At 45.7% G+C, this 144,179-nt stretch overlaps 5 protein-coding genes across 8 annotated transcripts; 2 read left to right on the forward strand and 3 right to left on the reverse strand.

Moving 5' to 3' along the window:
- The first annotated feature begins 29,241 nt into the window (after positions 1-29,241).
- Positions 29,242-31,363, forward strand: LOC100217171 (60S ribosomal protein L34). Its single transcript, NM_001310022.1, has 4 exons — positions 29,242-29,437; positions 29,542-29,621; positions 30,772-30,881; positions 30,970-31,363. The coding sequence occupies exons 1-4, from the start codon at positions 29,359-29,361 to the stop codon at positions 31,058-31,060; spliced, it is 360 nt and encodes a 119-aa protein (NP_001296951.1). The 5' UTR covers positions 29,242-29,358; the 3' UTR covers positions 31,061-31,363.
- Positions 31,364-31,430: 67 nt separating this feature from the next.
- LOC103643272 (transcription factor JUNGBRUNNEN 1) lies at positions 31,431-33,387 on the reverse strand. The gene is made up of 3 exons (XM_008666436.3): positions 33,026-33,387; positions 32,633-32,934; positions 31,431-32,548 (listed from the first exon to the last, which is right to left on the reverse strand). Exons 1-3 carry the CDS (start codon positions 33,210-33,212, stop codon positions 31,859-31,861), a joined length of 1,179 nt encoding a protein of 392 aa, XP_008664658.1. The 5' UTR covers positions 33,213-33,387; the 3' UTR covers positions 31,431-31,858.
- A 24,425-nt stretch (positions 33,388-57,812) lies between these two features.
- On the reverse strand, positions 57,813-62,275 carry LOC100274337 (CAAX amino terminal protease family protein). The gene is made up of 11 exons (NM_001360569.1): positions 61,943-62,275; positions 61,721-61,815; positions 61,332-61,439; positions 61,109-61,191; positions 60,715-60,848; positions 60,355-60,404; positions 60,138-60,230; positions 59,936-60,027; positions 59,638-59,744; positions 59,286-59,376; positions 57,813-58,118 (listed from the first exon to the last, which is right to left on the reverse strand). The coding sequence occupies exons 1-10, from the start codon at positions 62,207-62,209 to the stop codon at positions 59,335-59,337; spliced, it is 1,071 nt and encodes a 356-aa protein (NP_001347498.1). The 5' UTR covers positions 62,210-62,275; the 3' UTR covers positions 57,813-58,118; positions 59,286-59,334.
- Positions 62,276-63,376: 1,101 nt separating this feature from the next.
- Positions 63,377-67,706, reverse strand: LOC100281594 (uncharacterized). 4 transcript variants are annotated; one of them, XM_008676839.4, is made up of 9 exons: positions 66,915-67,706; positions 66,548-66,660; positions 66,349-66,456; positions 66,096-66,150; positions 65,520-65,714; positions 64,486-64,583; positions 64,118-64,314; positions 63,967-64,053; positions 63,377-63,877 (listed from the first exon to the last, which is right to left on the reverse strand). In XM_008676839.4, the coding sequence occupies exons 1-9, from the start codon at positions 67,471-67,473 to the stop codon at positions 63,709-63,711; spliced, it is 1,581 nt and encodes a 526-aa protein (XP_008675061.1). In that variant the 5' UTR covers positions 67,474-67,706; the 3' UTR covers positions 63,377-63,708. The 4 variants fall into 4 exon arrangements, with proteins under 4 accessions (XP_008675061.1, XP_008675054.1, XP_008675048.1 ...); XM_008676832.4 differs by having other exon boundaries at positions 66,548-66,693; positions 66,915-67,598; XM_008676826.3 differs by having other exon boundaries at positions 63,377-64,053; positions 66,548-66,693; positions 66,915-67,599.
- A 418-nt stretch (positions 67,707-68,124) lies between these two features.
- Positions 68,125-88,671, forward strand: LOC118476120 (uncharacterized). Its single transcript, XM_035964239.1, has 2 exons — positions 68,125-68,633; positions 88,186-88,671. Exons 1-2 carry the CDS (start codon positions 68,168-68,170, stop codon positions 88,281-88,283), a joined length of 564 nt encoding a protein of 187 aa, XP_035820132.1. The 5' UTR covers positions 68,125-68,167; the 3' UTR covers positions 88,284-88,671.
- Positions 88,672-144,179: the final 55,508 nt, after the last annotated feature.

The following is a 144,179-nucleotide window of genomic DNA, read 5'->3' on the forward strand; positions in this document are numbered from 1 at the left end:
TTTCACTTTATTGTGGAATGAGAATGAAATGGAGCCTTGTTTAATGTCAGATTTAAAATACTGAAACACGTACATGTTACCTAGATAAATTAAATCATATTCCATTTGGTCAACTTCAATACCAAATGTAAAAGCAATCTAGAAATATTGACCTAAACTGCAGATCAGCAGTAGTGCGTTCTGAGTAAATGGCATACCTTCATGAAGTGATTGTTCCTATACCCAGGACATTAGCATAATTTTAAATAATAATGATAGGATTCCATTAACAAGTTCATAAGATGGCATGCTAGCAATAAGTTATAGTACAACCGTGCAAATTTAGTGATAGTTTTCATAGGACACGGTAGAGTCTTAACAGGAGTAGAGATTCTTGTTGAAAAGCCAATGGATACATGCAGGAAAAAAATGTAATGGGTAGATTTGTCTTGAAATGTAGTCCCATATCATTTGCCCAGGCTATCATCTAGTGTTGGGTCGCTACTGGTCCCATAAAATATAGTTGTTATAATTTACAAGCATTGAAATGTGTTTTGGGGATTATTTTGTTGTCCAAAACGACACTTATTTGTGTCTAGAGGGAGTATGTGCATAGCAGACAAACAAAGTTTTCTGAACAATGAAAAAGTACTTAGATGAATTAAGTTGCACACCAATAATTAGGAGACTGATACACTGTTGTTTGAGTGATCATTTCCGGTGTTCATTCCAAGACATTATATTTGTTTGACCCATTTGGACGTACGTGATAATGCAACAGAAATGTCTAATTGCCTGAAAATTATCTCATTAAAAATATATTTAATGAGATATTCTATTTTGACCAGCATGACTTGATAATGTAACAGAATACAAACAATTTATATGAATCCAGCTATGATATGCAACCAGGCCCAGTTGTTATCCTTTTCTAACATGCAACTTGCAAATTGTGATTGGATGAATGATGGGCACTTGACCCTGTCATGATCTTGTATTTCCTTTGTATTATCTAGTTAGCTGAGCATGGCACTAAACAATGCTAAAACCATTTTAGTACATAACAAGCGCAGTGTTTGGAGGCGTGTAGTTTGCTTCAAATGTCCCAAGTCAAAGTGATACTTCCAAGTAGCAAGGACGGAGTGTTTATTAACTTGAGGCGAAATTTCGGTGCTAATAATCCCCTCTTCGATCCAAATTATAAGTGGAATTAGCTTTTCTAGATCCATAGGTTTACTATGTATCTAGAGATAGTGTAATATAGATGCATAGCAAAAGCTATATCCCTGAACAAGCCAAATCAACTTACAGTTAAGAACAGAGGTAAAAGCTTGGATAAATTCTGAAATTGACCATTAACAAATAGAAATGACTTGACAAAATTTTAAATTTCAAGGAGCTCTAATTAATGCATAATTGTTTGTCTAAATGCAATGGCATGTCGAAACTTAATAAAAGCATTAGGAACTGCAATTGTCATACCTCGTTCAAGTAGGATGTCAATGATTAGAGAGAGAGTTGTCGGAGAGTGAAAAGGTGCCCACCCCTCCTCGCCCTTCGTGTTCAGCAAGCTTGAGAGCCAGACAACCACCACACCCGTTGCTGATCTGTGCTTTCATGGTGCGCAGAGACAACGTGGTGGTGCCCAGTCTAGAGTACGAACCTGAAGAGGAGCAGTAGGTTGTGAGAGCATCTAGAGGGGGGGTGAATAGGTGATCCTGTAAAACTTGAATTTAATGCCACAAAAACTTGGTTAAGCGTTAGCACAATATTGTCAAGTGGCTAGAGAAGAGTCTTAGAGAAACACAATAACCACAAGAGAATCAACACAGGTAGACACAGTGGTTTATCCCGTGGTTCGGCCAAGTACAACACTTGCCTACTTCCACGTTGTGGCGTCCCAACGGACAAGGGTTGCAATCAACCCCTCTCAAGCGGTCCAAAGACCCACTTGAATACCACGGTGTTTGCTTTTCTTTTCTATATCCCGTTCGCGAGGAATCTCCACAACTTGGAGTCTCTCGTCCTTACAAAGATGTTCACAAAGAAGCACAGAGTAAGGGAGGGATTAGAAACTCACACAAGACACAAAGATCACAGCAAGTACGCACACACAAGACCCAGACTTAAGCTCAAAAGACTAGTACACTAGAACGGAGCTCAAATCACTAGAATGTCGAACAAGTGCGCAAGAATGGAGTGTGAGTGATCAAGAATGCTTGGTGTACTCCTCCATGCGCCTAGGGGTCCCTTTTATAGCCCCAAGGCAGCTAGGAGCCGTTGAGAGCAATCCGGGAAGGCAATTCTTGCCTTCTGTCGCCTGGCGCACCGGACAGTCCGGTGCACCACCGGACACTGTCTGGTGCGGATTTCCTTCCTTATTTGGCGAAGCCGACCGTTGGCAGCCTTGGAGCCGTTGGCGCACCGGACACTGTCCGGTGCACACCGGACAGTCCGGTGCCCCCTCCCGACCGTTGGCTCGGCCACGTGTCTCGCGCGGATCGCACAGCCGACCGTTGGCCCGGCCGACCGTTGGCTCACCGGACAGTCCGGTGCACACCGGACAGTCCGGTGAATTATAGCCGTACGCCGTTAATTTATTCCCGAGAGCGGCAAGTTCGCCTGAGCCAGCCTGGCACACTGGACACTGTCCGGTGCACCTAGACAGAGCTGGCTTGGGCTGAACAAGGCCATCTCTTCTCTAATTCGATTTCTCCTGTTTCCAACACTTAGACACAATACATTAGTCACTAAAACAATGTACTAAGTCTGAGAAACATACCTTTATACTTGATTTGTACTTTGTCCACCATTTGACACTTAGGCACTTGTGTTGGACACTAAATCACCAAAACACTTAGAAATGGCCCAAGGGCACATTTCCCTTTCAAACTCCCCATTTTTGGTGATTAATGCCAACATAACATAAAGCAAGTAGAACAAGTACAAAACCAATTCAAATAAGAACTCAAATTTGTTTTGAATCAATTTTGGCATATATGGATCATTCTTTGCCACCACTTGGTTTGTTTTTGCAAATCAAACTCAATTTCCTATCTCAAAGTCAAACGCACATGTTGAAACATAAAGACAGATATTTCACGAAAAATTGATCAAGGATTCAAAAACTCCCCTTTTACCATAATTAAACCTTCTCCCCACAGGAGACCAACTTTCGACAATAAGAGCAATTAAGAATATTTTGACAAACAAAAACTCAAACTCTATTATTTTCAAAATTCACAAGTGGTAGCCGATCCATTTATTGCTTTGGCCTTATTTTCTCCCCCTTTGGCATCAAGCACCAAAACAGAATCAATTTTGGCCCTTTAACCCCATTGCCTCACCAAAAATCTTCAACTAAGAGTAAAAGGCAATAAGAGTACTAAGATGAACTTGGAAGAAGTTATTCGTTCATCGGAGTGCAGTGGAAGTCTTGCATGGTCCAAGTTCACCTTTTCCCTTTCAAATTTCCTTTGAGACTAAATTAAGCAAACTCAAGCACACAGTTAGTCTCAAAGGGTCAAGTTGTAGCACATCTCCCCCTAAATTTGTGCATCACTTGCAAATGGACTTGTAAGGTCCGGGGAGTGCTTGTACAACTTGAGCACCATAAATAAACAACACAATGCATAAGGAACATGATCAAAGGCATAAACACATGTATGCTATAAATCAATCCAAGTTCCGCGAATCTAAGACATTTAGCTCACTACACAACTTGCAAAAGGTCTGCTCATCTAAAGGCTTGGTAAAGATATCAGCTAGCTGGTTCTCGGAGCTAACATGAAACACTTCGATATCTCCCTTTTGCTGGTGGTCTCTCAAAAAGTGATGCCGGATGTCTATGTGCTTTGTGCGGCTGTGTTCAACAGGATTATCCGCCATGCGGATAGCACTCTCATTATCACATAGGAGTGGGACTTTGCTCAGATTGTAGCCAAAGTCCCTGAGGGTTTGCCTCATCCAAAGTAGTTGCGCGCAACACTGTCCTGCGGCAACGTACTCGGCCTCAACGGTGGATAGGGCAATGGAGGTTTGTTTCTTAGAACTCCATGACACCAGGGACCTTCCTAAGAATTGGCACGTCCCTGATGTACTCTTCCTATCGACCTTACACCCAGCATAGTCGGAGTCTAAATATCCAATCAAGTCAAAGGTAGACCCCTTTGGATACCAGATCCCGAAACAAGGCGTTGCGACTAAATATCTAAGAATTCGCTTCACAGCCACTAAGTGACACTCCTTAGGGTCGGATTGAAATCTAGCACACATGCATACGCTAAGCATAATATCCGGTATACTAGCACATAAATAAAGTAAAGACCCTATCATAGACCGGTATGCTTTTTGATCAACAGACTTACCTCCTTTGTTGAGGTCGGTGTGTCCGTCGGTTCCCATCGAAGTCTTTGCGGGCTTGGCGTCCTTCATCCCAAACCTCTTGATCAAATCTTGTGTGTACTTCGTTTGGGAGATGAAGGTTCCATCCTTGAGTTGCCTCACTTGGAACCCAAGGAAGTAGCTTAACTCGCCCATCATCGACATCTCGAATTTCTGAGTCATCACCCTGCTAAACTCTTCACAAGACTTTTGGTTAGTAGAACCAAATATTATGTCATCAACATAAATTTGGCACACAAAAAGATCACCATCACAAGTCTTAGTAAAAAGAGTTGGATCGGCTTTCCCAACCTTGAAAGCATTAGCAATTAAAAAGTCTCTAAGGCATTCATATCATGCTCTTGGGGCTTGCTTAAGTCCATAGAGCGCCTTAGAGAGCTTACACACGTGGTCGGGGTACCGTTCATCCTCGAAGCCAGGGGGTTGCTCTACGTACACCTCCTCCTTGATTGGCCCGTTGAGGAAAGCGCTCTTCACATCCATTTGGAACAACCTGAAGGAATGGTGAGCGGCATATGCTAGCAAGATACGAATGGACTCTAGCCTAGCCACAGGAGCAAAAGTCTCCTCAAAGTCCAAACCTGCGACTTGGGCATAACCTTTTGCCACAAGTCGTGCCTTGTTCCTTGTCACCACCCCGTGCTCGTCTTGTTTGTTGCGGAACACCCACTTGGTTCCCACAACATTTTGCTTGGGACGAGGCACCAGTGTCCAAACTTCATTTCTTTTGAAGTTGTTGAGCTCCTCCTGCATGGCCAACACCCAGTCCGGATCTAGCAAGGCCTCTTCTACCCTGAAAGGCTCAATAGAAGAGACAAAGGAGTAATGCTCACAAAAATTTACTAATCGAGATCGAGTAGTTACTCCCTTGCTAATATCACCCAAAATTTGGTCGACGGGATGATCCCTTTGAATCATTGCTTGAACTTGGGTTGGAGGTGTCGGTTGTGCTTCTTCCTCCATTACATGATCATCTTGTGCTCCCCCTTGATCACACGCCTCCTGTTCATCATCTTGAGTTGGGGGTTGCACCATTGTTGAGGAAGAAGGTTGATCTTGCTCATCTTGTTCCTATGGCCGCACATCTCCAATCGCCATGGTGCGTATTGCGGTCGTTGGAACTTCTTCATCTACATCATCAAAATCAACAACTTGCTCTCTTGGAGAGCCATTAGTCTCATCAAATACAATGTCGCTAGAGACTTCAACCAAACCTGATGATTTGTTGAAGACTCTATACGCCTTTGTATTTGAGTCATAACCTAACAAAAACCCTTCTACGGCTTTGGGAGCAAATTTGGAATTCCTCCCCTTCTTCACTAGAATGTAGCATTTACTCCCAAAAACTCGAAAATACGAAACATTGGGTTTGTTACCGGTTAGTAGCTCATACGACGTCTTCTTGAAGAGGCGATGAAGGTAGACCCTGTTGATGGCGTGGCAAGCCGTGTTCACGGCTTCCGACCAAAAGCGCTCGGGGGTCTTGAACTCTCCAAACATCGTCCTCGCCATGTCTATAAGCGTCCTGTTCTTCCTCTCTACCACACCATTTTGCTGTGGTGTGTAGGGAGCGGAGAACTCGTGCTTGATCCCTTCCTCCTCAAGGTACTCCTTCACTTGAAGGTTCTTGAACTCGGACCCATTGTCGCTCCTTATCTTTTTCACCTTGAGCTCAAACTCGTTTTGAGCTCTCCTTAGAAAGCGCTTGAGGGTCCCTTGGGTTTCAGATTTATCCTGCAAAAAGAATACCCAAGTGAAGCGGGAAAAGTCATCAACTATAACAAGACCATACTTACTTCCTCCTATACTTAGATAGGCGACGGGTCCGAAGAGGTCCATGTGAAGCATCTCCAAAGGTCTTGATGTGGTCATCACATTTTTGGTGTGATGAGAGCTCCCCACCTGTTTGCCTGCTTGACAAGTTGCACAAGGTCTATCTTTTTCGAATTGCACATTAGTTAAACCTATCACGTGTTCCCCCTTTAAAAGCTTGTGAATGTTCTTCATCCCCACATGTGCTAAGCGGCGATGCCACAGCCAGCCCATGCTAGTCTTAGCAATTAAGCATGCATCTAGACCGGCCTCCTCTTTTGCAAAATCAACTAAATAAAGTTTGTCGTCTAATACACCCTTAAAAGCTAATGAACCATCACTTCTTCTAAAGACAGACACATCTACATTTGTGAATAGACAATTATATCCCATATTGCATAATTGACTAACAGATAACAAATTATATCCAAGAGACTCAACTAAAAACACATTAGATATAGAGTGCTCGGATGAAATAGCAATTTTACCTAACCCTTTTACCTTGCCTTGATTCCCATCACCGAATATTATTGAATCTTGGGAATCTTTGTTTTTGACGTAGGAGGTGAATATCTTCTTCTCCCCCGTCATATGGTTTGTGCATCTGCTGTCGATAATCCAGCTTGAACCCTCGGATGCATAAACCTGCAAGGCAAATTTAGGCTTGGGTCTTAGGTACCCAACTCTTGTTGGGTCCTACAAGGTTAGTCACAATTGTCTTAGGGACCCAAATGCAAGTTTTGTCTCCCTTGCATTTTGCCCCTAATTTTCTAGCAACTATCTTCCTATCCTTTCTACAAATGGCAAAGGAAGCATTTAAAGCATGATATATGGTAGAAGGTTCATTAATTTTCCTAGGAACATTAACACCATTTCTCCTAGGCACATTTCTACCATGCATACAGGAAGAACTAGAAGCAAACATAGCATATGAATCATAAACATGTGAATCAAAAGCATCATAACTTCTATTTGCATTTCTAGCATGTCTCCTATCATGATACATAAAAGCATGGTTCTTTTTAGCACTACTAGTCATAGGGGCCTTCCCTTTCTCCTTGGCGGGGATGGGAGCCTTATGGCTTGTTAAGTTCTTGGCTTCTCTCTTGAAACCAAGTCCATCCTTAATTGAGGGGTGTCTACCAATCGTGTAGGCATCCCTTGCAAATTTTAACTTATCAAATTCGCTTTTGCTAGTCTTAAGTTGGGCATTAAGACTAGCCACTTCATCATTCAATTTAGAAATTGAAACTAGGTGTTCACTACAAGCATCAACATTAAAATCTTTACACCTAGAGCAAACCACAACATGTTCTACACAAGATGTTGATTTATTAGCTATTTCTAACTTAGCATTCAAGTCATCGTTTATGCTTTTTAAACTAGAAATAGAGTCATGGCATGTAGACAATTCACAAGAAAGCATTTCATTCCTCTTTATTTCTAAAGCAAGGGATTTTTGAGCTTCTACAAACTTATCATGTTCATCATATAAGAGATCCTCTTGCTTTTCTAGCAATCTATTCTTATCATTCAAAGCATCAATCAATTCATTTATTTTATCCACTTTGGTTCTATCTAGACCCTTGAATAAACATGAATAATCTATTTCATCATCATCACTAGACTCATCCTCACTTGAAGAAGCATAAGTACTAGTGTTACGAGCGCTTACCTTCTTTTCCCTTGCCATGAGGCAAGTGTGATGCTCGTTGGGGAAGAGGGATGACTTGTTGAAGGCAGTGGCGGCGAGTCCTTCGTTGTCGGAGTCAGATGACGAACAATCCGAGTCCCACTCCTTGCCAAGATGTGCCTCGCCTTTTGCCTTCTTATAGTACTTCTTCTTCTCCCTCTTGTTCCCTTGTTCCTGATCACTATCATTGTCGGGACAGTTAGCAATAAAATGACCAACCTTACCACATTTGAAGCATGAGCGCTTCCCCTTTGTCTTGGTCTTGCTTGGCTGCCTGTAACACCCTGAATTTGGGGGTATAAAATTTCTTTGCTCATATTCACAAATTCAGGTGTTACTTCCTTTTCTCATCCTGCCTCATTCTTTTCTTTCTCATTTCTATAGGAGATAAGTGCTTATTTTATTTGTAATTTTAGTTTATTATGTTAAACCCTAAGGGAGTATGAATTGTTGCATCATGTTGAACCCTAGATTTCACTTTTGCTTGGTGCATAATTCTTGGAAGGTTTGATTTGAATTTGTGGCTTGGTTGAATTTGAATCAAATAGGGAAAGTAAAAAGAAAAGGGAAAAACAATTCAGAATAAAAGAAAAAGGCAAAGCAGCCCACTTCCCCGCCCCCCTCGGCCTTTCGGCCCAGTCAGCCCACCTCGCGCGCGCATCTCCCCCCCTCCTCTCTCTGCTCGCCCGGCCCCACCTGTCGGCGCTGCCGCTTCCCCGCGCGCGCCCGCTTTCTTCTCTCTCTCTGCCCGTGGGCCCGGCCCGTCAGCCCCGCTTCCCTCGCGCCCGCACCCGCTTTCTTCTCTCTCTGCGCCGCGGCAAGCTTCTCCGTCTTCGCGTAACCGCCGTCGTGCGTGCTGCGGTCTCCGCGCCCACGTCGCGCGTGGGGCTCGCCCCACCTCGCCCTCGGCCACTTGAGCCCCGAGCCTTGCTCGCCATCTCCCCCTCCCTCATTTGCGCACCAACCGGCCCCCCTCTTCCACCTCTCTCTCGCTGCGCGCACGCTAGAGCGCCGCCGCCGTAAACCCCGCCGTTCCGAGCTCGGTTCCCGGCCGCCGTTGGAGCTCCGCCGTGTCCATTGCCACGGTGAGCTTCGCCCCGACGTCCGCAACCCGGAACGCGCACCAATTTTCCCTTCCCCTCCCTATTTCTCTCTGCCCGCGCTCACCCGCCGTCCGCCGTGCAGCCGCCACCGTCGACCCGGGCCACCGTCGCGTCTCCGTCGCCGCCGAGGAGTCCCCGGAGCCCGTCTTGAGGTAAGGGACCTCTCCCGCCCCTATCGCCCTTTGTTTTGCTCTCTGCCGCGTGTAATTCCTCGCCGGAGTAGAGTAATCCCGCCGCCGAGCCGCTCCGCCGTGAATCGCCCCCCTCCGGTGCCTCTGCCCCGACCCAGACCCCACCAGAGAACTCCCCGCGCCCTCCCCGACCTCCCCGACCACTCAGGTCGCCCCAGAGCCCCGCCAATCGCCCGCGCCCCTCGTCTCCGGCGAGCCCTCCGCCGCGGGGACGAGCGCCGCCGCCCCAGCTAGCCGTAGGAAAGACCCAGGCCGCCCACCCGATCCCTGCCGTTCAACCCAGATCGGGCAGCCCTAATTCAGCTCGCCCGGATCTAATCCTGGCCGTCCGCCGGAGATCCAGCGGCCCAGGCCCACTTCCCCCTCACCCCATCTCCCTGCCAGCTGGGCCCCGCCTGCCAGTCGCCCGCGCCCGCGCTGCCCGCCCGGCCCCGCCTGTCAGCCCGCCCGCGCCCCGCGCTGCCCGCCCGGCCCCGCCTGTCAGCCCCGCGCCCGCGCTGCCCGCCTGTCCCCGCCTGTCAGCCGCTCACGCCGCCGCGTGCCCGCGCGCCCGCCGCGGGATCTAATCCTGGCCGTCGATCTGAGATCCAACGGCTGTAGGCGCCCGATACCCCTTCGCCCGCGCATTTTCTTAAAGAACCCCCCTGTTTTCTGGAAATTGCGCCCGCCGTCCCTGGTTTCTCGCAGTTAAGTCCCTGGCCCTTTTATTTAATTCAAAATAGGTCCTTAGGGTATAATTTTAACCCCTAAACTTGTAAAATTCATAACTTTGTCATATGAACTCCAAATTAGGTGCTTCAAATTGCAAAATGTTCATAATATTATTATCTATCTGTTTATGCAATGTTTCCCTGCTGTTTCCATGTCCCAATTAATGGTTAATCATTAGGATAAAGTTAATGTCATGGGAACCCCATTTGAGATAAATAAAAGATAGTAGACTTTAATAAAAGTTGGAGCACTTAAGTTTATGGACTCAAACACTTAAGTTTAGGAACTTAAACCAGATAATTATTTAATCCCACCACTGACTTAAACTTGATTAGTGGATGATGAATCACTTTGTATAGTCCTCTACCCCAGACCTAGGGAACACTAGAGTGCCTATCCCTTTTCAACTATGAACTTGTGACCTCTCTCTGCTGCATATGTTTGGTATATTGTTTTTGTTTGTTATTTTCCCAAGTGCATAGTGTGAATGATTGCTTTACGTAGACAACGAGCAGTCTGTGTTTCCCGAGGCAGTTGCAGAGGAAGTCCCTGATCAGCAGTTTGGTGAAGGCAAGTGTCCTCTGTCCCATTATGTCCTATTCATTTATAACTTACTACCCCGCATTACTTACTTGAAACCTAAGGATTGACTAGCTTTACACTTTACTCTGTCCTTGATGACCTTATGGGCTATTATGGTTAGCACTCTGCTATTGCTTTAACATAATCAATGAACATGATGTGACTATTTATGATACTGTTATCCTGATGATGATGTTGATCTTGTGATACTCTAGAGGGCTCAGGCTGTTTCCTGAGTACCTCTCCATAAGGACTGGTTCGTTGAGAGACCACCCGGGATAACAGTGCAACCATGAGGGTGAAATGGGATGCCCTTAGCTGATTAATTAGATGAACTAGAGGTGTAGTTGCTTAGCCGTCGTGCCGTCAATGGGGTCCAGGCACAGTGCTTGCTCTGCCGAGGCTGAGTGCCGAGGTTCTTTCGTTTTGCTCTTTGTTAGTCACTCTCCTGCGGGGAGGGGTACTATGTTTATCAAACTGGAGAAACCTAACGGGCAGCTACGATCTCTAGGGAATCTTTGTAAAAGCTACGTAGTGATGCCCTGCCGGACCACCTAGGTAGTGGTCAATGGGGATTAGCTCTCCCCGGGTAGAAAGGGAATCATGACTCATGGGTAAAGTGTGCGACCTCTGCAGAGGGTAGTGAAACTGGTATATCAGCCGTGCTCACGGTTATGAGCAGCCTTGGGATCCTCTTTGATTAGAGATACAGATGGTTCGAGATACAGGGATTATGTGATGGTTTTGGTTCGACGATGATGATGATGTTCCTCGATGAGGAAAGGGTTTACGGGTTGGTTAATGCTAAAATCTGGCTTCTACTAATGATAAATACTTGACCAACTAAAAGCAACTGCTGGAGCCTAACCCCACATAAAGCTAGTCCACTCCAGCCAAACGGGACATTTGCTGAGTACGTTGATGTGTACTCATCCTTGCTTTACCACAAAACACCAGGTTGTCCACATTGTAACCACTGCTCAGGAGGAGATGAAGTCGTGGAAGGAGACTTCCAGGAGTTCCAAGACTACGATGAATTCTAGGTGTGGGTTGGCGGCAACCCCCAGTCAGCTGCCTGTGGAGGCTTTATCTTTACTGCGTTTCGCTAGCACTTTGATCTATCTGTTAAGACAATGACTTTGTGGATGTCTATGACTCTGTGATGTAATAAGTCAATACTCTTTTAATTATTATTCGAGCATTGTGTGATGATGTTCATTTATGTAATCGCTGTGTACGTGAGTTCTGATCCTGGCACGTACATAGTTCGCATTCGGTTTGCCTTCCAAAACCGGGTGTGACATAAGTGGTATCAAAGCCGTGCTGACTGTAGGACCGCTGACCTAGAGTAGCACTGGTCGTTCTAAGGACTATTGACCTTCCCTCTCACCTTGACCTCTGTTGTTACTTCAAAAGTCGGTCACCTCGACCAACCCTATGTTTTACTATCTATCTATACTATACCTTGTTAAAATTTTTTATCTTATTCTGTCTTTGGTTTATTCACTTGTCATATTAGTTCTGCTCTTACTCTTGTGCTTACGGTGTCTTTTGTAGATGGCTCGCCTTAGACACACTGCACGTAAGTCGGTGATTCCTTTCCTGCCGTCTCGACTTGCGGAGCGTCCTCTGCACCGCACCGTGTCCGGTCAGTCGAGTCACCTGGAGAGGCTGCACCACCGCCTGCGCGAGGAGCAGGAACGCCGGCGCCAGCACGGAGAGCAGCAGGGCTCTTCCTCCTCACCCCAGCAGGAGGTGGAGACCGTGAGGCCCCGTTCCTCTGTTGCCCAGCTGGAGGCGCCCCTTGTACCACCGCGGGACGCCCCGGCTGTTGGAGGAGCTACTGGAGGAGATCCCGACGACGACGACTCAGACCACAGCATGGAGTCTTCTGAGCCGCAGGAGGCGGAAGGATGGGTCGCCCGACCCATCACCCGTGACGCCGCTCGCGGTTGTCACTTCCACGACGCACTCGACACCTTGCTGCGCCAGGCTTTCGACCGGCACACCTGGTCGATCGAGTATCGTTGTGTAGTCTACCAGCACAGTCGCGGGAGGTACCCGGACCGCTAGGAGGCTACCTGCCTAGTTCGCCGTCCGGAGGATGACCTCCGGGGTGCGGAGGCCGTTTCGGAGCACTATTCCATCTCCGAGAGGGACACTGCAGAGGCGGCTATGCAGGATGCAGCACGGCGTGCGCTCTCCCAGTACTGTTCTTTGTTCGGTGGGGTGGCCGACGGTCTTAACCTTCGGTACTACCCCCGCCGCCCTACTGGCAGCACCGAGAGTGTGGTTGTCTCACCTGTTGGTGAGGCTAACCCTAGGTTGAGCAGCACAGTCAACCTAGTCGCAGTGCTTAACACGGAGCTGGACCACTCTCTGGACGAGCTAAGCAGGGCTCGAATGGAGATTGCGGAGTTGCGTGCTGAGTTGGCAGAGCGCCATCACCAGGAGGGTGGTTCTCCCGCTCCTGTTGGGACTCAGCACCCATACCGCTCACCGCCACGTGGTCACCACACTTATGGTTCCCCTGTCTGTAAGACCAGGATAGATCTGGATCCTTAGATCGTTAGCGTCGGAGTTTGTAATAATTCTTAAGTCAGATGTCTCAGTCTTAGGTAGTCAGTTTAGTTTGCTTATCAGTTGCTTCCATTTAGTTTAGTTTGCTTATCAGTTGCTTTCATGCTTGTTATGATGAACTTGTGCTGGATTTGAATCTTTGTAATGACTGTTGCCAACCTGTGGGTTTCCCCTGCAGTTTGGCTTAGCTAGTAATGTTAATGAAGTCAGTGTTTAGTTGGGAAACCATTTACTCTTACTTTCCTTTCTTATCTGAGAAGCTGTGTTGAATCATGAATGAGGATCAGTGAGGCTCTTTGTTCACTCAGTGTCATGAAGAATTCTGTATTCTCTTTTCTTATGCTGAAGGATTGTAAGACCAATGCTGATGTATGAATGTCTTCCACAGATGTCTGACAACAGGCGCCGATGCAACAGGCGTGCTCAGCAAGAGCAGCATGACCAGCAGGAGGAACATCAGAGGCAGCCTCCCCCACCACCCCCGATGTCAGTGGAGCAGATGTTCTTGATGCAGACCCAGGCAGTGCAGGCCATTGGGCAGACTCTGGCAGCCATGCAGCAGGCTCAACAGCAGCCCCAACCCCAATTGCAAGTGCAGATGCCCCAGATGCCACGGGATAAGCGTGGTGAGTTCATGAGAGGGCACCCTCCTACCTTCGCCCATTCTGCTGACCCCATGGATGCAGAAGACTGGCTGCGCGCAGTGGAGAGGGAGCTGCGCACCGCCCAATGCGACGACAGGGAGAAGGTTCTATATGGTCCCCGTCAGCTAAGGGGAGCAGCCCAGTCCTGGTGGGAGTCCTACCTCGCCACCCATGCTAACCCCGAAGCCATCACCTGGGAGGAATTCAGCGAGAGTTTCCATCGGTACCATGTGCCGGAGGGACTGATGATCGTGAAGAAGGAGGAGTTTCTGGCTCTGAAGCAGGGACCCCTGTCTGTTAGTGAGTACAGAGACAAGTTTCTGCAGCTGTCTCGTTATGCACCCGAGGATGTCAACACTGATGCCAAGAGGCAGTACAGGTTCATGAGAGGTTTGGTGGATCCCCTGCATTACCAGCTGATGAATCACACCTTCCCCACCTTCCAGCACCTGATCGATAGGGCAGTCATGACTGAGAAGAAGCGTAAAGATATAGAAGATCGGAAGCGCAAGATGAGTGGACCCCAGTCCGGAGGCATCAGCCGTCCACGTTTCTCAGGCAATTCGTCTCAGCAAGGCAGACCTGGTCACCCACAGGGATATCAGAATCAGAATCAGCGTCCGCATCAGCAGCAGTTTCAGAGGCAGTACCCACAGCAGCAACAACAGTATCGTCAGCACAGCCAGCAGGGAGGTAATCAGTATCAGAAGCAGAACAACCAGGCACCTCGCCTTCCTGCCCCAGCAGCGAATCAGAGCAACCAGGCAGCCCTAGCACAAGGAGGAGGCAGAGGATGTTTCCACTGCGGAGATCAAGGCCACTGGGCGATGCAGTGCCCAAAGAAGTTGGCGCAGCAGCAGACCAACCCCAATGCTCCAACAAGGCAAGGTGTACTGCAGCCGACAGCCGGCAATCGTAACCAAGCGTACAACCGTGGAAAGGTGAACCACTTGGAGGCCGAAGCAATCCAGGATGCACCAGATGTGGCAGTAGGTATGTTCTCAGTCAAATCTCATCCCGCGAAAGTGCTATTTGATACTGGTGCAACTCATTCATTTGTCACTGCAACCTGGGTAGAATTGCATAACATCTCAGTAGAGGCAATGATGCCGCCCATGAGGATTAATTCGGTTGGTGGCAAGGTGCAAACAGATAAAATATGTTCAAATATAATGGTGGAAATAAGGGGGATAGGATTCCCCAGTGACTTAATAGTAATAGACACCCCCGGGATAGATGTTATTCTAGGGATGAATTGGTTAATGAAGTATGAGGCAAATGTTAGTTGTGACAAGAGGACCGTAACATTGAAGTCCCCGTCAGGAGAAGAGGTAGTGGCCGAGCTAAGGATGCCTAAGTCAGAAGAGGGAGTCTGTCACCAGATTTCAGTTGATAGTAAGGAGCCCAACCCACTCGAGGCTATCGAGGTCGTGTCGGACTTTCCGGACGTGTTTCCCGAGGAGCTAACGGGCATGCCACCCGAGAGAAAGGTTGAATTTGCCATAGAGCTTATCCCTGGTACCGCCCCCATTTCCAAAAGAGCCTATCGAGTGTCTGGACCAGAATTGGTGGAACTCAAGAAGCAGATAGATGAGATGTTAGAGAAGGGTTACATCAGGCCCAGCACCTCGCCTTGGGCCGCTCCAGTGTTGTTTGTAGAGAAGAAAGATGGTACCAAAAGGATGTGCATAGACTACAGAGCCTTGAATGAAGTCACTGTCAAGAACAAGTACCCCCTGCCAAGGATAGAAGATTTGTTCGACCAGCTCAGAGGTGCCAGCGTATTCTCGAAGATAGATCTGAGATCTGGTTATCATCAACTCAGAATCCGACCCTCGGATATACCGAAGACAGCATTCATCACCAAGTATGGGTTATATGAATTCACAGTTATGTCCTTTGGTTTGACAAATGCGCCAGCCTTCTTTATGTACCTGATGAACAGTGTGTTCATGGATTATCTAGACAAGTTTGTGGTAGTGTTCATCGATGACATTCTCATATACTCTCAAAGTGAGGAAGATCATGTAGAGCATTTGAAGATGGTATTGCAAAGACTTCGAGAGCATCAATTGTATGCCAAGCTGGGCAAATGCGAGTTCTGGATTCATGAAGTCTTATTTCTGGGTCACATCATAAATCAAGATGGGTTAGCAGTGGATCCAAAGAAAGTAGCAGATATCCTGAACTGGAAAGCACCGAAGGATGTTCGTGGGATCAAGAGCTTTATTGGAATGGCCGGATACTATAGGCGTTTCATTGAAGGCTTCTCAAAGATTGCTAGACCAATGACAGCGTTGCTAGCGAAGAAAGTTGAGTTTAGGTGGACTCAAAAGTGTCAGGAAGCATTTGAAGAACTGAAGAATAGATTGACTACAGCTCCTGTGTTAGTCCTGCCTGATGTCCACAAGTCATTCTCAGTGTATTGCGACGCTTCGTACACCGGATTGGGATGTGTGCTAATGCAAGAAGGAAGAGTGGTAGCATACTCATCTCGACAGCTGAAGATCCATGAGAAGAATTACCCCACACATGACCTGGAATTGGCAGCAGTGGTTCATGCCTTAAAGACCTGGAGACATTACCTGTATGGGCAGAAGTGTGACATCTACACAGATCATAAGAGTCTGAAGTACATATTCACCCAGTCAGAGTTAAACATGAGGCAGCGAAGATGGTTGGAATTGATCAAAGACTATGAGTTGGAGATACATTACCATCCAGGCAAAGCCAATGTTGTTGCAGATGCTCTGAGCAGGAAGAGTCAAGTTAATATGTTGGCCTCGTACCCGATGCCGTATGAGTTAGCCAAAGAGTTCGACAGACTGAGCCTCGGTTTCCTGAATAGTACGCAAGGAGTAACAGTGGAATTAGAGCCCACCCTAGAGCGGGAGATCAAAGAAGGGCAGAAGGATGATGAAAACATCAACAAGATCCGGCAGCTGATCTTAGAAGGAAGAGGCAAAGACTTTCGAGAGGATGAAGAGGGAGTAATATGGTTCAAGGACCGATTGTGTGTTCCCGACCTCAAACCTATTCGGGAACTGATCCTCAAGGAAGCTCATGAGACAGCCTACTCGATACACCCAGGGAGTGAGAAGATGTACCAGGATTTAAAAAGGAGGTTTTGGTGGTATGGCATGAAAAGAGAGATCGCAGAATATGTCGCCATCTGCGATAGCTGTCAGAGAACCAAAGCAGAGCATCAGAGGCCCGCCGGATTGTTGCAGCCATTGCGGATTCCTCAGTGGAAGTGGGATGAGATCGGGATGGATTTCATAGTTGGCCTACCTCGTACCCGGGCCGGCTATGATTCCATCTGGGTGGTTGTGGACCGCTTAACAAAGGTGGCCCATTTCATACCTGTGAAGACAACATACACCGGAGCAACGTTAGCTGAGTTATACATGTCACGGATAGTCTGCCTTCATGGTGTGCCGAAGAAGATAGTGTCCGATCGAGGAACGCAGTTCACATCTCATTTTTGGCAGCAGCTACAAGAAGCTTTGGGCACACATTTGAACTTCAGCTCAGCTTATCACCCGCAGACAGACGGTCAGACTGAAAGAACTAATCAGATCCTAGAGGATATGCTGAGAGCCTGTGCGTTGCAAGACAAGTCAGGATGGGACAAAAGGTTACCTTATGCAGAATTCTCCTACAATAATAGTTATCAGGCCAGCTTGAAGATGTCACCGTTTCAGGCACTCTATGGACGGAGTTGCAGGACTCCGCTGCATTGGGACCAGCCTGGAGAGAGACAGGTGTTTGGCCCCGACATCTTGCTTGAAGCCGAAGAGAATATCAAAATGGTTCGGGAGAATCTGAAGACAGCCCAATCAAGACAGCGAAGCTATGCGGACAGAAGGAGAAGGGAACTGAGTTTTGAAGTGGGAGACTACGTCTATCTGAAGGTGTCACCTATCCGAGGAGTCAGAAGGTTCGGAGTTAAAGGCAAGCTAGCACCCCGGTACGTTGGACCGTATCAGATTCAAGCAAAACGTGGAGAAGTGGCTTACCAGCTTGACCTACCAGAGAGTTTGTCAGCAGTGCACAATGTGTTCCATGTGTCGCAATTGAAGAAGTGTCTGCGAGTACCAGAAGAACAGTTGCCAGTGGAGGGTTTGGAAGTCCAGGAGGATCTGACATACATAGAGAAGCCAACGCAGATTCTGGAGTTTGCAGACAGAGTCACCCGGAGGAACACCATCAGAATGTGCAAAGTCAGATGGGGTCACCACTCGGAGGAAGAAGCAACCTAGGAACGAGAAGATGATCTGAAAGCCAAATACCCTGAACTCTTTGCTGACCAACCCTGAATCTCGGGGGCGAGATTCTTTTAAGGGGGATAGGTTTGTAACACCCTGAATTTGGGGGTATAAAATTTCTTTGCTCATATTCACAAATTCAGGTGTTACTTCCTTTTCTCATCCTGCCTCATTCTTTTCTTTCTCATTTCTATAGGAGATAAGTGCTTATTTTATTTGTAATTTTAGTTTATTATGTTAAACCCTAAGGGAGTATGAATTGTTGCATCATGTTGAACCCTAGATTTCACTTTTGCTTGGTGCATAATTCTTGGAAGGTTTGATTTGAATTTGTGGCTTGGTTGAATTTGAATCAAATAGGGAAAGTAAAAAGAAAAGGGAAAAACAATTCAGAATAAAAGAAAAAGGCAAAGCAGCCCACTTCCCCGCCCCCCTCGGCCTTTCGGCCCAGTCGGCCCACCTCGCGCGCGCGCATCTCCCCCCCTCCTCTCTCTGCTCGCCCGGCCCCACCTGTCGGCGCTGTCGCTTCCCCGCGCGCGCCCGCTTTCTTCTCTCTCTCTGCCCGTGGGCCCGGCCCGTCAGCCCCGCTTCCCTCGCGCCCGCACCCGCTTTCTTCTCTCTCTGCGCCGCGGGCCCGGCTTGTCAGCTTCTCCGTCTTCGCGTAACCGCCGCCGTGCGTGCCGCGGTCTCCGCGCCCACGTCGCGCGTGGGGCTCGCCCCACCTCGCCCTCGGCCACTTGAGTCCCGAGCCTTGCTCGCCATCTCCCCCTCCCTCATTTGCGCACCAACCGGCCCCCCTCTTCCACCTCTCTCTCGCTGCGCGCACGCCAGAGCGCCGCCGCCGTAAACCCCGCCGTTCCGAGCTCGGTTCCCGGCCGCCGTTGGAGCTCCGCCGTGTCCATTGCCACGGTGAGCTTCGCCCCGACGTCCGCAACCCAGAACGCGCACCAATTTCCCCTTCCCCTCCCTATTTCTCTCTGCCCGCGCTCACCCGTCGTCCGCCGTGCAGCCGCCACCGTCGACCCGGGCCACCGTCGCGTCTCCGTCGCCGCCGAGGAGTCCCCGGAGCCCGTCTTGAGGTAAGGGACCTCTCCCGCCCCTATCGCCCTTTGTTTTGCTCTCTGCCGCGTGTAATTCCTCGCCGGAGTAGAGTAATCCCGCCGCCGAGCCGCTCCGCCGTGAATCGCCCCCCTCCGGTGCCTCTGCCCCGACCCAGACCCCACCAGAGAACTCCCCGCGCCCTCCCCGACCTCCCCGACCACTCAGGTCGCCCCAGAGCCCCGCCAATCGCCCGCGCCCCTCGTCTCCGGCGAGCCCTCCGCCGCGGGGACGAGCGCCGCCGCCCCAGCTAGCCGTAGGAAAGACCTAGGCCGCCCACCCGATCCCTGCCGTTCAACCCAGATCGGGCGGCCCTGATTCAGCTCGCCCGGATCTAATCCTGGCCGTCCGCCGGAGATCCAGCGGCCCAGGCCCACTTCCCCCTCACCCCATCTCCCTGCCAGCTGGGCCCCGCCTGCCAGTCGCCCGCGCCCGCGCTGCCCGCCCGACCCCGCCTGTCAGCCCGCCCGCGCCCCGCGCTGCCCGCCCGGCCCCGCCTGTCAGCCCCGCGCCCGCGCTGCCCGCCTGTCCCCGCCTGTCAGCCGCTCACGCCGCCGCGTGCCCGCGCGCCCGCCGCGGGATCTAATCCTGGCCGTCGATCTGAGATCCAACGGCTGTAGGCGCCCGATACCCCTTCGCCCGCGCATTTTCTTAAAGAACCCCCCTGTTTTCTGGAAATTGCGCCCGCCGTCCTTGGTTTCTCGCAGTTAAGTCCCTGGCCCTTTTATTTAATTCAAAATAGGTCCTTAGGGTATAATTTTAACCCCTAAACTTGTAAAATTCATAACTTTGTCATATGAACTCCAAATTAGGTGCTTCAAATTGCAAAATGTTCATAATATTATTATCTATCTGTTTATGCAATGTTTCCCTGCTGTTTCCATGTCCCAATTAATGGTTAATCATTAGGATAAAGTTAATGTCATGGGAACCCCATTTGAGATAAATAAAAGATAGTAGACTTTAATAAAAGTTGGAGCACTTAAGTTTATGGACTCAAACACTTAAGTTTAGGAACTTAAACCAGATAATTATTTAATCCCACCACTGACTTAAACTTGATTAGTGGATGATGAATCACTTTGTATAGTCCTCTACCCCAGACCTAGGGAACACTAGAGTGTCTATCCCTTTTCAACTATGAACTTGTGACCTCTCTCTGCTGCATATGTTTGGTATATTGTTTTTGTTTGTTATTTTCCCAAGTGCATAGTGTGAATGATTGCTTTGCGTAGACAACGAGCAGTCTGTGTTTCCCGAGGCAGTTGCAGAGGAAGTCCCTGATTAGCAGTTTGGTGAAGGCAAGTGTCCTCTGTCCCATTATGTCCTATTCATTTATAACTTACTACCCCGCATTACTTACTTGAAACCTAAGGATTGACTAGCTTTACACTTTACTCTGTCCTTGATGACCTTATGGGCTATTATGGTTAGCACTCTGCTATTGCTTTAACATAATCAATGAACATGATGTGACTATTTATGATACTGTTATCCTGATGATGATGTTGATCTTGTGATACTCTAGAGGGCTCAGGCTGTTTCCTGAGTACCTCTCCATAAGGACTGGTTCGTTGAGAGACCACCCGGGATAACAGTGCAACCATGAGGGTGAAATGGGATGCTCTTAGCTGATTAATTAGATGAACTAGAGGTGTAGTTGCTTAGCCGTCGTGCCGTCAATGGGGTCCAGGCACAGTGCTTGCTCTGCCGAGGCTGAGTGCCGAGGTTCTTTCGTTTTGCTCTTTGTTAGTCACTCTCCTGCGGGGAGGGGTACTGTGTTTATCAAACTGGAGAAACCTAACGGGCAGCTACGATCTCTAGGGAATCTTTGTAAAAGCTACGTAGTGATGCCCTGCCGGACCACCTAGGTAGTGGTCAATGGGGATTAGCTCTCCCCGGGTAGAAAGGGAATCATGACTCATGGGTAAAGTGTGCGACCTCTGCAGAGGGTAGTGAAACTGGTATATCAACCGTGCTCACGGTTATGAGCAGCCTTGGGATCCTCTTTGATTAGAGATACAGATGGTTCGAGATACAGGGATTATGTGATGGTTTTGGTTCGACGATGATGATGATGTTCCTCGATGAGGAAAGGGTTTACGGGTTGGTTAATGCTAAAATCTGGCTTCTACTAATGATAAATACTTGACCAACTAAAAGCAACTGCTGGAGCCTAACCCCACATAAAGCTAGTCCACTCCAGCCAAACGGGACATTTGCTGAGTACGTTGATGTGTACTCATCCTTGCTTTACCACAAAACACCAGGTTGTCCGCATTGTAACCACTGCTCAGGAGGAGATGAAGTCGTGGAAGGAGACTTCCAGGAGTTCCAAGACTACGATGAATTCTAGGTGTGGGTTGGCGGCAACCCCCAGTCAGCTGCCTGTGGAGGCTTTATCTTTACTGCGTTTCGCTAGCACTTTGATCTATTTGTTAAGACAATGACTTTGTGGATGTCTATGACTCTGTGATGTAATAAGTCAATACTCTTTTAATTATTATTCGAGCATTGTGTGATGTTGTTCATTTATGTAATCGCTGTGTACGTGAGTTCTGATCCTGGCACGTACATAGTTCGCATTCGGTTTGCCTTCCAAAACCGGGTGTGACACTGCCCCTTGCGACCCTTTAACGCCGTCTTGAAGCGCTTGATGATGAGGGCCATCTCTTCATCATTGAGCCCGGCCGCCTCAACTTGCGCCACCTTGCTAGGTAGCGTCTCCTTGCTCCTCGTTGCCTTGAGAGCAATGGGTTGAGGCTCATGGATTGGACCGTTCAATGCGTCGTCGACATATCTCGCCTCCTTGATCATCATTCGCCCGCTTACGAATTTCCCAAGAACTTCTTCGGGCGACATCTTGGTGTACCTAGGATTTTCACGAATATTGTTCACCAAATGTGGATCAAGTACAGTAAAGGACCTTAGCATTAGACGAACGACGTCGTGGTCCGTCCATCGTGTGCTTCCGTAGCCCCTTATCTTGTTGATGAGGGTCTTGAGCCGGTTGTATGTTTAGGTTGGCTCCTCTCCCCTGATCATTGTGAATCTTCCAAGCTCGCCCTCCACCAACTCCATTTTGGTGAGCAAGGTGACGTCGTTCCCCTCATGTGAGATCCTGAGGGTGTCCCAGATCTGCTTGGCATTGTCCAAGCCGCTCACCTTATGATACTTGTCCCTGCACAAAGAGGCTAACAACACAGTAGTAGCTTGTGCATTTCTATGAATCTGTTCATTGATAAACATAGGACTATTCGAGCTATCAAATTTCATTCCACTTTCCACAATCTCCCATATGCTCGGATGGAGAGAGAACAGGTGACTACGCATTTTGTGGCTCCAAAATCCGTAGTCCTCTCCATCAAAGTGAGGAGGTTTGCCAAGTGAAATGGAGAGCAAATGAGCATTTGTACTTTGCGGAATACGAGAGTAGTCAAAAGAAAAGTTCAAATTAACCGGTTTCCTTCTCTCATAGTCTTTGTCGTCGTTGTCCTTTTGGGAAGAAGTAGACTCGTCGCTGTCGTCGTAGTAGACGATCTCCTTGATGCACCTTGTCTTCTTCTTCTTCCCATCCTTTCGTTTGTGGCTCGAGCCCGAGTCGGTAGGCTTGTCATCCTTCGGCTCGTTGATGAAGGACTCCTTCTCCTTATCATTGATCACGATTCCCTTCCCCTTAGGATCCATCTCTTCGGGCGGTTAGTCCCTTTCTTGAAGAGAACGGCTCTGATACCAATTGAGAGCACCTAGAGGGGGGTGAATAGGTGATCCTGTAAAACTTGAACTTAATGCCACAAAAACTTGGTTAAGCGTTAGCACAATATTGTCAAGTGGCTAGAGAAGAGTCTTAGCGAAACACAATAACCACAAGAGAATCAACACAGGTAGACACAGTGGTTTATCCCGTGGTTCGGCCAAGTACAACACTTGCCTACTTCCACGTTGTGGCGTCCCAACGGACGAGGGTTGCAATCAACCCCTCTCAAGCGGTCCAAAGACCCACTTGAATACCACGGTGTTTGCTTTTCTTTTCTATATCCCGTTCGCGAGGAATCTCCACAACTTGGAGTCTCTCGTCCTTACAAAGATGTTCACAAAGAAGCACGGAGTAAGGGAGGGATTAGCAACTCACACAAGACACAAAGATCACAGCAAGTACGCACACACAAGACCTAGACTTAAGCTCAAAAGACTAGTACACTAGAACGGAGCTCAAATCACTAGAATGTCGAACAAGTGCGCAAGAATGGAGTGTGAGTGATCAAGAATGCTCAAGGAATGCTTGGTGTACTCCTCCATGCGCCTAGGGGTCCCTTTTATAGCCTCAAGGAAGCTAGGAGCCGTTGAGAGCAATTCGGGAAGGCAATTCTTGCCTTCTGCCGCCTGGCGCACCGGACAGTCCGGTGCGGATTTCCTTCCTTATTTGGCGAAGCCGACCGTTGGTAGCCTTGGAGCCGTTGGCGCACCGGACACTGTCCGGTGCACACCGGACAGTCCGGTGCCCCCTCCCGACCGTTGGCTCGGCCACGTGTCTCGCGCGGATCGCGCAGCCGACCGTTGGCCCGGCCGACCGTTGGCTCACCGGATAGTCCGGTGCACACCGGACAGTCCAGTGAATTATAGTCGTACACCATTAATTTATTCCCGAGAGCGGCAAGTTCGCCTGAGCCAGCCTGGCACATCGGACACTGTCCGGTGCACCACCGGACAGTCCGGTGCACCCAGACAGAGCTGGCTTTGGCTGAACAAGGCCATCTCTTCTCTAATTCGATTTCTCCTGTTTCCAGCACTTAGACACAATACATTAGTCACTAAAACAATGTACTAAGTCTGAGAAACATACCTTTATACTTGATTTGTACTTTGTCCACCATTTGACACTTAGGCACTTGTGTTGGACACTAAATCACCAAAACACTTAGAAATGGCCCAAGGGCACATTTCCCTTTCAGGTTGACGCGTTGTTGATCGAAGCTAGCGTTCCAGAACCGAGTGCGCCCGTACCGCCGGCAGGACTGTGTCCTGGTGTCGCTCGGTGGTCGTCATAGTACGTGTGTGACAGACTCAAAACACAATCACATTTCCAATTCCAGACCACAGAGAACCCACTACAATGCGTTGTGTCTGAACTTGCCACTGTTCCTGTAGTTCATGATCATCCTGCTGCTGAGATAAGATTATACTTACATTTTCTGTTCATGTTCCATAGATACATTCATCTATATACACACGTGTATCTCCATCATGATATGCAATGAATATCTAAGTTACTGAGTTTGCTACTCACATTGATTTTATCTACACACATACATATATCTTCATCATGGTACACAAGAAATATCCAAGTTCATGCGGTCACTACGCACATTGGCTTTGGATAATAACAAACCAAATCCGCATTTGCCTTTTATAAATTGTTGCAGCACAAAATCACAGATCAAATGCATTATCCTTTCGTACACATGCATGCCTTCAGGATACACATCTTTAGTTCTGTTCATATGGGCTACCATGTAATTAGCAATCTATGCCCTACCTCAATATGCATATTTCTGTTCAGACAATAGCCATAGTTAAATAACGTGTGTCCTCCCTACTCATTTTCTATCATTGTGCATTGATTCATCTCGATAATATCATATTTACTTACCGGTTCCATAGATGTTTCAAGCCATTTAGGTTGTGTCACCAGAGCAACTTGACCTATGTGCGCTACCTCCGTCTCGGCCAGCTGAGATCTAACCTACCCTTCAAAGTTTAAACAGACACAAGCATAGCCTGGACGCACACTGACTGTGCTGCTTATGACAAGCATAATAATCATGGGCGAAGTGGACACCTGACCATATATCTATCTTTTCTTTTGTGATTAACAACTCTTCTGTACTAATCAATTAATTTTGGTTGAGGATAATTTGAGAAGCTCCTAGTTTTTAATTAATAGGTATAGAGGCAGTAATTGAAGAACATGACACATCATATTATGTATGCCACAACAAAGTTACTTTTTGTTGATGAGAAATTCAAAAGCATTATCTGGATCGTATTTAGATATATAATATATTTTTCTCATTTTGATAGCTAGACTACCAACTGCTATTTATGTTGAGAACTGTTAGCAAAACAATAGTGGTTCAACCATTCTCAGACTCCTTGTGATCTCTCTAGCTAATAAGTACCCCCTCCATTCCAAATTATAATACATTTTAACGTTTCTAGATTTTTGTTATGTATGTAGACATAGTGTATATCTAAGTGACCATGGATGGAAAGGGGAAGAAACAATATAACAACTAATTCTTCCAAAAAATAAAGATATGGCTAGCAATAAGCTTAAAAAATATGGAAGGAAAAGGGGGACTTTCGACAAAACCTTGATGTTTGGGTTCACAATTTTAGCAAGCATAAAAGTTGGTAAGGAAAAGTCAAACTCAGTTGTTTTAAAACCATACCTGATTTGCTTTGACAGTAAGAATATTCTGTGAGCCAAGCTCTCTTGTTGGCATCATTGCAGATTGGATGTTTACTACCAAGAGTTCACCTAATAGAAGATTGGACATGCATATCCATCTTGGGGTGTGCAGTTTGGATGTTTACACTTCTCATAAACAGCTAAACAGTTCTGTGTCATTGATAACACAATCATCACAAAAAGATGACAACAAAGTAAACACATTCATCAAGGAATTACTAAAACAGTCATAATATTATGGTAACACCAAAGATGACAACGAAGTATGCACTTTCACTTATTCACCCAACCCAACAGATAAGAACACTCTATTCCAGGCTCTAGCGCAGTACAATTTCATAGAACCATGGAAGTTCTTTACACGGGGAATTAGAAAGAAAGCAAGAATTTGTTGCCTATCAAATCTTTGCGATAAATTTTAAATTCAGAAATGAACAAAAATAAAGAAAGCACAAGAAGAGTAAGAATGAACCTAAATTTTCACCATCCTGCTGCATCTCCAACCTCCGCTGCAGATGCAGCTAGAGCCAGTTCACCTTCCTCGTTCCCCTACGTCCCAACCTAGCATAGAAGAGCTCGTATCAAACCAAGAGCAACTAAATTGGCTTGCAGCAGACTCGGTTCATGTACTCGGCGTAGTAGAGCGTGTCGAGCGCGAAGGTGGCGTTCCACTCGAGCCAGCCGCGCGGGTGGACGAGCGCCTCCATCTTGGTCTGCGCGAAGACGGCGCACGAGTAGCGCTTCCAGGGGCGGCCGAGGTAGGACGAGACGTTGGCGACGAGCGAGGCCAGGTCGGCGGCGACCGCCACCTTGCCGCCCTGCACGACGATGCCCGTGCTCTGGTTGGGGTCCTCGCGGCCCTGCGTCGTGACCACGTTCTTCTGCCCAGGCGCCGGGCACCGCGCGTACAGGCTGCAGCCCTGCAGCACGGCGGCCGCGTCGCCGAACACGAGCAGCAGATCTTCAAATGTGCGGGCTCCATCTCAGAGACAGGGTACGTGTACCCACACCATGGCCCGCGCCGTAGACTGGCTCCGATCCGGCGAGGAGTGCGTCAACACGAGCTCCGCCACCTCGGCGGGCGTCGCTCGGAACGTGTCCATGCACTTGATTGATCGATGGAGACACGCTCCCCACCGAGGTTCAGCTTGGCTTGGGTGCGGCGGAGGCGGGGCGCGACGAACGCGAACAAACGGCGCTGTGTGGTGGTGTCGGGGAGGTGGAGCTTGATTCAACTGCATGGGGTGGTCGGGGGCCGGGCCGGGGCCGACTGGGTTTTTCTGCTCCTCCTTCCTCTACCTCGGTGCCACACGGTGAAAGGGAGCAGTTGCGGGGGAGGAGAGGAGGAAGAGAGCGGAGAACAAGGAGACACACACGGAGGGAGCAAAAACCTCTTAGAGCAGTTGTCGCGTGAGCGTCGTGTGGAGAGCAGGAGAGGAGATAGCAACGCACGACGCTGATAGGGAGCCCACCGGAGCGGCATGGTGGTTGAGGTCGTGGAAGCTCCATAGCATCACGGGGATCCGTGCGCGGATCAGACGTGGGGGCGAGGACCGGAGATGGTGGTGGATCAGGAGCAGGGCCGGCCCTGAGGGTGTGCAGAGTATGCGACCGCTCAGGGCCCTCAAGATCTATAGGGCCCCCGTTTATCGATCTTATATCCAAATACATATAAGTTACAGATAAATCTCTATTCTCATTTTTTTGTTGCATCTCTTTGATTTTCTGGCAATCGTCTCTTTGAGGTCGTGCAACAGTCTGCTTGATAACTAATACTAAAATTGACGTGGGAAGGACGAAAGGTATTGTACACTTGTGGCTGTCGCGTTGCTTAATTCTAGCCTACCGGAGGGCCGACCCTAATAACCTACATTTCTTAATCCTAGTTTAGTTTGTTGAACTTTGTTTTCAGAAAATTTGCTCTAATGTATTTAGATTTGGTTTACTGTGCATTTTAAGGTTTAGGCTAGTTTGACAAATTAAAAGTAAAAATACTCTCTCAAAAGTCAAAATAAATGCAGAGTTATATTACATAATTTGTATAATTTTACGACTTATAAAATATTGTAACAATGTCTCTAGTCATACCATTTTGAATAAAATTGTGTAAATCATCAACTTTTTTTATTTTTCAGATATTATTTAAAAGTTGAAAAATAATAAACTCAAATTTTCTTATAGGGCCTCCATGTAAATTTTCGCTTAGGGCCCCAAAACGTGAGGACTGGCCCTGATCAGGAGCGGGGGCACATAGACGGACGGCTTAGATTTGATGGATGTAGATGGATGGTGTAGATTTGTGGATGGCAGAACCAGTGGAGGCAGCCTACTCCTTGCTGCCTTAATATAGTAGTATAGATTTCAGTACGGACCTTTGCTACCGTTACTTTTCAAAAAAAAAGTTTCATAAAACTATATTAAATACACTTATGTAGCAAAATATAAATAGAGACCATAAAAAAAATTTTTGATGTGCGCTATTTCAATATATATGAGAATAAATTAGACTGGGACATCAAACCACTAGCCGAACCGCACGCCACCCGGCCTCCGGCCACCGTGCCCGCCTCCATGCGCGTGGCTTGCTCTGCCGCCCGGGCAACACGCCAACACCCACTAGGCGAACCCACCGCGCCGCATGAACGCCCGTGTTCTGGTGGCACGGCCACGACACCACGCGACAAACGCAGGCGCGCCGGCTACTAACTGCTGCATGGGCTCAATACAGGCCAACAGGGACGTACTGGTACGGCTAGGTAGGTACGCCATCGGCATCGTGACATCGTCGATGGGTTGGGCAAACAGGGGCAGCAATGAATTCTCGCACGTGCGCGCACCATGACATCAATGCGCGACGTAGGGCACGGGTCTGCTAGCATTTGCTGCCGTGGGTATATCATCACGAGCCATTATCTTTATTTTAATTGGTACGACTACTATATACTACGTACTAGTCTAACTAGCTAAGGTCCTATTTGAAAGCAATCTAGTTTTTAAAGAATGGGTGAGCTCTCGATATGTCCTATAAGACACTGTGATATGTCAGGCTCGGGAGAGCTCTCGATTTTGGGTGTCACACTAGGGTCTGACTACGAGGGTTGGCCCGAGATGGCCTATCTAGGAGCTTGGTCCAGGCAACCAAACAACTCATGGGGGTTGCTGGGTTTGTCCTAGCTGGGGTTAGATCACCCAACCAATCAATTCCAAAGTGCTGCTCAAGTAGATGGTATGTTTGGCTGACTAAAACTCATTCCATCATCTTATGAGGGTGTTTGGTTCTAGTGACTAAAGTTTCCGTGTTACATCGAATGTTTGAATGTTAATTATGAATACTATATATAGTTTAATTACAAAAATAATTACATAAATAAAGACTAGACGACGATACAAATTTATTAAGTGTAATTCATGATTAATAAATATTATTACAGCATCACATGGACTAATCATGGCTTAATTACGTTTAATATGTTTGTCTTGTCGTTCATTCCTTATCTGTATAATTAATTTTATAATTATAATTTAATATTTCTACCTAAATATCCGATTGCGATAGGAACTAAAATCCAGCCTGAGAACGAAACGGCCCGTAAAACAGTCCATGCAGCCCAGCAAGCAGTTTAGACGAATCGACCGGACGAAAAGGCCCAGTCCGATCAACCGCCAAATCAAGCATCAATCCTAGCCGTCTGTTACCTCTTCAGAGCCAACCATTAATACGCCCCAATCGCCGCCGCCAGAGCCGCGGAGCTCTCCACTCCTCTCTTACCCTTCCTCTCCCCACCCACGAAGCCTCACTAGGGTTTAGCGGCGGCGGCGAGATGGTGCAGCGCCTCACGTACCGGAAGCGTCACAGCTACGCTACGAAGTCCAACCAGACCCGAGTCGTCAAGACCCCAGGTTCGCCCCGTCTGTTCATTCCTGCTCGATATGGGAGGGGTCTTTGGTTTCTTTATCTGTGTTGTGTTCTTGGTTGTATTAATTGGTTCGCTGGATTCTTGCAGGCGGGAAGCTTGTGTACCAGTACACCAAGAAGAGGGCGAGCGGGCCCAAGTGCCCCGTCACCGGGAAGAAAATCCAGGGGGTGAGTGATTGATTGTTAGCGCAGCTCTACTCTTCTTCTGTCTCGGTTGTGTGATTCGTTGGTCCTTGGTACCGAGGTGGGGAACTGGTAGCGTGTTTGTGCTATCCATATTGAAGTAACAGATTGAAGTAATTGGTGTGAATTAGTAGATCTTAATTAGAAGGGCAAGCCTGGTCCAGTTGTAAGAACTGTCTGAGTCACCAGCGGGTTTGAACCCTTGCTTCGGTTTATCCCTTCCCCAGATCGCACATGAGTTGAGCCTCCGGCCCTCCCTTTATTTTAGTAGATTTTAATTGATTGCTTACATGGTTTACTGTGTTTTGCCCTGTGATGCCACATTGTGCTTGTATAGGTCTATTGGACGATGTCTGTAGTTAAATGGGCCTTTATATCTAGCTCTCGTCTAAATTTTTTCCTTGCGTAAATGGCTGTGTCATGTGAAATTGAAGTACTTGGTACCTACATTTGGGGGAACATATTACTGTTACTGCATGTTATTTTGCTGTTTACAAATAGTGTTCTTTCTTACCACATACTCCCTCCGTCCCAAATTAAAATTTGATTTAGGATTTTAATAGATTCATACAATAGCTAAGTTGATTTGCCCGTTTTCCCTGTTGAGTAAATACTATTGTCATGTCATTTTCTTCAGAATCACTTCCTAGGACTTCTGTTTGTTTGAGGTTGAAGTTTTAATTAGTTCTATCATTCTGTGTTATCTTTTCTTCTCTTTTATGTAAAGCACCAGTTTCCACCATCATCGTGCTCCTCCGCATTTAAATGGTAAAATACTAAAATTATGCATAAATGGTGATTTGAACCATGGTTGTTGGCTCCAAACCCACAACCACACCCGCCTAGCCAACAAAACACACATGTCTTTCTTTGTGTCTTTGTGTTTTATATTCTATAATCAACATAAAAGGGAACTGTAGCAATATACGTGCATTTTGCTATTTTTTTTCTTCTATGTGTGCTTGCACTATTTATTTGGTTGTTTCCATGGCATAATATTCTCCATAGTAATCATCATCTGGTAATTTCCCTCCCTACCTGAACAATGCCCTCAGTGTCACCAAAACTGGGTATTCATCTGTCATTGGATATTTCCACCTAATATTGTTTAATGCTATTGTTTCCATATTTCCAGATCCCTCACTTGAGGCCTGCTGAGTACAAAAGGTCCAGGTTGCCTAGGAGCCGCAGGACTGTGAACCGTCCTTATGGTGGAGTACTCTCTGGAATTGCTGTTAGGGAGAGGTGAGTAAATAGGGGGTGGACATATTGTGGTGTGGAGGTCCAGGTTCTGTAATTTCGTAGTCTTATGAATTACAACTACTGTATGCAGAATCATTCGTGCTTTCTTGGTCGAGGAGCAGAAGATTGTCAAGAAGGTCCTGAAAATACAAAAAACCAAGGACAAGACAGCTGCAAAGTAAATCTCCAGGAATGGGGAAGCCTAGCCCTGTTTTGTACACTGCGAAAATTAATTTTGGTGGATGGAAAATCTAGGTGCCTTGTTGAGCATTTAGCATGTGAGTTTAGAGATTCTGGACACTGAATCCCTTTCACCTTTGAATTGTTGGAATATCGGGAATCTGTTCCCCTAGTTGCTTTTATTATGAATTCAGATCCTATCTATGCAAAGATCAACCTTCTGGTTTGTAACATCTTTTGTCCATGTTGCTCGTTGTTGCTCTTGATGCCCATTCATATCTATGCAAGCAGTGTGGCCGTGTATTATTTATTTTGTCGATTTATCATAATCATAAAGTTCTCAAACATGCGCACAATTTTATCCAGGCTGTGTACGTGGCTCCCGTAGCCAAAACTGAAGAATTCGCCTAACAGAAATGCTAACGGAGGGCGTATTTGGTTCATCGATTGTAGTTCAATGGGAGGTACCAGTCCAAAATGTAGTTTAATGCAGACTGGCCCCAGTGTTTTGACGCAATAAAGTATTCAAACTTGCACTGAAGTATTCAAAGAGCTGAATAGTGTACGTACAACACAAGGTTCCTTCTCTCTGTTAGCTTTGCTGTTAACAATGCTACATAGCTCGTGGTATGTACATGGCATTCCTAACCAAAACTGAACCAAAAAAAAATGTTTCTGCAGCTAACAGAAATGCTAACAGATGAAGGAAACTCACACTCACAGCACCTGTAGACTGTACATGTAAACCTATGAGATACTCTCCGTAATGCAATGCAATTGCTAAATGCCGCTGCCCTGCCCTAGTGTGGCAGCAGCTCAGCCTGGACAGCAGCCGGGGTCAGCAAGGACTCCCAGGGTATGTTGCACCTCCACTCCTCTGAAGAATCTGCACCCAGATCAAAAGGGAAGCTGACCCTCCCCGCAGTTTCCCAGTCACCGCTGCTGGTGCTGAAGCCATTATTGCTGGGCTTCCTGGTGGACGAGTCCTGGCTCCTGCCACCGACGATGCCGCCATTGACATCGGCAGAAGAGTCGACAACGAACCCACCGAGGTGATGATCAGGATGCGCGCCGAAGAAGACTGGCGCGGCGGCTGCAGTCTTGTGCGTCCCTTGCACTTCAAAGGGGAAGGTGACTGGGAAGCTCAAGCTCTGGGGTCGTCCCTCCTCGGATGGGCTGCTGCTGGTGAAGTTGATGAGCTTGCATGAGGAGGAGCCGTCCAGAGACGGGCTGTTGGTACCCTTCTTCTGCTGGTGCTGGCCATGAACATGCAAGCCATGCCTGCTGCTGAACTGGCCTGCTGCAGGCGCAGCCGGTGCAACCTGCAGTGAGCTCTCGAGAGCGAATTCTGAAGCCTGCACTGACTGCAACGCGTTGATCATATCATCTGCCTCTGTTGCCCCCAGCAGTGGGGGCCCCCAGGTGTGCGACAGCGCTCGTTGCGCCAGCGAACTGGTTTTCTTGAAGATCCTACAGATAGTCCACGAGTCCTGCTTGCGCCAAAAACCACGTTTGGAATCTAGCTCTTGGACTGTACAGTAATGTGAAATTGCCTGCAGACGCTAGCTACTTACATTGAGTGGAATGGTCTTGTCGATCGGACGCTTGGGGAGCGAGGGATCGGCGAGCGAAGGGAGCCTGAACTCGTGCATCATCCAGTCGGTCTTCATCCCTCTCGCCGCTCTCCCTTTGTAGAACACGAGGGACTTCTTCAGGCCCACGCACTTGGTGCCCTCGGAGGAGTAGATCGGCCTGTCTGTCCCTGTGGCCTTCCAGAAACCGGCTGCCGTCACTCTGTTTGGTCTTACGCTGTTGCGGTATTTCCGATCCCTTGGGCAGTAGAAGTACCACTCCTTCTCACCGGTGCTCGCAAGCTCTGTTGATGAATGAACAAGAACAAACCGTAAACTTCAAGAAAGAAGGTCTGAGCAGTACGAGTTCTGAAAGAAGGTGTGGCGTCTTCTTACTTGGGAGATCCCACGGGTCGTACTTGTATATGTCCAGCTGCCTGATCAGCTCGATGGAGATAGGCTTTTGCTGGACCTTCCTCTTGAGGTAGAAACTGACCAGCTCTTCGTCGGTGGGATGAAACCGGAAACCCGGCATCAGGATCTCATCTGACTTCTCCATGTTGGTGCCATTCCTCTCCTCCATACCTTGCAAACTAAAGCGATGAAGCCCCTGCTTGCTCCTGGTTACAAACTTACAAGGTATCTTGTGAATGGCTTTCTGGGATGAAGCTGCTGAGGTGAAGACAACACCCAAGAACTGTATACTACTGCACTTGCAAATCTATTACACACCTTGTGTTTATATATGAAGGCCAGAGGTGCTTGATGAGGCCCACCAGCCTGAAGATTAAACAATTGTATGTACTTCCTTCTCTATTTGAAGCTGTCATGGTTTATTTAAATGGCGGATCAGTGACTCAATAAGGACAATCTAGGAGAGATAAGACTGTCTCCGTCCCTTTCGGTTCACACTTACACCACCCAGGTACGGCAGTCAAAACAATCCTTAAACTAAGCAGCAGTGCTTCATATACCAGTTTGAGCCTCCCCAGGTAAACAAAACAGCCTGAAAAATACGCCCAACTTTTACTTTGATCTGCATGAACTTCAAGATATGTTCCTCCAGGGTTCTGGATCCAAAAATCCCTTCCCATGTAGCTTTATGCATTGCTTTTGTCAGTTTGTGCTTTGGGGTTCTAATATGATTTGTGGCCGCTAAATGCATTTTGCATTGAATTTGACATAATCCTAACACACACAGACAAAGTTTCATGCTACTTGGTTTCTCTTGAGAAATTCTTTTCTCTTGCCTACTGTTGGTGCCGATCTGGACGTTAAACACCGGGAAATGAACCGTCTAGCGGTGCTCTCTGCGGAGGCGCAGATGATCCGCGGCCCTGGGCCAGACAGTCCACAACTTGAACGCAAGAGCGGCTCCTTCTCTACGTACGTCTGGAAGGTCTACGCTTGGGGCTCGGACGGTCCAGATGGCGTAGAGGGCTGTCTTCTTCGTAGTAGACCTAGATCTCGCATCCCGAGAGGGACCTCGTCAGGTAGGAGAGATCTTAGGGTGTGTCTTGAGGCTGGCAGACCACCCAAGACGCCTCTAGTTAACATAGAGCCGAAGAGATGTGAAGGTTCGAGATAGATGAAGGCTAAACTAGGGCTACTCCTAATGCGTAAGGTAAAAATGATAAGTATATATAATTGATTTGATCGATTGTGGGGGTTTAATCGGTTGTACCCCTTCATCTATAAAAAGGGTGGAGGTCTGGACCCATTACAAGTCGGTTCTCAAGTTAATCCCGCAGGTTTTGCTAACAAATCCCGCTAGAAATCCGGAACCTTAACTGATTCTGCGCACGGGCGGACCATCTGTGCTGCTATGGCGGACAATTCAGACCGTGGACCATCTGGCCTCAGGGTCCGACCGTCCGCACGTTATTTTTGTACTCAACATATGCCCCCTTGCCTTTTGGTAAAGGTTGACGAACTAAAAGCATATGTACTACCAGCACCCTTCGGGAAACAATAGATCTCACAAGTTACCTTGTTACCGAAATAAGAATTAAGTCCGACGCAAGTCACCGGCTTTTCAATCCAATAGGGTGATCGTTCAATTGAGCTCCAATGCATAAAGGCAGTTTCAGATTGCATCTTTCTTGGCTATGACCATCTCATGAATAGATCAAAAGGTATAGAATGGAGGTGTCCCTAGCCTAAAGAGGCAAAGGAACTATGCATGTACCATGGGTTCAACGTCGTACCGTTCCACATTTGAATAGGATAATATATCAATGATGAATAGCCGGGTGAAATCATTCTGGCATCACTGGATGACTAGGTGATGCTTGCTGCTTCGCTTTTTGTGCCGTTTTGTTTTAGCGGGTGCCAGTGTTTCTTTGTTGGCCGATCACGTAGAACGACCTTCTTGCTAGCATATTTGGAGAGAAATTGATCAAAAGTAGGACCGACTTTAACCAGCCAACCATGTGCGTTATGTGTGCTTTACCCCTATGTCCCCTTTTTTGTTTGTGTAGAGGTCGACACCCCTAGTTATGGGCGAACTGTCCGGCTGAGTCAGCCAGACCATCTGTTTGAGCACCGGACCGTCCACGCGCAGGTGTCAAACTGTCCGTGATGCTTGAGTCAGGGAGCTTTGCTTGGCTTCCCGATTGAGCCTGCCCCCCAGAGCCTCTGGACTTGTGATATATTCGACACGCGAGGATCACCAATGGCAATGTTTTTGCTTTTGCCTTTATTGGCTAATTTTGGTCGAACCAAGACTTTTTTACTTATCAGTTCTATTATATTGACAGGAAATGGTTGCGTGTCCACTTGCATCTCATTAAACTCAATCGGCCCTCATTTATGGCTGATTGTATCTGTCGACAAAAACGTTACAATCATGGTGGCATGAAAAAAGAATTATGCCACTTGCAGTAAGCACGACTCTTTAATTCATCTAGAGGGGGAAGAGTATGAGTTACTTTAATGTTGCCACTTTTCACTAGTTCGTCAAATATTTATCACACTTGGCAACATTAAAAGTAAATTTAACTTCTCGCTGATTCTTTTGAACTAGTTGTAAAGAAGAACAAGGTTAAGGTTTGGCCTTTGTTGGCCAAACAAGTTCAGTGTATATCTGCGGATTCATCATCTGAATTATGGCGCTTCACTAGATGTATATTACGGCCGATCGATTTTGATATCTCTTTACACTAGCTTTTACAGGCCAAAGCTCGCTGATGTAGTTGAGCTATTAAAAATAACTAAGTGCCATCTAATTTGTCTTTTAAGTAGGATATCAACCCATTAAAGAACAGCCATGCTACCTCTTTGTCTGCGACATAGATTTGAAAGCATCGATTTCTAGTGTCTCAGAACCTCTGGATATAATCATTAATCGATCCTTCGTGTCTCTATCAGATTGCGGCTAAATCGGCCATTCCTAATTCATATTCCTCAGAAAAGAAATGCTCATGAAATTTACTTTCTAAATCATTCCAGAAATTAATGGAATTAAGAGGCAGGGCGGCGAACCATGCAAAAGCGGTACCAGTCAGGGATAAGGCAAATAAATGAACACGAAAGGCTTCCCCATAGGCCATTCTGGCTAGGTGTGCAAGGAATTGGCCTACATGTTTGTGTGTGCTTCTGCCACTTTCACCAGAAAACTTGGAAAACTCTGGTATCCTTGCCCCTTGTGGGTATGGGACAGTCTCAAATCGGTGATCATATGGCTTTTGATATGATTGCCCTACTCTGGCTACACTAACTCTGAACTTATCTCAAAATAGTTCAGCCATCTCTTCCCTAATTTTCTCCATCGCGCCCGGTGGTAGACCACCAGACTCTGAGCTGTGGGGCTCATTTGGGTGGGCATTGTTATGCCAACCTTCTTGCCGTGGCCGACCGAGAACGTTGACCAGTGTGTGATCATATGGTGCGCTGTGGTTTAAATATGTATGGGGAGGAACGTACTGCTGATATGGTGTGTAATAAGTTGGTGTATGGTGTGCAACAGTAGGTTCTGCGTATGCGTATCTGGACCATCCAGCCTAGACGGCTGGTCGGTCCGACGCGATGTCGGACTTTCCGATGGTAAATCTGGACTATCTGATTGTGTTTGCTACTATCGAGGCACCACGTGGTGGTGAAAGGGAAATGTGCCCTTGGGCCATTTCTAAGTATTTTGGTGATTGAGTGCAAACACAAGGGCTTAAATGTGAAAATATGCTCATGGATGAACAAAGTGCAAATCACAAGTAAAGGTATGTTTCTAAGCATTAGTACATTAGTTTTGTGTACTAACATCTTGTCTAAGTGTTAGAAACAGGAGTAAGAAGAAAAGAAAAGAAGTGGAGAGTGGCTGTGTACAGCCAAAGGATGCTTCGGACTGGGGCACCGGACTGTCCGGTGTGCACCGGACAGTGTCCGGTGCGCCAGACCAGCGCGGAGCAAACCAGCCGCTCTCGGGTTTTTCTCCGGCGACTTCGGCTAAAATTCACCGGACTGTCCGGTGTGCACCGGACTGTCCGGTGAGCCAACGGTCGGCCGGGCCAACGGTCGGCCGCGCGATCAGCGCGCGACACGTGGCCGAGCCAACGGTCGGAAGGAAGCACCGGACTGTCCGGTGTGCACCGGACATGTCCGGTGCGCCAACTGTGCGCAGATCTGACTCAGACAGCAACGGTTGGATGCGCTGTTTAAGGAAACAAATCAGGCACCGGACAGTGTCCGGTGTGCACCGGACTGTCCGGTGCGCCACGAGACAGAAGGCAAAGATGGCCTTCCAGATTTGTTCCCAACGGCTCCTAGCTGCCTTGGGGCTATAAAAGGGACCCCTTGGCGCATGGAGGAGTACACCAAGCATTCCTACAACTCTTCTAAGCACCAAGACATCAATCTCACGCATTCGTTTCATTGTGATAGCATATAGAGCTCTTGTGGAGTTGTGAACTCTTTGTGTTGCGTTGCGAGCTCTTGTTGCGACTTGTGTGCGTGTTGTTGCTCTGATTTTCGAGTCTTGTGTGCGTTGCTCATTCCCACCTTACTCCGTATTTCTTTGTGAACTCAATTGTAAGGGCGAGAGACTCCAAGTTGTGGAGATTCCTCGCAAACGGGAAAAGATCAAAGGAAAGAAAAACACCGTGGTATTCAAGTTGATCATTGGATCACTTGAGAGGAGTTGAGTGCAACTCTCGTCCGTTGGGACGCCACAACGTGGAGTAGGCAAGTTTTGTACTTGGCCGAACCACGGGATAACCACCGTGTCAACTCTGTGATTGCTTTCTTGTGGTTATTGTGTTTTGACTCCTCTCTAGCCACTTGGCCATACTTGTGCTAACCCTTAACAAGTTTTTGTGGCTTAAGTTTTGAAGTTTTACAGGATCACCTATTCACCCCCCCTCTAGGTGCTCTCAATTGGTATCAGAGCCGTTCTCTTCAAGAAAGGGACTAACCGCCCGAAGAGATGGATCCTAAGGGGAAGGGAATTGTGATCAACGACAAGGAGAAGGAGTCCTTCGTCAACGAGCCAAGGGATGACAAGTCCAATGACTCGGGCTCGGGCCACAAGCGAAGAGATGGGAAGAAGAAGAAGACAAGACGCATCAAGGAGATCGTCTACTACGACAGCGATGAGTCCTCTTCTTCCCAAAAGGACGACGACCACGACAAACAAAGGAAACCGGTTAATTCTAACTTTTCTTTTGACTACTCTCGTATTCCGCAAAGTTCAAATTCACATTTGCTTTCCATTCCACTCGGCAAGCCCCCACACTTTGATGGGGAGGACTACGGATTTTGGAGCCACAAAATGCGTAGTCACCTATTCTCTCTCCATCCTAGCATATGGGAGATTGTAGATAGTGGAATGCACTTTAATAGTTCAGATAGTCCTATATTCATTAATGAGCAAATCCATAAGAATGCACAAGCTACTACTGTTCTTCTAGCCTCATTGTGCAGGGATGAATATAATAAAGTGAGTGGCTTGGATAACGCCAAGCAAATCTGGGATACCCTCAAGATCTCTCATGAGGGAAATGACGCTACCTTGCTCACCAAAATGGAGTTGGTGGAGGGCGAGCTTGGACGGTTCGCGATGATAAGGGGCGAGGAGCCAACTCAGACATACAACCGGCTCAAGACCCTTATCAACAAAATAAGGAGCTACGGAAGCACGCGATGGACGGACCACGACGTCGTCCGACTAATGCTCAGGTCCTTTACCATTCTTGATCCTCATTTGGTGAATAATATTCGTGAGAATCCCAGGTACACCAAAATGTCGCCCGAAGAAGTCCTAGGAAAATTCGTCAGCGGGCGAATGATGATCAAGGAGGCAAGGTATGTGGACGACGCCTTGAATGGACCAATCAACGAGCCGCAACCTTTTGCTCTCAAAGCCACAGGGAACAAGGAGGCGCTACCGAGCAAGGTGGCGCAAATTGAGGCGGCCGGTCTTAATGAAGAAGAAATGGCCCTCATTATCAAGAGATTCAAGACGGTGCTAAAGGGTCGCAATGGACAGCCGAGCAAGACTAAGACCAAGGGGAAGCGATCATGCTTCAAATGCGGTAAGCTTGGTCATTTTATTGCTAACTGTCCCGATAATGATAGTGACCAGGAAAAGGGAAACAAGAGGGAAAAGAAGAAGCATTACAAGAAGGCAAAGGGCGAGGCGCATCTAGGCAAAGAGTGGGACTCGGATTGCTCCTCGTCCGACTCCGACAATGAGGGACTCGCCGCCACCGCCTTCAACAAATCGGCCCTCTTCCCCAACGAGCGTCACACGTGTCTCATGGCTAAGGAGAAGAAAGTAAGTACTCGAAACTCCACTTATGCTTCTTCTAGTGATAATGATTCTAGTGACGATGATGAAATAGACTATTCTAGTGTATTTAAAGGTCTAGATAGAATTACAATTGGCAAAATTAATGAATTAATTGATGCATTGAATGAGAAGGATAAACTCTTAGAGAAACAAGAGGATTTATTGTATGAAGAGCATGATAAATTTTTAGAAGCTCAAAAATCTCATGCTCTAGAAGTTAAAAGAAATGAGATGCTTACTTGTGAATTATCTTCATGCCATGAAACAATTTCTAAATTAAAGAGCATTAATGATGAGTTGAATGTTAAGATAGAAATAGCTAGTAAATCAACAACTTGTGTAGAAAATGTTGCTATTTGCAATAGATGTAAAGAATTTGATATTGATGCTTGTAGTGAACACATAGCCTCTATTGCGAAGTTAAATAATGAAGTGGCTAGTCTTAATGTCCAACTTAAGACTAGCAAAAGTGAATTTGATAAGTTAAAATTTGCAAGGGATGCCTACACAATAGGAAGACATCCCTCAATTAAGGATGGGCTTGGCTTCAAGAGGGAAGCCAAGAACTTAACAAGCCATAAGGATCCCATTCCCGCCAAGGAGAAAGGGAAGGCCCCTATGGCTACTAGTGCTAAAAGGAACCATGCATTTTTGTATCATGATAGAAGACAAACTAGAAATGTAAGTCATGATGCTTTTGATTCATATGTTTATGATTCTCATGCCATGTTTGCTCCTAGTTCTTCTTATGTGTATGTTACTAGGAGAAATGTTGTTCCTAAAAGAAATGTTGCAAATGTTTATAGAAAAGTAGTGAATGAACCCTCCACAATTTATTATGCTTTAAATGCTTCCTTTGCTATTTGTAGAAAGGATAAGAAAATTGTTGCTAGGAAATTAGGGGCAAAATGCAAGGGAGACAAAACTTGCATTTGGGTCCCTAAGGATATTTGCACTAACCTTGTAGGACCCAACATGAGTTGGGTACCTAAGACCCAAGCCTAAATTTGCCTTGTAGGTTTATGCATCCGGGGGTTCAAGCTGGATTATTGATAGCGGATGCACAAACCATATGACGGGGGAGAAGAAGATGTTCACCTCCTACGTCAAGAATAAGGATTCCCAAGATTCAATCATATTCGGTGATGGGAATCAAGGCAAGGTAAAAGGGTTAGGTAAAATTGCAATTTCTAATGAGCACTCTATCTCTAATGTGTTTTTAGTAGAGTCACTAGGATATAATTTACTATCTGTTAGTCAATTGTGCAATATGGGATATAACTGTCTGTTTACAAATATAGATGTGTCTGTCTTTAGAAGAAGTGATGGTTCACTAGCTTTTAAGGGTGTATTAGACGGCAAACTTTATTTAGTTGATTTTGCAAAAGAAGAGGCCGGTCTAGATGCATGCTTAATGGCTAAGACTTGCATGGGCTGGCTGTGGCATCGCCGCTTAGCACATGTGGGGATGAAGAACCTTCACAAGCTTCTAAAGGGAGAACACGTGATAGGTTTGACTAACGTGCATTTCGAAAAAGATAGACCTTGTGCAGCTTGTCAAGCAGGTAAACAAGTGGGAGGAGCGCATCACAGCAAGAACGTGATGACCACTTCAAGACCCCTGGAGCTGCTGCATATGGACCTCTTCGGACCTGTCGCCTATCTGAGCATAGGAGGGAGTAAGTATGGTTTAGTTATTGTTGATGATTTTTCCCGCTTCACTTGGGTGTTCTTTTTGCAGGATAAGTCTGAAACCCAAGGGACCCTCAAGCGCTTCCTCAGGAGAGCTCAAAATGAGTTTGAGCTCAAAGTGAAGAAGATAAGGAGCGACAACGGATCCGAGTTCAAGAACCTTCAAGTGGAGGAGTTCCTTGAAGAGGAAGGGATCAAGCACGAGTTCTCCGCTCCCTACACACCACAGCAAAATGGTGTGGTAGAGAGGAAGAACAGGACGCTCATCGATATGGCGAGGACAATGCTAGGAGAGTTCAAGACCCCCGAGTGCTTTTGGACGGAAGCCGTTAACACTGCATGCCACGCCATCAACAGGGTCTACCTTCATCGCCTCCTCAAGAAGACATCGTATGAGCTACTAACCGGTAACAAACCCAATGTATCGTACTTTCGTGTATTTGGGAGTAAATGCTACATTCTAGTAAAGAAGGGTAGAAATTCTAAGTTTGCTCCCAAAGCTGTAGAAGGGTTTTTGCTAGGTTATGACTCAAATACAAAGGCGTATAGAGTCTTCAACAAATCATCGGGTTTGGTTGAAGTCTCTAGCGACGTTGTATTTGATGAGACTAATGGCTCTCCAAGAGAGCAAGTTGTTGATTGTGATGATGTAGATGAAGAAGATGTTCCGACGGCCGCTATACGAACCATGGCGATTGGAGAAGTACGGCCACAGGAACAAGATGAACGAGATCAACCTTCTTCCTCAACTATGGTGCATCCCCCAACCGAAGATGACGAACAGGTACCTCAAGTGGAGGCGCTTGATCAAGGGGGAGCACAAGATGATCAAGTGATGGAGGAAGAAGCGCAACCGGCACCTCCAACCCAAGTTCGAGCGATGATTCAAAGGGATCATCCCGTCGATCAAATTCTGGGTGACATTAGCAAGGGAGTAACTACTCGATCTCGATTAGTTAATTTTTGTGAGCATTACTCCTTTGTCTCTTCTATTGAGCCTTTCAGGGTAGAGGAGGCCTTGCTAGACCCGGATTGGGTATTGGCCATGCAGGAGGAGCTCAACAACTTCAAGCGCAATGAAGTTTGGACACTGGTGCCTCGTCCGAAGCAAAATGTTGTGGGAACCAAGTGGGTGTTCCGCAACAAACAGGACGAGCACGGGGTGGTGACAAGGAACAAGGCTCGACTTGTGGCAAAAGGTTATGCCCAAGTCGCAGGTTTGGACTTTGAGGAGACCTTCGCTCCTGTGGCTAGGCTAGAGTCAATTCGAATCTTGCTAGCATATGCCGCTCACCATTCTTTCAGGTTGTACCAAATGGATGTGAAGAGCGCTTTCCTCAACGGGCCAATCAAGGAGGAGGTGTACGTGGAGCAACCCCCTGGCTTCGAGGATGAACGGTACCCCGACCACGTGTGTAAGCTCTCTAAGGCGCTCTATGGACTTAAGCAAGCCCCAAGAGCATGGTATGAATGCCTTAGAGACTTTTTAATTGCTAATGCTTTCAAGGTTGGGAAAGCCGATCCAACTCTTTTTACAAAGACGTGTGATGGTGATTTGTTTGTGTGCCAAATTTATGTCGATGACATAATATTTGGTTCTACTAACCAAAAGTCTTGTGAAGAGTTTAGCAGGGTGATGACGCAGAAATTCGAGATGTCGATGATGGGCGAGTTGAACTACTTCCTTGGGTTCCAAGTGAAGCAACTCAAGGATGGCACCTTCATCTCCCAAACGAAGTACACGCAAGATCTGCTAAAGCGGTTTGGGATGAAAGACGCCAAGCCCGCAAAGACTCCGATGGGAACCGACGGACACACCGACCTCAACAAAGGTGGTAAGTCTGTCGATCAAAAAGCATATCGGTCAATGATAGGGTCTTTACTTTATTTATGTGCTAGTAGACCGGATATTATGCTTAGCGTATGCATGTGTGCTAGATTTCAATCCGATCCTAAGGAATGTCACTTAGTGGCGGTGAAGCGAATTCTTAGATATTTGGTTGCTACGCCTTGCTTCGGGCTCTGGTATCCAAAGGGGTCTACCTTTGACTTAGTTGGATACTCAGACTCCGACTATGCTGGATGTAAGGTCGATAGGAAGAGTACATCGGGGACGTGCCAATTCTTAGGAAGGTCCCTGGTGTCATGGAACTCTAAGAAACAAACATCCGTTGCCCTATCCACCGCTGAGGCCGAGTATGTTGCCGCAGGACAGTGTTGCGCGCAACTACTTTGGATGAGGCAAACCCTCAGGGACTTTGGCTACAATCTGAGCAAAGTCCCACTCCTATGTGACAATGAGAGTGCTATCCGCATGGCGGAGAATCCTGTTGAGCACAGCCGCACAAAGCACATAGACATCCGGCATCACTTTTTGAGAGACCACCAGCAAAAGGGAGATATCGAAGTGTTTCATGTTAGCACCGAGAACCAGCTAGCCGATATCTTTACCAAGCCTCTAGATGAGAAGACCTTTTGCAGGCTGCGTAGTGAGCTAAATGTCTTAGATTCGCGGAACTTGGATTGAACTGTAGCATACATGTGTTTATGCATTTGATCAGGTTCCTTTTTTGCATTTTGTTGCTTATTGTGGTGCTCAAGTTGTACCAACACTCCCTGGACCTCACAAGTCCGTTGCAAAGTGATGCACATGTTTAGGGGGAGATGTGTTACAACTTGACCCTTTGAGACTAACCATGTGCTTGAGTTTGATAATTTAGTCTCGAAGGAGGATTGAAAGGGAAAAGGTGGACTTGGACCATGAAAGACTTCCACTGCACTCCGATGAGAGGGTAACTAATTCCAAGTTCATCTCATGAAATCTTATTGCCATTTGCTCTTAATTGAAGACTTTGGTGAGGCAATGGGGTTAAGAGGCCAAGATTAATCCCGTTTTGGTGCTTGATGCCAAAGGGGGAGAAAATAAAGGCCAAAGTGATAAATGGATCAGCTACCACTTGAGAGATTTTGAAAATAGTAGAATAGAGTTTTTGTTTTGTCAAAAGCTTTTATTGTCTCTTATTGTCTCTATTGTCAAAAGTTGGCTTCTTGTGGGGAGAAATGTTGATTATGGGAAAAAGGGGGAGTTTTTGAAATCCGTGGTCAAATTCTTTGGAATGACTCTCTTTATGCTTCAATATGTGTGTTTGACTTAGAGATAGAGATTTGAGTTTGATTTGCAAAAACAAACCAAGTGGTGGCAAAGGATGATCCATATATGTCAAAATTGAATAAAACTCAAAGTCAGTTTTTATTTGAAGTGATTTTGCACTTGTTCTAGTTGCTTTATGTTGTGTTGGCATAAATCACCAAAAAGGGGGAGATTGAAAGGGAAATGTGCCCTTGGGCCATTTCTAAGTATTTTGGTGATTGAGTGCAAACACAAGGGCTTAAATGTGAAAATATGCTCATGGATGAACAAAGTGCAAATCACAAGTAAAGGTATGTTTCTAAGCATTAGTACATTAGTTTTGTGTACTAACATCTTGTCTAAGTGTTAGAAACAGGAGTAAGAAGAAAAGAAAAGAAGTGGAGAGTGGCTGTGTACAGCCAAAGGATGCTTCGGACTGGGGCACCGGACTGTCCGGTGTGCACCGGACAGTGTCCGGTGCGCCAGACCAGCGCGGAGCAAACCAGCCGCTCTCGGGTTTTTCTCCGGCGACTTCGGCTAAAATTCACCGGACTGTCCGGTGTGCACCGGACTGTCCGGTGAGCCAACGGTCGGCCGGGCCAACGGTCGGCCGCGCGATCGGCGCGCGACACGTGGCCGAGCCAACGGTCGGAAGGAAGCACCGGACTGTCCGGTGTGCACCGGACATGTCCGGTGCGCCAACTGTGCGCAGATCTGACTCAGACAGCAACGGTCGGATGCGCTGTTTAAGGAAACAAATCAGGCACCGGACAGTGTCCGGTGTGCACCGGACTGTCCGGTGCGCCACGAGACAGAAGGCAAAGATGGCCTTCCAGATTTGTTCCCAACGGCTCCTAGCTGCCTTGGGGCTATAAAAGGGACCCCTTGGCGCATGGAGGAGTACACCAAGCATTCCTACAACTCTTCTAAGCACCAAGACATCAATCTCACACATTCGTTTCATTGTGATAGCATATAGAGCTCTTGTGGAGTTGTGAACTCTTTGTGTTGCGTTGCGAGCTCTTGTTGCGACTTGTGTGCGTGTTGTTGCTCTGATTTTCGAGTCTTGTGTGCGTTGCTCATTCCCACCTTACTTCGTATTTCTTTGTGAACTCAATTGTAAGGGCGAGAGACTCCAAGTTGTGGAGATTCCTCGCAAACGGGAAAAGATCAAAGGAAAGAAAAACACCGTGGTATTCAAGTTGATCATTGGATCACTTGAGAGGAGTTGAGTGCAACTCTCGTCCGTTGGGACGCCACAACGTGGAGTAGGCAAGTTTTGTACTTGGCCGAACCACGGGATAACCACCGTGTCAACTCTGTGATTGCTTTCTTGTGGTTATTGTGTTTTGACTCCTCTCTAGCCACTTGGCCATACTTGTGCTAACCCTTAACAAGTTTTTGTGGCTTAAGTTTTGAAGTTTTACAGGATCACCTATTCACCCCCCCCCCCTCTAGGTGCTCTCAGGTGGTCCTAGTGCAGCCCTGGACTTTCCGGCAGGAAAAGCCGGACGGTCTATGTAAGGGACGGATTGTCCAGGCAAAGGCTCGAATGGTCCGACAGTGTCCAGGGACACCGATCTGCCAGTAGGGATAGCAGTGGTGGTATTTGCCCTGTATATAAGTTCATCGGCACACCATATAATGGCTGGAGCTGCGAATCCTCATTTGTTGCCGATGTATTAGACATAGTTATCATATTACTAGTTTCAAATGATGGAAACTAGGAGCAATAGATTTCTCCAACGAACGTGTTAATTTTCTAATTGATTCTTCTAACCCTCCAATCTATTGTTTCATTTGATTATGCTGCTGATCTACATACTATTTAATAGTTGGGTGTTGTTGGGTTTATTTACGTTGGGGATTTGAAGCGAAGATAGAAGAGATGCAATGTCGGTGTCTGCATGTTTGACAACCTTCTGGTGGCGATGCACCGTGTATTGTGACAAGAATTTCTCCTTCGCTTGATGCATGTAATCTTTGTATTGCTATTGCTTATCGGTAGGCTTTCAACAATCGACTTCAGGATATTGTTTGGGGACATATTGGTGTGATCTTTAGAACCGGACATTTGAGGGCCTGATTTTTAGTAGATCTAGACACCTAATCTCCAATGAAGTCGCGAAAAAGTGTGTTGTCGTTGATCTAGACTCCAAACACCGCGAGCTGAACGACCGTCTAGTGGTGCTCTCTATGGAGGAGCGGACGGTCCGCGGCCCTAGGCCAGATGGTCCGTGACGTGGGCGCAAGAGTGACTCCTTCTTGAGAGCACCTAGAGGGGGGGTGAATAGGTGATCCTGTGAAAACTTAAACTTATAGCCACAAAAACTTGTTAAGTGTTAGCACAATTATTGCCAAGTGGCTAGAAAGGAGTCTCAACAAAACACAATACCACAAGAGATCAATCACAGAGATGGCACAGTGGTTTATCCCGTGGTTCGGCCAAGACCAACGCTTGCCTACTCCACGTTGTGGCGTCCCAATGGACGAGGGTTGCAATCAACCCCTCTCAAGTGGTCCAAAGACCCACTTGAATACCACGGTGTTTTGCTTGCTTTTTCTCAATCCCGTTTGCGAGGAATCTCCACAACTTGGAGCCTCTTGCCCTTACACTTTTGATGTTCACAAAGAATCACGGAGTAAGGAAGGGAAGCAACACACACAAATCCACAGCAAAAATGCGCACACACACAGCCAAGAATCGAGCTCAAAGACTATCTCAAAGTTCTCACTAGAACGGAGCTCGAATCACTTAGAATGACAAACAATTGCGCAAAGACTGAGTGTGGATGATCAAGAATGCTCTAAGGTTGCTTGGTGTCTCCCTCCATGCGCCTAGGGGTCCCTTTTATAGCCCCAAGGCAGCTAGGAGCCGTTGAGAACAAATCTGGAAGGCCATCTTTGCCTTCTGTCGTCGGGCGCACCGGACAGTCCGGTGCACACCGGACACTGTCCGGTGCCCGATTTCCTTCCTTAAACAGTGCAGTCGACCGTTGCAGATGCGGGAGCCGTTGGCGCACCGGACATGTCCGGTGCACACCGGACAGTCCGGTGCCCCCTTCCGACCGTTGGCTCGGCCACGTGTCCCGCGCAGATCGCGCGGCCGACCGTTGGCCCGGCCGACCGTTGGCTCACCGGACAGTCCGGTGCACACCGGACAGTCCGGTGAATTTTAGCTGTACGCCGTCGGCAAATTCCCGAGAGCGGCCACTTCGCCTGAGGCAACCTGGCGCACCGGACACTGTCCGGTGCACCACCGGACAGTCCGGTGCCCCAGACCGAAACAGCCTCTTGGCTGTACACAGCCAACTCTCCTCTTTTCTTCTTCTTCCTGTTTCTGATACTTAGACAAGTATATTAGTACATAAAACCAATGTACTAAGACTTAGAAACATACCTTAGCTCTTGATTTGCACTTTGTTCATCCATGGGCATAGATTCACATTTAAGTACTTGTGTTGGCACTCAATCACCAAAATACTTAGAAATGGCCCAAGGGCACATTTCCCTTTCAATCTCCCCCTTTTTGGTGATTTATGCCAACACAACATAAAGCAACTAGAACAAGTGCAATATCACTAAAACTCAAATTTATTTTGATTCAATTTTGGCATATATGGATCATCCTTTGCCACCACTTGGTTTGTTTTTGCAAATCAAACTCAAATCTCTATCTCTAAGTCAAACACACATGTTGAAGCATAAAGAGAGTCATTCCAAAAGAGATTGATCAAAGATTTCAAAAACTCCCCCTATTTCCCATAATCAACACTTCTCCCCACAAGAAGCCAACTTTTGACAAGAGAGACAATAAGAGACAATAAAAGAGTTTGACAAAACAAAAACTCTATTCTACTATTTTCAAAATCTCTCAAGTGGTAGCTGATCCATTTATCGCTTTGGCCTTTATTTTCTCCCCCTTTGGCATCAAGCACCAAAACGGGATCAATCTTGGCCTTTTAACCCCATTGCCTCACCAAAATCTTCAATAAGAATACAAAGAGGCAATAAGAGTCTAAATATGAACTTGGAATAAGTTACCCTCTCATCGGGGTGCAGTGGAAGTCTTTCATGGTCCAAGTCCACCTTTTCCCTTTCAATCCTCCTTCGAGACTAAATCATCAAACTCAAGCACATGGTTAGTCTCAAAGGGTCAAGTTGTAACACATCTCCCCCTAAACATGTGCATCACTTTGCAACGGACTTGTGAGGTCCAGGGAGTGTTTTTACAACTTGAGCACCATAATAAGCAACAAAATGCAAAAAGGAACATGATCAAAGGCATAAATACATGTATGCTACAATTCAATCCAGGTTCCGTGAATCTAAGACATTTAGCTCACTATGCAACCTGCAAAAGGTCTTCTCATCTAGAGGCTTAGTGAAGATATCGGCTAGCTGGTTCTCGGTGCTAACATGAAACACTTCGATATCTCCCTTTTGCTGGTGATCTCTCAAAAAGTGATGCCGGATGTCTATGTGCTTTGTGCGGCTGTGCTCAACAGGATTCTCCGCCATGCGGATAGCACTCTCATTATCACATAGGAGTGGGACTTTGCTCAGATTGTAGCCAAAGTCCCGGAGGGTTTGCCTCATCCAAAGCAGTTGCGCGCAACACTGACCTGCGGCAACGTACTCGGCCTCAGCGGTGGATAGGGCAACGGAGGTTTGTTTCTTAGAGTTCCATGACACCAGGGACCTTCCTAAGAATTGGCACGTCCCCGATGTACTCTTCCTATCGACCTTACATCCAGCATAGTCGGAGTCTGAGTATCCAACTAAGTCAAAGGTAGACCCCTTTGGATACCAGAGCCCGAAGCAAGGCGTAGCAACCAAATATCTAAGAATTCGCTTCACCGCCACTAAGTGACACTCCTTAGGATCGGATTGAAATCTAGCACACATGCATACGCTAAGCATAATATCCGGTCTACTAGCACATAAGTAAAGCAAAGAACCTATCATTGACTGGTATGCTTTTTGATCAACGGACTTACCTCATTTGTTGAGGTCGGTGTGTCCGTCGGTCCCCATCGGAGTCTTTGCGGGCTTGGCGTCCTTCATCCCAAACCGCTTTAGCAGATCTTGCGTGTACTTTGTTTGGGAGATGAAGGTGCCGTCCTTGAGTTGCTTCACTTGGAACCCAAGGAAGTAGTTCAACTCGCCCATCATCGACATCTCGAATTTCTGCGTCATCACCCTGCTAAACTCTTCACAAGACTTTTGGTTAGTAGAACCAAATATTATGTCATCGACATAAATTTGGCACACAAACAAGTCACCATCACATGTCTTTGTAAAAAGAGTTGGATCGGCTTTCCCAACCTTGAAAGCATTAGCAATTAAAAAGTCTCTAAGGCATTCATACCATGCTCTTGGGGCTTGCTTAAGTCCATAGAGCGCCTTAGAGAGCTTACACACGTGGTCGGGGTACCGTTCATCCTCGAAGCCAGGGGGTTGCTCCACGTACACCTCCTCCTTGATTGGCCCGTTGAGAAAAGCGCTCTTCACATCCATTTGGTACAACCTGAAAGAATGGTGAGCGGCATATGCTAGCAAGATACGAATTGATTCTAGCCTAGCCACAGGAGCAAACGTCTCCTCAAAGTCCAAACCTGCGACTTGGGCATAACCTTTTGCCACAAGTCGAGCCTTGTTCCTCGTCACCACCCCGTGCTCGTCCTGTTTGTTGCGGAACACCCATTTGGTTCCCACAACATTTTGCTTGGGACGAGGCACCAGTGTCCAAACTTCATTGCGCTTGAAGTTGTTGAGTTCCTCCTGCATGGCCAATACCCAATCCGGATCTAGCAAGGCCTCCTCCACCCTGAAAGGCTCAATAGAAGAGACAAAGGAGTAATGCTCACAAAAATTAACTAATCGAGATCGAGTAGTTACTCCCTTGCTAATATCACCCAGAATTTGGTCGACGGGATGATCCCTTTGAATCATCGCTCGAACTTGGGTTGGAGGTGTCGGTTGCGCTTCTTCCTCCATCACTTGATCATCTTGTGCTCCCCCTTGATCAAGCGCCTCCACTTGAGGTACCTGTTCGTCATCTTCGGTTGGGGGATGCACCATAGTTGAGGAAGAAGGTTGATCTCGATCATCTTGTTCCTGTGGCCGCACTTCTCCAATCGCCATGGTTCGTATAGCGGCCGTTGGAACATCTTCTTCATCTACATCATCACAATCAACAACTTGCTCTCTTGGAGAGCCATTAGTTTCATCAAATACAACGTCGCTAGAGACTTCAACCAAACCCGATGATTTGTTGAAGACTCTATATGCCTTTGTATTTGAGTCATAACCTAACAAAAACCCTTCTACAGCTTTGGGAGCAAACTTAGAATTTCTACCCTTCTTCACTAGAATGTAGCACTTGCTCCCAAATACACGAAAGTAAGATACATTGGGTTTGTTACCGGTTAGTAGCTCATACGAAGTCTTCTTGAGGAGGCGATGAAGGTAGACCCTGTTGATGGCGTGGCAAGCCGTGTTCACGGCTTCCGACCAGAAACACTCGGGGGTCTTGAATTCTCAAGCATTGTCCTCGCCATATCGATTAGCGTCCTGTTCTTCCTCTCTACCACACCATTTTGCTGTGGTGTGTAGGGAGCGGAGAACTCGTGCTTGATCCCTTCCTCCTCAAGGAACTCCTCCACTTGAAGGTTCTTGAACTCGGACCCATTGTCGCTCCTTATCTTCTTCACCTTGAGCTCAAACTCATTTTGAGCTCTCCTGAGGAAGCGCTTGAGGGTCCCTTGGGTTTCAGACTTATCCTGCAAAAAGAACACCCAAGTGAAGCGGGAAAAGTCATCAACAATAACTAGACCATACTTACTCCCTCCTATGCTCAGATAGGCGACAGGTCCGAAGAGGTCCATATGCAGCAGCTCCAGGGGTCTTGAAGTGGTCATCACATTTTTGCTGTGATGCGCTCCTCCCACTTGTTTACCTGCTTGACAAGCTGCACAAGGTCTATCTTTTTCGAATTGCACGTTAGTTAAACCTATCACATGTTCTCCCTTTAGAAGCTTGTGAAGGTTCTTCATCCCCACATGTGCTAAGCGGCGATGCCACAGCCAGCCCATGCTAGTCTTAGCTATTAAGCATGCATCTAGACCGGCCTCTTCTTTTGCAAAATCAACTAAATAAAGTTTGCCGTCTAATACACCCTTAAAAGCTAGTGAACCATCACTTCTTCTAAAGACAGACACATCTATATTTGTAAATAGACAGTTATATCCCATTTGACATAATTGACTAACAGATAGCAAATTATATCCAAGACTCTCCACTAAAAATACATTAGAGATAGAGTGCTCATTAGAAATTGCAATTTTACCTAACCCTTTTACCTTGCCTTGATTCCCATCACCGAATATAATTGAATCTTGGGAATCCTTATTCTTGACGTAGGAGGTGAACATCTTCTTCTCCCCCGTCATATGGTTTGTGCATCCGCTGTCGATAATCCAGCTTGAACCCCCGGATGCATAAACCTGCAAGGCAAATTAGGCTTGGGACTTAGGTACCCAACTCTTGTTGGGTCCTACAAGGTTAGTCACAATTTCCTTAGGGATCCAAATGCAAGTTTTATCACCCTTGCTTTTTGCCCCTAACTTCCTAGCAATCACCTTTTTATCCTTTCTACAAATTGCAAAGGAAGCATTCAAAGCATGATATATTGTAGAAGGTTCATTTACTTTCCTAGGAACATTAACAACATTTCTCCTAGGCATATTATGAACAGCATTTCTCCTACCAACATTTCTATCATGCACATAAAAAGAGCTAGAAGCAAACATAGCATGAGAAAAATCATCGTAAGCACTATAACTCCTATAAGCATTTCTAGTTTGTCTCCTATCATGATACAAAAAGGCATGGTTCTTTTTAGCACTAGTAGCCATAGGGGCCTTCCCTTTCTCCTTAGCGGGAATGAAAGCCTTATGGCTTGTCAAGTTCTTGGCTTCCCTTTTGTAGCCAAGTCCATCCTTAATTGAGGGGTGTCTACCGATCGTGTAGGCATCCCTTGCAAATTTTAGCTTGTCAAATTCATTCTTGCTAGTCTTAAGTTGAGCATTAAGACTAGCCAATTCATCATTAAGCTTGGAAATTGAAACTAGGTGTTCACTACAAGCATCAATGTCAATATCTTTACACCTAGTACAAATTACAACATGTTCTACACAAGAATTAGATTTATTTGCTACTTCTAATTTAGCATTTAAATCATTGTTGACACCTTCTAGAGTAGAAATGGTTTTATGACAAGTAGATAATTCACCAGAGAGTATTTCATTTCTTTTAATTTCTAGAGCAAGAGAATTTTGTGCACTAACAAATTTATCATGCTCCTCATATAAAAGATCTTCTTGTTTCTCTAGTAATCTATTCTTGTCATTCAAAGCATCAATCAACTCATTAATCTTATCTATTTTAGATCTATCTAAGCCCTTGAATAAGCATGAATAGTCTATGTCATCATCATCACTAGACTCATTATCACTAGAAGAAGCATAAGTGGAGTCTCGAGTACTCACCTTCTTCTCCCTTGCCATAAGGCATGTGTGACGCTCGTTGGGGAAGAGGGATGACTTGTTGAAGGCGGTGGCGGCGAGTCCTTCATTGTCGGAGTCGGAAGAGGAGCAGTCCGAGTCCCACTCCTTGCCTAGATGCGCCTCGCCCTTTGCCTTCTTATAGTTCTTCTTCTTTTCCCTCTTGTTCCCTTGATCCTGATCACTATCATTGTCGGGACAGTTAGCAATAAAATGACCAAGCTTACCGCATTTGAAGCATGATCGCTTTCCCTTGGTCTTAGTCTTGCTTGGCTGTCCCTTTCGACCTTTTAGCGCCGTCTTGAATCTTTTGATGATGAGGGCCATCTCTTCATCATTAAGACCGGCAGCCTCAATTTGTGCCACCTTGCTGGGTAGCGCCTCCTTGCTCCTTGTTGCCTTGAGAGCAATGGGTTGAGGCTCGTTGATCGGACCATTCAAGGCGTCGTCGACGTATCTCGCCTCCTTGATCATCATCCGCCCGCTTACGAATTTTCCGAGTACCTCCTCGGGCGTCATCATCGTGTACTTGGGATTCTCACGAATATTGTTTACGAGATGAGGATCAAGAACAGTAAAGGACCTTAGCATTAGGCGGACGACGTCGTGGTCCGTCCATCGCGTGCTTCCGTAGCTCCTTATTTTGTTGATAAGGGTCTTGAGCCGGTTGTAAGTTTGGGTTGGCTCCTCTCCCCTTATCATTGCGAATCGTCCAAGCTCGCCCTCCACCAACTCCATTTTAGTGAGCATGGTGATGTCGTTTCCCTCGTGAGAGATCTTGAGGGTGTCCCATATCTGCTTGGTGTTGTCCAAGCCGCTCACCTTATTGTACTCTTCCCTGCACAAGGATGCTAATAGAACAGTAGTAGCTTGTGCATTTCTATGGATTTGTTCATTTATAAGCATAGGACTATCCGAGCTATCAAATTTTATTCCATTCTCTACAATCTCCCATATGCTTGGATGGAGAGAGAATAAGTGACTACGCATTTTGTGACTCCAAAATCCGTAGTCTTCCCCATCGAAGTGTGGAGGTTTGCCAAGAGGAATGGAGAGCAAATTCGAATTCGAACTATGTGGAATGCGAGAATAATCAAATGAAAAGTTCGAATTGACCGTCTTCCTGTAGTCGTTGTCGTCGTCCTTTTGGGAAGAAGTAGACTCATCGCTATCGTCGTAGTAGACGATCTCCTTGATGCGCCTTATCTTCTTCTTCTTCCCATCTTTACGCTTTTGGCCCGAGCCCGAGTCAGTAGGCTTGTCATCCTTAGGCTCGTTGACGAAGGACTCCTTCTCCTTGTCGTTGATCACGATTCCCTTTCCCTTAGGATCCATCTCTTCGGGCGATTAGTCCCTTCTTGAAGAGAACGACTCTGATACCAATTGAGAGCACCTAGAGGGGGGGTGAATAGGTGATCCTGTGAAAACTTAAACTTATAGCCACAAAAACTTGTTAAGTGTTAGCACAATTATTGCCAAGTGGCTAGAAAGGAGTCTCAACAAAACACAATACCACAAGAGATCAATCACAGAGATGACACAGTGGTTTATCCCGTGGTTCGGCCAAGACCAATGCTTGCCTACTCCACGTTGTGGCGTCCCAATGGACGAGGGTTGCAATCAACCCCTCTCAAGTGGTCCAAAGACCCACTTGAATACCATGGTGTTTTGCTTGCTTTTTCTCAATCCCGTTTGCGAGGAATCTCCACAACTTGGAGCCTCTCGCCCTTACACTTTTGATGTTCACAAAGAATCACGGAGTAAGGAAGGGAAGCAACACACACAAATCCACAGCAAAAATGCGCACACACACAGCCAAGAATCGAGCTCAAAGACTATCTCAAAGTTCTCACTAGAACGGAGCTCGAATCACTTAGAATGACAAACAATTGCGCAAAGACTGAGTGTGGATGATCAAGAATGCTCTAAGGTTGCTTGGTGTCTCCCTCCATGCGCCTAGGGGTCCCTTTTATAGCCCCAAGGCAGCTAGGAGCCGTTGAGAACAAATCTGGAAGGCCATCTTTGCCTTCTGTCGTCGGGCGCACCGGACAGTCCGGTGCACACCGGACACTGTCCGGTGCCCGATTTCCTTCCTTAAACAGCGCAGTCGACCGTTGCAGATGCGGGAGCCGTTGGCGCACTGGACATGTCCGGTGCACACCGGATAGTCCGGTGCCCCCTTCCGACCGTTGGCTCGGCCACGTGTCCCGCGCAGATCGCGCGGCCGACCGTTGGCCCGGCCGACCGTTGGCTCACCGGACAGTCCGGTGCACACCGGACAGTCCGGTGAATTTTAGCTGTACGCCGTCGGCAAATTCCCGAGAGCGGCCACTTCGCCCGAGGCAACCTGGCGCACCGGACACTGTCCGGTGCACCTCCGGACACTGTCCGGTGCACCACCGGACAGTCCGGTGCCCCAGACCGAAACAGCCTCTTGGCTGTACACAGCCAACTCTCCTCTTTTCTTCTTCTTCCTGTTTCTGATACTTAGACAAGTATATTAGTACATAAAACCAATGTACTAAGACTTAGAAACATACCTTAGCTCTTGATTTGCACTTTGTTCATCCATGGGCATAGATTCATATTTAAGTACTTGTGTTGGCACTCAATCACCAAAATACTTAGAAATGGCCCAAGGGCACATTTCCCTTTCACTTCTATGTGTACGTCCGGACGGTACGCGCCTGGGGCTCGGACGGTCCGCGATGGCGCAGAGTGTCGTCTTCTTCGCAGCAGACCTAGATCTTGCCTGCTAGGAGGGACCCCGTCGGGGAGGAGAGATCCTAGGATGTGTCTTGAGATCGATAGGCCCAAGACGTCTCTAGTCAACGTAGTACCGAAAAGAGGTGAAGATTCGAGGTGACGGAAGGCTAAACTAGGGCTACTCCTAATGCGTAAGGTAAAAATAATAAGTAGAATTGATTGATCGATTGTGGGGGATTTAATCGGCCATACTTCTTCATCTATATAAAGGGTGGAGGTTTGAATCCGTTACGAGTCGGTTCTCAAGTTAATCCCGTAGTTTTTGCTAACAAATCTTGATAGAAATCTAGAACTATAAACGATTCTGCGCACGCGCGGACAGTCCGTGCCGCTATGGCGGATAGTCCGGACCGCTGACCGTCCGCACGTCATTGTTTGTGCTCAACACCTATCGACAGTGACTGCCAAGTGTTGGAAGGGAGAAGCTTCTTATTCTAAGCACAATTTGTTACACTAAAATATATTGAAAGGTGAGTTGCCACGGTGGAAATCTAGTCCAATTTGCTTCAACGGGTCAGCTTGCTTAACCGCATGCTGGCTTTGGCTGGCTAGTCCTCCTTCCACATGGCTGCTCATTCCATGGTCCACAAGGTTCCGTATTTTAAAATACTATAGTCTATACAGGCCATTCTAGCATGTCGAACTGGACAGGTATGCTGAACAGGTGGGCCAATCCTGATCCAGTAGTTCACGCAGATAACTAAACACCCGGCTTTCTTTCGAGTTTTTTTTTATCCGGTAAGTAATTTGCTTCTAAAAACTGCAGCAAAAATACAGAAACACCAATTTTGGTGAGAATATTCTTGCTTTTGCGTCTTCTGGTTGTGCAGACCGGACGACACATGCAGCACCATTAAACAAACACTTTTAAATAATATAGATAATGGCGCGAAAATTCTGCACGCGGCGGTGAGAGCTTTTTTGCCTGCTCCAATAGCTGGAGCTGGAGGACAAGGGTTTCGCGCGTGCGCGCGAGTCAAATACCCGCCAAAAGTTTTGTTCCATCCTCGTGTCCCCACAATTCCCGGCAGCACCATTAATCGCCTTGCTTTGGGAGGGCAAACTCCATCTCGATTCGGAGCGCGTCATGTCTCCTTCCATGCATGTCCTCGCCATGGAACCCAAAATGTCATAGCAGATTCGGGTCAACGTCAAACCCTTCAAACTCAAGCGAAGCGAGCTTCCAAAATCCTGCCCTTGGGTTGCTGCTTCTTGGAACATATGTCCATGCATGTTGCCCGTGTTGACAAGAGCAGATACGAGAATTTTTATTTTTTTTTTGTTTAGAACAAGAGCAAATACGTGTTTGTTTGCATGAAGATCGACGGATCTATAGCAACAGAGTGAGCTACGTATAGATATGTTTCCAATATGGCAACAGAGTGATTTGAAATTTCTTTTTCCATCTTTTTACGCCACCTCGGCGCAATCCTTAGAAGATACAAAGCAATCTTATACAAAGCATTCTTATATGAAGACTAAGTAAATGAGAGGGGAGAGGAAATGAAATATAGACTACAGATTCATCTATATTTCTAGGCCTGCCGTTAAAATTGTCTTACTCACATTTACTATTAGACAAAAATGATCAATGGAATATAGCAAATATCCGGTAAATAGATGCTCTAGACAAGAAAAAAGTGATGTCAAATTACAAGCAATTCTACATCATTCTAGTCATGTTCATAACTAATAGGTCCATGTCAACCGTCCAAACAGCAATAGTCTAATTAAGTAATAACCCAAAAGCGAATGAGGCAAAGCGAAAGAATTTTTTAAACAAGCCGTAAAATTCGCAAATTCGCCTCCAAGGGAAATCAATGACACTTCAGGAAGCTTTTAACCACTAGGCCCTTTTGCCACACGATGACAAAAATGGACAGGATTTTCCGTTCCAATTCTTCCAAAGCCACGAGCCCACGACCATGACACTTCTGATCGTTAGAGCGACGGATAACGAATTGCTGAGAAAGTAACGTGTAACATTCGAATCCTGATTTCCTTTCGAAGAAAACATCCCCATCCTAGTGTGTATTAATGTGCTCTCAGTGAAAAGAAGGAATCATAAAAAAAAAAGATAGCAACATAAACAATTTTTTACCCCTTCAAATAACGTTACAGGTAAGACACCAACTACGGTTGCTGATTAATTATACAGTCTTGATGTTCCTATCAGTCACAGTTCTCTGCAATCATACACAAACGGCGAAGTGAACAGAAACACCGTCATTAAGACGACTCTGGTATACATAAACTTTGTCTTTTATGTTGATGATGGAAATAGTATCCCAGGCCCAGCCTCATGAGTCATGAGATGCTTTTGCCCAGTCTGATAGATAAATGACCACTGGGAAAAGGGAAATGGATCTAACTAACATAGAAAAGACAAAGGAAAACAAGGATCTTCTATATGTAGGTGAGAACCATTGTTGTAACCCCAACAGAGTTTCTACACCTTTGCCGATGCCTCCGTAATTCAGCTTAAAATAGTCACTTTCGTGAAAATGTCCCTTTGAGCAGAGCACAAGTAGTTCCGTAACTTGCAAGACCCTCCTACATATTAAATCCATTATTACTAAATGCAAGTTTACAATCACATACGAATATATTAACCAGATAGGTAAAAGCATGGCTGCATGGGTCACTATCATAATCATTACTAATGGCGAAAGTCTCCAATTAAATTGGTTGGACGGTCTAATTAGCACTCCTCAAATCATGAGTTTGATTCCCCTTAAGAGCAAATTTCAAGCTGGAGTACTCGTATGTGCTAAAGCACAGATCTAAGGTCAATTTTCGGTCATAATCGTTCTCAACCTGCCTGAGACTGTCTTACCCTACTGCAATATCCTAGGGCACACTTGATGCCAATTTTCTCGATGATTCTTATCAGGATCCATCAAGTGTTATCTTTTGCTTATTAAAAGCCATCAAGCTACCTGACTATTTCGTGATCCTGGCCACTGTGCAACAGAATTCATACAGAACAAAATCTTATAACAAGAGAACAGTGTATCTCAGAACAGGAATAAAAATATTGTAACAAAAGAATGGTGTCTTTAAGTATGGCTAATCTCATCTAATCCATGTAGTGTGGAAAGCAATTACAGGAATATTTTAAAGATATGTTTATTTGCCCAGGAGTATGCGTTAACCATATACTTTATCTGTATATAAGTCGTAACCACCTCTAATTCAAAGACCAAGAAATATATTTAATTCTCTCTATACTAGTGCATCGACGTCTCTAGAGAGAGCAGACCTTATATTATGGGACTAGAAGAAAAAAAGTGATTACGTCTTATATACTAGGCCGGAGAGAGTAGCCCCAATAAAAGTATAAAAATCAATACTGTGATCAACTCATGGAGTTAATAAGGATAATTAAAATATTAGGTTGCAACAATAGTGATTAGGGAAAATTAAAATATTCATGTGCTAGAATTATATGACCGTCAAAAAGATGAAGTATAAACAATTATCACAGAACTGGCTTCTGTTATTTGATTGTCTTGAAGTAAATGATTATACATAGCACGATTTCTTCTAAAGCTCTAAATTTCAACTTCACACAGCACAGTAATATATTAAAGCACTTCAAGGAAAATCTAAGTTTTTTACTTAGATGTTATGCATCAATTCTAAATACACCTTGGCAAAGGGTTTTCTAAAGAATGTATTTCTATCATTGCGTATTTACTGTGTTTGATAATAACATACTCTGACACAAGAAAACACAGGATGAAATTAATCTAACTGCGTTAAATCTTCAAGATGCCTGCAAAATCTCCCTGATATCATACCCTTGCATCTGCAGCACAATAAGCACTTCCATTAGTCTGATTGACTTCAAACAACAACAATTTAACCAGTCTGATTTATGATTATCTTAAACATATAACTTAATAGATATGTTTAAATTAGCTGCCACCATAATTAGTGCATATATATATATAAAGGGACTTAGATGTGTTGCCTCTATTCTGCCCTGTACTCCAATGCTAATAACTGAATTGTACCTTACAACAAAAATAAGGGACTACAACAGAATAGCCAGAAAGATAAGACCTACCTGAAGAAAAGTTAGCAACAATATTACTCCAGAGTTCCAGACAGCGTGTATTGCAATAGGAGTTAGAAGGTTGCGAGTTTGAGCATATGAAAATCCTAAGACCACACCTGTGCACATAAAATAGATGAAGGAAACATAGCCAGCAAAAAATGACAGATCATGGTAACACAATAATTCTACATACTATATATGACTTTGAGATGTTTTGAGTGTGTTTAGTCTAACTATGTTAAGATACTAAGATTTAGATATTGCACATTATTTGTGGTTTTATGCCTATTACAGATGTAACAATTACCAAGCACGAAAAGCTGAGGAAATTCTCCTGGTGTAAAGTGAGCAAAGGCAAACACTGCAGCAGTCATAAGCACAGCATATGGAGTAGGAAACCTGTATCAGAACAGATTATTCGTAGCTTAAAGTTAGATCAGGCCATCTAAAATACCCTACTTTTGAAGTTTTTTAAAGGATAACAAGGCACATAATCCATGCATATTTACCACATAGTCAGGGATACCATAAGAAATCCTCGAAACACAGTTTCCTCCAGAATGGGTGCCAAAATCCCAGTGATGCCCAGCAAACAGGCAGTGCTGCAATAAAGGAAAAGCTGTTAAACAATCAAGTAGTTATCTTGTCTGACCTTATATACAGGCATGCAATAACATGTAAATAGTTTAAGGAAAAAAATAAAACAGATAAATCATATGCCCATACCTGATGTTTGACGAGCCAATCAGCGGCAACAAAAGGACCAGCGAGTCTGTCTGAAAGACAAGGTTCAAGAACTGGATCACTATAGGTAATTTTTAGCTAGTACACGACTTCATATTTATGTGAATACCATGTATGTAGGAAGCATTTTCTTTGTGTGTGTGTGTTTTGGGGGGGGGGGAGGCTTTCTTCCCCATATCTCTATAGAAGAGCTAACTTGCAATATTCATATTTCCTATATGTACAATTTTAGTTTTCTTTCAAAGTAATAAAGATGTAACACATCCGTACAGCTTAAGACAATTGAAGACTTTTGAAAAGGAAAGAACAACAGAAGACTACCTCATACCATAAAAAACTTACCTCTCTCTGTGGTGTTTCACCATTCAGAAATGTCATTGCAGCACCTGCTAAAGCAATAGCAACTATTGCAACAAACAGGCCGATTGCAGACCACAGAAGCCATCCGTTTTGCAGCTTAAGTGGTTCATTGAATTCTGAAAGTTAAAGAATACAAACAACACTAGACCATTGTTCAGAACAACCTGAATTACCACAATGCAACCATAGTACAAACGGAAAGAGACACTATTGAACACAGATATCCATATTAGATATTAAGTAATTTAATTACACTTTAACATCTTGTACAGTCCTCTTATTAAATTAGGTAATCTTTGGAAAGGAACTAACGTGTGGCCAATGTATAAAAAAGAACATGAAAATGAACACAAACGTAGCAAGACCAAACCTTTACCATAGCGAAATATATCATCTGAGAATGGTCGAAAGGTATTGGTCATGCCAAATATAACTCCAAGTACAACTACCGTCGTGCTACTGCACTTGCAGAAACAGAAAATGGCAAGTAATGTCACTCTGACACAAGATATTCAGAGCATGCAGCATATTCACAAATTAAACTGAAAACTATGGTACAAATAAAGTTTTTACATAGAGATAGGAACTTAGATCTGTACAGTTGTCCCAAGAAGAGTATCTCTGCTTTCTCATCTAGAGTTGTCTCCCCAGCTCGAAAACCTAGTTGCTCCAAAATAGATTGCTCAGCTATCCCTGTCAAAAGAAAGCTGTCTAAAGAACATTCAGCAACATTTTCAAGGAGGCATTTGCAACAATTCATGCTCGAGTTATTTTGGATGAGGATCACGCAAGAATAATAGAACACCACAAATTAAACTCCACATTACATATTTGCACAAATGGGGTTCATTTATTTCCTTTTTGGAATGGAAAATGGATTTCTTCTTAGACAACGTCATAAACTCATAATAATTGGAAGTGCCAATGCATGGTACCAATCAGCAAAGGTGTTGTTCCTACAAAAAATAGCAATGGTGTAGTACATTACCTTACTGCACATGCCACCATGGTGAGAGAAATCGTTGGCCACTCCCATGGAACATCCCACCGGCGAAGGATTGGCCACTCATCCGAGCTTTTTCCCTAACAAAATAACCTCATGGAAGGCAATTATTCCCGACTGACAACAGGAAAAACTCCGGAAAAAAATCTCGCAGCTTTTGGTGCTGTGCGCCTGTGCCCACAACAGCATTTTTTATAGCTCAAGCACCTTGTCCGGTGAAGGCGTGGGCAGTCCGTTCTCGGTGTCGTAGGAACAGTAGCAGGCGAAGCCCGTCGCCCCCATCCGCCTGCCGTTACCGGGCGGCAGCGACCGCAGGACGAGCTGCTCTGCCACTGGACGGCGGCATGTTCTTGGTGAGGGAAGTCGGTGCAGGCTCTGCTTGGAGAGGAGGTAGAGGGACCTGCTGCTGCTGCGGCGGCGGCGGCTGCACAGCGGCGGACGGGGGCGGAAGAGGAAACACGACGGCGAAGCCATTCGATTAAACCGTGTGACTGTGCGGATAAGGAATTGAAAGAGGGGGCGCAGTTTGGCGAGACCCGCTCAGACTCTCTTCAACGGTTTATCTGGTTATCCCTGTATCTTACTATCCCTTGATTCCCTTCACGTCACCAATCTCTCTCCCTATATTTGCACTCTATACTACATTACCTCTATAAAATATTATTTTTTATACATATTTATCATCTATTATTATTTTTTTATCTACTAATAAACACTATGGAAGGTGGCTTGTTGTCACACCTCTAAATATTTTGAATAAGACGAGTCGTTCAAACAAACTTTTGTAAAAAAAAAAGTCTAAGGACATCTTTATGAGACGGAGGGAGTATTTCAATCCGTGCTTCTTCGTACCTGCAACGAACCGACGGGTGCGTGGAGCTGCTCACGGGAAAAGCGCATCTGCTCCGTGCCAAGGACAAGGTGCTCGACCTGTGCGCGTGCGTGTGCATCCTGAAACATAAAAAGAAAGGGACGAGCGACTGCAGGGATTTAAAGAAAAGAAAATAAAGAGACGGTCGTGATGGCCATGCTACCAGGCGTCCAGGCCTGCGCTCGGGGATGCCAGTGACGTGGCTGGAGTAAAAAAAGGAACGCTAATAGTGTATACTCATCCTATTTATCAATCCACTCGTATAGTAATGTAATTGGCTCACACATAGCCTACTTGAGCTCATCAGATATTATTGGTTCTCGTGCATATAAAAATTTTAGGTTCTCAAGCATCAGATGGATGTAGACTGACAGATAGCTTATCTTGTCTCTCCTTCCAGCTCTCCACTCATGATACATCAGGGTTCACAATTTGGTTTGGAATGATCCGGATTTCATTTTGTTGACCAAAATTTGAGTTTTGTATTTTGAATCAAAATCTATTTGAAATCAGACCGAAATTCGTTTTTCGAAAAAAAAGCGAAACTCAGGTGATCTCACATCGAGAAATTAAACCGTGGGATACACCCCACCTAGTTAAGACCCAAAGTCAAACTCCATATATATTAGAGTTGCCTCAAAATAGATAAAGTTCAAAAGTTTACTTATGCCAGGAATGAGTGCAATAATATCACATAGCCTAAACTAATGCTATGTGATTGTGGTATCAACAGACATGTGGTGTTTAATGCAAGAGAATATACACGACCATTAGAAATAATATCTTAGGATTACATAACATCAGTGATTTGACATGAAACAAAGATACAGCTGCCCTGCCATCCATGATCCATGGCAGAGAACTTCAATCGATCATTAGACACATGGTTATCTCAGGATTACATCATCGGATGGATGCCCATGCACAAAATTCTAATTACATCAACAACAGTTTAGCAACATTACATACAACACTGAACATGCACAAATGCCACGGCAACCCGCATCCTTCTATCATATACAGGGGTTGCTGCTCAAACTCAACAAGTTGACTCCGCAAGGCAACATGCTGGAGGTAGTTGGCCACTAAGTAAGAAATCAATTTAGGAAAATCTACATACATGGTCAATAGTGCTCCGCTGCAGAAAGTCCACCCACTCCCAACGCTGATGTGCGCGACTCATTGGCTGACCCTTGTTATGATGTACCTGCCTTTCTCCATATCGTAGATCGTCTTCAGACGAGGTTTTCTCCACCTTAGAATGGACAATGCTGTAAATACAACCACAATAATGAACAGAAGCGGAACCAAGCCAGGAGAGTCATAGCTGTTTAGATATGAAACTGATGAATCTGAGTACTCTGTTCTGTTCATCGTCGTCTGCACAATGAAAGCACCCAATGCCCAGTCAACAGGCACGCCATGGATTTGGTTTACAACATCAATCCTGAGAAAAAACTCATAAATATCCAGGTTTCAACAAAGAATAGAACTTATAGAAAAGGCTTCACCTTTTATGATCCAGTGGCATTTTAAGCGTATCATGCAGTAGAGCAATAATATATGCTGAGGAAAAGCAAAAAAGAAGCAGTTGTCCGTCATCAAAAGAACTGTACTTATTTTTAATCTTCGACCAATCCCCATGGCAAAATTTCTCCCCAGCCACCATCAGATCAGAAAGGAAGGGCTTCGAACTCAGACCAAAGAACTGTTAAGCAATCAAATATCAAATGAACATGTACTAAAGATTGTAGAATACTGAACATAAAAGAAAATGGACAATCTTGATCCGAAGAGAAGACTCCTATCATTATGCATGCAGTATGTTCAAATTTAATCCCCTTTCTGAAAGCCCCCAACGGTAGAGAAAGAATTGGACCTTTGAAGTATGGTAAAAGTTTTCTGTCGCCAAAAATTTCCCTTCCAACTCTGGTACAAATGCTGCTCCAAGGCGGCATTCATGATATGTACATCCCTCTGCAAAAAGAACACTCACCTCAATTATGCCATGAAATAAATTGAGAATGAGAATGTATTAACAAAAGCTGTAGGCATTCAACAAATTAAACATAAACATTAAAATTTATGTAGCTAGAGTTTATTAAACCTAGCAAATGAATTAATAACTATCCCCTCCGTTCTTTTTTATTTGGCATGTTTTAGTTCAAAAATAAACTAGCCGGCGACAAATATTCAAGAACGGAGGTAATACTCAACATGCACATTAATGCATCTTTCATTCAAAGAAAATATCAATAACTTTATTTTGATTGGCAAACCTAAAAAAGGTGTTACTAGATGTAGGTCATCCAGGCCATTCACATCATTTGATACAACAATAAGCTAAACCAAGGAAAAAACATTTCTTATTTTAGAAAGATAATATAGATGTGTATATCTTACTACTTATCTCCTTTAAACACTAGAGGGAAGTACTAGGAAGTAGGGATTCAGATTTACTTACTCAAAAGGCTTGCCGGTTGGGGATTTGAGCTAACCTGGTTAAAAATTTGTAACCTCTTAAAATAACCTGGCCAGGAGATGGTATAGCCTAACCAACAAAGTTTTGTTCTCTTATGGCTAACAAACCTAGTCCATTCAAACCACATTATAGCCTAAGCAGATTACTGCCAAACACAAAAAGTTAGTATTAGCCTATTTGAGGCTTTGAGCTAAGGTTAGTTAGCTACTTAGCCTAGTTAGTTTAACCCTAAACTTAGTGAAGTATATCTCAGATCGTGTAGTTTTTTCTGTAACAAAGGCCTATGCAAAGTACTCCTAATTCTTAGTGGACCTAGTCCCATTCATCCCCCCAGGCTTCAGAAACAGATATGACTATCAAAGAAAAAGGAAGCATTGCTGGGAAAAAAACAGAATGACAAGACTCTATTAGGTATAAGTACAGACAGCTACCATTTCCTTTTTGCAGTAGTGTTAGTGCTGCAGATCTACACTCAGAGAAGTTCCCCGCAGAATGAGCAAAAGGTCTGTATTCAACCTTCGGCTCAAGAACACCAACAGGAAGTTTAGCTGATCCTGCTATGCGTGTAAATCCCCTTGGAGTGCAAGGATCTTTGTACTTAGCTTGAGAAATCAAATGTGTGGCCACTGCATAAGCATAGTCAGATCAGACATGAAGATTCATGAAACATGCTGGAGTTATGTTAGCTTTAAAACAAATCATAGATATCCACAGAAGTTGGATACGAAAAAAAGAAATATCACAATTGTACTAAAAGTGTTCCCCAAGTGTAATCAATTTTAAATCATACTCCCTCCATTCCAGTTTATAAGACGTTTTGGCTTTTCAAGATACACAACTTTTATTATATATCTAGACATATCGTATATCTAGGTGCATAGCAAAAGCTATGTATCTAGAAAAGCCAAAACGACCTATAGTTTGGGACAGAGGGTGGTAGATGTGTTCCTATGTTATCTGATTATCTTACTTTATAAACTACAAATGCAATGAACCAATTGACTTACTTGATCTAAGGCCAGGTGAGCTGAGCAAGTCATGGAGTGATTCATATGCTACATTCTGCACACAAAATGAGATAGAACAGTCAGCACATAGAAGATTATAGCAAAGGAGCACTTAATTAACCATAAAGTGGATCATTGCTAAGGTGCAGGCGTGGCAACATACTTTTCTTGTGATAAGGCAATTTAGGAGAACATGGACAATCGATAATGTTTGAATGGACAAGGACAACTAATATTTATGCCCACAACTCACCAGACCAAGATGCAAAAAACTGTGGCTGTACAGGTTATATGAGACATCACCAAACTTAAGCATATGAGAGAACTTCGGTGGCACAGGTTCACCAGTAACAAGTGTCACCTGTTTGATCAAAAATAGCAAAACAGTAAGAACCCAACTACCCAAGTTTTGCAGAAGGATTGATTCCTTAGTGTGATGCAAGACACGGAACCTGAATAGAAGCCCCACCAAGTTCAATAATCCCAGTGGTGTCGTTTGGATCACCCCCAAGAGTCCCCAAAGCATAATTTGCTGCAACCCATGCGTATATCCCTTCCTCAGCCCCTACACAGTATTTCAACGTACTTGCATGATCATCTAAACAAAGAAATTGAATTCAGTTCAATCAAACATGCTAAGATACACAGAAAACTGCCAAAATTCAACAAAACTCTATCCAGATGTACTGAAATGTAAGCTCCCAATTTCAAAATAGTACTTCCAGCATCACATCAAATGCAAGAGCTCCAGATCCACACATTTCCAAAGCAAGTCATCAAAACGGAAAATAAGTCACACAGTTTTACTATGTTACATGCCTGAGATCACGGTGGCCCATTCGTCCTGAAATTGGAACCCCGACCCCCGAAGCACTTCCCTGCAAGACTGCAGGATGGACTCGGCCACTGCGGAATCGAGCAGCCGCAGCCCGGCAGTGGCCATGAGCCGCACCTCGGTTTCCCCCCAGCTCTCCCGCGGCACACGGCGCCTGGCAAACTCCAATAGCGGCGCCAGAGACAGCCCCGCGCCGCGTGGGTCCGCCGCGAAGGACGATAGCCCTGGGGTAGCCTTCATCGAGGCCATGCGTGCCCAGTCCAGCTGCGGGAGTCCCGCCGTGGAGCGGTAGGCGAGGACGTGGACGCGGCTCCCCGTGCTGCCGGCGTCGATGATGACGCCGTAGGTCGGGGGAACCCGGCGGGATGCTAGGAGAAGAAGCGCGAGCGCGGACGCGGCGAGGAGCGTGAGGGCGCCGGCAACGCGGCGGTGGGAGCTGGGTTGTCGCCTATGGGCGCCCATCTTGGTTGGGGCGGCTGCGGAGGGAGGAGCTAGAGCTAGGGTTTGTACCTTGGGCTCGCCGCGGGCAATAGGACGGCGCATCGGGGGTTAGGGAGATCGTTCCGGCGGCTCGTTCTGGGGCGCGGCGCGTCGGCGGCGAGTTGGATGCCGGCCCGGCGCGCCGCTCGGAGGTGATGACGGGATCCGGTGCGGAGGGTGAGTGTGGGGGATAGGGTGTGGCGGGCAGTGGAGGGATAATTGACCGTTCCGGTCCGCATGGGTACAGCGGAGCGGACAGGTGGCAGCACGGGAGACGGGAGAGGTTGTCGCGGGCGTCGTCTTCTCCGATTGGCGCACCCGTGGCTATTTTTTTGTCATGTTTATTTTTAAATTATTTTTAAAAAATATCACACGATAAGTTTTTTCTTAAATCAATGTGTTCGAACATGTTAATCTCACGTGCCAGCATGGTAGGTCAACCATATCACTGGCTCAATAAGAGGAGCTATCCCAAAAGGTAAAGAGGCCATATAACATCTTGACAAGAGGAAGTCAAAATTGAGTAAAGAAAATGAGCCGAAGGAAAAAAAGAAGAAGCGGCCATGGGTTGCCTTGTCTTCTCCCTCCCGTGCCTTTGTGGCCCACAATGGAGATGTTGCTCGTGTCTTTGGGCCGCCCTCTCCTTCTCCTCGTGTGCAACACACGGTGGAGAAACGTGGAGAAACGACCTCCATCGCTGAAGTCGAAGGGACGTGTTGCTCTCGTGCGCGCACCATGGGTCGGTTGGATCCCGGGCATGGAACCACTTCATAGTCTTGCATCTTCATCGGCCCAAGCTCATCCTCTAGACGCTTATTCGTCGCTTAGTGCAGAAGATCGACATAAGCGTGAGTTGGGGTTCCCCTCGGACCTCATCGGTTCTCATTCTTTCCCACACTTCGTCGTGTTTCTCTCTCGCCTCTGGTCTCTCCCTGCCTCCTCCCGTTCCAGCTATCGGGGTGGCTGGTATTCCTCGTTGTTGCATCCACCTGTGGTGGATGAAGAGTGGTCGTGTCTGGGTCGCTGCTCCATGTCGTCGCTGATGGACCAAAAGAACAGAAACCCTAATTGGGATCGTTGGGGGCAGAAGGATTTGGCTCAAGGGTCGCAATCGTGGGGCGGAAAACCACAATCTCAGTTGGCGATTGAAGCCCTCTCTCCGGGGAAATCAGAATCCAAAGAAGATATCATGACATCTTCATCTGGAGATGGAGGTCATTCAGGTAATCCTAAATCTGCCTGCCTGTTTTGAAAAAAGAAAATGAAATCATCCTCTGCATTTTCTGTCAAAAATTTGGCATGGAGGGTCACCATGCCAGGGACATCTTCAAATCCTTATGGTGTGATATTTGCCGTAAAGAAACGCATATGACTGCTAGATGTGTTCTCCCTAAACAGAGTAAGTCGTGCATGCCCATAGTTGGAATGACGGGGGATGGTTTAGGGTTTTACTCATCTCATTTTGCGAAACCTTTGTCTAAAAAGCCTAAAAGAAGCTTCATCGGCCTAGTTAAGGTTGTAGAGGGATTGGTCTCTGCTGAAGAGCTTGAAAAAGATTTCGAGATTCATTTTCCTTGGGGAAAACTTGGAAGGCCATTAAATGTCATTTCGGTTTCCTTATGCAATTCCCCTCTCAAGAGAGGTTGGATGATATGATAAATTTCTCTGAACTAAAAATGAAGTTTATGGAGCTAAAATTGATGTGACTCCTTGGAGTTCACAGGCTAAACCAAAGTCAAAGTTACATACTGTTTGGATTATGGCAGAAAATGTTCTAGAGGAACTACAAAACTATCAAGCTATTTGCGAACTTGGCTCCACAATTGGTGCTATTGAGAAGTGGACCTATTATCCTTAGACTCTAAGGATATTGTGAGGTTCAAGGTGCATGTTAAAAGTGTGGCTATGATTACCCCAGTGGTGGAGGTTGGGGTCAAACCCTTCCTTTATGACATCTTTCTCAAAATTGACTCTATAACCTGAAGAAGGATGGAATGATGATTCTATTAACCTAGGCAAGAGAGCTTCTATTGAGAGGCATGGTTTTGATGACCCAACTTTTGGAAAATCTGGAAAAAGCCAAAAATGAGGAAGATTTTTCTAGTCTGGACAATATATTAACTGACAACATAGGGGAATCTGCTTCTCAGGGTAAGAATACTTTGAGGTTGTCTGAGGTGATGGAAGGAGAGGATGTTGATATTCCTGCTGATGATGATAAAATTCATGATGAAAACTTGGGAAATGATGATGAGGACTTCAATGCGAGTGAAGATGACCTAATGAGCTCTCAAGACCTGGAAGAGTTTGCAAAAGATGATGAAATAGTTTTACCCCTTTCACAAGATAAAGGGAAAAAGTGGTAGTTGAACATCAGCCTGAGGAAGAGGCCTAGGATGTTGGGGAAAAGTAATTGTTAAGCCTTATGAGCAAATGGAAGGTACTAGGAAAAGTAGCAGATTTGAGACAAATGAAGATGTGAAGATTGCTGATCAGCCTTCTGAACAAATGGAAGGTACTGATAGAGTTGTGGCTAGAGATGCCTTCCTCAATAAAGGTATGTCCTCAAACCTCTTTTCCTTATTCAGTTCTGATAATGATGTGATTATTGATATAGCTACGAAATTGGGAGTACAACTAGGGTCTTCTTGTGTTGATTCTGCTTCTAATACAGAATTGATAAAATTTTTAGAGCTTACCAGAAATAATCTTGTTATTCAATCTGTTAAAAATATTGATATAAATCCTTGTATTGGTGTGTCAGACTGATGTGGATAGTATTATCCATGATGACTCTGATCTTAATAAGGAGTCTGACTTGGATAATGTGATGGTCTTGATAAAGGGCAGAAAGACTCAGCATAAGAAAAAACAGTGAAAAGAAAGAAAAAAAGTTTCGCCCAAACTTAGGTACACACCTAATAAGTGGATCGAAGCTGGTGTTGCCCGCCTTCCCTTTAATAATTTAGAATGATAGGTCTCATCAGGAATTGTCAGGGGTTGGATAAGGGTGTTAATATGAAATTTCTGAGGGAACTCATAAGAGATGAAAAAGTTAACTTCATTGGTTTGCAAGAAACCAATAAAAATCTTTAGTGATTCTTGGTTGAACTCTATTAGTGGTAATAGAAACTTTGCTTGGCTTTGGTCTCCCCCTAATGGGAGATCTGGTGGTCTTCTAGTTGGTTTCAATTATGAAGTTTTTGATGTAAGAGAACATGAATTGGGGTAATTCATGATCAGGACCCTTGTCGTGCACAAAGAAAATGGTTTCATCTGGAATTTTATTAATGTGTATGGAGCTGCTCAAGAGGAGCATAAACATAAATTCCTCAGTGAGTTGTCTTTCTTTTGTTCTAGGTGCAGACATCCCATGTTGGTGGGAGGTGATTTTAACATCTTAAGGAAAGACGGGGATAAGATAAACTAGGGGAACAAATAAATGGAGCACTTTATTTAACTTTATCATTGAGCTACACAGTCTGATAGAGTTGGACCTGATGAATAGATTATATACTTGGTCCAATAATAGACATCCCCTCTACTTTTGAGAAGCTGGATAGATTCCTAGCTAGCCCAAAATGGGACTTGCAGTACAAAAATGTTGTTGTCTCTGGGCTAAATAGGACTTTTTTCTGATCATGTTCCCATGTGTCTTAGAACTGACTCTGTTACTACTATGAAGAGGGATTTTAGGTATGAGCTGTGCTGGAGGCTCAGACATGACTTTAAGCAGAAAGTCTGGGAAAGCTGATCCTTGCCTATAAGGAGCAGAAAGAGTATCAATGTTTGGAAGGAAAAAACAAAAATATTGAAAAATGTTGAAAGGATGGAATATTAATGTTGAAGGGAGGTATAAGAAGTTGAAGAAAGAGCTTATGGATAAAATTGATGTCCTTGAAAAAAAAAGTGAGACTGCAGTCATCTCAAATTTCGAGAGATTGAAAAAAACTGATATGGAGTGGAATTTGAAAAACATGGTGACTGAAGAAGGGATCAAGAGAAAGCAAATTGCTAGGGACATATTCATTAATAAAGGGCAAAAGGGAGGAAAAGAAGAGTTAAAATCTATTCACTTCTTCATAATGGATTGTCTGTTGATGACGAGGGAGGTATCAACCAGGTGGCCACTTCCTTTTATAGGGATCTTTTTGGCCCCTCTCTTACCTCTAATATCTCAATGAAGAATCTATCAATGAAAAAGTTGGAGTAGGAAGATAGGGTCCTTATAATTGCCCCTTTCTCTTTAGAAGAGATCAAAAAAGCGGTGTTTTCTTTAAAACATAACAGTGCCCCTGGCCCTGATGGCCTCCCTGTTGATTTTTTCAAGACTTCTAGGAGCTCATTAAGCTTGATCTCTAGAATATGTTTAAAGATTTTTTTAATGGATCCCTGGATATTGCAAGGCTTAACTTTCGTGTTGTGACTCTATTGCCAAAGGTTGACATCGCTCTTGAAATGAAAAATTTCAGACCCATTAGGCTTTTGAAGGTTTGTTATAAAATCATCACCAAGGTTCTTAATAACAGTTTTGCTCATTGTATCACCAAAGTGATTAGTGAGTTTCAATATGGGTTTGTTCAGGGGAGATACATAATGGATGGTGTGGTTTCCCTGAATGAAATCCTTCATGAGGTTCAAAAGAGGAAACAAAATGGGGTTGTTTTCAAAGTTGATTTAAAAAAAGCCTGTGATAAAGTTAACTGGCATTTTCTCCATTACATGCTGGAGAAAAAGGTCTTGGTAGCACCTGGTGTGTGTGGGGGATAGATATCCCCTGGGTCCACTAAAGAAGTAAAAGGCCTCACGAAAAGCCCAAGGGCCCAATAATTCGTAAGGTCATTCTTTCGTGGGCCTAGGGAAAGACAACCAATAAAGAAGACGTGAGACTGATTAGTGCAAACACAGGCGGCCCACAACGTCGAACGAATGAATCACAAATAGAGACCCGACTTTCCCGCGCTGAAGCCCCCATGCAACAGAGCCATGCGAGGATAAGTCGGCGAAGGTTACGTAGGGATAAACTCAAGAGGTTCACTATCTTTTAGCTACTTGTTGTTATCGTATCACATGTACTGCTCCACGGCCGAGTATATAAGGCCTAGGGGGCACCCCTTCAGATCGATCGACCCTGTTCTACTTAGCCACCCACAGAAACTCTCTGCGCCCTCTATCCAGAGAATCCTCTTGTAACCACGCTCATATACTCACCAGGACGTAGGGTGTTACGCACTTCTAAGCGGCCCGAACCTGCAAATCTTGTCCATTGTCCCTCGTGCGATCGGCACGAACCATTTTGCTACAGTCGTCGACACCGTCCTACTCCTAAAAACACCTTGAGGGCAACCCCGGGTGTGCGGTCGGACCCAAAACACCGACAGCTGGCGCGCCAGGTAGGGGGTGTGTCGACGATCCAAGCTAGCTCAATGGCCGTCACCTTCCACAGCAAGATCACCATGCGTCTCGGATCCATATTCTGCTTCGGGACAATCTCATCCATGGCGGACGAAGAAGGAATTCTACACCGCCTCGCGGATCTGCCGGAACAGAAGTCTCCTCCAACAAACTCCGAAAATACTGGAAAGACGCTACCTCCGGCTCTTCGGAACAAGATCGTCTCCGGGGAGGCTGGAGCTAGAAGCTCGCTGACCCGGAAGACTCCGCTGTCTACTTCCCCGACGAAAGAATGGACACAGGTCATGAGAAGGAAGGAGATCAGGGAGAGGCCAGTCGTTCTTCCCGTTCCTCCGACCTCAAAGGAGAACGGAAAGAAAGTCGCCGCGGCAGCAATACCGTTCTACCCCGACGTCCTCTTCATCGGGAGGGCAGAGTCGCCCGTCGTCTCCGACGATGAACCGACCGCGCCCGGAGAAGAACCGCCTCAGCGAGAATCCCGCCGACGAAGGAACCGACGCAGGAACGTTCGACGACATCACGCAGCTGGAGAACGGGATCCGGAGCAGCCTGTCTCGCGAGACGAGGTCTCAGAGATAGGAGAAACTCCGGAAGAACGCGTCTTCAGGGAACGAAGGAACTCCCGACGACGTGATCGCCGTCGGACTCAGGAGCAAGCCGAGCAAGATGCAAGGCAACGACGCGAGAATCCGCTCTTCGGGCGCAACTTGAACCCCGACTTCGCCCGAGCTATGAACACGCCGAGCGAAGTCGGAGGCGTTCTAGCCCGGATAGCTGACGGACTTCCTCGGACTCCCGACGCCGAGGGATACCGGCGCCTGTTCACCCAGGCAGCCAACCATCTTCTACCGCTCGCTCACCCGCCGAACGATTTGCGACACGCCATCAACAGTCGCCGAGACGCGCGAAGCTCTATCAATGCTTCGCGCGAACGGCGGCACGAGAACGAAATTCGCCGTCGGGAGGAGTATGATCGAGATCATGGCTTCCCGACTCAAAGCCAGGCCACCCGAACTGAGTCGGCAACAGCTTCAACTGGTGGAACCACCCGGGGACGGTCGAGGAACCACCACCGCCACTCCCCTCCCCGGGACAGACGACATCCTCGACGACAGGAGGACACGTGCGGAGTATCCGCCCTTACTCCGCGCCTTAGGGCCATCCAATGGCCTCCCAACTTCAAGGTATCCAATGTCGACAAATATGAACCTAAGCAGGATCCAGGGGGCTGGTTAGCCGTCTACACCACCGCTGCTCGGGCTGCCGGGGCATCCGAAGACGTCATGACTGCGTATCTGCCCATCGTCCTCGGGCAAGACGCGCTGCAGTGGCTACGACATCTACCCCGACACTGCATCGACGACTGGGGAGACTTCAGTCGACGTTTCACCGCCAACTTCCAATCTCTCTCCGACAAGCCAGCGCAACCATGGGACCTCAAATCCATCAAGCGCCGAGGGGATGAGACTCTCCGGTCATACCTTAAAAGGTTCCAGACCATGAGAAACCGCATCCCCGAGGTCACGGAGGCGGCCGTGATCGAGGACTTCTACAGAGGATCTAACGACTCGGCTTTCGTCCGAGCCATACTGCAAAAGGCGCCGACTACCTCCGAGGAGCTGTTCCGGGAAGCCGACCTCTACATCACCGCTGACGAGCGGGCCCAGGACCTCATCGGAGGAGCAAAGCCCGCACCGGCAGCACCACGACGCGACGCGAACCAGCCACCCGACAAGCGCTGGGAGAAGAGGCCTCGCGAAGAGGTACACGCCGCCGGACCACCCGCCTCTCGCGCCCGAGGAGGACCTCGTGGAGGCGAACGCACGCTGGACGACATCCTCGACGCCCAATGCCCGTACCACAAGGACATGCGACACACTCTCCGCAACTGCCGGGATTTCAAGCACTCCGTCGGGCATGGCCGACCCTTTCAACCTCTACCGCCTCCTCCGCCGAGGGGAGGACCAGATGAACCACGACAGCCCCATCAGCCGGAGGAGGGAGGAGGAGGAGCTTTCCCGCGCGTTGACGGGGAGGTCAACGTCATCTTCGGCGGACATGGGTCGCAGGAAAACAAGAGACAACAAAAGCTCAACGACCGCCAGATACTGGTGGCGACCACCGGCCCTCCCGCGCCCGTACCGGTGGTCGGAGCACCCAATCACGTTCACTCGGGAGGATCAATGGCTCAACTTCGACCACCCAGGCAAATACCCGCTCCTCGTCGATCCGGTGATCCGAGAGAGCCGGGTGAAGAAGGTGCTAGTGGACGGGGGGAGCAGCATCAACGTCACCTTCCCCCGTACGCTCCAAGGCTTGGGAGTTCACCTCAAAGAGCTCCACGAGTCAGACACTCCTTTCTTCGGCATCGTGCCGACGGAAGGGGAATACCCGCTGGGCCACATCTACATGCCGGTCACCTTCGGGACTCCGGATAACTACAGAACCGAGTTCCTGAGGTTCGAGGTGGCGAACTTCGACTGCGGGTACAACGCCATCATCGGGAGGCCGGGGCTGGCCAAGTTCATGGCCATCCCACACTATACGTACATGATACTAAAGATGCCAGGGCCGCAAGGAATCATAACTGTACGCGCCGACTTCCAAGGCGCCGCAGAATGTTTCCGAGTGGCCATCCAAGCAGCCCTCACCACCAAGCCGTCAGCGGTTCCTTCTACACCGGCGAACTCTAAGCCTGAAGAAGACCTCGCCGTGCCGGCAAACGAAGCTCAGGCCGCGACCTCTATGCGGCCGACTGAGGACACCAAGCGGATCAACTTGGGATTTGCTGATGAGCGCAAGACGGCCATCATCAGCTCCAGTTTAAATGATAAATAGGAAAGAGCGCTCATCCAGTTCCTGCAAGATAACCGAGATGTATTCGCATGGCAACCTGCGGATATGCCGGGAGTCCCGAGGGAGTTGGCCGAGCACAAATTGAAAGTCTATCCTCAGGCGAGGCCGATCCGGCAAAAGCTACGTCGTTTCACGCCCGACAAGAGAGAGGCCATTCGTGCCGAGTTAGCTCGCTTGGTCGCGGCCGGATTTATTAGAGAAGTATTACACCCCAAGTGGTTAGCCAACCCTGTTCTTGTACTCAAAAAGAATAAAGTGGATTGGCGCATGTGCGTCGACTATACTGATCTCAACAAACACTGTCCGAAGGATCCCTTCGGGCTCCCAAGGATAGATCAGGTGGTGGATTCCACCGCTGGATGTTCGATGCTGTCTTTCTTAGATTGCTATTCCGGGTATCATCAGATTAGTTTGGCAAAAGAAGACGAGGAAAAAACGGCGTTCATCACCCCGTTTGGTGCTTTCTGTTATACCTCCATGCCGTTCGGCCTCAAAAACGCTGGAGCGACTTATCAGAGAGCTATTCAAACATGCTTAGCCGATCACTGGGGCAAGCGTGTGGAGGCTTACGTAGACGACGTGGTGATTAAGACGGAGAATCCGGAAAACTTCATCGAAGACTTACAGCTGGTTTTCAACAGCCTGAGAAGATATAGATGGAAGCTCAATCCTGAGAAATGCGTCTTCGGGGTACCAGCAGGAAAGTTACTCGGATTTATTGTCAGCCACCGGGGAATTGAAGCTAATCCAGATAAGATTGAAGCTATCATGAAGATGGAAGCTCCTCGATCGCAAAAGAAGGTTCAGCGACTCACTGGATGTATGGCAGCCCTGAGCAGATTCATATCCAGGCTGGGAGAAAAAGGTCTGCCATTTTATAAACTGCTGAAGAAGGTGGATAAGTTTCAATGGACTTCAGAGGCACAAGAAGCTCTAGACGCACTGAAGAAATTCCTGACAACACCGCCAGTATTGAAACCGCCCCGGCGAGCTACGCCGACTCAGCCGGCTGAAGATTTGCTGTTATATATCTCTTGCACGACTCACGTGGTAAGCACTGCGTTGGTAGTCGAGCGAGTGGAAGAGGGGCATGCCTACCCGGTACAACATCCTGTCTACTTCATCAGTGAGGTTCTAGGCCCATCGAAGAAAAAGTATCCTCAAGTTCAGAAGCTATTATATGCAGTACTTCTAACCGCCCGCAAGCTGCGCCACTACTTTGACGACCACAAAGTCATAGTAGTTACTGGTTTTCCAATAGGGGACATTCTTCACAACAAGGAAGCCATTGGCCGAATAGCCAAGTGGGCTTGCGAGTTGGGATCCCATGATATCGAGTTCCGACCTCGCACCGCCATCAAAACTCAAGCACTGGTCGATTTCGTGTCAGAGTGGACAGAACAGCAAGTGCCGGATAATCCAGAAACCGCAGAAGTATGGCGAATGTATTTTGATGGCTCGCTGAAGCTGCAGGGAGCAGGAGCAGGAATTCTCTTCACTGCACCTGGAGGCGAGCACCTCAAGTATGCACTCCAATTGCTATTCCCGGCCTCTAACAATGCAGCCGAGTATGAAGCTTTGATACACGGATTAAACATAGCTATATCACTGGGTGTCAAGAGACTGATGGTGTACGGAGATTCTCTGGTAGTCATCAGTCAGATAAACAAGGAATGGGATTGTTCAAGTGATTCAATGGGAAGATACTGTGCCGCCGTCCGAAAGCTAGAAGATAAATTCGAAGGTCTGGAGTTTCATCATATAGAAAGAGATCGGAACACGGCGGCTGATGTACTGTCCAAGCTTGGATCCGGTCGGACTCAAGTCCCGCCCGGGGTCTTCGTGCAAGAAATTCTCCAGCCGAGCATCTCGACGGATCAAATAGAAGAGTGCATTATCATAGATCAACCCGAGTCAGACTCTGATGACTGGAGGCAACCGATTATTAAGTATATAAAGAATGAAGAAGAGCCAGATGACAAGAACTCGGCAGAGCGCATTGCCAGACAATCAGCTCACTATACACCCATTGGGGAGGTATTATACAGGAGGGGCGCGTCAGGCGTCCTCATGAAGTGTGTTCTCCCGTCCACCGGGAAGCAACTTCTGGAGGAAGTCCATGCAGGGCAGTGTGGAGTACACGCAGCATCCAGAACATTAGTCGGGAAGGTTTTCAGGTCAGGATTCTATTGGCCAACGGCGAAGAATGATGCAGCCGAGTTAGTTCAGAGATGCGAAGCTTGCCAATACCTGTCAAAGCAACAGCACATGCCAGCACAGCAGCTACAAACCATACCAGTAACTTGGCCTTTCGCATGCTGGGGATTGGATATGATTGGACCTTTCAAGAAAGCTCAAGGAGGATACACCCATGTATTGGTGGCAATTGACAAATTCACTAAATGGATAGAGTTCCAGCCCATTGCCTCTTTAACCTCTGCTAAAGTCGTGGAATTCATACAAAGCATAATATTCAGATTTGGGATACCGAACAGTATCATCACTGACTTGGGATCCAACTTTACCAGTTCAGAATTCTTTGACTTCTGCGAGCAAAAAAGCATTCAGATCAAGTATGCATCTGTAGCCCATCCGAGAGCCAACGGGCAGGTTGAGCGAGCCAACGGAATGATATTGGAGGCACTTAGAAAAAGGGTCTTTGATAAAAATGAAAAATTCGCAGGAAAATGGATAAGAGAATTGCCTTATGTTGTTTGGAGCTTGAGAACCCAACCTAGCCGGGCCCTGCATGGAAACACTCCTTTCTTCATGGTCTATGGGTCGGAGGCAGTGCTACCCGCTGATCTCAAGTTTGGGGCGCCAAGATTGATCTTCGAAAGCATAGCAGAAGCCGAAGCCACCAGGCTGGAGGATATTGACGTACTTGAGGAAGAACGACTGAATGCGGTGATTCAATCAGCACGATACCAGCAGACTCTAAGGCGCTACCACGACAAAGCTGTGCGGCAACGTTTCTTTTCGATGGGAGACCTCGTCCTCCGCCGAATTCTAACGGGGGAGGGACGGCACAAGTTATCACCCTTATGGGAAGGACCTTTCATAGTAGCAGAAGTCACTCGTCCCGGATCATATCGCCTCACCCAAATGGATGGCACGGAAGTTGGGAACTCCTGGAACATAGAGCACCTCCGAAAGTTTTACCCCTAGCTGTATTTCAAAACAGCCGGAGCGACCATGTATTCTGTATAATGGAAATACATCATCAATAAAGAGAGATTTCAAAGATACTTGGCTCATTTATGATTGACTTGCATTCTTACTTAACTCGGGGTGACCACTATGCCCTACAAACGGAGCAATCGACTTAAGTCGGCAACGACTTAAGGCGGTGCAACATGCTCACGCTTACTTAACTCGGGGTGACCACTATGCCCTACAAACGGAGCAATCGACTTAAGTCGGCAACGACTTAAGGCGGTGCAACATGCTCACGCTTACTTAACTCGGGGTGACCACTATGCCCTACAAATGGAGCAATCGACTTAAGTCGGCAACGACTTAAGGCGGTGCAACATGCTCACGCTTACTTAACTCGGGGTGACCACTATGCCCTACAAACGGAGCAATCGACTTAAGTCGGCAACGACTTAAGGCGGTGCAACATGCTCACGCTTACTTAACTCGGGGTGACCACTATGCCCTACAAACGGAGCAATCGACTTAAGTCGGCAACGACTTAAGGCGGTGCAACATGCTCACGCTTACTTTACCTAGGGTGACCACTATACCCTACTAACGGAAGTTACCGGCTAAAAGTCATTGACGGCTTAAACCAGTATAGCATACTCGCGCTTATGCAGTTCAAGGGATGATCTCCATATCCCACAAACAAACTTCATAATCATCATGCAGCGTGACCACAAACTTACAAACTAATAAATTCTGATACAATAAGGGAGTAATCACGTTATTCGAATGATAAGCCGATAACCTCTAACGAGTACTTGATCATGCTAACTGCGCGCTCAGAGCACGCGAACTGTTTCTTTATTTTCCATTGTCTCTCTCAGGAACGACTGGCGAAGAAGGGCGATTCGAGGAATCAGGGGCAGCATTCACATCGGCTCTTATATCTTCAGGGACAACCACGCCGGGTCTTCTCATCAAGATTCGTCCCGCTCGAATGGCCTTGTCCAGGGCCTTATCGCGCTGAGTTTTGAAAGTGACAGCAGCTTCTTCAGCAACTTTAACAGCCTGCTGAGCAGTTTCTAACTCCTGAGCAATGGATTTCTTAGAAGCTCGGAGTCCCTTGATGGTGGCGTCCTTTGCCGATAGCAACTGGGTAAGGCGGGCCACTTCGTCCGAGGATTCTTGCAGCTGACGGCGTTGATTGTCAAGCTCCTCCATCGTAAAACGGTGGCTCCTCTCCAAGATGGTCAGCGAGTTACTGGAATCTCGGTACAATCTGTCCAAGTTGTCGCGAGAAGCAGCAAGGATGCGTTTTTCTTCCTACAAGCAAAAATCAACTCATTCAGAATTCAAGAGCATGATAAGGCGAAGCACGGGCTCGTAAGCTACCTTCTCAGAGTCAAGCTGAGCATGAAGAGAAGAACTCAGAGCGTTGGCATCATCCAAAGCTGCAGAGACCTGACTCAACTCGATCTGACTTTGAGAATACTTCTCCTCGAAGTCAGCGCATCGTCGAGCCATTTCAGCTTGATCTTGGGAATGTTTTTCTTCATGAATTGTGATCTGCCGAGTCATCCCTATCAAGAGGTATTCAAACAAAATGAGGTCAGAAGGTAAAACAACCCACGAGCAAGAACAAAGAAGAAGAAGAAAGGACACTAACCAGCATTGGTGGCCTCCAACTCAGATACACGACCCCGAAGCAACACCGGATTCCAACGCTCAAGAGATGAAGCCACCTCCGGGATGGAAGCACCCTGCGACTTCAGCTGGCCGACCATTCCATCCACCAAAGCCTGATAAGAAGAGCGGATGAGCATAATGGCAACAATTCATGCAACATAAAGATCAAACTAAAGCACAACACAGCACCTGGAGGTTGGAGAAAAGCGAAGGGATCCCCAAGTCAGGAGAAATCAGCTGATGACCAGGTGCCAGACCACCACTCGAAGCAGCTTGCAGCAGACCGGCAGGAACGAGCTCAGTACATTCAGCAGAGCTTAACGCCAGACCAGTGGGGATGCTGCCCTCCAAAGCGACCCCCTGATCCGGAGTTTGAGCCACCATCATGCCGCCAGAGTGTGGAGGTGAACCCACATGAACATCCATGGAAGTGCAGGAGGGAGACCTCGCTCGGACACCCTCGGGGGCTGGGTCAAGGTTGGCACTGCCCACTTGAGCCGAGTCACCCCCGGCAACACCCTCGGGGGCTGGGTAGTGGCCTGCACTCCTCACCTGAGCTGAGTCCTCCCCGGCGACACCCTCGGGGGCTGGGCACATGTCAGCGCTATTCAAGGGATCCAAGCTCTCTGCCATGACCACCTCTAAGGTCGACGGGCCTTCAGCTACTTCCATAGGATTAGGACGATCCAAGTCATCATCCCGACCCTCGAGATCGTGCTCTAAGGTCGACGAGGCACGGGACGACCTCAACCCAGCATCTGGCACGGCTGCACAAGTTTCTGTTGCATCAACGTCTGCAGGTTCCAACAACAAGTTCTCAGGGACCATATCCTCTAGAGCTTGATCAAAATTAGCCATGGACAGTTCTTGCAGACCAATAAGAGCAGACAAGGCAGGAGAAGGAACCCCACTACTACCACCGCTGGCGACGAACTGCCGACTGTTTTTCCGAGTTAATGGAGTTTCATTCTCTTCCTCCTCATCTTCCACAGCAACAGCACAAACAACATCCTCATTGGGGTCAGTAGCAGGCGGAGCACACCCATTGGGATCAATGTCAGCAAGGCCAGTTGCAGTCATTTCTTCGGCAGCAGGAGCTAAGGTGCTGGCATCCTCGTCAAAACTGGACACTCGCCGGAGGCGTCTTCTTTTCTTCTTCTGCTCATCAGCAGAAGGCTCGGGCTGACTGGTTCGGCTAGGACGCCTCGGGCGAGTATTGACAGGTTTCGAGACATCCAAGGTCGCATCAACCTCTGGAAGGGGCACCGCTGCCAATGTACCATCAGGAGCAGTATCAGATGAATCCTCAGCTAGCAGATCGAGCATGTCATTTATGTCTGCATCACTAGGGTTCAGGGGCACTTCAAAATAAATCTGCCGTTCATCATCAGGTATCTCCCCGAGCGAAGCAACTAAGGAACAGACCTCTTCAGCAGAAGGTCGCACTCTAAGACCCAAATTGCTATCTGTCACGGGCGGATTGGACACAAAAAGAGTGAAATCTTTGGGAGAAGGCAGGTTCCAAGCCGAGTATGCCACTGGAGCACCAACATTTGAAACTTTACCCCTGAGGATCATTTCGAGTCGGCTCACCAAATCAACAGAAGGAATTCTCCTATTAGTAACTCGGGTTGAGTCGGCCAGCCCTCGGTAAAGATATGCCGGATAGGCCCTATCTTTCAGCGGCTGAATGTTTTTGAAAACAAAATCTGTGACCACAGCTTCGACAGTCAGACCTCTCTCTTTCAGTAATCCAACTTCAGTAAGCAACACGCCTGCCTCGGCCACTTCTTGGTCCGTGGAAGACTCAGTCCAACTTGGAGTACGAACGTCTGGCTGTCTTCCTGAGCGGGAAGGGAGAGAATTTCCATAATTATCCATTATAAACCACTCCAGACGCCAACCTTTAATGCTGTCTTTGAGGGGTATCTCGAGATACTCGGTCTTCCGCCCACGGCGCATCTCTAAACTTGCACCTCCGACCAACTGATGTTGCCCCCCGGCCATCCCAGGACGGCAGTGATACAGATATTTCCATAAACCAAAATGCGGCAGCACGCCGAGATAAGCCTCACAAAGGTGAACGAAAATAGAGATTTGGAGAATGGAGTTAGGGTTCAAGTGAGTCAGGTTGATGTGATAAAAATCAAGGATGCCACGGAAAAAAGGAGATATGGGGAGGCCGAGGCCGCGAAGAAGGAAAGGAGTGTAAACCACTGACTCGTGGGTATCTTCGGTTGGGACAGTAGTCCCGTGGCAAGCCCGCCAAGAACAGAGTTCCCGTGGAGGGAGAACCCCGATGGAGACAAGGCGGAGAAGCTCAACTTCAGAAATTACAGACATATGGTTACCTGCGAAGGGTAACTGACTGTTGGGGTCGATAGCGGGGATCACCGCGGCAGACGAATTCGCAGTCTTCCTCTTGGGCGCCATCTTGCTTCTCGCTGGCGAAACAGAGTAGGAGGCGAGTGGCAGAGAAGACTCAGATGCGGAAATGCAAGAACTAGGGCACGGAAAGCAAAGGCGGCTAAAAGCGCGACTCTTAAGGGATATTCTTGAGCCAGATACCCTTTCAAAAAGTGCCCAGTCATCACACGACGGTCATCTCCGAAATCCCAGCATGCCACGTGGATATCCAACAGTTATTTCCAAGAAAGCCAATGTGCCACCTCATCACTCAGTCATTTTCCTCAAAGTAAACTTGAGAAGCTGGCTATCACTCGGCGCTGCCTCTAAAACGCCGACCACGTGCTCAATCGCTCGGCATTACTTCTAAAATGCCGACGCCGACCTTCAATCACTCGGTGTTACCTCTAAAACGCCGACCACGTGCTCAATCGCCCGGCATTACTTCTAAAATGCCGACGCCGACCTTCAATCACTCGGTGTTACCTCTAAAACGCCGACCACGTGCTCAATCGCCCGGCATTACTTCTAAAATGCCGACGCCGACCTTCAATCACTCGGTGTTGCCTCTAAAACGCCGACCACGTGCTCAATCGCTCGGCATTACTTCTAAAATGCCGACGCCGACCTTCAATCACTCGGCGTTGCCTCTAAAACGCCGACCACGTGCTCAATCGCTCGGCATTACTTCTAAAATGCCGACGCCGACCTTCAATCACTCGGCGTTGCCTCTAAAACGCCGACCACGTGCTCAATCGCTCGGCGTTGCCCCTAAAATGCCGAAGCCGACCTTCAATCACTCAGCATGTCCTCTAGCACGCCGACCACGTGTTCAAACGCTCAGCATTACTTCTAAAATGCTGACGCCGACATTCAATCACTCGGCGTTATTTCTAAAATGCCAGCCCCGTATTTTGTCGCTTGGCATTACTTCTAAAATGCCGATGCCGACCTTCTATCATTCGGCATTGCCTCTAAAACGCTGGTCTTGTGTTCGATTGCTCAGTGTTACTTCTAAAACGCTGATGTCAACCTTCACATCGCTCGGCGTTGTTTCTACTATATCAAAAGAATCAGTTCAACATTCAGCAAAAGCAATGACAAGTCATCAAAAAGAGGGGATAAACGACAGTCTTCATTAAAGGGAAGTTAACGAGTTTACAAACCAACTCTTTACGAGTTGGTGCTTCCCTAATTCTACTCTACATTGCTACTACTACTAAACTACAATATACTACTCTACATTACTACTACTACTAAATTACACTAATTACTACTACATTATTCTAGCTATACTAAACTATACTAATATCTAAGAAGACCAGTGGCGTCTAGCCACTGGCCCTGCCCCTGCCGCCGCCGCCGCCCTTGGTGCTGCCCCTGCTGCTGCCCTTGGTGCTGCCCCTGCTGCTGTCGCCCTTGGTGCTGTCCCTGCTGCCGTCGCCGCCGCCCCTGCCACTGCCGCTGCCGTCACCGTCGCCGTCGTCGTCATCGTCGTCGTCGTCGTCGTCGTCGTCTTCACCCTCGTCGCCGCCGTCCGAGTCCTCCTCATCCGAGGAGTACTCCGACTCATCCGAGCCTTCGAGCCCGGAGCGCTCGACGGCCCGGATGTACGTCCAGACCTCTGCCGCAAGCCCCTGGGAGTCGTCTGAGTCATCAGACGACTCACGCAGGGGGATGGGAGCCGGAGACCCCTCGGACTCAGAGGAGAACTCCTCCTCTGAGTATTCCGAGTCACCAAACTCCTCCGATGGAGGAGTCGGCTCACGCTTGCGCTTGTTGTTCTTGCCCATGGTTGAAGCTTTGGGAGAAAAAGAAAGGGAAGAGGCAGTAAGGAGCAGCGAAGAGATGTGAAGAAACCAGAGAAGCAAAGGGGTTATTTATAGAAGGGAAAGGCAACCGCTCACTTCTAACCACGGTCACTGAACAGTCGCAAGGCATTCAATAAGCACTTCCACCCATCTGAAGACACGTCAGACGGCGGACGCCGTTTCATGCAACACTACACCCATTGGGACTCCAGTCAACAGCGCAAAGGATATGATTACACTAGCCGTCCCATCGCATTACTACTCAGAGGCAACCGGCTAAAACACTCAGCGTACCAAGCCGTCCCTTGCCCACACCCATTGGGGGGGGGACGCCCAGGAATTATCGGTATATTTTTCAAACGGTCACATCCGTGCAGGGCATGCAGTGAATACCTCAAGACAAAAATGAGATATCAGTAAGGATCAGAGGAAAGCCAAATATAACCAGCAAAGTACAAGATATGGCCGACAGAAGCGACGTGAACACTAGACAGAGAACGTCCGTCAAACGTCCAATCAATCGCAGAAGCAAATAAATTGCACTACCTAGCAAGATATGGATGGATTGCAAACTCGGCTGCTAAAGACAAAATATACGCTGACCTTGGCAGCAAAATATTGATGACATAATGCTGACCTCCAAAGCATAATGCAAAATAGCCCCATACCAGTTTCCGCAAGTGAAAGGAAGACCTTCGAATGGATTGTCCTTAAAAAATCCATTTGAAGGTCGGGGGCTACACCCATTGGGTGCACCTCCGGTGCACCCCATGGAATATTATTCTAAACCGGTATAGCGCCGACCTCTAAGGCGTAGAGCAAGATTGAAAAGACTAATCCTCAACCGAGATGCAGGAGCGCGAATGGAGATAACCTTTGGAAGAAGACCTTCGAGTAGATTATCTTCTAAAATCTACTCAAAGGTCGGGGGCTACACCCATTGGGTGCACCTCCGGTGCACCCAATGAATTCCGGAGTCTTACAATCCAAAATGCCGACCTCTAAGGCACAAGCACAAAGCCAAACTTTGGTCGGACGAGTGATAAGAGCCAGAGAAGACAACAGGGAATCATTTTCTGGACCTTGGATCTTTGAGTTGATTACCTCTAAATCAACCCAAAGATCGGGGGCTTGTGGGGGATAGATATCCCCTGGGTCCACTAAAGAAGTAAAAGGCCTCACGAAAAGCCCAAGGGCCCAATAATTCGTAAGGTCATTCTTTCGTGGGCCTAGGGAAAGACAACCAATAAAGAAGACGTGAGACTGATTAGTGCAAACACAGGCGGCCCACAACGTCGAACGAATGAATCACAAATAGAGACCCGACTTTCCCGCGCTGAAGCCCCCATGCAACAGAGCCATGCGAGGATAAGTCGGCGAAGGTTACGTAGGGATAAACTCAAGAGGTTCACTATCTTTTAGCTACTTGTTGTTATCGTATCACATGTACTGCTCCACGACCGAGTATATAAGGCCTAGGGGGCACCCCTTCAGATCGATCGACCCTGTTCTACTTAGCCACCCACAGAAACTCTCTGCGCCCTCTATCCAGAGAATCCTCTTGTAACCACGCTCATATACTCACCAGGACGTAGGGTGTTACGCACTTCTAAGCGGCCCGAACCTGCAAATCTTGTCCATTGTCCCTCGTGCGATCGGCACGAACCATTTTGCTACAGTCGTCGACACCGTCCTACTCCTAAAAACACCTTGAGGGGCAACCCCGGGTGTGCGGTCGGACCCAAAACACCGACAGTGTGATTGGATGATGAGGAATGTCAGAGGTGGCAAAGTTGCCATCAAAATCAATGATGTTATTGGCCCCTATTTTACCACTCACAAAGGGGTGAGGCAAGGGGACCCCTTCTCTCCCCTCCTCTTTAATCTTGTTGCTGATGGTCTTGCCTGTTTGATTCAAAAAGCTTAAGATGAAGGTCTTATAAAAGGCCTCATCCCCCACATCATAAGAAATGGCTGTTGTTGTCTTCAATATGCTGATGACACTATTTTCCTTATTCAAGACTGTTTGGAGGGGGCAAAAAATCTTAAATTCATAATATGCCTTTTTGAGCAAATGTCTGGACTCAAGATTAACTTCCATAAAAGTCAAGTTTATTGCTTTAGTGAGACTAATGAGGTCAAGGAATTGTATGCCAACATCTTCATTTGTCCTATTAGCAACCTTCCTGTGAAATATCTTAGGGTGCCAATTGACAACAAAAAACTTAGCAAAATTCTTTTGGAGTCCTATTAAAGAGAAAGTGGAGAAAAACTTGCAGTATGGCAGGGAAGGTTCCTAAGTTTGGGTGGAAGACTGACTTTAATGAATATCTGTCTGACCAATGTCCCCCTTTACATGTTATCCATTTACCCTGCTCCTAAGACAATGATTAGGAAAATTAACATTTATAGGAAAAGGCTTCTATGGCAAGGAGGGCAGAACTCAAGGAAAATCCATTTAGCAAATCGGGGCACAATTTGTTGTCCAAAAATTCAGAGGGGTCAGGGTGTTCTAGACCTTAAAGGCATGGATGATGCTATGATGTCCAAATGGTTGTGGAATATTGAAAATTCAAATGGCCCGTGGCAAAAATTATCAACAAAAAATACAATAAGGGAAAACCCCTTATTTCTGTTAAGAAAAGACATAGTGATTCTCATTTCTGGAGAAAAGTGTTAGATCTGAGAGATGAGTTTTACAAAAATTATAAAATGACTGTTGGTAATGGCAGGAAAGTTAGTTTCTCAAAAAAAATACTTAGGCTGGTGATTCCCCTCTAGCTGTTAGGTTTCCTCGTTTATTTGACCTGGCGCATGACAAAAACATTTCGGTTGAAAAAGTCATGTCATCGATTTTTTGGCTCTCTTCTTTAGGAGGATCACGGGTAGCTTGAATATGATGTATGAAGAACTTGTTGATTGTTGTAGTAACCATCATGTGACTGATCAGGAGGATAAAATTGTTTGGACCCTTTGTAAAAAGGATTTTTCTGTGAATTCCCTTTACAAAAGAAAATGTGTGATCAGGCCTGTGTGCCTTATCGGTTTCTGTGGAAAACTAAACTCCTTTATAAGATTAAGGTTTTTCTCTGGTTAGCTGTGAGAAACAAAATTCTCACAAAAGATAATTTGAAAAAAAGAAACTAGCAAGGCTCGAGTGAATGCTTGTTCTGTGGCATCCATGAATCGGTTGACCACTTATTTTTTTTAAGTGTCCTGTTGCTAGATATGTGTGAAGGGTGATTCAGGTTGCATTATGTTTGGATTCTATTCCAAAGAACATTGATGTTTTTTTCGGTGTTTGGATGAAAAGTTCTAAAAATAAGAGCGCTAATATGTTTCTTTTTGGGTGTGGTGCTGTTCTTGGGCTATTTGGAGAACCAGAAATGATTGATGCTTTGGCGACAAATCTTTACTTGATCCCTCTAACATCATATTTCTTTGCTGCTTCTAGTTGGATTCCTGGGCTATTCGACAGAAAGAGAAGGAAAAAAGATGGTGGTCCAAGGAAGCAAGCTTATCAGAAGGACGACAAGTGAAGTTTTAGGCTGAGCCTATGGCTGGAGACCTAGAGATCGTCACATTACTGGGTAGCGGGTTCCAGCGGTTTTGCTATTCTGCTCGTCTTCTAGCTTACCTATATGCCGATGGCTTTGCTGTTGCTCTGTAAATGTTGTGTGTCTTGCCTCCTGTCTGGAGTGCAAATACTATAATAAGCAAAATTTATGGTTCCTCTTGGGGCATGTGGTTTGTTGCGTTAGGTCACTTTTACTATATTGAGTTAGCTCGGTATTGTAGGGGGTACCTGATGTGGCGTGTCTGAACTAGTTGCCTGTCAGTTGGGCTGGTTGCTTATGGTTGTGAATCTTGTAATGAACTCTTTGTTCTTAATGAATTAGGGGGCTCTGCCCCGTTGTAAAAAAACACCTTGGCAAGATTCAATAACAATTGATTAGGTCATCCAAAACATATATTGAAACTATTATTAAAACATGTTATTAGGAAGTACAATAGTTTTGGCACAAAGGAACGCACACTCAAGATGATCAAGTTTGCTAATAAGCCCAAGTATATTAATATAGAGTTCAAACAGAGGCGGACCCAGGCGGACCCAGTGTAATTCATGGGTATTCAAATAAATAACTAAGTTTTTTTCTAAAAAAATAAGCATATATATGATGTATAATATATATATATATATATTGTATATTAGGAGCCCTGGGCTTTCAATAACTAGAGTAAGCCCAGGCCAGACAGTGCAATCCGGTCGAGCTGGACCAGGTCCACAGGTCTATAAAAGAAAATCCAGAGTGCTAGGGTTCAGTTTTCATGCCCCATCCAGATTCATTAGCGACGGCGCGTGCGACGACGGCGGTTGCCCGATAGCGCGCGCAACGGTGGACCCCCGGCCAGTGGCTGCGGTGGCCGCGGCTCCCCGACCTCGACGTGCGGTGGCCGCGGTTCCTCGATCCGGAGTAGAGGCGGCGGTTCCCAGGTCGGCGGCAGCGACTCCTTGATCTAGAGGGCGAGCGACAACAGTGCCCTTGTGCGGGCAAGCGGCGGCGTTCCCAGGGCCCCGAGGCGGCGGCACTTCCACGGCCGGCGAGCAAGCGGCGCCCCTCGATGTGCGAGTAGCGACGGCGACACACGAGGCGTGAGGTTCGAGCGGCGTCACGGAAGGTGCGAGGTGCACGCAACGACGATCGCGCATGACATCCTCCGATCCGGCGTAGTTCGGGCGGCCCCAATGACGACATACATCTGTGCTTATGTCGTCGACGACGTCCTCCGGCGACTACCTCCTTCGATTCGTGTTTTCTTTTCGATTATTGTGTTTTATGCCTATCACATGTAATATTTATGCTAAAAAGTGTACGATTTTATGCTTAAACACGGAGTTCGTATATCAGTTTACTGCATGCACATTGGAAAGACAATTCCTTAATTTATGCTATTCGTAATTTGTGCGCATGCAATGAAAACTCCTACGATTTTGCCATAATTTTTGGATCTGTATAAAAATAGAAACTGCATGCATGCAACTTTCATATTTTTCGGATCTGTCATAAAAATAGAATCGTAATAACAACCTACTAGAGCTATCAACCTCTCACATTGACTCGGTATTTACGCTTATAATTGAGAGATTTTATGCTCAAAACTTAAGGTTTTACGCTCCACCCGGAGATGCGTCCACCAGTGAACAACATGCCAGATTTTTTACGCACTGTAACGAATTGCATAAATACCTACACCGTATAGTATAATTTGTATCAGTATATATCATAAACTAGTTCTAATGCGTTTAGCTGCATGGCTGTTGGAGGGATCCTATATTTATGAAGGAAATAAAACATTAAATGCGATTTTTTGTTTCTATGCATGCAATTCATTTCCTTTCATTGCATATTCTTTCCATCATAAATTCGTGTGCATGCAGATGGAAACAAATTTTTACGCAGTATACCCAATTGCATAATTATCTACACAGTATAGCATATTTAGTATCACTATATATCATAAAATAATCATTATGAGTCTGGCTGCATGGCTGTTGCAGCGATCCTAAATTTATGGAGAAAATAAAGCATTTAAAATAGAAACCGCCACACATATCTTTCCTAAATTTACGCGCATGCAAGGGAACATGTTTGACTCATGTATGCATTTTGCCATAATTTTTGGATCTGTATAAAAATAGAAACCACATGCATGTGTCTGCCATGTTTTTTGGATCTGACATAAAAATAGGATCGTAATAACAACCTACCGGAGCTATCAAACTCTCACATTGGCTAGGTATTTACACTTATAATTGAGAGATTTTATGGTCAAAACTTAAGGTTTTTACGCTCCAACCTGGAGATGCGTTTACCAGTGAACAACATGTTAGATTTTTTTACGCAGTGTACCAAATTGCATAAATACTTATACCGTGTAGTATAATTAGTATAATTATATATCATAAACTAGTTTTAATGTGTTTAGCTGCATGGTTGTTGGAGGGATCCTATATTTATGAAGCAATTAAACATTAAATACGATTTTTTGTTTCTATGCATGCAATTTATTTCCTTTCATTGCATATTTTTTCATCATGAATTCGTGTGCATGCAGCTGGTAACAGATTTTTATGCAGTATACCAAATTGCATAATTATTTACACAGTATAGCATATTTAGTCTTAGTATATATCATAAAATGGTCCTTACGCGTCTAGCTGCATGGCTGTTGCATCGATCCTAAATTTATGGAGGAAATAAAGGATTTAAAAATAGAAACCGCCGCACATATCTTCCTAAATTTATGCGCATATATTGGATCGTGTTTAACTCATGCATGCATTCCTTTTTTACGCTAACAGACGTGGGACAGGTGGCGCACCCGATAGTCTGGTTGGGCGCGCTTGGTAATCGTGCACGCAGCTGCCAGCCACAGCCTGTAACCACACCGCAAATATGTTGTGTTCGCACTATGTCACTGCCGCAGACGGCCACCTATCGCCCGTTGCCCCGTGGTCCACGCTCCCATGCGGCCTCTCGTCCGGCATCTGGTTGCTGCTCGCCTACTCGTCGGCTTTCCATTGCACGGCCTGGGCATGTTTGGTTCGGCTTTTTTCTGACCAGCTTTTCTGAAAAGCTGGCTGTGGGGAAAAGCTGGCTGTTGGGAAAAGCTGGTGGTTAGAATTTAGGTGTTTGGTTCGCCAGCTGTGCAGAAAAGCTGTTCGTTAGAATCTACGTGTTTGGATAAACAGATTCTCATATTGCAGATTCTGTTCGAACAAAAGATAAACTTAAACAGTAAACCAACAAAAGGTCATTACACAATAATTAGTGGAGTTGATTACATCATAACTACCGTTACATTGACAAAGTTAACTACGACACTAATGCATTAGCAATTGCATCTCGAAAAGCAGTCATGTCTAACTCATCAGATGTGCTAGTACTACTCTCACCTACAGGTACATCATGACTCAGACTATTAGGTCCTACTTCATCAAAATCTCTATCGTGTAGAGCACTATCTCTAATGAAGTTATGCAATGTCATACATGCAATAATTATCTTCGATTGTTTCTCAAGCGAAAAAGAAGGGAGACTTAGTAGAATTCTCCACTTCATTTTGAGCACCCCAAACGATCGCTCAATAACATTGCACAGCGATGAGTGTGCATAGTTGAATACTTCTTTGCTCCCAATAGGTTGCCTCGCATTTTGCCATTCCGAAATGTGGTACTTCTGACCCTTATAAGGTGCAAGGTACCCCTTTCTATTTGGATAACCTGAATCGACAAGATAGTATTTACCTGCACAATCATGCAATACAAATGTTAAATACTTAAGACATAAAATAATACTGTATTATAGAAAAGTACTACATATTTATGTACCTTCCGGTGGATGGGGGAACCTGTCCGCATAAGTTATCAAAGTATCTTGTAATACTCTTGTGTCATGTACGGATCCTGGCCATCCTGTGACAACAAATGTGAACCTCATATCGAAGTCACACACGGCCATTACATTCTGCGATGCGTAACCGTGTCGGCCAATATATTTCGCTTGCTCCGAGGCCGGGACTGCCGCTGGAAAGTGACTACCATCAATTGCGCCTATGCAATCCTTGAAGTGTGGCCAAAACCTCGCCTCTCGCAAACGAGGATGAATCTCGATGAAATTTGGGTCTTTTGGCTTGATTATGTCAGATGACATCTTATACAGTGCATTAAGGACTTCACTATACTTGCGACTAATTGTTTCCAAGGAGTGACCAAACTTGTTCCTTATCTGCCTAAAAGATTGTGGACCCCCACATGCCCACAAGAATATGCCAAGAGCTTCCATAGTACTGACACCCCGACTAGGAAGCAGACCATAATTTTCTACCAACGTGTCATGCAATCGTCTAAAAACAGTTCGTCGCATGCGAAACATGTCGAAGCAGTCATTACTAATCTCCAACGTTCTCTCAACCCATTGAATACCAGTTTCCACCAATGTTCTTCTAGGACCCTGACTGAAATGTCTGCCCCAAATGTCCACAGCATATAGAGCAACAAGCAATTCACCATCTGTGTCATCCATTTCATCATCATCAGATGTGTGTGCATAAGGATCACACATCTGCATGCACACAAACAACAGGCAGAAATTCATATGCAACCACAGTTGTATAATCACCATACTAATGTAGAAGCACAGTTTACAAGGCACATAATCATGTATCATAGGTGACATAAAGTTCACAGATTCACATTGTTCACAAGCTTACAACTCTGATTATTGAAATACATGTTCAACTCGAATATTTGGAAAATTGTTTGAAAGGACAATCCTCATAAAACTGAAACGACATGACTCATAAAACTGAAACGACATGACTCATAAGACGACAATCCTCATAAAACTGAAACGACATGACTCATAAACCAGACACAACTAACATAATACTCAACATAAGCCTCTGTTGTCGGACCAGCAACATCTAATTGGACTTTTTAACATCTATCTCGAATGCATGGCGCAGCCAAGCGTTCCTTCCTTCTGCGGTCTTGAGTGAAGCAAATATATCTCTATATTTTTTTCTCAATGAACAGATGAGTGGCAAACAAATGGAGGTCGCTGCCTTCTGGTGTGCTGTTAGTGGTCCTTGAACCATCATCGATCACTTGTTGCAACTGCGCACTAACCTCAACACGCACAGGGTCGGTCTCAGTAGAGGTGACGGACTTGTTAGTGGTCCTTGAACGCGACTCAAAAGCCTCCACAAGGCATTTCATGTACTCTTCCCTCGAATCTTTTTTCCTCTTTGGTTTAGGAGAATCATGACGCACCTTACGCTTCCCAGTCGCATTTGAGCAAGGGTCAGGTGTGCTGTTTTCACCCCCACCTAAAGTGGCTTCCAAATGATTGTCAGATGATGAATTAGCATCCTCGACGCCTGGAACAAGGGTTCTTTCATTTGTGCAGACAATGGGTCCAAACATAATCTTTAGCTCGTCCTCATTCTCTAGGGGGGCTGTTTTGAACATAATACAACCTGGCATTGCCTGCACCAACATGGTACTTCCTAGTTTCAGATGGCCAATACTATTGTTAGTCTACAAAAAAAACGTACTTACTTCATTTTGCTTGGCCCACCACTCATCTAGCGCACTGATTGAACCAGTATGAGGGTCTCGACCAAGACCTGTAGCCCTTTCATTAAGAGTTTTCCACTGGGTGAACATTCTCTTTAAGGAGTCCCACCTATTCTTCATTTGATCCCTGGTGTAAGTGCGACCTGTGCGTTCCTTAAACTTCCTTATGAGGTTAGCATACCCTTCGGCATTTAGAAAGTGTTGTGGCATGTTCCGTGCATTGACCTCTTCTACACAAATTTCTGTGTAAATTTTTGTTGCTCTACTATCCCACTTTGCAATGACTTTGGCAGACTTGTCCATCTAGTGCAAAACAAGTGAACACGATTGAAAATACGTTATGAATAGCACTTACTAAGCAAACAAAGTAGACACATAACTGACCATATAATAACATAAGGTACTAGCAACTAAAGGTGGCATTCGGGTTGACATATTTACATATATAGACTAAGCAAATCATGTGCTGGTAGACACAAAAGCACAGGGAGCACTTTAGAAGTGCGCATTAACCAAAAGTCTCATCTATCCCTGTTACCCTAACACCTCTCTGCTAGGTTGACCATGTTCTAACTTAAACCTCATTGTCACTAAACGAAGGCATCTGATCTGAGTCATATTCAACACCCCAGAAATTTTCGAAGTGCTCTGCAAAGTCCCAGTCTGGAGTAAAGTCGTCTTCATCAGGGGGTGGTGAGGACAAGGTAGAAGGTTCGTAGCTGCTGTCACCCAGGTTGTGTACGTTGTTCACGATGTCCAAATTCTCTTGCAACACCAGAGAGTCTTGCTCCAGCATGCAAGCTATATCCTCCAATGCTACACGAAGTTTGGTAGCGTCAAATGAGGTCAACCCGCGTCCAGGACGGATTGTTTCCCTCGCTACCGAAAATATCTTGTCCGCAATCTCTTGCATCCTTCCAATTTCCTTGTCGGCTATGGAGTCAGCTGAATCCATCTGATGTGGATTTATTAGGTCGTTAGTATACCAGACATGGGGACTATGTACACAAATTTGGCTTACTTTTCCAGTGCCTAGGCTGCTAACAAAGGAGGCTATACCAAACATTTACTATTAACGTCTGTACTTTTGACAGTACAAACACACTTTGAATGGAGTAACCAAAAAACGTGAACATATGAACAATTACTGCTTAACATACACAACATGTTAATGACAAGAAGGGGAAAATAATTTTATGTGAACATCACCTTCGTTGGAGTGGAGATTCTGTGATGCAACAGGGAGACAAACAGCTAACACCCCGAGATCTGAACATCAAATAAACAGGATATTCGTTACTAAGCAGTTCACAATTGGCTTCATTACAGTGGGAAGTTTGAACCACACACGTCGATGCAACCTAAAGCATAATCACTACATGGGGTACACCAGATCCGTAACACGACATCGGGGAAGAAGGGTACACATGGAAGTTAGGAATGCACCTGCGAATACGACGACTTCGGATAACGGCGGAGTCCAACCTTGCGGAAGACCTGGCGGCGGCGAGGTCAAAACCCTAGCGACGAGGCAGCGGGGGACGAGCGCATACGCAATGGAATGGAGGAATGTACCTGAGCGAATGCCGTGGAAGGGGAGACGGGAGTCTGGTCGAGGTCGCCGCCCCGATGCGGCGGAGGAGCAGACGGCGGTTGAGGGAGAGAGCTGAGGCTTGCAGAGGACGCTGGGCTCGGGCGGTGGATGGAAACCCTCGCGAATAGCCGGCTTCCAGCGGACGCGTGGGTCGGGCGGCTTCTCATTTCGTGTACAAGGCCGGCTTCCGTGGGAAGCGCGACCGCCAGAAGCTGGCCCAGAAACTAGCCGTTTGGCCGCGGCTTCAGCTTCTGGCGGCCAGAATCGGCCCAGAATCCCAACCAAACAGGGGCTTAGTCCCCTCGACATGATCTTTTCCTCACACAGTTAAGCGTTAGAACGAGGATTAAGCTCTGATACCAAGTGAAAGTTGTCTAGAGGGGGTGAATAGGCAAGCAGATTTTTTTCAACAAGAAAAAACTAGAAACAAACTGGGTAAAACCGGTTTAACTGGTGTCAAAACCGATTCTTCTAGTTTGCACGAGCTCAACTAAAGAATGAGATATAAAACTGAATTGATCTCGAAATTCACCTAGTTACCTTTGCAAATGGGATGTCCTAGATGATCCACAGGGTTCAAAGTAGTATATATAAGAAGGGCACTTCTCAAAATCCACACACCAAAAAGATATAAACAATTCTTCCACGGAATAGTGAGACGACGAAGAACACGAACAAACACAATGATCAAGAACACAAAATTTATCCCGAGGTTCGGTAACAGCACAAAAGGTGCCCTACTTCCTCATTGAGGCGCCACAAAAAGCCGGGTCTCTTTCAACCCTAATCCTCCCCTTTGCCGACCACAAAGGTCAAGCCCACACTAATCTTTGCTCAAACGAATGGGTAATACAAACTTTCTTGTAGTCTTCCATTAGATTTGGAGACTCACAAGAGACACCTAGTCGTCTAGGAGCTAGAAGCTCCAAGAGTAATGAATCCACAAGAACTTGATGTAGTGCCAAAGCTTGAATCAAGAAGAGTAAGACGGATTTGGAGATGAAGCACAAAAACCATAGCTCTCAATCTCTTTCAAAGATTTCTCTCCAAAGATTTGAAATGGGAGAGGCAAGAGATGCGTGAGAGAGAGTGGGAGGTGTTTCTCAAGTTAGAATCGGAGTTTGGTGCGTGCTCTTGTGTGGGGAGAGAGGTTGGAGTGATTTTATATTGGTGGGGCTCCAAAACTAGCCACTTGGCTGAACTTTTTTGCGCAGGGCCAGTTTAACCGCCTGGGGGCAGGCTGACACTACAGGTCAAACTGGTCAACAGGTCCTGACACCGGTTGAACCGCCCCTAGGGCCAATTCAACCGCCTGGGGGTAGGCTGATAGTCAGTCTGCTAGTCGGACTAGCAGACTATTGGTCAGACTGGTCAACAGTCCCTGACAACCGTTGAACCGCCCTTAGAGCCGATTCAATTGATTTTGACGAGAGAGGTCCTAAGAAAAAACCTCGGTTGAACTTGCCATGGACCCTGGTTGAACCTGCCTAGACCCCGATTGAACTTTCCCTACACCCCGGTTGAACTTGCCCTACACCCCGGTTGAACCTTCCTGGACTCTGGTTGAACCTGCCTGGAATCCGGTGAACCTACCTAGACCCTGGTTGAAGTTAAGTTCAACTCAGCTAAAAAAACTCAACTCAACCGAAGAAGCTCAACTCAGCTGAAGAAGCTCAACTCAGTTGAAGAAGCTCATCTCAGCTGAGAAAGTTCAACTCAGTTGAAAAAGATCAACTCAGCTGAAGAAGCTCAACTCAACTGAAGAAGTTCAATTCAGCTGAAGAAGCTCAACTCAGCTGAAAAAGCTCAACTGCTTTACAACAAGAAGCATCTCCGTCTCCCAAACCTCACTTCAGTTGAACTCACAGAGTGTCCAAAAGATTTTGTTTTCGAAATAGGTTTTGAATCTTAGAAGCTTGAGCTTTGGTAAACACCAACCTTCTTTTTGGGCCCCCTTGATAGTACGACGATTCCTATACTCAAGTTAAATAAAATATAATTAAGTAAACTCCTTGAGTCATTGGTGTCTCCTGTGTGATTTCTCCATGGAATTGCTTCATAAGGATCACAAACATCTTTGTCTCACCTTTTGAAGCAAACACAAATCAAGCCCTGTGACTTGAACCATTTCACCATATATGAGTTCAAATCTTGGCTTAAAGTCACCTTTCTGATGCATCAACACAATATAACTCTTTGTTGGTCCTTGTTCTCAAATGTTATACATAAAGAACAAAGCAACACAACTATTAATGATTAAAGACCTTCATCCTTCGAAGCATTATCTCCTTTGGGATATAATGATCTTCAGACGAAGGTCATGAAGGAAATACCTTCATCATCTCGGTGGACAAATATAAGTAAGGATACATGAAACATAAAAGAATACAAATAATAACTATGAACCATTGAGTTATTTATAGTCTCATTTTATGAACATGAATAAATATCAACAACATTTATATTACATTAATACCTTTGGCTTGTCAGAAGGTGAAAATGCGAGAATGACGCAAGAGTGATTACAATCCAGCGTGAATAGTACGGTGTTACTGTTCATCTATTTATAGGCATGGGACGCAGCCCGGACAAAATTACATCCATGTCCCTGATATTTACTCTTAATCATAAAGCAAACTATCAAGGGCTAAGTAGTCTTTTCCCCTTTAGGTCGGTTTCGTCTTCCACCTTCGTCATCATATTAAGCCGAAGCTCCTTTAACTACACCTTCAGCGTCCTTCTGTTTCGCCTTCGGGTTGTATCTTCATATTACACATGCTTTCACCAGAAAGGGAACCTTCATCCTAAAGCCAAAGCCTCCTGTAACAGTCTATGTTACACTAAAAACATATGGTTAGTCACGTTTTTTAGGACCTTCGGAAAAGGAAGGCCCCCAACAGTAGCCCCTCGCAGTATTAATTTGTTTGTTTGTAACAAATTTAGACTGTGACGTGAACGAAGGCCTTTAGCCGAAGTTCCGAAAAAACACCTTCCCTTCGCTAGAATAGCGAAAGACACTGACAAGTAGGGCCTACCAAGTTGTGAGGCGCTAGGCATATAAATAGAGACTCACATTGATAGCATTTGTTGCGCCATTTTAGTTGCTTGCGTTATTTTTGGCTTTCTGAATTTTCTGGCTCTGCCGAGTTTTGATTAGATTGTAAGCTTCAGCAATCGTACAATCGTTAACTAAATGGCTGAAGAGAAGAAGATTGTTGACCCTGCATTGGCCGGGTTTTACAAAGCTATGGAGAAGACAAATACAGAGAAGATCACTAATGAAATGCTGGCTAGGTTATCTGAGGATTCCGGCGATTGTGAAAGTTTTGACTTAGAATGTGGAAACGAAGGTGCCGAAGATCAGCCCTGGGCCCTGGCGACCGAGTCATACCATCTTTGGGAAATCAAGCATCAAGTAGAGTCAAATTGATGCAATGAAATGAAGATACTTCTGTGATATTTCTATCATGAGGGCTAGAGGAGATAGCAATGCCCCTGTGCCCGAAGCTGACGAAGTGGTTGTATACAAGAGCTTCATGAAGGCAGGGCTTCGGTTTCCCTTGAGTAAATTCTTAGTTGAAGTTCTGAAGACTTTTGAAATTTACCTTCATCAGTTTACCCCTAAAGCTATCATCAGAATGGAGATTTTCATTGGGGCCATGAGGAGCTAGGGATTAGAGCCAAGTGCAAAATGCTTCTGCAACATGCATGAGCTATCCTATGAGACGAAGGCTACCGACAAAGAGCAATATCACAATAATTTTGGTTGTTACGGCTTTGTGCCTCGCTCTGATGTGAGCTATCCAGTCCCGACATTTCAGAAGAGGTGGCCAAGAGCCTGGATGGAAGAGTGGTTTTATGTAAAAAACGACTTAGTTGAAAGAGAAGATATAAAGGGGATCATTCAACGCCCTATTTGGTCTCGCTTCGGCATCAGAAGGCCAGCCACTGCCCTTGGAAATGATTTTGAAGCATGCCAGAAGGCCTTTAACACTGTATGCGCTTTTATTGGCACAAGAGACTTAATCTAGGAGCATATTGCTTATAGAGTATGGCCTCTTGTAAGTGGCTGGGAGATGCCAAAGGAAGCTGCCGCCGGGTCCAGTCAAGGCGGCTTAGTTTATCTAAAATACACCTTCAGATACAGAGATCAATTCGATGAGCCGAACGATGACTAGCTGGATCGTATTGAGGCGACTAATGACGAATTGCTTGGGGCCAACACAAGGGCCGAAGACGATGGCATGACTTTTGATAGTAGAGGCGGCCCGATCTTCCGTGAGATACGATAACTTGATTGAATGGAGATCTCGACGTTGATGATCCAAGGCTCCGAGCGAACGGTTCCTCGCAATCACTACACCACGGCTCCGTTGGTTATCACCCATGACACACGAATGACCTTGCCATGAAGGCTTATCCCTGCAAGCGCAATCAAGAACACAAGCAAGAACAGGAAAGAAACGCAACCAAAATTGTATTGATTACGGGATGGGGTCTCACAAACCGATGACGGTGACACTGTTCGATGGCAGAATTGATCTAAGCAAAACCCAAAACCTAATGTGGCGGCGGCTACTGAATAAATAGAGTATTAGGGTGTGCGTGACCTCTGGACTCGCCCCTAACGGGCTTCGACACGATACACGGCCCAACGGCCCAACAGACGGTGTCGCAGCACCAAAACAGAATCTGAATGCTGAATTGTTTCGACGATTCCTGTTGACTCCTGATGAATTTTAGGGTGGAACCAGTTGGGTTGGTTAGATAATCTCCTTATCTTTCCAACCATATCAAGTTTGTCGCAATCGGAGTCCGGATGCATCCTGGGCGTCCATTTTAGTGTAGACTGGTCCTGGAACCCGAGATGGAGTCACAGCCAAGTCGGACTTGATCTCCTTCCTGTTGTGGCCGCCCTTGCTGCTCCTCCTCAACACCTTGGCCTTTCCCAAGTCCTTGCTGGTCCTCTCCAAGGTACCTAATCATCAAAACATCCATGGCCCCAAGCGTAAGCTCTGAAACACAATTGACTAGGGTATAACGTACCTGGAGATTTAGTTGTCGTGCACGAGATCGTGTTATCGGTCCATTCATTGTATGTATATAAGTGATGTCCTCATCATCCTCCTCCTCTTGAATTGGAGTCATCCTTGACTCGATCTCATCTTCGTCACCCATATATGGCTTCAAATCTAAACTGTTAAAGGTGGAACTAACCCGAAAATCTGGAGGCAACTCAGGTGGTAATCCAAGGGGTATCTCAGAGGGAAACACATCCATATACTCTTGCAAAAGGTTAGCAATAGCTGGTGGCAAAGCAATAGACGTATCATCAATAGAATAGAAAACATTTTTGCACACTAAGGCATAGCAAAGTCCAACAGAGGCATGTAACTCATCAAGATCAGATTTAGTGGCTAGCAAAGTAGGAGTTTTTAACTTAATAGGTTGCTGATTTTCAGAGTTAAAAACACCTTTTTGCTTAGCATTAATCTTTTTCTCATGTTCTAAGTGGACCATTTCAGTGGGAGTCATAGGAAGCAACACAATTTTCTTTCCCTTATGCATGAAAGTATATTTATTGGATCTACCATGGTGAATAGCATCAGTATCAAACTCCCAAGGATGTCCCAGTAAAAGCGAGCAAGCATTCATACTCACCACATCGAAATCAGCAAAGTCATGGTAAGAGCCAATAGAAAAATGCACCCTTGCTGTTTTTGTTACCTTGAACTTACCGTTGTTGTTAAACCATTGAATGTGATAAGGGTGGGGATGCTCTCGTGAGGTCAAGCCAAGCTTCTTGACCAACTCAATGTTCACCAAGTTGTTGCAGCTACCACAGTCAATGATGGTATGTACATGGCAGTCCTTGACGATGAGGAACATGTTGAAGAGGTTGTGGCGCTATCTGTTGTCGTTGTCACTAGCCGTGGCACTCAAAGCTCGTTGCACAATCAAGGCCTTATAGGTCTCGGTCGCTGTTGTACCAAGAACCTCTTCATCACCATCATAAGTCTCTGCAATGTTAGCTCCAACAGTATCTTCATCTTCAACATCAGAAGCACTAACATACCCACCATCACCAGTAGCAATGTATGCCCATTTGCTGGGGCAATCTCGCTGAATATGGCCAAGTCCCTGGCAGCGGTGGCACTTGATGTCAGAGGAGCGGCCTGTGGAAGAGGTGGTCGTAGCAGGTTTTGCTGCAACAACCGAAGGCACCAAGGACTTGCTGTTGTCATGTCCCTATGATGCCGAAGGTGCGGTGCTGCATGTGTCGCTGGTGGAGGAAGATGTGGACATCCGTACGCCCGAAGAGGATGACGCCTTGGCTGGCGCCGGTGGCTGGTGTGGCGCGAAAGTGCTCCTCCTCCACTGTTGACGACCCTGCAATTCATTTTCTTATCGATTACGTGCGAGGCGTTGTGGCAGCGGAGCATAAACATCATCGTCATCGTCGTCGTCGTCCACAGGAGAGTGAGATGGGGCTGGAGTTGGTGGGGGGACGAGCCTCCAGTACGTCCATGCGTGTAACAAGTTCATCAACTCGTCGATCAAGCTGCTCATAGGATGTCGCCGCAGAGTCCTGGTATTTTTTAAAAGCTTCAGTCATCGCGCGCATCATCTCCTTTAATTCCAGCTGAGAGACACACTCATCGTTGTTAAGCTTAGGCCCCTTGTCCTTGTCCATTTGATTCTTTGGTCCTGTCATTGTTAGCACAAAACAGAGATAAAAAGGCAACAAACAATGTGAACCCTACAACTATCTATCAGGGTGGTGGTGGTGGTGGTGGAATACAAATTATGAAGCGTCTTACCCCGCTCTTACAAGGTTCTTACCAGCACTACAGGTGGCAAACGGTGACCGGTGTGACTGTCCAACGAGCGTGGGTGTGATTGCAAAGGAGTACCTATTCTGCTCGAGAGAAAGCTGGAGCTATGGGAAGGCTGACTAAATATATATATGTGGCACACAAGTCAGTAACAGATAGAAATGCTGAATAAGTGTTCCAAGTACTCGTCCTAGTTGCTGGCCTAGAAAATGTAATAGAATAGTTGGACCATGGCACAAGAAAGGAGGTACAAGTATCTAGTAGAAATGGCAGTTCTGTAAATAGAGCAGATTTTTTAGCACTAGTAGAAATCAAAGGCGCGTTTGCAAAGAAGTACCAGCAAACGAGCTCGAAATATTCTGAATTTTTTATCACTAATGCAAAATCACAAAGGATGGAAGCACACAAAATTTCACTTGAAATAGAGTTGTATTGTGACCTAGAGAAAATCACAAAGGATCTTTGAAATTCCTGAAAACACTTAAACAATTTTTTTAATTATCTTCCTGATTTTTTTTGAATTTTTTGACCGGACCAAACAGGCCGAAGGCGAGTGTTGGGGGCCTTCGTCTTCTGAAGGTCCTCAAAAATATGATTTGACAATACTTTCCAAGTGTGGTATATGAACAGGTACCTTCAGACTCGGATCTAGACCATATACAATGTGAGAAGCATGAACGATACGAAGGGTGATGCGGTCCCGAAGCCACGCACATGAGAGCTTCAGCATAGCAGCGGGAAAAGGAACCGACTTAAAAGGGAAAAAGACAATATGGACCTCAATAGTAAATGTAAAGGGCATGAGTGTAATTTCTCACAGGCTGCGTCCTGTGCCTATAAATAGATGAACAGTACTCATGTACTGTTCACGCTGACTTGTATTCGCTCGTGCGTCATGCTTGGACTTTTACCTTCTGTCAAGCCGAAGGTATAAATGTAATTCAATATTGTTCCTGTTTATCTATAATAATATGAAAAAAAGATAGTAAATAATATCATATGATCATTCATGTTGTCTCTTATGTTTCATATGCTTCTTCTTTCATTAACATATGCTGCGGTGACAAAGGTAAGTCCTTCATGACCTTCGTCTGAGGATCATTATATCCTAAGGGAGATAATGCTTCGAAAGACGAAGGGTATTAACATTTAACATTTTATGTTACCTTGTTCTTAACTCATAGCATTTGAGAACAAGTCCCCAACATTGGCGCCAACCTCCAGTGAACTCTTTCGACCACCTTCGGCAAGCACTGACCATCGTCATGCCACCGAAGAAAGCTTCAGCGACAGGGGCTGCTGCACTACAGCCACTGGACCCAAACCAGGAAACTCTTTCTCTCTGAGAAGCTCAAAGCCAGAAGAGGAAGGCCACCAGTTCAACACTCTAGGAGGAGGAATTGGACCAAGAAATCAGGGGCATGGAAATCATTCATCAACAAGTACAAAGGAAGAAAGAGAAGATGACGCGGCTGACTGATCTTCAAAGGAAGATCGACGAAGCTACTGAAGAAGTGCGCCATCTTGTTCAAGATGAACAAGATTGAAGGCCCCAACACAAGGAACTTCGTCAAGAAGGCTTATTCAACGAAGATGGGTGGTATGATGATTTTAATCATGATACCTTTACTTTTGATGATGCTTCTTCCTTGGCAGCAGAACCGCAGGCTACCCCATGGCCCCCGTCATACAAGCCACCTCAGCTTCACATGTATGATGGGCATTCAGACCCAAAGCAGTTTCTGATGAGCTACGAAGCAACTATATCTTCGTATGGGGGCAATACTGCAGTCATGGCGAAGTCCTTCATCATGGCAGTCCGGAATGTAGCTCAAACATGGTATTCTTCTCTTCGGCCAGGGACTATCACATCGTGGTAGAAGCTTAAGGACATGCTGGTGACCAGTTTCCAAGGTTTTTAGACGAAGCCAGCCACAGCTCAGGCCCTGTTCCAATGCACGCAAGACCATGAGGAATACCTCCAGGCGTATGTCCGAAGGTTCTTGCGATTGAGGGTGCAAGAGCCCACAGTGCCCAATGAAATTGTCATTGAGGCCATGATTAAGGGCCTTCGGCCAGGACCCACGGCTAAGTACTTCGCCAGGAAGCCTCCACAAACTCTGGAGAAGCTGCTCCAGAAAATGGATGAATACATCCGGGCTGACAATGACTTCTGCCAGAGAAGAGAGGAAGCTTACAGATTCTTGGAAATGACTAGGGGCTTCGTAGGAAGAATCCACCTAAGGCATGTCAGGTCAATCCACAATTCCACTCAGAGTGAAGAAAAAGGAAGTCAGCCTCAGAGGTTACAATATACCTCACAATCTTCGGGGCAACAACAAAGCTCTTCCAGGCCACCACCTCTAAGAGGCAGAGGCGCTAGGGGCTTCGGGGGAAGATTTGGGGATCAGTCTAGAAAGATATACTGCTTATTCTGTGGTGAGGACAAGGGCCATACTACAAGAATGTGCCAAATCACTATTCAGAAGCAAAATGAGATAGCAGAAGCCGAAGCTCGGCAGAATCAGCCGAAGCAAGTCTTGCACACTGCTTCGTGCCATTCTCCATACATACCAGAGTATGTGGGCAATCATCCTGCAGCTTCTGTTGCTTCGGCTAGCCATTCACAGGCTTCTTGGCCACAACTCCCACCTCCACCACCACTACAACCGATCCATTCCCGGAGCCAGCGGCTAGAAGGGCACCAGCACTCTCAACAGCAACGGGATTTCAGGGAGCAATCCGAAGCTCGCACAGTCAACAGTACTATGCCAGAATCCAAGCACATTTATTGAGCGATATCCTACTCCAAAAATGCTTTTATGGTTTTTTGTCATTTTGTTTTTTAAGAAACAATCAATGTAAACTTAGTTTTAATTCCTTGTAATAGTTTCTCTTATATCAGAATGAAATATAGCTTTTTCACAGGTTTACGAAGCTCAAAAACCGCCGAAGCTACAAAGAAAAGACGTTCCTAAGGGAGCGGTCTAAGTCTTGCCGAAGCTACAAAAAATAAAAGTCGCTCACAATGGAGCGCAGTGTAAGTTTTTTTGCTCAAAAGTCGTTTCTAAGGGAATACAGAGCCAAATATCGCCAAAATATAAGGCGAAGTGTGAAAAGTCAACGCGAAAAATATTGACGAAATATAAGGCGAAGCGCGAAAAGTCAACGCGAAAAATACCACAGAAATATAAGGCGAAGCGCGAAAAGTCAACGCGAAAAATACCGCCGAAATATAAGGCGAAGCGCGAAAAGTCGACGCGAAAAATACCACCAAAAAAGAAGGCGAAGAAGTTCAAAAGTCGTTCCTAAGGGGATGCAGAACTTACACCGAAAAATAAGCGGTGAAGCCGAAAAATAAACGGCAAAGACAATTCAGTTACTCCTAACGGAACGCAGTGATTGTGTTACAAGGGTGGAAATGTGCACCTTCGGCATAAACATCATTTTGCATCATATCATCACATCAACCCGCATAGCATCACATCATACATCATATTGCACCGCTAACATGAATTGAATACAAAGTCGACCTTCGGAGTCTGCTTTAAAAAATGATGATGAAAATGTGCTGAGGCACAAAGTAAGCTGAGAAACACAATTTCGTTAGCTCTATTGCAAAAGAAGGGATCCTTTGTTTACGAAGCTGTGATGTTTTTATGAAGCATGGATATTTTCATGAAGCACGGGTTTTCTTCTTTACGAAGCATGAAAAGAAGGGATGGTGTTTTTTCGCCGAAGGCTCAAAAACAGTATGTATATAAAGTTTCATGCATCGCAAAGAATTGAATTACAAAATAATTTACATATTAGATTCATAAATGTGCACATCGAATATTACAGTCTTGATACACCAAAGTTACATTGATCATCTAAAAATATTTTTACAATAAGTACTAGTCCTCTTTCAGGACCTTCTCCGCAACTTCATTTAACAACTTGTTAACAACTTCGTCAACAATAGATTCGACCAGATTGATGATATCTATTGCTTCCTTCGTTTCCGGGTCAGCCAGGGGGTCGAACGGTTCTGGTGGAGGAGATAGTTCAGCTATAGTAGAAAAAATTAATTAGTTCGAAGTCACGAAAACAAATGCCGAAGCTAGATGCCGCGAAACAATACCTATGCGCCTCTCACGCTCTGTAGCTTCTTCAGCTTGCTTAGCTTGTACTCGGGCCTTGTTGGGGACTTGTTCTCAAATGCTATGAGTTAAGAACAAGGCAACATAGAAAATGTTAAATGATAAAGTCCTTCGTCCTTCGAAGCATTATTTCCCTTAGGATATAATGATTTTCGGACGAAGGTTATGAAGGGCACACCTTCATAAGCTCAACATACTATGATGAAGAATGAATCATATGAGATATAAAGAATAACATAGACAATTGTATGTTACTATCAACTTATAACTGCATTATTATTATGGAGAAATATAAATGACATCAAATTACAAATGTACCTTCGGCTTGGAAGGAGATGAAAATACAAGTGTGACGCAAAAGCAAATGCCAAGTCAGCGTGAACAGTACGGGGGTACTGTTCACCTATTTATAGGCACGGGACACAGCCCATACAAAATTACATTCATGCCCTTTACATTTGATAACAATTCTATAGTAATCCACCGAGGTCTGAATAGCCTTTTCATCTTTAAGTCGGTTTCATTTTCTGCTACCACGCCGAAGCTTTCCCGCTCACATCTTCGGCGCTGTATCAACCTTCGTATGATTTTGGTCTTCTCCTGCTGTGACACCGACTCGAGTCCGAAGATACCTGTTCACACATTATACTCCAGAAATACTGTTAAATCCTGTTTTTGAGGACCTTCGTAAGCCGAAGGTCCCCAACAGTAGCCCCTCGCAATATTAATTTGTTAAAAATAATAAATTTAAATTGCGACATGGACGAAGGCTATAAGCCGAAGGTCCGAAAAAACACCTTCCCTTTGCTAGAATAGCAACATTCACTGACAGGCGGGGTTTTTCAATTTTCAACGCACTGGGCGTATAAATAAGATCATACCGCAAGCTCATTTGGCACGCTCTCTTGCCATCTGCTCCCGCTCACTCAATTTTTAGCTCTTGCGCACCAAGGTTTGCTTAGCTTTTAAGTTTTGAAGCTTCGGCACTGAAAACAGTTTTTTAGTGTTTCCGAAGATGTCTGAAGATAAGAAGGCTACTACTGAGATGAAGCTGAGTCTCGATGAAGAGAAGAATCTGGGGTTTCTCATAGCAATGTCGAAGACCAATACAGAAAAAATCACCAAAGAGATTTTAGAAGGTTTGTCTGAAGATACTGGTGACAGCGACAGTTATGATGTGGACAGTGGTGGTGAAGACTCCGAAGATCGCCCTTGGCGACCAAGCCATGCGGTTTTCGGCAAATCAACTATCAAAGAAAATCATCTTGTCAACATGAGAGGAAGGTATTTCCGGGACTTGTCCGTTGTGAGGGCCGACGAAGGAGAAAAAACTTGTCCAAACCCTGAAGAGAATATTCGAAGACTCCGAAGTGTACCGAAGCTTTTTGAAAGCTGGACTACGGTTTCCCCTGAGCAACTTTATCGTAGAGGTGCTGAAAATATTCGAAGTCTATCTTCACCAACTTACCCCCGAAGCAATCATAAGGCTGAATATCTTCGTGTGGGTCGTGAGAAGCCAAGGTCTGGAACCTGATGCGAAAAGCTTCTGTAACATACACGAATTATCATACGAGACAAAACCTTGGGGTAAGGAACAGTATCATAATAATTTTGGCTGTTACAGTTTCGTTTCTCGGTCTGGGTCGAGCTGTCCCGTGCCAACCTTTCGGAAGAGATGGCCCGACGACTGGATGACAGAATGGTTTTATGTGAAGAATGACCTGAAAGCACGAGAAGATATCAAAGGTATAATTATGCGCCCTATTTGGCAAAGCTTCGGCCTGCGGAGGCCGAAGGTTGAAATGAATGAAGCTGCCGAAGAATGCCAGAGAGCCTTCAGAGTTATTTGTTCTTTTATTGGAACGAGAGATTTGGTCCAAGAGCATATTGCCTTCAGAGTATGGCCGCTTGCGGAAAAATGGGAAATGCCACAAGAGACTATAAAGGAGGCTGACGAAGGTGGCCTTATCAGGCTGAAGTATACTTTCAAGTTTGGAGATAAATTCGTTGAGCCAGATGATGACTGGCTAAAAAGCATTGAAAATTTAAGTGATGAGCTACTTGGGGTTTATTCGAAGGCTGAAGATACTGCATTGTCAGCAGCCTTCGGAGGACGAAAAAAGAAAAGATTGAACCGGGTGTTTGACGCAATCGGGTTTGTCTACCCTGACTATCATTATCCCATTCGAGGGCAGAAAAGAAAAAACACAACCTCTGCGAAAGAAGAAGCTGCAACTGCTCCTAGCGAGCCAGAACCGAAAAGAAAGAGGATAAAGGTCCTCACGCATCGGCCACGCTATATTGAACCAGCTTCGGTGCCTGAGTTCACCGAAGAAACTTCTTCGGCCACCGAAGCTGAAAAGCCAACCAAGCCAACTTTGCTGCCAGAAGTCGTAGAAATGGCCGAAGCGCCAACAAGGATAGAATTGGAAGAACCGAAGATTTTGTTACCAGAAACCAAAGAGATGGCCGAAGCGCCATCCGCAGAAAAATGGAAGGAGTAAAAGGACCAACTGAGGGATCAAAAACATCAGAAGTTTTGAGTCCTGCAGCAAATGTTGAGACAGTAAAAAATCAAAAGGTGCCAGTAGTGACTCCGAAAAGAAAGAGAATGGTCAATGTGCTAGATGTTCTGGAAACAATTAAATCTTCCAGCACACCTCCGAAGAAGACTGTTGCCATTCCCGAAGCGAAAACTGAAATTTCTGATACTAAGGCTCCAGAGCAAGAAACTGAAGCCGAAGCTGGGTCCTCAGAGCCCACGAAGATAAGATCCTTGGAAACCGAGGAAGAAAAAATAACAGAGCCAACTCTTGTTGAAGAAATCAGTGTTATTGCCCCCGAAGCATCCCCCAAAGTCCTTGATTATATTGTTCGTCATGCTTCGGGAAAACAATTATCAGAAAAAGAAAAACAAGAGGCCCAGCTTTACGCTCAAAAACTGAAGTATCCAAAGGGGGCGTTAACATTCAATGGCAGTGGAGAAGAAGACTTTTTGTATTGTCTCCCTGACAGTAAGGAGATTTCTGTCTGTCGGGAGATGAGCAAGAGCTTCGGATTCCCAACACTAGAAGATGGGCTCTCGGTGCTATCAAAAAACGATCTGGCCGACAACCTGGCATATAATAGCTTAAAGGTGCAACAAATGGGATCTTTGCAATTTTTGTTGAGACTAAAATTTTCGTTTGCTTAAGTCTATTGACGCACGCACATTTTTCTTTGCAGGGTCTGATACTTAGCAATGCCCTCAGGGCCCAAAAAGATGCTGAAGACGAAGGGTGCGCTATAGCCCTGAGCAACCTTCGTTCCGAAGTAATTGAACTGAGGAACGAAGGTCTCGAAAAAGATAAAATATTACATTCATTGATAAATAGAATAAAAGAAGACGAAGCTACTTTTAAAGGTCAAGCTGAGGCTCAGAAGCACGAAATTGAAGATCTTCGGAAACAACTGGCCAGAGCCAAAGAGGAACGCATACTTGAAGAAACGAGGCGAGAACTCAGCGACCAATGGGCAAATCATTTAGAGGGAACTGTTGAAGAGCTTCGTTCGTCCAAGAAAAGATGCTATAACAAATCTATAGAGTGTGTTAAGAAGTTAAAAGCTAGCTTCGCCAGCGTCGGCGCATTCTCGAGCGAGGAAAACTTTAAAAGAGGCAACCCCGAAGGTCCCATCGAATGGATTAATCACGAAGCTGAGGCCTTCGAGGAAATTTTAAATAGCCGCGGAGACATATGTGCTTTCTCGGGTGCCAGAGGAATTGCCACCATTTTGGAGAAAAAGGGCTGCGAACATGTAAAAACTTTAGCGCAATCCGAAGCTGCTTTGTCCTTCGAAGATGCGAGAGATCCTTCAGCCGAAGCTAGCATGGTTGGTGGAAAATTTTTCACCGATGTCTGGGATAATTGTGGTCGGGAAATGGCTCGAGAAATTATCCAGAAAAGCGAGAAGGGCATTCATGATGCTAGAGAAGTAGCTGAGGCTGCTGAAAAAAGCGCAGAGCCCGAAGGGCAAATAGGTATTAACTGATGGTTTTTATTGTGTTGTAATTTTTGGTTTTAAACTTCGCTCGCAATTTGTAATAGCAATGTAGCCGTATCCTGTCCTCCTTCAGATCCTACTACAGCGTCTCCGGGCCCTCACCCGAAAGGAGATGACGAAATTAAAAAGATGGCTGAAGCCATCATGGATGAAGTTGTTAATCGGCTCCTGAACGAAGCTGCGGAAGTTGTTCTGAGAGAAGATTAAGTATTTATTGTAGAAACTTCTGAAATGTAACATGTGTAATATCTTGTAACCCTGAATATAGTATACCTGTTTCTATTGTTCAATTCTTTACGATGCATGAAATTTTACATACGTACCGTTTTTGAGTCTTTGACGAAAAAACACCTTCCCTTCTTTTCATGCTTCGTGAAGAAGACTTTTTATTTATCGCGACAATATCCGTAGTGTTTTGATGAATAATATCCAAGCTTCGTGAAGATATTTTCCGAAGCTACACTTCCGAAGATCAATAGTGTATCTCCTTACAACTTAGTATGATTTTCTCCTTTTTTCAAAACATTCTTCTGGAGTTCGATATTGTGCCCCCTTCTTGTGCCATATGCAGCATGATGTATGATGCTTATGGTATGCGAAATGGTGTGATGATGTTATGCTATGCAAGATGATATTTATTCTGAAGACAAACATACATCCCTGCGATAAAATACATAATCTTTTTGAATCAGAGTTGACTTTTTGCTATAAGCCTCCCTTAGGAGCTTCTTCGCCTTTTACTTCAGCGGAATCAGCGTTTATTTTTCGCTGTAAGCCTCCCTTAGGAGCTTCTTCGCCTTTTACTTTCAGCGGTATTCGCGTTGACTTTTCGCGCTTCGCCTTTTACTTAGGCGGTATCAGCGTTGACTTTTCGCTGTATGCTCTGCATTCCCTTTGGAACGACTTTGGAGCAGAAAACTTACACTGCGGTCCCTTTGGAACGGCTTTTTGTGACTTCGGCAAACTTACTCTGCGTTCCTTAGAACGACTTTTTGTTGCCTCGAAGAATTTTTGGTAATTCAAAGGTCCTCTTTGTTATCACAAATCTTTAAACTTCAACAACTTAAGCCTGTGAAGAAAATATATTTTCCTTGTGGCAAACAACGAAACTATTTACATGAAATCTAAACAATGTCCTTTATTACACAGAAAATAAAACTGAATGAAAAAGACTGCTATTAAGGTAGGATATTTGTCAGTAGATGTGCTTTGACTCTGGCACAGTGCTGTTGACTGTGCGAGCTTCGGACTGTTCTCTGAAGTCCCTTTGGTGTGGAGCATATTGGCTCCCTTCTGGCTGCTGGCCTTGTTGCAGCGGTGGTGGAGGCGGAGGCTGTTGCCAGGAAGCTTGAGGTTGACTCGCCGAAGCAACAGAAACTGCAGGGTGATTGCCTACATACTCTGGGATGTAAGGCGAATGATACGAAGCAGTGTGCATAACCTGCTTCGGCTGAGTTTGTTGCGCTGCAGCTTCGGCTATTTCCTTTTGCTTCTGGATGGTAACATGGCACATCCTGGTGGTATGGCCTTTGTTCTCACCACAAAACAAGCAAAAGATTCTTCTTGGTTGATCTCCAAATCTTCCGCCGAAGCCCCTGACGCCTCTGCCTCTTGGAGCTGGTGGTCGGAAGGAGCCTTGCTGTTGCCCCGAAGCCTGTGAGGAGCACTGTGGTCTTTGCTGCTGGCTCCCCCTATCATCACTTTGGGTAGAGTTGTGAATTGACCTAACGTGCCTCGGATAGAACCTCCCTCCGAAGCCCCTGGTCATTTCAGAAAACCTGAAAGCCTCCTCCCTTCTTTGACGAAAATCATTATCGGCCCGAATATACTCGTCCATCTTTTGGAGCAACTTCTCCAAAGTTTGAGGGGGCTTCCTAGCAAAGTACTGAGCTGAAGGTCCTGGCCGAAGCCCCTTGATCATGGCCTCAATGACAATTTCGTTTGGCACTGTTGGTGCCTGTGCCCTCAAACGCAAGAACCTCCGGACGTACGCCTGAAGGTATTCTTCGTGATCCTGGGTGCACTGGAATAGAGCTTGAGCAGTGACCGGCTTCGTCTGAAACCCTTGGAAGCTGGTTAACAACAAGTCCTTCAGCTTCTGCCATGAAGTGATCGTTCCTGGTCGAAGGGAGGAATACCAGGTTTGAGCAACACTCCTGACAGCCATAACAAAAGATTTGGCCATGACTGCAGCATTGCCACCATACGAAGATACTGTTGCTTCGTAGCTCATCAAAAACTGCTTCGGGTCTGAGTGGCCATCGAATATGGGAAGCTGAGGCGGCTTGTAAGACGGAGGCCAAGGTGTAGCCTGCAGCTCAGCGGACAGAGGAGAAGCATCATCAAAAACAAAATTCCCATGATGGAAATTGTCATACCAGTCATCTTCGTTGGGGAAACCCTCCTGATGAAGGTCTTGGTGCTGAGGCCTTCGGTGTTGCTCATCCTGAGTAAGATGACGAACTTCTTCAGAGGCTTCGTCTATCTGCCTTTGCAGTTCAGCTAGCCTGGCCATCTTTTCTTTCTTCCTCTGCACCTGTTGATGAAGCATCTCCATGTCTCTGATTTCTTGATCTATCTCATCCTTTGGTGGTGTCGGGCTGACAGCCTTCCTCTTCTGGCTTCGGGCCTCCCGAAGAGAGACTGTCTCCTGGTTATGGTCCAGAGGCTGCAGAGCTGCAGCCCCGGTTGCTGAAGCTTTCTTCGGCGCCATAGCGAAGGTTTATGATCGCCGAAGATGTTCAAAAAACTCAAAGAGTGGAAGTGAGTTCGCCCCACGGTGGGCGCCAATGTTGGGGACTTGTTCTCAAATGCTATGAGTTAAGAACAAGGCAACATAGAAAATGTTAAATGATAAAGTCCTTCGTCCTTCGAAGCATTATTTCCCTTAGGATATAATGATTTTCGGACGAAGGTTATGAAGGGCACACCTTCATAAGCTCAACATACTATGATGAAGAATGAATCATATGAGATATAAAGAATAACATAGACAATTGTATGTTACTATCAACTTATAACTGCATTATTATTATGGAGAAATATAAATGACATCAAATTACAAATGTACCTTCGGCTTGGAAGGAGATGAAAATACAAGTGTGACGCAAAAGCAAATGCCAAGTCAGCGTGAACAGTACGGGGGTACTGTTCACCTATTTATAGGCACGGGACACAGCCCATACAAAATTACATTCATGCCCTTTACATTTGATAACAATTCTATAGTAATCCACCGAGGTCTGAATAGCCTTTTCATCTTTAAGTCGGTTTCATTTTCTGCTACCACGCCGAAGCTTTCCCGCTCACATCTTCGGCGCTGTATCAACCTTCGTATGATTTTGGTCTTCTCCTGCTGTGACACCGACTCGAGTCCGAAGATACCTGTTCACACATTATACTCCAGAAATACTGTTAAATCCTGTTTTTGAGGACCTTCGTAAGCCGAAGGTCCCCAACAGGCCTCATGGATGTCTTTCTCGCTCTTCTTCATAATTTCATGAGCTATTTCTCAGCCACCATTTGCTTAGATGTCAGTGTAAAATTTTCCGCCCACTAAGCTTGCTTCAGCTGAGGGATCTTTTGTGTCATCCACAGACAAGGCAGCTTCGACCTGGGCCAGAGTTTTGACATGGTCGCAACCTGCCTTCTCTAGGATAGATGAAATTCCTCTTGCACCGGAGAACGTGCAGACATCCCCGCGATCACTCAGGATTTCTTCAAAAGCTTCGGCCTCTCCGCTTATCCACTCGATAACACCCTCAGGATCGTCTCGTATGAAGTTATCTTCGTTTGAATAGGCGCCCACGTTGGCGAAGCTAGCCTTTATCTTCTCCATGCACCCTAAAGATTTTTCAAAACATCTTTCTTTGGATGCGTGAAGTTCTTCAACTGTTTTTTCAAAAAGTTTTTCCAATATTCGCTGGCCTCTCAATCAGCTTCTGCGATAGCGCATTTTTCTTTGGCTTCGGCCAACTGTTTCCGAAGGTCTTCGATCTCATTCTTTTGAATTTCAGCTTGAGCCTTAAAATTTGCTTCATCTTCTTTTACTTTATCCACCAATGAAAGTAGAATTTTTGTATTTTTCTGAGGCTTCGTTTCTCAGCCTGATAACCTCTGTTCGAAGGTTGTTGAGAGCTATAGTGCAGCTCTCGTCTTCAGCATTCTTTTGCGCTCTTAGAGTGTTGCTAAGTATTAGGCCCTGCAAGAAAGAATAAAAGGATTAACATCAAAGTAAAAGACTTCATTCCAGAGTTCATAAGTTTCCAAATTCATAATTTCTGAACCTTCAGACTGTTGTATGCAAGACTATCTATGAGATTAGCTTTCGTCATGGCGCAAAGGCCAGCTTTGAGCTTCGGGAAGCCCATACTTTTGGCCATCTCCCGACACACAGATAATTCTTTATTGTCTGGGAGACAGTACAAGAAATCATCTTCGTTTGTACCATTAAACACTAAGGCCCCCTTCGGGTACTTTAGTTCCTGGGCATAGTGTTTGGCTTCAAAAATTTCCTCTTCGGACAATTTTTTCCCTGCAACATGCCGAATAATGTAGTCAACATCTTCGATCAGAGCTTCGGGAGCAGGAGTTTCAGTTTTTTCTGGTACATTCTGCCCTGCTGTTTTGTTCTTAGATACGGTAGGCTCTGTCTCGGTGGGCATTGAAGGCCTAGCTTCAGCTTCGATCTGAACTTTCGAAGCTTCGACAATTTTCTTAGGAGCAGGGCTCAAATTCTTCGTAGTTTCTATAACAGCATCTAATACGCTGACCATTCTCCTCCTCCTAGGAGTGGCGGCAGGAATTTTTTGCATCTTTGACAAAACTGTCTCTGTCGGTGGGCTCAAGATTTCCGGCGTTTTTATCACCTTTTCCACTTGTAGCTCTTCAGCCTTGTCATCTCTAGCTTCGGCTAGCCCGACTGCAGACGTCTTCAGCGCTACAATCGACTCTTCAGTACTCTGCACAGTCGAGGCAGCGCGCTTTGCTTCAGCAGCAGAAGATGTCCCTACGCCAAACTCAGGAACCACGGCCGGTTCAATGTAACGCGGCCAGTGGGTAAGCACCTTCAACTTTTTGCTTACAGCCTCCGGCACAGGCTTGGCTGGGGCACCCGTTGCATCAACTTTTCTCTTCTTCCCCTGTACCCGCAACGGGTAGCGGTAGTCGGGGTAGACGAAGCCAATAGCATCAAAAACTCTATTCAATCTCTTTTTCCCCTACTTCCAAAGGCTGTGGATAATGCATTATCTTCTACCTTGGTATATGATCCAAGCAGTTCATCACTTGCAACTTCAATACACTTCAGCTAATCATTGTTTGGTTCATCAAACTTATCTCCAAACCTGAAGGTGTATTTCAGCCGGACCAAATCACCTTCGCTAGGATCATTGATGATTTACTTCAGCATTTCCCAGCCTTCCGCAAGCGGCCACACTCTAAATGCTATATGCTCTTGAATTAAATCTCTTGTACCAATGAAAAAGCAGACAGTGCTGAAGGCCTTCTGGCACGCTTCCACAGCATCATCAATTTCAACCTTCGGTTTTCGGAGACCGAAGCGAGACCATATGGGGCGCATGATAACCTCTTTGATGTCCTCCCTCGCCGTCAAGTCGTTCTTCATATAAAACCATTCTTCTATTCAAGTTCCGGACCATCTCTTCCGAAATGTTGGCACTGGGTGGCTGTCATTGGCGCGGGCGACAAATCCATAACAACCAAAGTTGTTGGGGTACTGTACTTTACCCATGGCCTTTGTCTCATACAGAAGTTCGTGCATGCTGCAGAAGCACTTCACGCTTGGCTCTATCCCTTGGATTCTTACTGCCCAGACGAAGATTCCCATCCTTAATATGGCTTCGGGGGTCAACTGATGAAGGAAGATTTGGTAGGTTTTCAGCACTTCAACTACAAACCTGCTTAGAGGGAACCGAAGCCCGACTTTGAAGAAGCTTCGATAAATCACAACTTCGTTTTCTTTGGGAGCAGGGACCTTGTTGTCTCCGCCAGCCCTTACAATAGACATATCCCAAAAATACCTTCCTCTCATATTATCAAGATGGCTCTGCTTAATCGTTGATTTCCCAAAGATTGTATGACTTGGCCTCTAGGGCCGATCCTCAGAATCTTCGCCCCCGCTTTCTGCATCATAACTATCACTGTCACCGATATCTTCAGACAAACCTTCCAGCGTCTCTTTAACAATCTTCTCTGTGTTTGTCTTTGCCATCGATTTGATAAAACCAGCAATATAAGGATCCATATTCTTCTTCTCTTCAAATAGCTTTGTATCTTCAGTCACCTTCGTCTCAACAACAATCTTTTTGTCTTCAGACATTTCTCCTTCAGAAATGTCCAAAATGCGTCTTTTTAACCGAAGCTCAGAAAACTTGAGAAACTAGCAAGCGTAAGTGAGCAAGAGCTATGAAATTGAGAAAACAAAGCAAATGGCGCAGGCAGCGTATCAAATGTGGCTGGTGTGAGTTCTTATTTATACGCTCAGCACGCCCCAAATTGGGGGGTCCCATTCGTCATTGACTGTTGCTATTCTAGCAAAGGGAAGGTGTTTTTTTGGACCTTCGGCTTAAGGTCTTCGTCCATGTCGCAGTCTGAATTCGTTATCTTAAACAAATTAATACTGCGAGGGGCTACTGTTGGGGGCCTTCGTCTTCTGAAGGTCCTCAAAAACATGATTTGACAATATTTTCCAAGTGTGGTATATGAACAGGTACCTTCGGACTCGGATCTAGACCATATACAATGTGAGAAGCATGAACGATACGAAGGGTGATGCGGTCCCGAAGCCACGCGCATGAGAGCTTCGGCATAGCAGCGGGAAAAGGAACCGACTTAAAGGGGAAAAGGCAATATGGACCTCAATGGATTATCCTAAAGTCAATAGTAAATGTAAAGGGCATGAGTGTAATTTCTCACAGGCTACGTCATGTGCCTATAAATAGATGAACAGTAGCCCTGTACTATTCACGCTGACTTGTATTCGCTCGTGCGTCATGCTTGGACTTTTACCTTCTGTCAAGCCGAAGGTATAAATGTAATTCAATATTGTTCCTGTTTATCTATAATAATATGAAAAAAGATAGTAAATAATATCATATGATCATTCATGTTGTCTCTTATGTTTCATATGCTTCTTCTTTCATTAACATATGCTGCGGTGACGAAGGTAAGTCCTTCATGACCTTCGTCTGAGGATCATTATATCCTAAGGGAGATAATGCTTCGAAAGACGAAGGGTATTAACATTTAACATTTTATGTTGCCTTGTTCTTAACTCATAGCATTTGAGAACAAGTCCCCAACAGCGAGTTTGGGTCACCCTAGAATGGAGTCAGGAATCTGCTGTAAAAAATTGAGCTCAAGCGGAGCACCGAGTGAAAAGTTATGCCTGTTTTATGGAAGGTACCTCAAGTTATGGTTTTCAAAGGCACAAATCGGCAGGAACCGAAGCGGCGGCTATGGAGCACAGGGTCGGTTTTAGAGATAGGATTTGTTTTGTGGATATGGTTGGTTTAGATACAGGATCTGTTTTATGGATATGGTCGGTTTTAGAGATAGGATCTGTTTTGTGGATAGGGTCGGTTATAGAGATAGGATCTGTTTTGTGGATAGGGTCGGTTTTAGAGATAGGATCTATTTTGTAGATAGGGTCGGTTTTGTAGGATGAAAGCAGATGGACATAATCAAACTGAACCAAAACAAATCTAAACCAGCAACCAAACTCAACCTAGAATACAAACTCAGAACTGCGGACTCTAAAACTGAATTGTGCAAAGGCTAAGGCGATGGTTTTAGGTCGGAATAAACTGATCGTAATTATATTTTTTTGGCTTTTTATGAACTATGGGACGAAACAAAACTAATCTAAAGGTAGGATTATACCTCACGGGCAACCTGGAAATCTGATACCAATTGATAGTAGACGCGGCCTGATCTTTCGTGAGATACGATAACTTGATTGAATGGAGATCTCGATGTTGATGATCCAAGGCTCCGAGCGAACGGTTCCTCGCAATCACTACACCACAGCTCCGTTGGTTATCACCCATGACACACGAATGACCTTGCCACGAAGGCTTATCCCTGCAAGCGCAATCAAGAACACAAGCAAGAACAGGAAAGAAACGCAACCAAAATTGTATTGATTACGGGATGGGGTCTCACAAACCGATGACGGCGACACTGTTCGATGACAAAATTGATCTAAGCAAAACCCAAAACCTAATGTGACAGCAGCTGCTGAATAAATAGAGTATTAGGGCGTGCGTGACCCCTAGACTCGCCCCTAATGGGCTTCGACGCGATACACGGCCCAGCGGCCTAACAGACGGTGTCGCAGCACCAAAACAGAATCTGAATGCTAAATTGTTTCGACGATTCCCATTGACTTCGGATGAATTTTAGGGTGGAACCAGTTGAGTTGGTTAGATAATCTCCTTATCTTTCCAACCATATCAAGTCTGTCGCAGTTGGAGTCTGGATGCATCCTAGGCGTCCATTTTAGTGCAGACTGGTCCTGGAACCCGAGATGGAGTCGTAGCCGAGTCAGACTTGATCTCCTTCCTGTTGTGGCCACCCTTGCTGCTCCTCCTCAACACCTTGGCCTTTCCCAAGTCATTGCTGGTCCTCTCCAAGGTACCTAATCATCAAAACATCCATGGCCCAAGCGTAAGCTCTGAAACACAATTGACTAGGGTAGAACGTACCTGGAGATTTAGCTGTCGTGCACGAGATCGTGTTATCGGTCCATTCATTGTATGTATAGAAGTGATGTCCTCATCAACTTTAGCCTTCGGAGGACGAGGCAAGAGGAGATTAAATAGAGTTTTTGATGTAATTGGTTTTGTATACCTAGACTATTGTTATCCCTCGCGAAAGCAGGGAAAGAAAAGAAAAGTTGCTACTTCGGCCATCTCTGCTACGCCGAAGGGGAAAAAGATTAAAGTTTTGACACATCGGCCCAGGTACATTGAAGCGGCCAGGGTGCCGAAGCTTGCTGAGGGGCCTTCTTCCGCTATTGAGCCAGAGTTCCCCGCTCCTGCTGAAGCCAAGGGAGAATCGGCCGAAGTGCCGAAACCATCGGTGATAACGGTATAGGAGAAAACCAAGACGACCGATGTGCTGAAGTGAACTAGTGAAACTGATAAAAAGCTGAAAAACCAAAACCAAGGAGGTTGGCAGAGCAACCGAAGATTCTGAGACCGTTGCAAGAGACGGAGCTGCCGAAGATGACAAAATTCCTACAGCAACTCCAAAAAGGAGGAGAATGGCCAGCGTATTAGACGTGGTCATGGAATCGACAAAGGTACTGACTCCCGCCTCTGTAGAAGTACCTAACATAAGTGAAAAGAATACGAAGGAAACTACCGAAGTCGTCATGACCCTGTTTGAAACTGAGGCTGAGCCCTTAGCCCCCATAGAAACGGGGCCTACGGAGGTTGTCGAAAAGAATATCAAAGCAGAGCCTTCAGATGCTACAAAAACTAACGAAGAGTCTGAATCCCCTGCTACTGAAGCCTCTACCGAAGGATTGAAATATATAGTGCATCACGCGACAGGGAAAAAACTATCAGAAGAGCAGATTACTGAAGCTATACATTATGCCAAGGATTTGAAGTATCCCCTAGGATCCTTGGTGTTTAATGGCAGTGATGAAGATGATTTTTTGTATTGCCTTCCGGACAGTACGGAGATATCTGTTTGCCGGGAGATGGCTTTAAATATAGGATTCTCGAAGCTAGAACTTGGCCTGTCTGCAATGTCGAAGGATGACCTTGCAGACAGCCTTGCCTATAACAGTTTGAAGGTGAGGATGTTTTAGCTTATAAGCATATTACTTTTTGTGCCTTTTCTTATTATGTGTGCTGATCCTTTATTTTTTGTAGGACTTAATTCTAAGCAAGGCTTTAAGGGCGCAAAAGAATGCGTAAGACGAAAGCTGCAAAATAGCCCTTGGGAACCTTCAGTCAGAAGTTGTCACGCTATGGAGCGAGGCGCTTGAAAAAGATAAAATACTACTTTCCTTAGTAGATAGGCTGAAGAGCAATGAAGCAAAGCTTAATGCACAATCTGAAGCTCATAAAGCCGAAGTCGAAGACCTTCGAAAAAAGCTTGCCGAAGCTAATGAAAATTTTGAACTCGTAAAGGCAAAGCAAGAGATAAGTGAATGGACAAGTGCGAGGCTGGAAAAGAATGTGGAGGAGCTTTGTGAGTCCAAGGAGAGATGTTATGAGAAATCCTTGGATTGCGCCAAGAAACTGAAAGACAACTTTGCCAAGGTGGGTGCATACTCATCGAAGCAAAAGTTTATTCGAGGCGATCCCGAAGGAGTCATTGAATGGATCGGCGAAGAGGGGGAAGCTTTTGAAGAAATTCTTAGCGACCGTGGGGATTTTTGTGCCTTCGCCGGTGCTCGAGGGGTTGCTGTGATTCTGGAGAAAACTGGTTGTGAACACGTTAAAGCCGCAACCCAGACAGAAGTCGTCTTCTCCATAGACAACACGAAGGAGCCTTCGAATGAAGCTACTTTGATAGACAGGAAATTTTATTACGATGTTTGGATGAAAGGCGGCCGCGAGATTGCTAATGAAGCTATAAAGAAAAATGAAAAAGAATCCCATGATGCCCGAGAAGAAGCCAAGCGAGCCGAAGAGGCTGCTGAACGCGCAAGGCATATAGGTATTATTACTGAATCTTAGCTTCGGTGTTTGTTTTTGGCTTCGGATTAACAACTTGTTCTTTAGTATAGCTGAACTTTCACTGCCACCTGAGCCATATGATCTCGAGGCCGAAATGGCCATGAAGGCAGCATTAGAAACGATAAGGATTGCCGAAGAAGTCGTTGACGAAGCTGTCAATAAACTCCTGAATGAAGCTGACGAGAAAATATTAAAAGAAGATTGAATTTTTGTGTACTAAGAAATGTAATATTCATGTATGAGTCAAACATCGAACATCTGTATGTATGTGAATGTAGTATATTTCTTTGCGATGTATGAAATCTATGTACATACATGTTTTTGAGCCTTTGGCAAAAAACACCTTCCCTTATTTTCATGCTTCGCAAAGAAAAAGTCACCTCTTCTTATGTCGTAGCTGTTATATAATATTATTGTCGACGAAGATTCTCTTGGCATGTAAAATTATAATTGCCAAAGGTGCACTTCGTGCTTCAGCACATTGTTCCATTCATCGCATATTTTGAAAGAAGCATCTTTCCTTCTCCACAATCTTGTTGCTGATGCGACATGATGTATGATGTAATGCTATGCGAAATGATACGATGATATGATGCAGCATGATGTTTATGCTGAAGACACATACCCACACGAAAACACACCCAGACTCTGCATCCCCTTAGGAACAACTTTTGAGTCTCTTCACCTTCTATTTTGGTGGCATTTAAGCTCTACACCCCTTAGGAACGACTTTTGAGCTTCTTCACCTTCTATTTCGATGGTATTTAAGCTCTGCATTCCCTTAGGAAGAACTTTTGAGCTTCTTCACCTTTTATTTTGGTGGCATATTGGCTCTGCATTCCCTTAGGAATGACTTTTGAGCTTCAGAACTTACTCTGCGCTCCCTTAGGAACGACTTTGTAGCTTCGGAAGCATTGTTAAGGGAATGTGTTCCACACTCGATGATGTGTCCACAATAATATTACATCAAATTGGAGATTAAACCTTCGTGAATTGTTTTTCATGCAAGAAAATAAAATGACGAACAAAACTAAGATACACCAGATTAGGATATTCTTTAATCGAATCATCGTGGCACCTTTAGTAGATGTGCTTTGACTCAGGCACATTGTTGTTCACTGTGCGAGCTTCGGACTCCTCTCGAAGGTCGCGCTGTTGCTAAGCGTGGTGATGCCCTTCTGGCTATTGACTACGAACCAAGGCAGGTGCTAGCAGTGGTGGTGGTGGTAACTGGGCCCAGGAAGCTTGAGAATGGCTTGCCGAAGCGACAGAGGCCGCAAGCTGTTGATTGACTACATACTCCGGGATGTAGGGAGAGTAGCACGAATCGGTATGCAGAACCTGCTTCGGCTGATTCTGCCGTGTTTCAGCTTCGGCAATTTCTTTCTACTTCTGAATCATGACTTGGCACGTCCTTGTGGTATGCCCTTTGTCTTCACCACAGAACAAACAAAACAGTTTCCTGGGCTGATCTCCATATCTTCCTCCGAAGCTTCTGCCCCCTCTGCCTCTTGAAGCTGGTGGCCTGAAAGAACTTTGTTGCGCCCCTGATGATTGAGAGCTGTGTTGTTGCGTTTGGGTATGATTCCCCCTGTTGTCATTTGTACTAGAATTATGAATCGACCTGACATGCCTAGGGTGGAATCTTCCACCGAAGCCCCTAGCCAACTCAGAGTATTTGAAGGCTTCTTCCCTTCTTTGCTAAAAATCATTGTCGGCTCTGATGTACTCATCCATTTTCTAGAGAAGCTTCTCCAAGGTTTGTGGTGGCTTCCTTGCGAAGTATTGCGCTGTAGGTCCTGGCCGGAGCCCCTTGATCATGGCCTCAATAACGATCTCATTGGGCATTGTAGGTGCTTGAGCTCTTTGCCGCAAGAACCTTCGGACATACGCCTGCAAGTACTCCTCCTGGTCCTGCGAACACTAAAAGAGAGCCTGGGCAGTGATCGGCTTCATTTGAAAACCCTAAAAGCTGGTCACTAACATATCCTTTAGCTTTTGCCATGACATAATTGTCCCTGACCGAACAGAGGAGTACCAAGTTTGAGCTACGCTTTTGACTGTCATGACGAAGGACTTCGCCATGACTGCAGCATTGCCCCCATATGAGGATATGGTTGCTTCGTAGCTCATTAGGAATTGCTTCGGGTCTGAGTGGCCGTCATACATGGGGAGCTGAGGTGGCTTGTATGACGACGGTCACGGGGTGGCCTACAATTCTGCAGCCAAGGGAGAAGCATTATCAAAAGCAAAATTGCCCTGATGAAAGTCACTGTACCATTCATCATCATTGAATAGGCTTTCTTGGCGAAGCTCCATGTGTTCGGGCCTTTGGTCATGGTCATCCTGAGTGAGGTGACACATTTCTTTAGCAGCTTCGTCGATCTTTTTCTGAAGGTTGATGAGCCGAAGCATCTTTTCCCTCTTCCTTTGCACCTGTTGGTGGATAGTGAAAGTCGCCTAGAGGGGGGGTGAATAGGGCGAAACTGAAATTTACAAAGTTAATCACAACTACAAGCCGGGTTAACGTTAGAAATATAAGAGAGTCCGAGAGAGAGAGAGGGTGAAAAACAAATCACAAGCAAATGAAGAGTGAGACACAAGGATTTGTTTTACTGAGGTTCGGTTCTTGCAAACCTACTCCCCGTTGAGGTGGTCACAAAGACCACGTCTCTTTCAACCCTTTCCCTCTCTCAAACGGTCACTTAGACCGAGTGAGCTTCTCTTCTCAATCACACGGGACACTAAGTCCCTGCAAGGACCACCACACAATTGGTGTCTCTTGCCTCGGTTACAATTGAGTTTTATCACAAGAAGAATGAGAAAGAAAAGAAGCAATCCAAGCGCAAGAGCTCAAATGAACACAAGTCACTCTCTCACTAGTCACTATTGATTGGAATTGAACTAGAGACTTGGGAGAGGATTTGATCTCTTTGGTGTGTCTTGTATTGAATGGTATAGCTCTTGTAATGTGTAGAATGTTGGAAACTTGGATGCAATTGAATGTGGGGTGGTTGGGGTATTTAGAGCCCCAACCACCAAAATGTGGCCGTTGGAAGTCTGCTGTCGCATGGCGCACCGGACAGTCCGGTGCGCCAGCCACGTCAGCCAGCCGTTGGGGTTTGACCGTTGGAGCTCTGACTTGTGGGGCCTCTGGGCTGTCCGGTGGTGCACCGGATAGGTCCTATAGACTGTCTGGTGCGCCAACTGCGCGTGCTCTGACCTCTGCGCATGCAGGCACGCATTAAATGCGTTGCAGTCGACTGTTGCGCTTGAAGTAGCCGTTGCTCCGCTGGCACACCGGACAGTCCGGCGTGTCACCGGACACTGTCCGGTGCCTCACCGGATGGTCCGGTGAATTATAGCGGAGCGCCCTCTGATTTTCCCGAAGGTGAGGAGTTCAGCGTCGAGTTCCCTGGTGCACCGGACACTGTCCGATGGCACACCGGATAGTCCGGTGCGCCAGACCAGGGCACACTTTGGTTGTCTTTGACCCTCTTTGTTTGAACCCTTTCTTGGTCATTTTATTGGTCTATTGTGAACCTTTGGCACCTGTAAAACTTATAATCTAGAGCAAACTAGTTAGTCCAATTATTTGTGTTGGGCAATTCAACCACCAAAATCTATTTAGGAAAAGGTGTAAGCCTATTTCCCTTTCAATCTCCCCCTTTTTGGTGATTGATGCCAACACAAACCAAAGCAATTATAGAAGTGCATAATTGAACTAGTTTGCATAATGTAAGTGCAATGGTTGCTTGGAATGAAACCAATAAATATTACTTACTAGATGCGCATGGATGTCTTTTCTTCTTATTAACATTTTGGACCACACTTGCACCACATGTTTTGTTTTGCAAACAGTTTTGGAAATTCTTTTCAAAGTTCTTTTGCAAATAGTCAAAGGTAAATGAATAAGATTTTGAGAAGCATTTTCAAGTTTTGAAATTTTCTCCCCCTGTTTCAAATGCTTTTCCTTTGACTAAACAAAACTCCCCCTTAATGAAAATCTCCTCTTAGTGTTCAAGAGGGTTTTAGATATTAACTTTGAAGAGGGTATACAAATTTGAAATTGTATCAATATAAGATACCAATTGAAAAAAAACTTCACCAATTAATAGACTCCATACCAAATAAAAGACTATATTTTTGAAATTGGTGGTGGTGCGGTCCTTTTGCTTTGGGCTAATACTCTCCCCCCCTTTGGCATAAATCGCCAAAAATGGATATTTGAGTGAAATATAAGCCCTTTCTAAACTACTCTCTCCCCCTTTGGATAGAAGTATAGAAGTGAAGATTATACCAAAGTTGGAGAGTTGGTGTGGAGCGACGGCGAAAGATGAATGATTTGATGAAGCGGAGTGGAAGCCTTGTCTTCGCCGAAGACTCCTTTTCCCTTTCAATCTATGACTTAGCATGAAATGGTCTTGAAAGAACACATTAGTCATAGCACATGAAAGAGATGATCAAAGGTATATATATGAGCTATGTGTGCAAACATCAATAAAAGTTTCTAGAATCAAGAATATTTAGCTCATGCCTAAGTTTGGTAAAGGTTTGTTCATCCAATGGCTTGGTAAAGATATCGGCTAATTGTTCTTTGGTGCTAACATATGCAATCTCGATATCCCCCTTTTGTTGGTGATCCCTTAGAAAATGATACCGAATGGCTATGTGTTTAGTGCGGCTATGCTCAACGGGATTATCCGCCATGCGGATTGCACTCTCATTATCACATAGAAGAGGAACTTTGGTTAATTTGTAACCATAGTCCCTAAGGGTTTGCCTCATCCAAAGCAATTGCGCGCAACAATGGCCTACGGCAATATACTCGGCTTCGGCGGTTGAAAGAGCCACAGAATTTTGCTTCTTTGAAGCCCAAGACACTAGAGACCTTCCCAAGAACTGGCAAGTCCCCGATGTGCTCTTCCTATTGATTTTGCACCCTGCCCAGTCGGCATCGGAATAACCAATTAAATCAAAAGTGGATCCCCTGGGGTACCAAAGGCCAAACTTAGGAGTATAAACTAAATATCTCAAGATTTGTTTTACGGCTTAAGGTGAGCTTCCTTAGGATTGGCTTGGAATCTTGCACACATGCATACAGAGTTGCTTGACTTGGAATCCTAGAAAGTACTTCAACTCTCCCATCATTGACATCTCGAATTTTTGTGTCATGATCCTACTAAATTCCTCACATGTAGATTCGTTAGTAGACCCAAATATAATATCATCAACATAAATTTGGCATACAAACAAATCATTTGCAAGAGTTTTAGTAAATAAAGTAGGATCAGCCTTTCCGACTTTGAAGCCATTAGCAATAAGGAAATCTCTTAGGCATTCATACCATGCTCTTGGGGCTTGCTTGAGCCCATAAAGCGCCTTAGAGAGCCTATAGACATGGTTAGGATACTCACTATCTTCAAATCCGGGAGGTTGCTCAACATAGATCTCTTCCTTGATTGGTCCATTGAGGAAGGCACTCTTCACGTCCATTTGGTAAAGCTTGAAGCCATGGTAAGTAGCATAGGCAAGTAAAATGCGAATTGATTCAAGCCTAGCTATGGGTGCATAGGTTTCACCGAAATCCAAACCTTCGACTTGTGAATATCCCTTGGCCACAAGTCGGGCTTTGTTCCTAGTCACCACACCATGCTCATCTTGTTTGTTGCGGAAGACCCACTTGGTTCCTACAACATTTTGGTTAGGACGTGGAACTAAATGCCATACCTCATTCCTCGTGAAGTTGTTGAGCTCCTCTTGCATCACCATCACCCAATCCGAATCTTGGAGTGCTTCCTCTATCCTGTGTGGCTCAATAGAGGAAACAAAAGAGTAATGCTCACAAAAATGTGCAACACGAGATCTAGTGGTTACCCCCTTATGAATGTCGCCGAGGATGGTGTTCACGGGGTGATCTCATTGGATTGCTTGGTGGACTCTTGGGTGTGGCGGCCTTGGAACTTGCTCATCCTCCTTGTCTTGTTCATTTGCATCTCCCCATTGATCATTGTCGTCTTCTTGAGGTGGCTCATCTTCTTGATCTTCCTCTCATCATCTTGAGCCTCACCATCATCTTGGGTTGGTGGAGATGCTTGCATGGAGGAGGATGGTTGATCTTGTGCTTGAATAGGCTCTTCGGATTCCTTAGGACACACATCCCCAATGGACATGTTCCTTAGCGCGACGCACGAAGCCTCTTCATCATCTAATTCATCAAGATCAACTTGCTCTACTTGAGAGCCGTTAGTCTCATCAAACACAATGTCACAAGAAACTTCAACTAGTCCAGTGGACTTGTTAAAGACTCTATGTGCCCTTATGTTTGAATCATATCCTAGTAAAAAGCCTTCTACAGCCTTAGGAGCAAATTTGGACTTTCTACCTCTTTTAACAAGTATAAAACATTTGCTACCAAAGACACTAAAATATGAAACATTGGGCTTTTTACCGGTGAGGAGTTCGTAGGATGTCTTCTTGAGGATTCGGTGTAGATACAACCGGTTGATGGTGTAGCAGGCGGTGTTGACCGCCTCGGCCCAAAACCGATCCGAAGTCTTGTACTCATCAAGCATGGTCCTCGCCATGTCCAATAGAGTTCTATTCTTCCTCTCCACTACACCATTTTGTTGTGGCGTGTAGGGAGAAGAGAACTCATGCTTGATGCCCTCCTCCTCAAGGAAACCTTTGATTTGTGAATTCTTGAACTCCGTCCCATTATCGCTTCTAATTTTCTTGATCCTTAAGCCGAACTCATTTTGAGCCCATCTCAAAAATCCCTTTAAAGTCTCTTGGGTTTGTGATTTTTCCTGCAAAAAGAACACCCAAGTGAAGCGAGAATAGTCATTCACAATAACTAGACAGTACTTACTCCCGCCGATGCTTATGTAAGCGATCGGGCCGAATAGTTCCATGTGGAGGAGCTCGAGTGGCCTGTCAGTCGTCAAGATGTTCTTTTGTGGATGATGAACACCAACTTGCTTCCCGGCTTGGCATGCGCTACAAATCCTGTCTTTCTCAAAATGAACATTGGTTAGTCCTAAAATGTGTTCTCCCTTTAGAAGCTTGTGAAGATTCTTCATCCCAACATGTGCTAGTCGGCGATGCCAGAGCCAGCCCATGTTAGTCTTAGCAATTAAGCAAGTGTCGAGTTCAGCTCTATTGAAATCAACTAAGTATAGCTGACCCACTAACACTCCCTTAAATGCTACTGAATCATCACTTCTTCTAAAGACAGTGACACCTACATCAGTAAATAGACAGTTGTAGCCCATTTTGCATAGTTGAGAAACGAAAAGCAAATTGTAATCTAATGAATCAACAAGAAAAACATTGGAAATGGAATGGTCATGTGATATAGCAATTTTACCCAATCCTTTGACCAAACCTTGATTTCCATCCCCAAATGTGATAGCTTGTTGGGGATCTTGGTTTTTCTCATAGGAGGAGAACATCTTCTTCTCCCCTGTCATGTGGTTCGTGCACCCGCTATCGATGATCCAACTTGAGCCCGCGGATGCATAAACCTACAAAACAAATTTAGTTCTTGATTTTAGGTACCCAAACAGTTTTGGGTCCTTTGACATTAGATACAAGAACATTGGGTACCCAAACACAAGTCTTGGAACTCTTGTGTTTGCCCCCAACATACTTGGCAACTACTTTGCCAGATTTGTTAGTCAAAACATAGGATGCATCAAAAGTTTTAAATGGAATGCTAGGTTCATTTGATGCATTAGGAGTTTTCTTCTTAGGCAATTTAGTACGAGTTGATTGCCTAGAGCTAGATGTCTCACCCTTATACATAAAAGCATGATTAGAGCCAGAGTGAGACTTCCTAGAATGAATTCTCCTAATTTTATGCTCGGGATAACCGGCAGGGTACAAAATGTAACCCTCGTTATCCTGAGGCATGGGAGCCTTGCCCTTAACAAAGTTAGATAATTTTTTAGGAGGGGCATTAAGTTTGACATTGTCTCCCTTTTGGAAGCCAATGCCATCCTTGATGCCAGGGCGTCTCCCACTATAAAGCATACTACGAGCAAATTTAAATTTTTCATTTTCAAGTTCATGCTCGACAATTTTAGCATCTAATTTTTCTATATGATCATTTTGTTGTTTAATTAAAGCCATATGATCATGAATAGCATCAATGTCAACATCTCTACATCTAGTGCAAATAGAAACATGCTCAATGGTAGATGTAGAGGGTTTGCAAGTTTTTAGTTCAACAATCTTAGCATGTAAAATATCATTTTTACTTCTAAGATCGGAAATGGAAGCATTACAAACATCTAACTCTTTAGCCTTATCAATCAATTTTTCATTTTCCAATCTAAGGCTAGCAAGAGAGGCATTCAATTTCTCAATCTTAGCAGTAGAAATATCATGATCATTTCTAAGATTGGCATATGAATCATCATAATCATTTGAATCAACCTTAGCAATTAATTTAGAATTTTCATTTCTAAGGTTGGCAATAACATCATGGCAAGTGCTTAGCTCACTAGATAATTTTTCACATTTTTCCCTTTCTAGAGCATAAGCATTCTTAACCTTAACATGTTTCTTATTTTCCTTAATTAGGATGTCCTCTTGGCTATCCAAGAGTTCATCCTTATCATGAATAGCGCTAATTAATTCATTTAGCTTCTCTTTTTGTTCCATGTTAAGGTTGGCAAAAAGGGTAAACAAATCATCCTCCTCATTATTAGAATTGTCTTCATCACTAGAGGATGCGTATTTAGTGGAGGATTTAGATTTAACCTTCTTCCTTTTGCCGTCCTTTGCCATGAGGCACTTGTGGCCGACGTTGGGGAAGAGAAGTCCCTTGTTGACGGTGATGTTGGCGGCGTCCTCGTCGGAGGAGAAGTCGGTGGAGCTCTCGTCGGAGTCCCACTCGCGGCACACATGGGCATCGCTGCCCTTCTTCTTGTGGTACCTCTTCTTTTCCTTCCTTCTCCCCTTCTTGTCATCGCCCCTGTCACTGTCACTAGAAATAGGAAATTTTTCTATAAGGTGACCGGGCTTACCACACTTGTAGCAAACCTTCTTGGAGCGGGGCTTGTAGTCCTTCCCCCTCCTTTGCTTGAGGATTTGTCGAAAGCTCTTGATGATTAAAGCCATCTCCTCATTGTCGAGCTTTGAGGCGTCGATGGGGAGCCTACTTGGTGTAGACTCTTTCTTTTTCTCCTCCGTTGCCTTGAATGCGACGAGTTGTGCTTCGGGCGTGGAGGAGGTGCCTTGCTTGATGATTTTCTTTGAGCCTTTGATCATTAGCTCAAAACTTACAAACTTCCCTATAACTTCCTCGAGAGACATTAGCTTGTATCTAGGATCACCTCGAATTAATTGAACTTGTGTAGGGTTAAGAAAAGTGAGGGATCTAAGAATAACCTTGACCATCTCATGGTCATCCCATTTTGTGCTCCTGAGGTTGCGCACTTGGTTCACCAAGGTCTTCAAGCGGTTGTACATAGCTTGCAGATCCTCCCCTTGGTGAAGCATGAAGCGACCGAGCTCCCCCTCGATCGTTTCCCGCTTGGTGATCTTTGTCACCTCGTCTCCTTCGTGCGCGGTCTTGAGTACGTCCCAAATTTCCTTTGCGCTCTTCAACCCTTGCACCTTATTATACTCCTCTCGACTTAGAGAGGCGAGAAGTATAGTAGTGGCTTGGGAGTTGAAGTGGTGGATTTGGGCCACTTCGTCCGAGTCATAGTCTTCATCCCCTACGGATGGTACCTGTACACCAAACTCAACAACATTCTAAATGCTTGTGTGGAGTGAGGTTAGATGATGCTCATTTTGTCACTCCACATATTATAATCTTCACTGTCAAAAACCGGTGGTTTGCCTAATGGAACAGAGAGTAAAGGAGTACGCTTTGAAATACGAGGGTAGCGTAGGGGAATCTTACTATACTTCTTGCGCTCATGGCGCTTAGAAGTTATGGACGGCACATCGGAGCCGGAGGTGGATGGCGATGAAGAATCGGTCTCGTAGTAGACCACCTTCCTCATCTTATTTTTCTTGTCGCCACTCCAATGCGACTTGTGGGAAGAGGATTCCTTCTCCTTCCCTTTGTTGCGGGACTCTCCCGATGGAGCCTTCCCATGGCTTGTAGCGGGCTTGTCGCCGGTCACCATCTCCTTCTTGGCGTGATCTCCCGACATCACTTCGAGCGGTTAGGCTCTAATGAAGCACCGAGCTTTGATACCAATTGAAAGTCGCCTAGAGGGGGGTGAATAGGGCAAAACTGAAATTTACAAAGTTAATCACAACTACAAGCTGGGTTAGCGTTAGAAATATAAGCGAGTCCGAGAGAGAGGGTGAAAAACAAATCGCAAGCAAATGAAGAGTGAGACACAAGGATTTGTTTTACCGAGGTTCGGTTCTTGCAAACCTACTCCCCATTGAGGTGGTCACAAAGACCGGGTCTCTTTCAACCCTTTCCCTCTCTCAAACGGTCACTTAGACCGAGTGAGCTTCTCTTCTCAATCACACGGGACACTAAGTCCCTGCAAGGACCACCACACAATTGGTGTCTCTTGCCTCGGTTACAATTGAGTTTGATCACAAGAAGAATGAGAAAGAAAAGAAGCAATCCAAGTGCAAGAGCTCAAATGAATACAAGTCACTCTCTCACTAGTCACTATTGATTGGAATTGAACTAGAGACTTGGGAGAGGATTTGATCTCTTTGGTGTGTCTTGTATTGAATGCTATAGCTCTTGTAATGTGTAGAATGTTGGAAACTTGGATGCAATTGAATGTTGGGTGGTTGGGGTATTTATAGCCCCAACCACCAAAATGTGGCCGTTGGAAGTCTGCTGTCGCATGGCGCACCGGACAGTCCGGTGCGCCACCGGACACTGTCCGGTGCGCCAGCCACGTCAGCCAGTCGTTGGGGTTTGACCGTTGGAGCTCTGACTTGTGGGGCCTCTGGGCTGTCCGGTGGTGCACCGGACAGGTCATGTAGACTGTCCGGTGCGCCAACTGCATGTGCTCTGACCTCTGCGCGCGCAGGCGCGCATTAAATGCGTTGCAGTCGACTGTTGCGCTTGAAGTAGCCGTTGCTCCGCTGGCACACCAGACAGTCCGGCGTGTCACCGGACACTGTCCGGTGCCTCACCGGACGGTCCGGTAGCGGAGCGCCCTCTGATTTTCCCGAAGGTGAGGAGTTCAGGGTCGAGTTCCCTGGTGCACCGGACACTGTCCGGTGCGCCAGACCAGGGCACACTTCGGTTGTCTTTGACCCTCTTTGTTTGAACCCTTTCTTGGTCATTTTATTGGTCTATTGTGAACCTTTGGCACCTGTAAAACTTATAATCTAGAGCAAACTAGTTAGTCCAATTATTTGTGTTGGGCAATTCAACCACCAAAATCTATTTAGAAAAAGGTGTAAGCCTATTTCCCTTTCAGATAGCCTCCAAATCCCTGATCTCTTGATCTAGCTCCTCCTCCTGAGTTGTTGGGCTAGTAGCCTTCCTCTTCTGGCTCCTAGCTTCTCGCAGCGTCTCCTAATTAGTGTCCAGTGGCTGCAGGGAAGCCCGTGGCACTGTTGGCTTCTTCGGCGGTATTGTGAAAGTCGATGCTTGCCGAAGGTGGTCGATTGAGTTCACCGGAGGTGGGCGCCAATGTTGGTCTTTGTTCTCAAATGCTATACATCAAGAACAAAGCAACACAACTGTTAATGATTAAAGACCTTCGTCCTTCGAAGCATTATCTCCTTTGGGATATAATGATCTTTAGACGAAGGTCATGAAGGAAGTACCTTCATCATCTTGGTGGACAAATATAAGTGAGGATACATGAAACATAAAAAGAATATGAATAATAATTATGAATCATTGAGTTATTTATATTATCATTTTATGAACATGAATAAATATCAACAACATTTATATTATATTAATACCTTCGGCTTGTCAGAAGGTGAAAATGCGAGAATGACGCAAGAGTGATTACAATCCAGCGTGAACAGTACAGTGTTACTGTTCATCTATTTATAGGCACGGGACGCAGCCCGGACAAAATTACATCCATGTACCTGACATTTACTTTTAATCATAAAGCAAACTATCAAGGGCTAAGTAGTCTTTTCCCCTTTAGGTCGGTTTCGTCTTCCACCTTTGTCATCATATTAAGCCGAAGCTCCTTTAACCACAGCTTCAGCATCTGTCCGTTCTGCCTTTGGGTTGTATCTTCATATCACACATGCTTTCACCAGAAAGAGAGCCTTCATCCCAAAGCCGAAGCCTCCTATAACAGTCTATGTTACACTGAAAATATATGGTTCATCACGTTTTTGAGGACCTTCGAAAAGGGAAGGCTCCCAACACTCTTCATAGCTAATCAGTTCATCGACTTAGTGCAAGTACTCTCTTCTTCACCTTAGCCATGGTACCTCGGTCCATAAGCCGTCGCTTGGCCTTCACCTTTGCTTAGTCTCTCGAAGCCCTTTCCTTGCTATCTTCACTCTATCAAGCTATTCTTGAGTCACATTATATTGATCATCCATTGAAAGAATCATTTGTTCAATATTGTGAACCTTGCTTGAATGTCATCTAGATATAAATGCTAAGATCAATCAAGCTCTAGTTTGATTCTTATAGAAGCATATATGGAGTAATAGTAATATGGTCAAGTCAATTCACAATTCCTCATATCTTATTCACTTTGGCTTGACCAATCCTCTTAATCACTTCAACCTCTATTCTGATCATATTTATGCATAGTGATTTCTCAGGTCTTGTCCATATTATCGAACCAATATAGAGACCATATTATATCCATTTGCATTGTCTCATTGGTTATTTAACCTTATGTTGAACCTTTGTTCATTGATCATTATACACTATTCAAGTATGTTCATTATTGGTCACTTGTTCATAAATGCTATGAATCAAGAACAAGGCAACACAATTGTTGAAGATTAGAGACCTTCGTCCTCTGGAACATCATCTCCTTTCGGATATAATGATCCTCAAACGAAGGTCTTGAAGGACACACCTTCATCATTCGCAAGAATAACAATTCATAGAGATGATAAATATTATTCATTCATATCTCAATTTATATCTTTATTTTATGACAAGCATATGGAATCTGTTAGCATAGATGGCCCACTCGAAGTTGTTGACGGACATAGCATAGAAGCAAGCAGGCCGAGGCGCTCTGTCAGGCCCACCAGAAGGAACGTCCGCGTGCACGGCCCAGACTGGATCAATGAAATTGAGATGGAGTAGGTGATATATATGTGCCTAGCAGCAGAGAGCAAGGGCATCAAGAGAATAGACAATTATCTTCTTCTTCCTGTTCAAGTCTTCCTCTTCCTCTGCTCTTTCTGTGTCTTCCTCGGTTCTATCTCGGAGTCTGTAATAACACACTGGAGTACACATATGTTAACAACTGGTATTCAGAGACAACAATCCTTGGCCTTCTTCTGTGTCTGAAGTTGATCTGGAGTCGGCGCGTGTTCATCCGTACAATACTCGTCTTCGTCGGTGGCAAGTGGTGATGAATCCCGACACACAGATCATCCTCGATGAAATCGCTCGTCGCTTCGCAGATCATGAAGTGCAGCTCGATCGTCATCTCGCGGAGCAGGTGACACGCTAGGAGTCAACCTTCACGGAATATGCCACGGATCAACGACAGTGTGTCCGTTCCCTAGAGAAAGCATCCAATGTGTTTGATGAATGGCACACAAGCATGGAGGGTACGGTGGATGACCTGCGACTGGAAGTCAGGAAAATCGCTAAGCACTGGGAGCGCGCCGTCGTCGATAAATCCACGGCGATGATAAGGGTGTTGGCTCTAGCGCCGCAGGCTGCTGAGCACCCATCTGCCGGATCCACAACCACCTCACCCCATGGGCACCACGTCGGCGTGCATCACCGGGAGGATGGGTTTGGGTCGATCACCACCCTAATTCATCCCCCGGTCAAGGGTACGTGTTCTCACTTGCCTTCGGGTTCAGTGCTGTTGGCCGATGAGTTACGTGTCCATGCCTTGGGATAGCCTGTTGGAACATTGCCAGGGGTTGAGGCGATGTTACGAGCAAGTACTATGGATTTAGGTCGTCTGCCGAAACTGAATTTTCTAGTGTTTGATGGAGATAATCCCAAGTTGTGGATTAGGCGTAGTCATGATTATTTTGAGTTGTATGTAGTGGAACGTCCTGTGTGGGTGAAGGTTTCCTCTATGCATTTTGTGGGGTCAGCGGCTCATTGGTTATCCTCAATGGATGACTAGTTTCAGTCCTTCCCGTGGGCATGGCTTTGTAGTCAGTTGATGGGGAGGTTCGGCAAAGATGAACATGAGGTGTTTATTCATCGTTTATTTCGTATCAGTCAGACAATGGCTGTTAAGGAATATGTAGATCAATTTTCTGCTCTAGTGGATAATTTGGTGTCATATGGGCATCATGTTGATCCGCTGTATTTTGTCCAACGTTTCGTGCATGGGCTTAGAGATGATATTCGTGATGTTGTTATTGTGCAACGTCCCTCGTCGCTGGGTACTGCTTGTGTCTTGGCATTGTTGCAGGAGGAGGTGACTACACCGGCTAAGCGCTTGGATGCTCGTTGGCCAGACTTGGCGTGGGTGGCTAGACCACCATTAAAGGGGCCATTACCTCTTCCTCTACCGCCAAGGGGGGATAAGCTGGTGATGCCGGACGATGTCAGTCACCGGACAGAGCAACAATGCCCTCGCGTGATGGATGACAAGGTGGCGACCCTGCGTGCTTATCGGTGTGCCCGTGGTTTATGTCACCGGTGCACTGAAAAGTGGTCACCAGATCATCAATGTCCTCAGGCAGTACAGTTGCATGCAATGCAAGAGTTATGGGATCTTTACCAGTTGGAAGATGAGGATTCAACTCCGGTACTGACCACTGAAACTGTCACGGAGGAGCAGTTGTTCTTAGCTGTTTCTATTGTAGCAGCTAAAGGGGTGAATTCAGTCAATACCATGAAGTTTAAGGGCGTCATTCAAGGAGTTGAAGTGCTAATCTTAGTGGATTTGGGCAGTTCGCACTCATTTTTATCAGCCACAGTGGCCTCTCAGTTAACTGGTTTGTCTTCCTTATCACCTCCGGTTCTGGTGCAGGTGGCCGATGGTGGTCGCATTCGTTGCTCTCAACAATTGTTGAATGCTGCTAGGTCTGTTCAATAGTGTGACTTTCTCACTAATTTTCGCATATTGGATCTATCCTCTTATGACATGATCGTGGGAATGGACTGGTTGGCCATGCATAGTCCCATGAGGATTCATTGGTTACAGAATTGGATGGTGATCTCGTACCATAATTCTTTAGCGCTACTACATGGGTTATCAGTTGTTCTTCTGCTAGGTTAAGTTGTGGAGGTAACAGCAGTGGATCAGTTCATTCCTTCTTTTGAAGAGTTACCGTTGCCTCCTCTGTTGGTGTCATTGTTGACTGAATTTGTAGAGATATTTGCTCCACCAGTCGGCTTGCCTCCTTCAAGGTTTTGTGATCACACTATGCCCTTGGTGCCAGGAGCTACCCCAGTGCATATCAGGCCCTATCGTTACCCACTGGCCATGAAGGACGAGATAGAGCGCCAAGTGACTGCTATGTTATAGTCAGGGTTGATTCAACCTAGTACTAGTCAGTTTTCTTCTTCTGTTCTATTAGTAAAAAAGAAGGATAACACGTGGAGGTTCTGTGTTGATTTTAGGCATTTGAATGCACTAACAGGTAAGTCTGTTTTTCCTATACCTATGATTGAGGAATTGTTGGATGAGTTGGGACAAGCTTCTTGGTTTTCTAGTTTAGATTTGACAGCTGGATATCATCAAATATTGTTGCAGTCTTCAGATACACACAAGATGGCTTTTCAAACTCATTCTGGTCATTATGAGTTTAAGGTTATGGCATTCGGATTAACTAGAGCTCCAGCCACATTCCAGAAAGCAATGAACGCTACCTTAGCCCCCTTGTTGCGTAAAGGTGTTTTTGGTATTTTTTGACGACATATTGGTATATAGCTCCACATTTGAGGAACATTTGGAGCATCTTCGGGCAATTTTTTAGTTGCTGCTCCAAGATCAATGGAAGGTGAAATGGTCCAAGTGCTATTTTGCTCAAAATCAATTATCTTACCTGGGGCATGTGATTTCAGCCAAGGGGGTGGCCACTGATCCGGACAAAATCAAGGCAGTGGCTGAGTGGACTACTCCAGCATCCCTCAAGGAGCTACGTAGCTTCCTTGGTTTGGCGGGGTATTATCGATGTTTTGTACGCCACTTTGGGATCATTGCCAAGCCTCTTACCACACTGCTCAAGAAAGGAGTGTTGTTCATCTAGACTCTGACACATGAATCATCTTTTCAAGCGTTGAAGCAAGCATTGGTGTTGGCACCAGTATTGGCCCTGCCTAATTTTTCAATTCCATTCTGTTTGGAGACAGATGCTAGTGGCCTGGGTGTAGGTGCGGTTCTTATGCAGGCTGAACATCCTATTGCCTACCTTAGCAAAGCCTTGGGACCCTAATTGCAGGGATTGTCTACATATGAAAAAGAGTTTTTGGCCATTTTGGTAGCAATGGATCATTGGCGCCATTATTTGCAGTTAAAGGAATTTCACATCTATACTGGTCATCGAAGTTTGGCTTAGTTAGATGAACATTGTCTACATACTCCATGGCAGAAGAAAATGTTTACTCGCCTTTTGGGATTGCAATATCGCATTATATACAAGAAGGGCACTGATAACAGTGCTGCAGACGCCTTGTCGTGACACCCAGTTGTTTCAGCTTTATGTCTTGCGGTATCCTCTGCTACTCCACAATGGATTGCAGAAGTGGCATCATCTTATATGCAGGACAAGATTGCTCAGGAGCTCATCACCAAATTGGTTGTAGACTCAACAGCGGTTCCACACCACTCTTGGAAGGATGGAATACTTCGATACAAGAATCGAATCTGGGTTGGTGCTGATTTGGATTTGCAACAGAAGCTTTTGGCAGCATTTCACTGTTCAGCAGTCGGAGGACATTCTAGAATGCCAGTGACATATGCTCGGCTTAAGCAGCTCTTTGCTTGGTAGGGCATGAAGCATGTTGTACAACAGTTTGTCAGTCACTGTACCATGTGCCAACAGGCAAAGGCGGATCGAGCCAAGTTACCGGGGCTGTTACAACCATTACCCGTCCCGATTGCTTTATGGCAAATTATCTCGATGGATTTTATTGAAGCTCTTCCTCGGTCCCAGAATTATACATGCATTTTGGTGGTGGTCGATACCTTCACAAAATATGCTAATTTCTTGCCCTTGCACCACCCATTCACGGCTCTGTCTGTGGCCAGGGTGTTTCATGATCATATCTACAAACATCATGGGTTGCCTCAGTCAATTATCTCTAATCGTGACAAAATCTTTCTCAGTTAGTTGTGGCAAGAGTTATTTCGTCTGGCAGATGTTCGTCTTCGCATGAGCTCTGCGTACCATCCACAGTTTGATGGATAGACGGAACGTGTAAATCAGTGCTTGGAGATATTATTACGTTGCTTTGTTCATGCGTGTCCATCTCAGTGGAGCCAGTGGTTGTCAGTGGCGCAGTTTTGGTATAATTCATCTCCACACTCTTCTACTGGCATTTCTCCTTTTGAAGCATTATATGGAACCCGACTGCGGGACTTTGGCATTACCGACTCCACTATGGTTAGTTCTTCTGATCTTGCTTCTTGGCTGAGCAGCAAGCATCTCATGTCTGAGTTGGTTCGACAACATTTAGAACGCGCCAAGTTGTGCATGAAAAGGCAAGCTGACAAGGGACGTTCTGAGCGCATGTTTGTGGTGGGAGATTGGGTCTATTTGAAGCTACAACCATATGTTCAAGCTTTAGTTGCATTGCGTTCACATCAGAAATTATCATTCAAGTTTTTTGGGCCCTTTTAGATTACTCAGAAGGTGGGTGAGGTTGCTTGCAAGTTGAAGTTACCAGATTCTGCAAAGATCCATCCTGTGGTGCATGTGTCTCAGTTGAAGCGTGCTCTCGGTTCAGATTGTGTGGCATCTCCTGTATTACCAACTGACAGTTATCAGTTTAGTGTGCCCATCAAGATCATTCAGCGTCGTACTATTACACAGGGTATGTCTCCTTGCTCACAAGTATTGGTGCAACGGTCCCATATGTCGTTGGCTTTAGCAACTTGGGAGGATGAACAGGCCTTGCAGCAGCAGTTTCCATATGCAGCTGTTTGGGGGCAACCAGCTTCTTTAGCTGGGGGGATGTTAGCACAGGTGGCCCACTCGAAGTTGTTGATGGACACAACACAGAAGCAAGCAGATCGAGGCGCTCTGTCAGGCCCACCAGAAGGAACGTCCGTGTGCACGACCCAGACTGGATCAATGAAATTGAGATGGAGTAGGTGATATATATGTGCCTGGCAGCGAAGAGCGAGGGCATCAAGAGAATAGACAATTATCTTCTTCTTCCTGTTCAAGTCTTCCTCTTCCTCTATTCTTTCTGTGTTTTCCTCGGTTCTATCTCAGAGTCTGTAATAACACACTGGAGTACTCATATGTTAACAGAATCTTACATTGATACCTTCGGCTTGTTCGAAGGTATTGACGCGAGAGCGATTACAATCCAGCATGAATAGTACGGGGGTACTGTTCACCTATTTATAGGCACTGGGCGCAGCCCAGGTAAAAATACATTTATGACCTTAACTATTGTTCATAACTGTAACATAAATCATTAGGGACTAGCTAGTCTTTTCCTCTTCGGCTCAGCATCATGGTTGATCTTCGGCACCTCTTTAAGCCAAAGATGTTACTCTTCGGTTATAGCTTCGGCGTTCATTGTTGTCCTTTTTGGGCTATATCTTCGTCTTGAAGACCTTCGCCGGAGGAGAAAACTCCCATCATGAACCCCTGCTTGTGAGGAAGCTCCTATAATAAATCAGCATTATGCTAGAAGCAAATGGTTGGTCGTGTTTTTTAGGACCTTCGGAAAAGGAAGACCCCCAACATTCATCATACTGAATTTCCTGTTCAACACTTAGCAAACTTGTTAAACCTTTAAATGTGTTGTTATCCAAATCACCAAAACCCACAAAAGGGATGAATGCACTTTCACTCAGCAAGACCAAAATGTACATGACATAGACGCCTCTTGTCCCCCTTGCGGCTCCCATTCTCAAGGAAGCCATCGTCTTCCCTTCCCTAGGGGGATCAGGAGGAATCCGACTTCGAGTCTAGAGCCGGGTGGTACAGGGCACCCGGGGCCCAAGGGCGTTTTGTGGCGACCAGGGGGACATTTTATCACCCTGGGCTCGGATGTCGGCCATCTAGAGGTGGTCCATTTTTCCAAGAAGGATGAGCGCTTCTGCCATGGATCATGAGGCAGTCTTCGATGTTCTGCCCAGAGCGGGATCCAAGGCTGAGAGTGAGGCAGAGGCCCCGCCAGCCGTGCGAGCAAGGTGCAGGCATGTGAGGGCCCAATTGGGTTCCACCGAGACGCTGCCACAGGAAAAGGGTGCTGAGGGCTCTTCGTCGAGGTCCCCCATGGGAGGTAAGATTTGTTTTCTTGCCTTTTTGCTTGCCAACTTTTCGGATTTGGTGATTCTTATAGGGTTTTTACTTTTTCCTAGTAGAAGTGCTAGAGGAGCTTTCACGTGTGGAGGATCATTCATAGGCTCTTGATTGCTGAGCATGCCAATTTATGTGTAGCCATCGACGTCATGTGTAACCATCTCGGGATTCCACGGTCAGAGGAATCGTTCGCTCCAACCCCCTAGATAAAGTTCATCGCTGGGCGCATCCATGAACTAGAGGCTGACACGTTCCAATCGGGGTCAACCATGCCCTAGTCGTTAGTCAGTCTCACTACAAGGACTCGATCAAGCTGGATCAAGTGTGTCTCAGGTATGCCATCGAATGGCGAGATGACGAGCTCGAAGACCTAAAAGCGTCGGTTGAGCCCTTTGCCCGGCGACTGGCACACAACTATATAGATTTCGCACTCCCTAAGAAGAAATGATAACAAACAAAATTTTCCAAGAAATTTATAAGAATAGAATAGATTAATAGATGTTGTTAGAGTTTCACGCTCCTTCCGGAACAGTAGTCCACAACCTTGGATTCCCGATTCCACCGGTGACCGACGTCGTAGCCTTTGAGGCATAAGCATTCACGGTCCGACCAATTTCCTCGGGGAACCTTTCGCTTGCATCATTTGTTCCTCAATTCTATTAATGGGGACGTGGCTAGGGTCCCCGTGTGTGTCCCTCTCCCTCGGTGTTCGATTACAGAGTCCTTAGGTTACGTTGTCCAGGGTCTTCTTCCCATTGAGGATCCCATGGGAGGGGGTGCGACACAATGACACATAACATTGAGTGTTGATTACTTGTTCCCAATTGCACAGTTGAAAACAAGACAACATAATGTTAAAAAGATGATTGAAAGGGAAATAGGCTTACACCTTTTCCTAATTGTTTTTGGTCGTTGAATTGCCCAACACAAATAATTGGACTAACTAGTTTGCTCTAGATTATAAGTTTTACAGGTGCCAAAGGTTCACAATAGACCAATAAAAAGACCAAGAAAGGGCTCAAACAAAGAGAACAAAAAGACCACCGAAGTGTGCCCTGGTCTAGCGCACCGGACTGTCCGATGCACCAGGGAATTCCAGTCTGAACTCGCCACCTTCGGGAATTCTGGGAGCCGCTCCGCTATAATTCACCGGACTGTCCGGTGCACCACCGGACTGTCCGGTGTGCCAGCGGAGCAACGACTACTTCGCGCCAACGGTCGTCTGCAAAACGCATTCAATGCGCTACAGTGCGCACCAGAGTCAGCAGCGCCAGAAGGCGCACCGGACAGTGTACAGTGACTGTCCAGTGCACCACTGGACTGTCCGGTGACCCAGAAGACAGAAGCTCCAACGGTCGAACCCTAACGGTCGGGTGACGTGGCTGGCGCACCGGACTGTCCGGTGCGCCATGCGACAGACAGCCTTCCAACGACCACTTTTGGTGGGTGGGGCTATAAATACCCCCAACCACCCCACATTCATTTCATCCAAGTTTTCAGACTTCCTACACCTTACAAGAGCTATAGCATTCAATACAAGACACACCAAAGAGATCAAATCCTCTCCCAAGTCCAAAGATCATTCCAATCAAATAGTGACTAGTGAGAGAGTGACTTGTGTTCATTTGAGCTCTTGCGCTTGGATTGCTTTTTCTTTCTCATTCTTTCTTGTGATCAACTCAATTATAACCGAGGCAAGAGACACCAATTGTGTGGTGGTCCTTGCGGGGACTTAGTGTCTCATTTGATTGAGAAGAGAAGCTCACTCGGTCTAAGTGACCGTTTGAGAGAGGGAAAGGGTTGAAAGAGACCTGGTCTTTGTGACCACCTCAACGGGGAGTAGGTTTGCAAGAACCGAACCTCGGTAAAACAAATCACCGTGTCACACTCTTTATTTGCTTGTGATTTGTTTCCGCCCTCTCTCTCGGACTCGATTTTAATTCTAACGCTAACCCCGGCTTGTAGTTGTGCTTAAACTTTGTAAATTTCAGATTCGCCCTATTCACCCCCCTCTAGGCGACTTTCAATTGGAGCCTGGTGCTTCATTAGAGCCTAACCGCTCGAAGTGATGTCGGGAGATCACACCAAGAAGGAGATGGTGACCGGCGACAAGCCCGTTAAAAGCCACGGGAAGGCTCCATCGGGAGAGTCCCGCAACAATGGGAAGGAGAAGGAATCCCCTTCACACAAGTCGCAACTGAGTGGCGAAAGGAAGAAGAAGATGAGGAAGGTGGTCTACTACGAGACCGACTCTTCATCGCCATCGACCTCCAGCTCCGACACGCCGTCCATAACTTCTAAGCGCCATGAGCGCAAGAAGTTTAGTAAGATTCCCCTACACTACCCTCGTATTTCCAAACGTACTCCATTACTTTCCGTTCCATTAGGCAAACCACCGGTTTTTTACGGTGAAGATTATAACATGTGGAGTGACAAAATGAGGCATCATCTAACCTCACTCCACACTAGCATTTGGAACGTTGTTGAGTTTGGTGTACAGGTACCATCCATAGGGGATGAGGATTATGACTCGAACGAAGTTGCCCAAATCCGGCACTTCAACTCACAAGCCACCATAATACTCCTCGCCTCTCTAAGTCGAGAGGAGTATAACAAGGTGCAAGGATTGAAGAGCGCCAAAGAAATTTGGGACGTACTCAAAACGGTGCACGAAGGAGATGAGGTGACCAAGATCACCAAAAGGGAGATGGTCGAGGGGGAGCTTGGTCGATTCATGCTTCACCAAGGGGAGGAGCCACAAGCGATGTACAACCGGCTCAAGACCTTGGTGAACCAAGTGCGCAACCTCGGGAGCACCAAATGGGATGACCATGAGATGGTCAAGGTTATTCTAAGATCACTAGTTTTTCTTAATCCTACTCAGGTACAATTAATTCGTGGTGATCCTAGATACAAAATAATGTCTCTCGAGGAAGTGATAGGTAAATTTGTGAGCTTTGAGCTAATGATCAAAGGCTCCAAAAAGATCATCGAGTAAGGCGCATCCTCCTCTGTACCCGAAGCACAACTCGTTGCATTCAAAGCAACGGAGGAGAAGAAAGAAGATTCTACTCCAAGTAGAATCCCCATCGACGCCTCCAAGCTCGACAATGAGGAAATGGCGCTTATTATCAAAAGCTTCCGTCAAATCCTAAAATAAAGGAAGGGGAAGGATTACAAGCCCCGTTCCAAGAAAGTGTGCTACAAGTGTGGTAAGCCCGGTCATTTTATAGCAAAATGTCCATTATCTAGTGATAGTGACAGGGGCGACGACAAGAAGGGAAAGAGGAGAGAAAAGAAGAGGTACTACAAAAAGAAGGGCGGTGATGCCCATGTTTGCCGAGAGTGGGACTCTGACGAGAGCTCCACCGACTCCTCCTCCGACGAGGACGCCGCCAACATCGCC

Source organism: Zea mays, chromosome 1 (assembly GCF_902167145.1).
Source record: "Zea mays cultivar B73 chromosome 1, Zm-B73-REFERENCE-NAM-5.0, whole genome shotgun sequence".
Taxonomy (NCBI): Eukaryota; Viridiplantae; Streptophyta; class Magnoliopsida; order Poales; family Poaceae; genus Zea; species Zea mays.

Bases quoted from the DNA above. Each gene is read 5' to 3' on its own strand.
- LOC118476120 (XM_035964239.1), top strand. From the start codon at position 68,168: ATGGAACCACTTCATAGTCTTGCATCTTCATCGGCCCAAGCTCATCCT. The intron at 68,634-88,185 runs GTAATCCTAAAT...TGCTGCTTCTAG, and splicing joins TGGAGATGGAGGTCATTCAG to TTGGATTCCTGGGCTATTCG.
- LOC100274337 (NM_001360569.1), bottom strand. From the start codon at position 62,209: ATGGCTTCGCCGTCGTGTTTCCTCTTCCGCCCCCGTCCGCCGCTGTGC. The intron at 61,192-61,331 runs GTACAGATCTAA...CTGCAAGTGCAG, and splicing joins ATACTCTTCTTGGGACAACT to TAGCACGACGGTAGTTGTAC. The intron at 59,745-59,935 runs GTAATTGTTACA...TTATGTGCACAG, and splicing joins TCCTCAGCTTTTCGTGCTTG to GTGTGGTCTTAGGATTTTCA.
- LOC103643272 (XM_008666436.3), bottom strand. From the start codon at position 33,212: ATGGAGGAGAGGAATGGCACCAACATGGAGAAGTCAGATGAGATCCTG. The intron at 32,935-33,025 runs GTAAGAAGACGC...ATTCATCAACAG, and splicing joins CGACCCGTGGGATCTCCCAA to AGCTTGCGAGCACCGGTGAG. The intron at 32,549-32,632 runs GTAAGTAGCTAG...TGGCGCAAGCAG, and splicing joins ACAAGACCATTCCACTCAAT to GACTCGTGGACTATCTGTAG.
- LOC100281594 (XM_008676826.3), bottom strand. From the start codon at position 67,473: ATGCGCCGTCCTATTGCCCGCGGCGAGCCCAAGGTACAAACCCTAGCT. The intron at 66,457-66,547 runs GTTCCGTGTCTT...TTGATCAAACAG, and splicing joins TTGGTGGGGCTTCTATTCAG to GTGACACTTGTTACTGGTGA. The intron at 64,315-64,485 runs GTCCAATTCTTT...ATTGCTTAACAG, and splicing joins ACTTTTACCATACTTCAAAG to TTCTTTGGTCTGAGTTCGAA.
- LOC100217171 (NM_001310022.1), top strand. From the start codon at position 29,359: ATGGTGCAGCGCCTCACGTACCGGAAGCGTCACAGCTACGCTACGAAG. The intron at 29,438-29,541 runs GTTCGCCCCGTC...GGATTCTTGCAG, and splicing joins CCGAGTCGTCAAGACCCCAG to GCGGGAAGCTTGTGTACCAG. The intron at 29,622-30,771 runs GTGAGTGATTGA...CCATATTTCCAG, and splicing joins CCGGGAAGAAAATCCAGGGG to ATCCCTCACTTGAGGCCTGC.